This window comes from Ovis aries, chromosome 23 (assembly GCF_016772045.2).
Source record: "Ovis aries strain OAR_USU_Benz2616 breed Rambouillet chromosome 23, ARS-UI_Ramb_v3.0, whole genome shotgun sequence".
Taxonomy (NCBI): Eukaryota; Metazoa; Chordata; class Mammalia; order Artiodactyla; family Bovidae; genus Ovis; species Ovis aries.
This window is the reverse complement of record NC_056076.1, coordinates 7117437-7240966: the sequence shown is the minus strand read 5'-3', so window position 1 is coordinate 7240966 and position 123530 is coordinate 7117437. Positions and strand designations below refer to the sequence as shown.

The 123530-nt window shown below is 45.1% G+C and overlaps 3 long non-coding RNA genes and 1 other non-coding gene across 7 annotated transcripts; 3 read left to right on the top strand and 1 right to left on the bottom strand.

Annotated features, from left to right (window-relative positions):
• The first annotated feature begins 11741 nt into the window (after positions 1-11741).
• Positions 11742-21070, top strand: LOC132658520 (uncharacterized). The gene is made up of 3 exons (XR_009598282.1): positions 11742-11857; positions 16257-16371; positions 20876-21070. It is a non-coding gene; the product is annotated as an uncharacterized LOC132658520 (long non-coding RNA).
• Positions 21071-21110: 40 nt separating this feature from the next.
• On the bottom strand, positions 21111-48766 carry LOC132658519 (uncharacterized). 2 transcript variants are annotated; one of them, XR_009598278.1, is made up of 3 exons: positions 23794-24639; positions 22665-22741; positions 21111-22458 (listed from the first exon to the last, which is right to left on the bottom strand). It is a non-coding gene; the product is annotated as an uncharacterized LOC132658519 (long non-coding RNA). The 2 variants fall into 2 exon arrangements; XR_009598279.1 differs by lacking the exon at positions 23794-24639 and adding an exon at positions 48535-48766 and having other exon boundaries at positions 21549-22458.
• LOC121817728 (uncharacterized) lies at positions 42278-116045 on the top strand. 3 transcript variants are annotated; one of them, XR_009598280.1, is made up of 6 exons: positions 42278-42406; positions 64044-64330; positions 65390-65449; positions 65820-65989; positions 74931-75013; positions 108558-116045. It is a non-coding gene; the product is annotated as an uncharacterized LOC121817728 (long non-coding RNA). The 3 variants fall into 3 exon arrangements; XR_009598281.1 differs by having other exon boundaries at positions 42280-42406; positions 74574-75013; positions 108561-116045; XR_006057769.2 differs by lacking the exon at positions 42278-42406 and having other exon boundaries at positions 64017-64330; positions 108561-116045.
• On the top strand, positions 75847-75918 carry TRNAC-ACA (transfer RNA cysteine (anticodon ACA)). Its single transcript has one exon. It is a non-coding gene; the product is annotated as a tRNA-Cys (tRNA).
• Positions 116046-123530: the final 7485 nt, after the last annotated feature.

Genomic DNA, 123530 nt, shown 5'->3' with positions numbered 1-123530 from the left:
CAGCATTGATTCCAGTATCAGACTTTACTGATGGTGGTGCTAATGAAATGGGAAATTAAGGGAAAGAGATGGTCAGGTCTCAGGAGCTATGTAGAAGTTTAGACTTTACAGACTTAACACCCTAGCCAAATAGATTCTTACTCATCCAAACAGAGCTGAACTGTTGCTACAGTAGAGTCGCTCAGTCGTGTCCGACTCTGCGACCCCGTGGACTGTAACTGCCAGTCTCCTTTATCCATGGGATTCTCCAGGCAAAAATGCTGGAGTGGGTTGCCATTTCCTTCTCCAGGGGATCTTCCTGAGCCATGGATAGAAGAACATGGGTCTCTTGCATTGCAGGCAGATTCTTTACCATCTGAGCCACCAGGGGAGCTTACTATTAAGAGACTTTTCTAAGTATAAAGACAGGTCAGCTTAAAAAGTATCAGCAGATACGTGCTTGACTTTATCTTATAATCTATAGACAATACATTAGAATATGTAATGAATCTATACACCTTTTCCAAAGGAATACTCGAGACAGAAGTATCTATAAAGTGATAAATGACAGTCATCAATCAGATGAAATAGTATAGATGAAGCTCCTCTTGATGGTCATGCAGACAGTGCTCACTGCCACCTCATCTTTAAATTATTCTTTTTTTACCTCACAGGTTTTACTTACGCTTTCCAACTTTTCCGAATCAAAAATATTTTAACTTTTATTTCACTTGAATTTAGTCCTTATCCTGCTATTTTAATCTCCAATCTTTTTTTTTTTTAACTCTTTAGCTTCATTTAAACTTCATGTTTTAAAAATCCTTTAATTCTTTTAGTGTATTTGTATTCCAGTTTCCAGTTTTAAGGGCTTCCTAACCTGTAACATCTTTTAAAAAAAAACTTGACTTCTGTTTTTCCTGCTCTTTTTGCATGACTTGTCTTACTAATGGATGTTTTTGCCTCATCTTCCTTCCCCATCCCCTTTCCCCAGGCTGCTGCTGCTGCTGCTGCTGCTAAGTCACTTCAGTCATGTCTGACTCTTCGACCCTGTAGACGGCAGCCCACCAGGCTCCCCCATCCCTGGGATTCTCCAGGCAAGAACACTGGAGTGGGTTGCCATTTCCTTCTCCAATGCATGAAAGTGAAAAGTGAAAGTGAAGTCGCTCAGTCGTGTCCGACCCTTAGCGACCCCGTGGACTGCAGCCCACCAGGCTCCTCCATCCATGGGATTTTCCAGGCAAGAGTACTGGAGTGGGGTGCCATGGCCTTCTCCACTCCCCATGCTACCTCCCCTGAGTCCAGGGCCTCCTGATAGCACCAGAGCCTGACACTGACAAAGAGCCCAGCAGCAGCGGCATCTACATTAAATATCCATATCTGAGCATAGCTGAATTTTGTAGTCATTAGACTCCTGGAGTTTTGTTTTGAATTGCATTTTCCCTACATCATACCAGGTAGCCTCCCACCTCTTCTGGAAGAATTAGAGGAGTCTCCTCTTAGGAGAGGCTCCATCAGATTGTAAAAGCTCAGGAGAGGTTGACCAGAGCAGGGATTATCAATATTTTTACAGAGTTTATGAACAGGTCAGTTGCCTTTGCATAGAGGTCATTTGGGGCTGTCAAATTCTGTCCTTGGTAACTGGCTTGCAAATAAGGGTACATCTCAAGCTGGAAAGAGACTCTGATCACAAGCCATGGATTTCACACCAAGGAAATTTTTAGTAAGCACAGATTCTTCTAGGAAGCTAGCCTTTTCTGGTCTCTGTTCTGTAAGTCTAATGTATGTGTGTGTGTTAGGTCGCTTCAGTCGTGTCCAACTCTCTGCGACCCTATGAAAGTCTAGGGTCGCACTAGTTTTTGATAACAGCTTAGGTCATAAGTTATGTGTGTGTGTGCTCAGTCGTGTCCGACTCTGCAACCCCATGGACTGTAGCTTGCTAGGCTCCTCTGTCCATAGAATTTTCCAGGCAAGGATACTGGAGTCGGTGGCCATTTCCCACTCCAGTATCCCGGGTCCCACTTCCCGACCCAGAGATTGAACCCTTGCTTCTCCTGCCATTGGCTTGCGTCTCCTTGCTTTGGTCTCTTGCATCCCCTGCCCTGGTAGGCAGATTCTTTTTCTTTACCACTGGTGCCACCTGGGAAGCCCATAAACTGTTCTTTTAAGTATATGGGATTCCATCCTAGAGTGTCATTAAAGAGAACCTCTCCTCCTTTGTGTAAATAATCCTCCTTCTGTCCCCAGTGCATGTCTAACAGCTTCAGGACGTGGAGTCTGTCTCTGGTCCTCTCTGCTGAGAAGTGTCACTGAAGCCTCCTGCTCACCTAAATGGGCTTTCCTGCAGCCCAATTCTCACTGTAGTCTTCGACACCTTTTTTCTTGTGGCTGGCAAATTGTTAGCTCCATTTGACATTGAGAATTACAAGCCTAACTGTGACTATGGGTTATGACACTTGCCTAGAAAGTCAATAGATGCATTGATATATCTTTAAAGGCAGAAGAATCCATTACTTTGCAAAAAAAAAATGAGTTCTCCCAGAATGCAGTTAATGAAATCAGTGTATGAAACGAGGGCTGGATTTTACAGCATTTCTCAATTATAATACAAATGAATTGTGCTTCAGTGTTGGTCAGTCGCTAAGTTGTGTCCACTAAGTCATACTTCTAATACCTAATACTTTAATGCTCAATGTTTATTTCTCATTTCCTAAGCCCTATGCAAGGCAGACACCTGAAGGTTATGAAAAATGAAAGTGAAGCACAGAGGTGAACCTTCCCATAGCCACACACACATACCAAAAAAAAAAAAACCAAACCCAGTTTTAAAGTCACGGTCTGGCTCCAAAAATCTATGTTCGAAGCCAGTAGGATATACTTCCTTCCTTCCTTCAGGGCTTTCTATTATTTGGAGCGTTTCCATCTGTGATTGTCTGGGAAAGAACTGTAGCGTAAGTAAATGAATGACCTACTATCTTCTCTAGGGGATTACTCTGCCGCTTAAATAAAAAATACTCTTGTCTAAGCCATGGTAGAAAACCTCTGACACAGGCCTGGCTGGTGGTGTATCTGGGGGGCTTTATCTTCTGTTACTGGGGGAGGTGACCACTGCTGTCCCTTGTAGGGCCTCATCAAGTTTTCTTTTAACTACCTAATATACTAACATAGGAACAAGATTCAGTGAAGTTGAACTCTTGGGAGGACTTTTCCACATGTTTGGTGCAGAAGGAAAAGCGTTAATTCTGATTTTTTTTTTTGCTAATAAATAATGAGATTGCCCTATTGTACTAGTAGCCATGGTTGTTCACCTTTTTGCATTTCTTTTACCCATGCTCAGCCAATTCTCTTTCCACACCCTGAGCAAGAACTTCCTTACAGAAGTTCTAGCTATACTTAAAGGCTGTCTTTAGCTTCTCTGCCTGCACTTACATGGGTAGAAAAATGTACCACCTGTTCATATGATAAATGGTGTGATCAATCTAAGGGACATTCCCCTCCACACTTCTGGGAAATAACGATTTATACCTCCTTTATGGGCTCCCCCGTGGCTTAGGGGTAAAGAACCCGCCTAGAACGCAGGAGACGCAGGTTCAGTCCCTGGGTCGGAAAGATCCCCTGGAGAAGGGAATGGCTACCCATTCCACTATTCTTGCCTGGAGAATTCCGTGGACAGAGAAGCCTGGTGGGCTACAGTCTATGGGGTCGCAAAGAGTCAGACACAACTGAGCAACTAACACTTTCACGCTTTTCCTGTTCCATTGCTAATGAATTCCTTTAGTCATTGGTTCACTCATTGATGCTGAAAGTATTTCTTGAGCTTCTATTATGTGTCCAAACTGCAAAAGTAATTATAAGTGAGATGAGTTGTCATAGAAAGGTAAGGTTCAGTAAGACCTAATGTAATATTGAGAGAGGTGATTATCAAGGAACTGAAGATGGTTTATTCCATCTTTAAATAAGCAATGCCTTTACTCCCCCAAACCATAGATGATAATAACTTCATGGTATGGTGGGTGGCTCACTCCCAGAACTCGAACCAGGGATTCCATGCCATCCTGACCTTTTCCTTTCGCCTGTCGTCTCTGGATGTCAGCTCTGTTCTCAAGCTTTCCATGTGATGAGGGTCCTGATTGCTGGTAGCCCTCGAGACACATTGTTATAGTTTTGTAATCAGTGGAGAAAAGGTGTTTCTTTCCTCTCAGGTGCAGCAGAGAGATCCTAGCCAAGACTCCAAATTGCTTAAACTGGATCCTATATTCCTTCTTGAACCGATATCTGTGGCCAGAATAATAAAATTCTCAGATGCGTCCAGTGGGGTCACATGGCTACTCCACAGTGGGAAGACAGGAGTCTGTTCCAACAGGACCTGCCCCTTCTTGTTCCCAGAGGGGAAGGTGATACCTAATGTTTCACTATGTTAATGAACCAAAAAATGTGCTAATGAAATCAAAATAGTTCAATATGTATAAAAATGTGAGCACTTTCCCATGAGTAGCTTTGTGTTAAATATGATCACTTTTTATTAAGCACATTCAAATGTAGATCTTTCACATTCTATTTTATGAGGTAATCAAGTAGGATTACCTACTGTAGGCATGATTAGATTTATTTATTTATTTTGTACAATAGTGAGATTACCTGGCTAACTCGTCCCCATCAGATAATAAAGTATCTAGAAGGCAGAGATGTGGGACAGTATACCAGTGTTGACCATTTCTTGAAAAATTATGTGAAAACATTTGAATTCTTTTCAGTGCCTTGTATTATAATTAAAAATAAACAATCTCTAATAGATTTCACTGGAGAAGGAAATGGCAACCCACTCCAGTATTCTTGCCTGGAGAATTCCACGGACAGAGGAGCCTGGCAGGCTACAGTCCATGGGGTTGCAAAGAGTCAGGCATGACTGAGTAACTATCAATAGGTTTCACTAGTGAAGAACCTGCCTGCCAATAGAGGAGACGTAAGAGACGTGGGTTTGATCCCTGGGTCAGGAGGATCCCCTGGAGAAAGAAATGGCAATTCACTCCAGTATTCTTGCCTGGAGAATCCCACGGACAGTGGAGCCTGGAGGGCTATCGTCCACGGGGTCACAAATAGTTGGACATGACTGAAATGACTAAGTGCACACAATTATTGACCCATTAGTGGCAGATGAACTTCATTGACTGAAAAGTTTCTTCTCACTCTAAGAGATTCCCTCCGCTAGTCAGAAATTGTTTTGTTAGTTTTTTCCAGCTACGACTTATGAATCTTGTAAGTCTACTGATATCAGTCAGTTTATGTTGAGTTTTGATAGAGATAAAAGAAAAGTGAAAATCCTTTTAGAATAAAGCCATCTCATTAAAATGAGGAACAGAGAGGAGGTTATTTGAATTTCACTTCCGATTTTTCTATATTTTGACTTTAATAAATATTGCCTAAACTAAAACACTTAAAACAATTTGAAGTATCTTAATCAAAAATAATTAAAGATGCTTACTCCTTGGAAGAAAAGTTATGACCAACCTATACAGCATATTAAAAAGCAGAGACATTACTTTGCCAACAAAGTTCGGTCTGGTCAAAGCTAAGGTTTTTCCAGTAGTCAGGTGTGGATGTGACAGTTGGACTATGAAGAAAGCTGAGCACCAAAGAATTGATGCTTTTGAACTGTGGTGTTGGAGAAGACTCTTGAGAGTCCCTTGGACTGCAAGGAGATCCAACCAGTCCATCCTAAAGGAAATCAGTCCTGAATATTCATTGGAAGGACTGATGCTGAAGCTGAAACTCCAAAACTTTGGCCACCTGATATGAAGATCTGACTCATTTGAAAAGACCCTGATGCTGGGAAAAATTGAAGGCAGGAGGAGAAGTGGACGATAGAGGATAAGATGGTTGGGTGGCATCACTGACTCAATGGACAAGTTTGAGTAAACTCCAGGAGTTGGTTATGGACAGAGAAGCTTGGCATGCTGCATTCCATGGGGTCAAAAAAGAGTTAGACATGACTGAGTGACTGAACTGAACTGAACTGAATTCAAAATAATTCTGATTGACAATCATTTGATAACTAATAATTTTTAGGTATATTAGCTGCAGAATAGATACAAGATTCCCTTAGAATGAAATTTTCTATGTTATTTTTATTTTTTGTTTTCTTTTTTTCCCTAAAAGAATTGTTTGCAGGGTTATGAAGACTCTGCTGTGCTCAGAGTGTTTACTCTATATATAGAGCATTATCAGTTCCTGCATATACCTTTGACCCATTTATGGAAATAAAGAAAAGCCTTTGTTTTATTGAATTATTTAAAGGGACAACTTTTATTATAACAAGGTTAAGAACTTAGCATTGCCTAAAGGGCAGAACTTTTTTTTTCCATTTAGTTAAATGTTTAGTTGTAACAGTGTTTATCCTGGCGCATATGATTTGTAACAGTGTTTTTGGTTGTTTAAAAGTTCTGGGCCAACCCAATCTATAACCAAGAGAACTTTTTCCAACCCTTTCCTTGTCAGTAGATGAATTAGCTCTGGATGGAAAACATCCTGTTATTAATTTGCTTTTATTCTGTTCTTGTCACCACCACCCCCCCCCATCCAGAAGTCTTCTAACTGTAACTCAGCCTTTTTTTTTTCTTCTTATTTCCAGAAATAACATTTTAATTCATTCTATATTGATTTGTGCAAGATGAGCACAAATCTAACAAAATTCCCTGTTCAAAAACAAGAATTGATTTTTGGGGAGAGGTAAAAATTCATTTCCAGAATATTTATTCCACATGAATAGATTAAAGGTAAAAAAGGAAATCTAAATGATTCCATGAAAGGTTAAAATATACAGCCTCTTTGCCTTCTTTTGGTACAACACTGCCTTTCCCTATAGGTCTTCAAATGAAGCCGTTTCAGTGAAAATTATAAAGCATAAGGCAAAAATATACTTCAGTACTTTTCTCTGCTGTGACCTTGGAACTCTTAGTAGAGTGTGTTTGCATGCCCCTCAATAATTTACAAAATGACTTTATCACGACTTTGATTGCTTTCTGAGCTGGTGTCTTGATTTACCAGGTGATGACCTCACTTTTGCATGAGAATGCCACTTCAGGAAGCAACAAGGTTGCTTAAAGAATCCAAACTTTGATCTATATCCTTTGATTATGGAAAAAATACAAATTTATTTCACTTGTTGTTGAGCCGCTAACATATCTGATTCTTTTGTGACCCCGTGGACTGTAGTCCCCAGGCTCCTTTGTCCATGGGATTTTCCAGGCAAGAATACTGGAGTGGGTTGCAATTTCCTTCTCCAAGGGATATTCCCAACCCAGGGGCTGAACCCTCGTCTCCTGAGTTGCAGGCAGATTCTTTACCACTGAGCCACCAGGGAAGCCCAATTCACTTATTAGAAATCATGTAATTTTTGGAGACTTCGGTTGAGAAGTACAGCTAAGGTGTGGTATGCAGAATTTTATATTTAGGTCTCACTGGAACCCTGACTACTTATTTCCCCAGTAATGATGGTTGGTGGTTGGGTTTCATTGCTTTAAAGGTGATTTCATTTTCTTTCTTTTCTTGGTCTACTTCTGAAGAAGTAGTTTTTCACTGCTTACAACTTAAGAGACAATTGGTGGAATCCAGACGTGTGGCAAATGCTGACTGAAAAGGGAAGTCTGAACTTGAGTTTTTAGAAAAATGTGAACCAGATACTGATTTTTTTTTCTTTTCTACATACTGAAATAGCTACATACATATCTAATCATTTGTGGCCTTTCAAGCTATTGGCATTTGCCGTGTGATGAAAAGATAAGTTTGCCATGGAACAAGAAGATTAAATGTTAATTTTGATTTTAACTAAATTAATAATTTAATTAATATGCATTACTAGCTCAAGGGCATGAAAGAATTTATCTAAGTACATTAAATATGTAACATTTATCAACTACTAATTGCTAAACTTCATGATTAATTGATAGAATCTTGGATATTAACCTTTTTGTAAACTGTTTCAGTTGAAAGGATTTCTCTATAGGAACTGGGAGATAAAATTGTAATAGGGTGGGAATATTTGTCTATTGTTTTCAGAGGAAGTTAAAATGTAAGAAGTTTGAATGTTCAAATAGCTTTAAACTCTTCATAAAACTCTGAATAAAATAAATAAATATACCATATTGTGCTGTAGTTTTTCAATATTCATTTCTGTGTAGGCATTAGACTAAAATTCAATTTTAGTATCATGATGTTGGTTTCTATTCAGAACTTGTGGTAGAAATGAATATGCATAGACCCAGAGGTTGAATATATATTAAGGTAATCTCTTTGAATTTTAGTATGAACTTTTCAGTTGCATTTCTCAGCAATTCACAGCTTAGTAAAATTTATTTTTCATCTAAATAAATGACAAGACAAGGTTCTGGAGCAAATTTCCTAATAGTCTAAGTCTTTAATGATACTGAATCAGATATTTTCTTTTTTTTTTAGACATTATATTTTCATAGCTCTCATTTCAGCAATTAATCATACACTGTTTAACTGATTAACTGTCTGGTCTCCACAAAGAGATGATAAGAACCTGGAAAGTATGGTTACAATGTTTCCATAATATTCAGCATCTAGGGTTTGGTGACTTTCTTAAAATTTTACTAAAATTAATAATAATATTCTTTAGCAGGGACATATGCCAGAATTGTTCACAATAAAGATAAGGGTGATTAGAGAATTATTGAAATCTTTCTTTTCTTCTTTATCTTGAATTCTTAAAATCATCTTTATCTTAAAATCCTTAACTATCATGAATCTCTCTTTTTTTAAATCTATAATGTACATATACATCTTAAAATGTTCGCATCTTGCCAACAGGACCATAGATGTTTCCAGTAAAAATTTTAAACTGAGAAAAAAAGAATGGATATTTTAAGAGAATCATTTCCCAGATTGTCAAGCGCTGTGTCTGTTGTTGTTTCCTAAAAGTGATCTGCTTGAGAACATGCATGATGGAGGTGCCGTTCTGGGCAGCGCCTTCACAGCTGTTCTCTGTTAGTCCACGGCTGCAGGCTGTGGTAGAGACCATTCTCCACACTGTGGGCTCACTCAGTTGGGTCTGACTCTTTGCGACCCCATGGACTGTAGCCTGCCAGGCTCCTCTGTCCATGGGATTCTCCAGGCAAAGGATACAGGAGTGGGTTGCCATTTCCTTCAGGGAATTATCCTTATCCAGGGATAGAATCTGTGTCTCCTATGTCCTCTGCATTGCAGGTGGGTTCTTTACCAACATGAGCCATCAGGGAAATGTTTACATGCGTATAATAATGTAAACACCTGGATAATGATTTAACCAAGCATTGGATGTAATATTTGGTTAAATCACTGATAAATTGGTAGAATGGGGAAAGGACTGGGTAGGATGTGAGTGTGTGAGCACAGAGAAGAGTTAGATCTTTGTCTTAATGTTAAGGCTTACATGAGAAATTCAGAAATAATAGGATATACTCATAAAATACTCTAAAACAGACTTTGGCATTTGGATTTTTTGTTCAGTCACTCAGTCGTGTCTGACCCTTTAAGATCCCATGGACTGCAGCTCTCCAGGCTTCCCTGTCCTTCACCATCTCAAGTTTGCTCAAACTCCTGTCCATTGAGTCAGTGATGCCACCCAACAGTCTCATCCTCTGCGGTCCCCTTCTCTTCCTGCCTTCAATCTTTCCCAGCATCAAGGTCTTTTCAAAGGAGTCAGTTCTTCCCATCAACTCCCTGACAGGAGATTGAACGTGGGCACCTTGCTCTGGAAACGTGGAGTCTTAACTATTGGGCCACCAGGGAAGTCCCTGGCTATGTTTATGTGGGGCTGAATGTTGACTATGATGTATAAGTGACCACTTAATCTCATGTTCTTTGTATCTTTTTCCCTATAAAATGGCAGTAATTATTCTTTATCCCACTCCACCTGGGATATTGCAAAGACTATGCGCTTAGTCCCTCAGTTGTGTCTGACTCTTGCGACTACATGGACTGTAGCTTGCCAGGTTCCTCTGTCCATGGAATTTTTCAGGCAAGAAAACTGGAGTGGGTTGCCATTTCCTCCTCCAGGGAATCTTTGCAGCCCAGGGATTGAACCCGAGTGGCCTGTGTCTCCTGCATTGCAGGCAGACCATTTCCCTGATGAGCCGTCAGGGAAGTCCAATGAATTACTATTAAAAACAAAATTGCCAATCTTTCTGGAGGTGTTTCTTATATAAGAAACAATTCTCATTATTTCCTTGGTCTTTTAAAAAAAGAATATATCTTTATTTTAAATATGTACTTGGCTACGCCAAGTGTCAGTTGCAAGCATGCAAGATATTTTAGTTGTGGCACGTGGGATATAGTTCCCCGGCCAGGGATGGAACCTGGGCCCCCTGCACTGGGAGCTGGGGGCTTAGCCACTGCACCACCAGGGAAGTCCCTCCTTGGTCTTTATAGCTGTGTTTGTAGGGTAAGTCAGCACATTCTCAGTGAAGAGGATGTTGTGAAATTCCTTCCAGAGAAGTCTGGCATTCATTCTAAATTGACCTGGAGGCTAGGAACTCTGGAACTTATTCTTATAAGGTTCTTATTCAAGGTTCTTATTCTTGCCAGGTAAAATTTCCATGAACTACAAGCTGTTTAAACTGGTTGTTCATCGATTTGGCCATTACTGTTGCCAGGTCTTGAGTTATTTTTGTGTTATATTTTTAGAACCCCTATGATTTGGTAGATCCCAATGCTAAAACTGTGGAGAACGTGATGGCACCCCACTCCAGTACTCTTGCCTGGAAAATCTCATGGATGAAGAAGCCTGGTGGGCTGCAGTCCATGGGGTCGTGAAGAGTCGGACATACTGAGCGACTTCACTTTCACTTTTCACTTTCATGCATTGGAGAAGGAAATGGCAACCCGCTCCAGTGTTCTTGCCTGGAGAATCCCAGGGACGGGGGAGCCTGGTGGGCTGCCGTCTATGGGGTCGCACAGAGTCGGACACGACTGAAGCGACTTAGCAGCAGCAGCAGCAGCAGCAGCAATGCTAAAACTGAGTCACTGTTGTGCTTTTAGGTGTCCTGTTAAGAAAGCACATTTATTGCAAATTTGGTAAGATGTTTAGCAGGAGGTGCTTCTGGATTGGTTTGTGATTTAGCATCATGGGGGTCCCAGGCTCTTTTCTTTCCTTATGTTTCCCTTTTTTTTTTTTTTAAATTTACTTTCATTTCTTTATTTTGGCTTGGCTCAGTGTTAGTTGCAGCATACGGGATCTTTCGCTGTGTTATGCGAATGCTTTATCTAGTTCCCTGACTAGAGATCGAACCTGGGCCCCCTGCATTGGGGACATGGAATCTTAGCCACTGGACCACCAGGGAAGTCACATTTCCTTAATTTCAACATCTGTCGCAGGTTCAGGTTTTATCCTTAGGTGGCATGCTTCAAGGCCACCAGGTCGTTGCCACACCCACAGACAGCAGGTCTTCATGTGGCCAGGTGTGAATGCAGGAGAGGAGGGCTGTCAGGGTGGAAAAGGCCACCCTTCCCACAACACCTGTCTCCTGTATCCACGGAGAAATATCTTTCCCGGAGGTCGCTCTGCCTACATCTCTCTGGGCAGAGGGGGTCTCATGGCCTCCCTCCCTGAACCACAAAACTGTCTGGAAAAGGAAGGATCTCGTTTCTTCGGCAACTGCATTTGGAGGTGGGCGAGGAGAAGGGGTGGAGAACTGCTGACCAAAGCATTTGTTACAACTAACCAGCTCCCTTTATTTCTCTCCCTTCTACTCTGTTTACAGACGGTATCATCTGACAGCAGCCTCCCCTGCTCAGGAAGGGACTTGGAGAAAGTTACGACAGTGGCTGCTGACACTTCTATCAAGCATGGAAGAGTGGGGTTTCCAACCTGGCTACATGAAAGGTGATCAGGTCCATTTAAATCGCTTTGAAGTTTATCCAAAGCACCACAAAACTGTGCAAGCTGAAGAATCGAGGGGTAAAGCTCTACTGCTGGGGATCTTTTCCTCTTAACTGCCTTGTGAAGGGAGCAGGCAGCCATTAATGCTACTGATTTTACAAATAGTGATGAGCAATTAAAGGAGTGTGCTGTGTGTGTCTGTGTGCTCAGTTGCTCAGTCATGTCTGACTCTTTGCGACCCCATGGACTGTAGCCCCTCAGGCTCCTTCGTCCATGGAATTTTCCAGACAAGAACAGTGGAGTGGGTTGCCATGCCCTTCTCCAGGGGATCTTCCTGATTCATGGACCAAACCCGCATCTCTTGCATCTCCTGCATTGGCAGGTGGATTCTTAACCACTGCACCACCTGGGAAGCCCCAATTAAAGGGGCAACAGTTCAGATTCTAGGAACCAGGTGTGAACAATTTCATTTCTAGGCTCTGAATGACCGAAGGTGCCTGGACTATAAGTTTTCTGTCCAAAACATGTTTGGTATATGTTCATGGACAGCTGGAATTCATCTGAAATTCACGGGCCTGACATTTTAAATCACTGTTTCCGATTTCCATGCTTTTATAGTGAAGTTTGTATTTTGTTGGCTCCAAACAGTTGAAGAATGGCATAGGATGACCTTGTCATCAGGCGATATACAGCACAATCAATTCTATGTGTTCCTTCTAGATTAGTTCCCACGGATAGGAAAGTAGGAAGCATATCCTGGCATCCTTACCCTGGGTATTCTCTCTGTTTTTATTGTAGCCAATAAAATGTTGACTTCAGCAGCTCACCTTGCAAGAGGAGTGTGATGGACTTTAGAGGACTTCCCTGGTGCTCCTGAAGCAAGGGGCCTGGGCTTTGATCCCCGGTCAGAGAACTAGATTGCACAAGCCACAGTTCAGAGCTTGCATGCTACACTAAGGATCCCGCATGCCGCAGTGAAGACCAAAGGTCCTGTGTGCCACAAATAAAGCACAGTCAAATAAAAAATGTAAAGTGGAATGAATGAAGATGTGGTGTATATATATATATATATACACACACACACACACACACACACACACACACATACAGTGGAATATACCTCGGCCATTAAAAAGAACGAGATAATGCCCTTTGCAGCACTGTGGATGAACCTAGAGGATATCATACTGAGTGAAGCAGTGAAATCAGAGAAGGAGAAATGCAGTATGACATCCCTTATGTGTGGGATCAAAAAAAAAAAAAAGATACAGATGAACTTACTAACAAAACAGAAAGTGACTTACAGACTTAGAGAAGGAACTTGTGTTTGTTCAGGGCTGGGGGAGGGAAGGGGGAGGGATAATTAGGGAGTTTAGGATGGACATGTGCTCACTGCTATATGTCAAATGCAGAGCCAACAAGAACCCATGAATGAATAGCCAACAACGACCGATTTGTTTGTGAAGGGTTGTCACAACTGATTTTAACTCAGCGTGTAGACAGAGGTAGCTGAGGACTCTCTAAAGGCTGAAGATCACCTGTGGAGCTCATCAGAGTCTATTTTTTCAGAGTTCTGTCAAGAGGGAGTCAGCTACTATTGCACTCCTGCAAGAAACTCAAGGGTTCCCCAGTGGCTCAGTGCTAAAGAACCCGCCTTCCAACGCAGGAGACTGGGGCTCTATCCCTGAGTTGGGAAGATGCCCTGAAGGAGGAAATGGCAACCCACTCCAGTCTTCTTGCTGAGACAATCCCAAGGACAGAGGAGGCTGGCGGGCTACCGTCCATGAGGTCCCAAAGAGTCCGACATGACTCAGTGACTAAACAACAACGAAGAGACTCAGAGGTTTGAAAGGATGATTTTATAGAGTAAAAGGAGGACATTTCAAACAGTCTTTGATCGTTGTCCTTTTTGGGAGGGATTGTCCCCTAAGGTGGGGTTTTTGGAAGTGGTTTGGAGGTGGTAGGAGTGGGTAGTGGGTGAGGAGTTTTCAGACCAACTTGCAAACTTATTTGACAGTCTTGAATCGGTTCACTGTCCTTAGGCTCATGGGGGGAAGTCTTCTCATGGATAGGCCGTGGGAGTGTCCCTGTCTCAAATGAAAGGATATCTGGTCCTCTGCCTTGGGCTCTAAGTCCAGCCTAAGCCAACACTGCAGGATCATTGCATCAAACCCCAGTGTTCAGCATATACCAGCGCCTGGCATATAGTGAGCAGTCAATAAGTATTCATAGAGATGCATGCTAAGTCTCTTCAGTCGTGTCTGACTCTTTGTGACCCCATGGACTGTAACCCGCCAGGATTCTATGTCCATGGGCTTCTCCAGGCAAGAATACTGGAATGGGTTGCCATGCCCTCCTCCAGGGGATCTTCTCAACTCAGGCATGGAACCCTTGTCTCCGGTATCTATCTGCATTGGCAGGTGGGTTCTTTACCACTAGCTCCACCTGGGAAGCCCATTCATAGAATATGCAATACATATTTTATAAAAAAGGGGATCTTTCTCCCAACATTTTACTGTAAAAACTTCCAAATATAAAAGTGGAAAGAGCTGTACAGTCAACATCCAAATCTCCACCACCTAGATTCTATAATTAAAATGTTACTGTGTTTGCTTCGTCAAATATCTATCCGTGTATTCACTCCAGAGGAGGGATTTTCATATGATACATTTGATTAAGCTAATGAGAAAACAAAGTTTATAAACTTACTTACATGAGGAGAGTTCCTAGTTCAACAGAATAATCAGTGATAGCTCCAGAAATGTCTTAATTGCCCTTACAAACCACTGTTTGCCAAACATGGGAGGGGCTCAGTTCCCGTATAAGGCTTCCGGTGTACATGGACTTGAGGCAATGAAAGTGCTAAAGGTTCCTTTTTTGATAGTATTACGGAGCCAGAATTTACCTAGTCTTTAAGTGAAAGTGAAAGTTGCTCAGTTGTGTCCAACTCTTTGGACCCTACAGTCCTTGGAATTCTCTAGGCCAGAATACTGGAGTGGGTAGCCTTTCCCTTCTCCAGTCTTAAAAGTGACTTTTAGTAAACTTGTAGGGAGAAATGCCAATTAAAAAAAAAAAAAACTAGTGGGATTTTAAGCTTCGTGGAGCTACTATGATCAGTGTTTGTCATATGATTTTTTTTGAAGATTCCATGAAATCCTATGGACAGGGGAGCCTGCTGGGGTCGCAGAGTCGGACACGACTGAGCATGCATGCCCTTGCAGCTAAATTCACAAATGAAAGTCTATTTGTGGATTCAAAGAGACAAGTAAAAGTTGAGTATGCCTGCTGCCTCACAGCCTGTTAGGAGGCCAGCCATCAGGCTATGTCTGCTTGTTTTTCCCTCGGTTGTGTACTTTTTCTTGAGAGTTCATGTGTCTCTGCACTACTTCTCTCTAGTGCTAGAGGTCTGTGTGCTATGAAAAGTCTAGCAAGCGGCCTGTGGCCAGGGAGGGGAGGACCTGTGGGCGTGACCAGGGGTCAGTGCGGACTTTGAGCCCAGAGCCAAGTGCCTTGAGTTTGGATTCAGCCACCATCCTTCATACTGGGGGCAAGCTGGAACTCACCTGGTGGCCCAGTGGTTGAGAGCCCACTAGTCTGGGAAGATTCCACTTGCCGAGGAGCAACAAAGCCCATGCCACAACTGGTGGAGCCCAAACCTCTAGAGTCTGTGCTCTTAGACAAGAGAAACCACAGCAGCAAGAAGCCCACGCACCTCAAGGGGGAGGAGACCCATCTGGTGCAACTAGAGAAAGCTCGCACGAAGCAATGAAGACCCAGTGCAGCCAGAAATAAATAAATAAAAATTTTAAAAAATAGCTGGGGCAAGTAATTTAGCTGCCCTGAGTTTCAATTTCTGTATCACGGAATTAATTTCATCCAGCTGAAATCACCTGCCCAGGTTGTGATCAAGATGAGTGTTGAATGCCTGGCTCCTATTGACAATAGTCAATAGTAGTTATCATCAGTTAAAATGTGGTAAAAATTAGATACTTAGGAAATTAAAGTATATTGGTAGAATAGAATTCTTAGTTTTGAGCTAGAAAGGACTTCAAAAATCCTCTCCCTCTGACAGACTTCTTGTTTTTGTTCAGTTGCTCAGTCATGCCAGACTCTTTCTGACCACATGGACTGAGGCACGCCAGGCTTCCCTGTCCTCACCATCTCCCCTGAGTTTGCTCAATTCATGTCCATCGAGTCGGTGATGCCATTCAACCATCTCATCCTCTGTCGCTCCCTTCTCCTCCTGCCTTCAATCTTTCCCAGCATCAGGGTCAAAAAAGAAACTGAAATCCAGAGACATTAGGTAATTTCCCCACAATAATCACTGAACTTATCCTGGAATAGGGTGAAAAGTGAGGGTTTTTAAATTCCCTTAGTTAAAAAGCTCTTTCCACTATAACAGGTAATCCTGATTTGAGGATGCTGAAGACGGCCTCCTGCACCGTGAAGAACACAGTCCTCGGAGATATCCAGACCTGAGTCCACATCCGGACGTCAGCTCTTATCGTGTGGCCTGGGTAAGTTACACCTTGGTTTCCGCTCTGTAATAGGGTTTTGTAATCCCCCCAGAGGAGGCTGTTCTGAGGTTAAATGAGATAACAAAATAAGACACATCGCACAGTGCTTTGGCATATAGTGACAGGTTCCCCATTATGGCTGCCGCTGTCATTGAAAGCAGGAAGAGAAGGTGGAGAAGGAGGAGGACGAGGGGTTTAAAGAGAAGAACCCATTCCCGAATTCTCATAAGGGATTGTGGAAGACGTGGATCCTCAGAAGACTGTGGTGCTTTCAGGGTCCATTAGAAGGAAAGCGGAGACCAAGTAGGAGGATGGGAGATGAGATGGAAAGGAGAGCAGAGAGCAAAGATGTTGATGGAAAACAGCTGATGGTCGTCGAGCATTTCGGTTCCTTTCTGGGTTCTTGCCTTTGTTTAGAGAGAGATGATCCCAGACATGGTGCAATTTGACTCCACTGCTAGGTTTGCACTAACAGCCTTCCACCTCCCTCCTGTGCAGGCAATTACTCTTTCTTGATTTCTGTGCATGCGTGCATGCTAAGTTGCTTCAGTCATGTCTGACTCTTTGCAGCTTTATGTACTGTAACCCGCCAGGCCCCTTGGTCCATGGGATTCTCCAGGCAAGAATACTGGAGTGGGTTACCATGCCCTCCTCCAGGGGATCTTCCCCACCCAGGGATCGAACTCATGTCTCTTACGTCTCCTGCACTGACGGGCGGGTTCTTTACCATTAGCGCCACCTGGGAAGCTCTTCTTGACTCCTACCTGAGCTTAATTTTTTTTAGAACTTTTTATTTTGTATTGGGGTATAGCCTATTAACAATGTTGTGATAATTTCAGATGAATAGTGAAAGGACTCAGCCATACGCATGCATTTACCCATTCTCCCCCAAACTCCCCTCCCAATTTTTTAAATTTCGTGGCTCCAAACCATTGTCTCGCCAGGCTGCTTTGCAACCCTCAATGTGTTATACTGAGTAGTTGTATAAAATACAGGCTCAGAATAAGCTTTTTGCTCAGTAATAGAGTGGTGGTGACTATGGTGGCGGTAAGTCGCTTCAGTCGTGTCCGGTTCTGCAATGTATGTTTTGAATTCAGGTTGTAACCTTTATGATAGTTGGGCGAAGTGGACAGACTGTTGGAGTCCATGAGGCAGGGAGGTGTCCCGGTCAGGAGCATCGGGCTGTAGAAGCATCTGTGATGATGGAAATATTCTTCATCTGCTCTGCCCAGTGGAAGCCACGGGCCGTGCATGGCTATTGAGAACTTGAACTGTGGCTAGTGCCAGTGAAGAACTGAACCTGTAATATTGTTTGATTTTAATTAGGTTAATTAGTTTATTCTTAAAACTTTATTTTCTTGAAGTATAGTTGATTTCAGTTCAGTTCAGTCGCTTAGTCGTGTCCAACTCTTTGCGACCCCATGAATCGCAGCATGCCAGGCCTCCCTGTCCATCACTAACTCCCGGAGTCCACTCAGACTCATGTCATCAAATCGGTGATGCCATCCAGCCATCTCATCCTCTGTCGGCCCCTTCTCCTCCTGCCCCCAATCCTTCCCAGCATCAGAGTCTTTTCCAATGAGTCAACTCTTCCCATGAGGTGCCCAAAGTACTGGAGTTTCAGCTTTTGCATCATTCCTTCCAAAGAAATCCCAGGGCTGATCTCCTTCAGAATGGACAGGGTGGATCTCCTTGCAGTCCAAGGGACTCTCAAGAGTCTTCTCCAACAGCACACTTCAAAAGCATCATTCTTCGGCGCTCAGCCTTCTTCACAGTCCAACTCTCACATCCATACACGACTACTGGAAAAATCATAGCCTTGACTAGACGAACCTTTGTTTGCAAAGTAATGTCTCTGCTTTTGAATATACTATCTAGGTTGGTCATAACTTTTCTTCCAAGGAGTAAGCATCTTTTAATTTCATGGCTGCAATCACCATCTGCAGTGATTTTGGAGCCCCCCAAAATAAAGTCTGACACTATTTCCACTGTTTCCCCATCTATTCCCAAGAAGTGATGGGACCAGATGCCATGATCTTTGTTTTCTGAATGTTGAGGTTTAAGCCAACTTTTTCACTCTCCTCTTTCACTTTCATCAAGAGGCTTTTTAGTTCCTCTTCACTTTCTGCCATAAGGGTGGTGTCATCTGCATATCTGAGGTTCTTGATATTTCTCCCGGCAATCTTGATTCCAGCTTGTGTTTCTTCTAGTCCAGCGTTTCTCATGATGTACTCTGCATATAAGTTAAATAAGCAGGGTGACAATATACAGCCTTGGCATACTCCTTTTCCTATTTGGATCCAGTCTGTTGTTCCATGTCCAGTTCTAACTGTTGCTTCCTGATCTGCATACAGATTTCTCAAGAGGCAGGTCAGGTGGTCTGGTGTTCCCATCTCTTTCAGAATTTTCCACAGTTTATTGTGATCCACACAGTCAAAGGCTTTGGCATAGTCAATAAAGCAGAAATAGATGTTTTTCTGGAACTCTCTTGCTTGTTTGATGACCCAGTGCGTTAATTTATGCAGTACAGCACAGTGATTCAGTTGTACATGTATAGACATTCTTTTTCATATTCTTCTCCATTACGGTTTATCACAGGATATTGACTATAATTCCCTGTGCTGTTCAGTAGGACCTGTTGTGTATCCATTCGATATGTAATAGTTTGCATCTGCTAATCCCAAACTCCCTAACCATTCCTCCCCCATCCCCCTCCCCTTTGGCATAATTAGGTTAATTTAAAATTTAAATATGGCCACATGTGGTTAACAGCTACCACATGGGGCTGTGCAGGACACGGCGCAGACGCTTAAGACAAGGCCAGGGTTCACATCCCTGCCTTGACCTCGCTGGTCTCTGCACTGCTCAGTCCCGAGGTGTCTTCATCTGTCAGGCCTCTGTGAAGACCACGAGTCAGTAGATGAGGTCAATATATGGAAAGACATGCACTGAGCCAATGTATGAAATAAGTCACTATATGGAAATGAATCAGTATATGAAAAGTACTTAAAACAATACTTCCCTGGTGGCTCAGTGGTAAAGAATCCGGCAGGAGACATTCACCAAGAACCTAGTACAGGAGACCTGGGTTCAATCCCTGGGTCAGGAAGATCCCCTGGAGAAGGAAATGGCAACCCACTCCAGTTTTCATGCCTGGGAAATCCCACAGACAGAGGAGCCTGATAGGCTGCAGTCCATGGGGCCGAAAAGAGTTGGACACGACTTAGTGGCTAAACAACACTTAAAACAATACCTGAAAATATCATGTAAATATATATGATGCTGACCCAGGGATCAAACCCAAATGTCCTGCAAATGGAGAATCCAGGTGGATTCTTTACCACTGAGCCACCTGGAAAGCCTGTGTAACTAACATATAACACTGTATTAATTTTAAGTACACATAATGACTTTATATTTGTATATATTATGAAATGATCACACCAGTAAGTCTAGTGACATTCACCACCGTATATACAGAATTTTTCTTGTGAAGAAGTCTTTTAAGATTTTCTAACTTAGCAATTTTCACATGTGCAATATATTATTGTTAACTATAGTCACCAGGCTGTACATTTTATTTCCACGACTTTTTAATTTTATAACTGGAAGTTCCTACCTTCTGACTCCCTTCATCCATTTTGCATCCTACTTTTCCAGCCCCTTCCTCTGGCAGCCACCAATATGTTCTCCATGTCTGTGAGCTTGCTTTTTTTTGTAAACTTCTGGTTTTTTTTTAGATGCTACATATTAAGTGAGATCATATAATATTCGTGTTTCTCTCTTAGCATTATTTCGTTTAGCATAATGCCCTCAAGGTCCATCCATGTTGTTGCAAACAGTAAGATTCCATTGTTTTTTGGCTGAATAATATTCCAGTGTGTGTATGAGCCACGTTGTCTAGTCACCCACTGGTGGACACTTAGGTTGCTGTCGTGTCTTGGCTATTGTATGTAGTGCTTCTAGGGACAGGGGAGCGTAGGTGTTTTCAAGTTGGTGTTTTCATTTTCTCTGAATAAATACCTAGAAGTGGAATTGCTAGATCATATGGTAGTTCTGTTTTCAATTTTTTGAGGAACCTCCATCCTGTCTTCCATAGTGGCTGTATCAGTTTACATTGCCACTTGTAGTACACAAATGTTGTCCCCGCCACACATCCTTGCCAAAAGCTGTCATTTCTTGCTTTTTGATAATGGCCATCCCAAGAGGTGTGAGGTGGTATCTCATCACCTCGTTGTGGCTTGGATCTGCATTTCCCTGACGATTAGTGATGCTGAGCATCTTTGCATGTACCTATTGGCCACCTGTGTGTCTTCTTTGCAAAAATGTCTGTTCAGATCCTCTGCCTGTTTTAAACTGGATTGTTTATTTATTTATTTTTCTGTTAAGTTGTATGAGCTCTTCATATACGTTGGATACTAACCCCTGTCAGATATATAATTTGCAGATATTTTCTCCCACCTAGTAGGCTGCCTTTTCATCTTGTTAATGGTTTCTTTTGCAGCGCACAGTGCCATCAACAGGCTCCATGTTGGACACCAAACAAGGTAAAACACTGGACAAGAGACTATGACTCCTGCTGTCCTGAAATTTATAGGGAGGGGTGTGTGTGTGTGTGTGTGTGTGTGTGTGTGTGTTAGTCATTCATTTGTGTCCGACTCTGCAACCTGATGAATAATAGATTGTAAACATCAACTTTGGGGAAAAAAAACTAGACCAGAAAGAAATCTTACAGCAGCTTGTGTACAGCAGCATTTAATAAAACAAAAACTTCCTCTAAAATCTTTACTAGAAAATAGAGATTTGGTCCCCTAGCAGCCCTCAGGAAAATAGTGATGTGCAGTGTGTATTTCCCGTTATGACACTAAAAGCCCTGAAATTGGGTGTTTCTGTTCTATCACAGAACTAAGAACGTAGACATTGATCAAGCCCCTCACTGGGGATTTATTATTAAAGTGAAACACCGAGGAGTTATTAGATCAATAAAAATCTCTAAAATGATTTTGAAATGATCAGAGAATGGGAAACAAAAGGATATAGTAGCAACATTATTTGGATTATGGGAACCAGGAAGTGTAATTAGCTATAAGAAGTGAAATGCATGGGATGAATATTATTGCTCAAGGAAAATATAAAACAAAAAGGTACAAAAAAAGAGACAAAGCACACAGCCCATGTGCTTTGTAAAAATTATTTGATTGCAATTGCTAAGGTACATCAGTTTATCTGTGGTGCTTTATAAATATAATAATAGCAATGCACGTGTGTGTGCTCAGTGGGGTTCGACTGTTTGTGGTCCCATGGACTGTAGCCCAGCAGGCTCCTCTGTCCAGGGGATTCTCCAGGCAAGAACATTGGAGTGGGTTGCCATTTCCTTCTTCTGGGGATCTTCCTGACCCAGGGAGCAAACCCACATCTCCTGCATTGGCAGGTGGTTTCTTTACCCTGTGCCACCTGAAAAAAACAATAATAGAAAGTGAGGGATTACAAGAACAACGAAACCCAAGCTATCTTTGCTGCCTCATTTTATGATAGCTACACCTTTCCTAAAAGATATTCGAAAGCATCTTATGATAATTAAATTGTGACAGTGAGGAAAGGGTGTGAGGAAGGTGCTGGGGGGATTTTGCACGTGATGTAGACTCTTCCCTCCAGGCTTCGTCCCAGGTACAGTTCAGATCCCTAGGGCTATGAACACTGGCCTATCTAAGAGGAGTTTCCTTAGACAAACTGCGCATAATGCCATAACAAGTTAAGTCAAACAGTAGCAAGTGATACTTATTTAGGCCAAGCTGGGTTCCATTGCTGGGCGGCGATCATCCTGACAGCTTTGTGGAGAGTGGAGGGGGACTTGGGCCAGGATGATGGACCTGTTTTGGAACAGGCACACAGGATTGAAGAGCCAGCTGAAACAATGGAGTGTGTAAACAGGAGTAGGAGGGAGCCGGCCTCGTAAAGATCCTTGCGTTGATTTCCTTTCCTGGGATAGAGGATGGGGGTTGCAAGGCTTCCCTGGTGGCTCAGATGGCAAAGAATCTGCCTGCAATGCGGGAGACCTGGGTTCCATCCCTGGGTCAAGAAGATCCCCTGGAGAAGAAATGACAATCCATTCCAGTATTCTTTTTTTTTTTTTTAAATTTATTTATTTATTTTAATTGGAGGCTAAGTACTGTACAATATTGTGGTGGTTATTGCCATACACTCCCTCCCCATCCCATCCCTCAGGGTTGTCCCAGTGTACCAGTTTTGAGTGCCCTGTTTCATGCATCGAACTTGGACTCCGGTATTCTTACCAAGAGAGTTCCATGGACAGAGGAGCCTGGGGTGCTGCAGTCCATGGGGTTGCAAAGAGTTGGACTTGACTAAGAGACTTAGAGAGAAAGAGAGAGAGAAATAAACAGGAATAAATACATCAGATAGCAATGTATCATGGAGAAATTTGACACACCGGGAAAGAGCTTGGGTTTTATCTCGTATTTCAACCATTCTGCCCCCTTGTAGTGGATTAGGATCACCAGGGAGATTTATGGAAAGGCAGACTCCTGGGCCTCTAGCTGACTGCCCCAGAAACGTGGTGAGTCCTATAACCTTCAGTCTTTTCAAGTTCCTTAGATGGTCCAATCCATGGACCAAAGTGTACAAACCAGAGCTGCAGGTAATGGAGAAATACAGAGACTTTTCAAGACAGGAATTTGAAAGTGGAATTCCCAAGAAGCTTGATTTTTTTCAGAGGTGAATGTTCAGGGTGACTTGGGCTTCCCAGGTGGCTCAGTGGTAAAGAATCCGCCTGACAATGCAGGAGACACAGGTTTGATCCCTGGTTCAGGAAGATGCCCTGGAGGAGGAAATGGTAACCCACTCCAGTATCCTTGCCAGGAGAATCCCATGGACAGAGGAGCCTGGCGGGGTACAGTCCATGGCGTTGCAGAGTCGGACACGACTGAGCGACTGAACAACAACATAGCATTCTGTGAGCTTCTGTGGAATCTCACTCGCTGAACCTGCCACCCTGCCCTTCTTCGAGCTGTCTGAGCAAATCTAAAGCTCCACTTTCATCTGTCTGTCTGCCCAGTTAGAGCTGGCTATGGCAGGACACAAACCCACAGCTGGGTTGACTGGTTTATTTTCAATTCATGACCACAAAAGTCAAGTGGTTTTGCAATACTGCCCAGAAGTCATCCTTTCAAAACCCAAGGCTGATCCCTTCTCTGCTCAAACAGGCCCGGTTATCTCCACATAAAAGCAAAGTTCCTCCAAAGCCTGGGAGGCCACGCCTGTTCCTGGCTGCCCTCCCTTCCAAACTAGGGGCAGAGGGACAAAATCTGCCCTCAGGGTTCCTCCTGGTCTCAGCGGTGACACGACCATTCTCTTAGTCTAAGAGAGCTCAGCACCGCAGCCCTGGAGAAGGGCATGGCTACCCACCTCAGTATCCTCGCCTGGAGAAGCCCATGGACAGAGGGGCCTGGTGGGATATGGTCCACGGGCTCACAGAGTCAGACAGGACTGAGCGACTGAGCACACTCAGCACCTCAGAGCCTCTCTCAGCTCTTCCTGCTTCTTCCTCCTTTGCAGCCTCTCAGCGGAGCCCTTCTGTTATTTTGCAACAAGGTTCGTTATTTCCACTGCTCCCCCTACCAGAACGTCTCTTAAGTTTAAACCCGATGTGAGAGGTGACTGGCTGGACAGGAGGCCGCCCGGAGGCAGAATGCGGAAACGGTTGCAGAAGACTCCCCTCTGACTCCCCTTGCTGCCCTCACGGCCTTTGCTTCATTGTCGCTGTGTTTTCCCCGACCTTCATTTTCACTGACTTCACCAAGACAAGGGAAGGTAAAGGAAAGAAAACACCTCGGGAAATAAAGTTGACTATGACCTTATTATCCAGATTCGCTGTTGTTGTTTAGTGGTGCAGGCCTTCTGACTCTGTGACACCCCATGGACTGTAACCGCCACGGGGTTGCAAAGAGTTGGACATGACTGGGCGACTGAACTGAACTAGACTGTAGCCCCCCAGGCCCCTCTATCCATGGGATTCTCCAGGAAAGAATACTGGAGTGGGTTGCCATTTCCTTCTTTAGGGGATCTTCCTGACACAGGGATCGAACCTGTGTCTCTTAAGTCTCCTGCATTGGCAGGTGGGGTCTTTACCACTGGAGCCCCCTAGGAAGCCATCTGCTATACTGCCTACTTATTCACGTGTATCTTGTGTAACCTACTCCTGTCATCCTGCCCTGGAAGGTTTCTCCACTTACTTCTAGGTGTTTGCAGGAAAGGAGCCTCCTGTACTCAGAGCCCCCTGCCCACCCCTCCTTCAGGCCTGTCTCCTGACTGCGAGGAGGAGCACCTCCCCTTTCATCCCTTCCTTTCTGGGATGGAAGCTGGTGGCCTGCTGGGTAGCCCCTTAGTTCAGTCGCTCAGTCGTGTCTGACTCTGCGACCCCATGGACTGCAGCACACCAGGCCTCCCTGTCCATCGCCAACTCCCGGCGTTTACTCAAACTCATGTCCATAGAGTCGATGATGCCATCCAACCATATCATCCTTTGTCATCCCTTTCTCCCGCCTTCAATCTTTCGCAGCATCAGGGTAGCCCTTGGAGATACATTTGTGATCACAACAGATAAAAATTCCTGCCTTAATAACTTTCATTTAGCAGAGAGATCAGATAATAAGCATTGAAAAAAAAAAAAAGTGAATTGCATAGTAATCTAGGAGGAAGGGCTTTAAGGAACAGAAAAATCAGTGTCAAGTGGTAGAAATGCTGGGAGAGGTGGTGGGGATTGCCCTTTCAAGTCAGTGGCCAAAGTCACAGCATTTCACTCTGAGAGGATAATGACAAGTTTGCTTTTAGATATGTTAAGTATGAGATGCAGATGGGTGATACAAATGGCCTGGGGTCAGTGTGAGATTAAAAAAAAAAAAAACTAGACTTGACCAGAGAAGACAAAGCCAAAGATAATATTCTCTCTCTCTCTCCCTCTTTTTGGTATTTATTTATTTGGCTGAGCTGGGTTTTAGTTGCAGTATTCTTCATTAGGTATGGCATGCGGTTGAGGCATGCAAACCCTTTGTTGGGGGCATGTGGAATCTAGTTTCCTGACCAGGAATCGAACCTGGGTCCCCTGCATGGGGAGCTTGGAGTCTTAACCGCTGCACCACTAGGGAAGCTTCAATAATAGTCTCTTAAAAGTTCTCCATGCTTCACATCTCCTGGTCTCTACATTATTTTCTGTGTTATCCAGCCTGATCTTTGTAAAACACAAATTGGGTCCCGGCACACCCCTGTTTATCTAGAGAATTTATTATTCTTTCTGGCTTTATCCTTTTGATGACTACTTTAGTGCCCAGAAGGCAGCAGCATGGATGAACACCAGTTTTCTTTTTCCTTTCTCTTTCCTTCTCCGGATAGAATGCCAGTTTATCTGGGAAGATGAATTCGATAACTTCCATGACTGAGTTTGGGTGGATATCACATAAAACAGATTTTAAAACTCCTTAATGGGGTTAATCATGAGGATTAAATGAATCAGAGTAAGAGAATATCAGATATTCTGTAAATTATGTCTTATTTGTAGCTTTCCCAGAATAAGGGGATTCCCAGGTGCTTCCCTCATAGCTCAGTTGATAAAGAATCTGCCCACAATGCAGGAGACCTGGGTTCGATCCCTGGGTTGGGAAGATGCCCTGCAGAAGGAAATGACAACCCACTCCAGTATTCTTGGAGAATCCCATGGATAGAGGAGCCTGGCAGGCTATAGTCTGTGGGGTCGCAAAGAGTCAGACGCGACTGAGCACACACTCACGCAGGCACACAGAATAAGAAACTTGCTCATCAGATCAACAGCAGTGTAGGTATTTGCATCCTAGTGGAGTCGAGCCCAGGACTGTTACAGGAAGGGAGACTCCTTCCAGGGCCTGAGAGCAGGCTCTTGTCTACTCAGAAATGAATTGTGGGGGGAGACACATGTGCTGACAAAGCAAGGGGCACCAGTGGAGAGCAGAGGGTAAGGGAACCCAGGAGGACTGCTCCGCCACGTGGCTCACAGCCTCGGGTTTTATGGTGATGGGGTCAGTGTCCGGATTGTCTGAGGTCAATCGCTCTGATTCAGAGCCCTTCCAGAGATGGATTCCAGAGAGGAAGATTCTGGGAGGTTGGTGGGACATGTGGTCTGTGTCTTCTCTCTCCTTTTGACCTTTCCCCAGTTCTTCTGGTTGGTGTTAGTTAGTTCCCCGTTTCTTTACCATGACTTCCCGTGGAAGATAACATGTGAAAGGAGGTTCAAGAGGGAGGGGGCATATGTATACCTATGGCTGATTCATGTGGATGAAACCAGTACAGTACTGTAAAGCAATTATCCTTCAATTAAAAATAAATTAGAAAAAATAAAGATAACTCATGCAAGTGGTTTCTATGGTGCCTGGCCAGCGTGGGTGGTTTTGGTCAGTATTTCCCCTAAGAGTACTGATTGGGTCACACGGAGGCATCATGTTCCAAGGAAATTTTGCAAATGTGCTCACCTACTTCTGTGCCTTGGCCGAGGTCCCAACGGATCCTGAGTTCTCTCTACCTTCACTTCCTGATCCATGGGGGACAAATCACCAAGATGACCTTTTCAACAGTGTCTTGCTTTTCCCAGAGAAAGCATGAGTCAGCATTGGGCTGCACAGCTTAGACTGAATTTGGGCACCATGAAGAATGTTCTGTCTTAAATGCCTGGGGGAGGCATTTCACAATGATGGTTGTAACCGCCCATGCCCTCACTGACGTCAAGACTCCGAAATCCCTTGGGGCTCTGGCTGGACTGGACAAGCTTATTGCAAACATCCTTGGTTTGGACATTGGTTGTCTGATCAGTGAGACCACTTGGGGTTTTTTCTTATGCTGGAGGGAAGCAGAATTTAAGGATGGAAAGGGCATATAAAACCACTTATCCAAGGAGGTCAGTAGACCCAGAGGCACTCATGCCCATGAGGAGTTAGGAAGCAAACCAAAAAAGGTATGCCTGTAAATGCCTCAAGGTTATGAAATTGAAATCTAAGGACAACCGATCATCAACACCCAACTAAGCTGGTCAATAACGCCCTGACTTTCTTGCTCACTTTCTCTCTCTAAGTCTCTCCCAGTTCCTAGCCACTTCCAGTTTGGTGCTGCCCAACTGGAATCCATTTTTGCTCAATAAACTCTTAACTTTCTCTTTCTTTTTTTTTTTTTTAAGAGATGTGAACCATTTTAAAGGTCTTTGCTGAATTTGTTGCAGTATTGCTTCTGTTTCATGTTTTGGTGGTTTGGCCTGGAAGCTGGTGGATCTTAGCTCTCTGACCAGAGATCGAACCGTCACCCTCTGCATTGGAAGGCAGAGTTTTAACCACTGGACCACCAGGGAACCCCAACTGTTAGCATTTTAAGTATGCCTCTGTTTATCTTTGAACGGACATTAAAGTGTGTGCAGTGTAACTTCCCCTTCCCGCCACACAGGATAACTGATGCCAGCCCTGCCAAAGAGCCTCTGACTAAGTATTCCTGTGCTACAAACATGAAGCTATTAACTGCAGTCCCGTCTATAATAGTATCTAGTACAGAGAGAAGCCACTATTAGACAACACATAGAAATTATAGCCGTGGGCATTTGTGAAAATATTATGATTTTAAGTGAAAAAGGCAGAATATAAACTTGCATTTATCTTATGCGTAACACTAATTGTGGGAAAGAAGATGGAAACATATGAAGAATGAAAACAGTTGTTATGCTTGGGCTCTGAGGGTAATTTTTATTTTAACCATTTATAAATATTCTATAATTTTGCTTAGTCAGTGTTCTTACATCAAGCAAATACAAATATCTGTTAGAAAACAGAGAAAGTAAGAAAGGGGCTAGTATTTTGGTGTGGAGATGATATCCTCCAGGATTCAGGAAGTGAAGGTGTCACTCACTCAGTTGTGTCTGACTGACTCTTTGCAACTCCATGGACTGTAGCCCTCAAGGCTCCTCTGTCCCTGGGATTCTCCAGGCAAGAAAACTGGATGGGTAGCCATTCCCTTCTCCAGGGGATCTTCCTGCCCCAGGTTTAGAACCTGTGTCACCTACATTGCAAGCAGATTCTTTACCATCTGAGGCATCAGAGAGGCAATGATTAAAAAAAAAAAAAGTTTTAACTTTATCTGGTGAAACAAGCAAACCTTCCATACTTCCCTCCCACTTTGAACACCTTTGTAGCTGTTTGTTCAATTTAACTTTGCAATTTAATGCAATCCACGGGATCATATTAAAAAGGAACAGGTTTAAGGGAAAACACAGCACAAGAGGAAAAGATAAACCAATTCCTGGAACAAGTCTAATTATATTTGCACTTACAGCCTGGAAACCAGTATCTCCTGTATTATACTGCTCCAGACAACTGATTGGCAGAGTTTCCCCATCGGACTGAAGTCCCTGGGCTTGTTTTAATGTTTCTTTATTACTTAGATGTTACTTTGCTAGTGTGTGAGATGAGTGCAATTGTGTGGTAGTTTGAACATTGTTTGACATTTCCTTTCTTGGGGATTGGAATGAAAACTGACCTTTCTCAGTCCTGTGGCCACTGTTGAGTTTTCCAAATTTGCTGGCATACTGAGTACAGCACTTTCGCAGCATCGTCTTTAAGGATTTGAAATAGCTTAACTGGAATTCCATCACCTCCACTAGCTTTGTTTGTAGTGATGCTTTCTAAGGCCTACTTGACTTCACATTCTGCGATGTCTGAGTGATCACACCATCGTGGTTATCTGGGTCGTGAAGATCTTTTTTGTACCGTTCTTCTGTGTATTCTTGCCACCTCTTCTTAATATCTTCTGCTTCTGTTAGGTCCATACCATTTCTGTCCTTTATCGAGCCCATCTTTGCCTGAAATGTTCCCTTGGTATCTCTAATCTTGAAGAGATCTCTAGTCTTCCCCATTCTGTTGCTTTTCTCTATTTCTTTGCACTGATTGCTGAGGAAGGCTTTCTTATCTCTCCTTGCTATTGTTTGGAACTCTGTATTCAAATAGGTATATCTTTCCTTTTCAACTTTGCCTTTAGCTTCTCTTCTTTTCTCAGCTATTGGTAAGGCCTCCTCAGACAATCCTTTTGCCTTTTTGCATTTCATTTTCTTGGGGATGATCTTGATCACTGCCTCCTTACAATGTCATGAACCTCCGCCTATAGGTCTATAGTTGTCAGTCACTCTGTCTTTGAGATCTAATCCCTTGAATCTATTTGCCACTTCCACTGTATAATTGTAAGGGATTTAGTTTAGGTCATACCTGAATGGTCTAGTGGTTTTCCATACTTTCTTCAATTTATGTCTGAATTTGGCAATAAGGAGTTCATGATCTGAGCCACAGTCAGCTCCTGGTCTTGTTTTAGCTGCCTGTAAAGAGCTTCTCCATCTTTGGCTGCAAAGAATATAATCAGTCTGATTTTGGTATTGACCATCTGGTGATGTCCATGTGTAGAGTCCTCTCTTGTGTTGTTGAAAGAGGGTATTTGCTATGACCAGTGCATTCTCTTGGCAAAACTCTGTTAGCTTTTGCCCTGCTTCATTTTGTACTCCAAGTCCAAATTTGCCTTTTACTCTGGATATTACTTGACTTCCTACTTTTGCATTCCAGTCCCCTATAATGAAAAGGACATCTTTTGGGGGGTATTAGTTCTAGAAGGTCTTGTAGGTCTTCATAGAACCATTCAACTTCAGCTTCTTCAGCATTACTGGTCAGGGCATAGACTTGGATTACTGTGATATTGAATGGTTTGCCTTGGAAACAGAGATCATTCTGTCATTTTTGAGACTGCACCCAAGTACTGCGTTTCAGACTCTGTTGTTGAGTATGAGGGCTACTCCATTTCTTCTAAGGGATTCTTGCCCACAGTAGTCGGTATAATGGTCATCTGAATTAAATTCACCCATTCCAGTCCATTTTAGTTCACTTATTCTAAAATGTCAATGTTCCTGCTAGCCATCTCCTGTTTGACCACTTCCAATTTACCTTGATTCATGGACCTAACATTCCAGATTCCTATGCAATATTGCTTTTATAGCATAAGAATGCACAATTGCAATCATCTCACGTACTAGCAAAGTAATGCTCAAAATTCTCCAAGTCAGGCTTCAACAGTGTGTGAACTGTGAACTTCCAGATGTTCAAGCTGGATTTAGAAAAAACAGAGTAACTAGAGATCAAATTGCCAACATCCACAGGATCATCAAAAAAGCAAGAGAATTCCAGAGAAACATCTACTTCTGCTTTATTGATTATGCTCAAGCCTTTGACTGTGTAGATCACAACAAACTGTGGAAAATTCTTCAAGCAATGGTGATACCAGACCACCTGACCTGCCTCCTGAGAAATCTATATGCAGGTCAGGAAGCAACAGTTAGAACTGGACATGGAACAACAGACTGGTTCCAAATAGGAAAAGGAGTACGTCAAGGCTGTATATTGTCACCCTGCTTATTTAACTTCTATGCAGAGTACATAATGAGAAACGCTGGACTGGAAGAAGCACAAGCTGGAATTAAGATTGCTGGGAGAATTATCAAGAACCTCAGATATGCAGATGATACCACCCTTATGGCAGAAAGTGAAGAGGAACTTAAGAGCCTCTTCATGAAAGGGAAAGAGGAAAGTGAAAACGCTGGCTTACAACTCAACATTCAAAAAATTAAGATCATGGCATCTGGTCCCATCACTTCATGGCAAATAGATGGGAAAACAATGGAAACAGTGACAAACTTTATTTTTGGGAGCCCCAAAATCACTGCAGATGGTGATGCAGCCATGAAATTAAAAGATGCTTGCTCCTTGGAAGAAAAGCTATGACCAACCTAGACAGCATATTAGAAAGTAGAGACATTACTTTGCCGACAAAGGTCGGTCTATTCAAGGCTATGGTTTTTCCAGTAGTATTGTATGGATGTGAGAGTTGAAATATAAAGAAAGCTGAACGCAGAAGAACTGATGCTTTTGAACTGTGGTATTGGAGAAGACTCTTGAGAGTCCCTTGAACTGAAGGAGATCAAACTAGTCAATTCTGAAAGAAATCATTCCTGAATATTCTTTGGAAGGACTGATGCTAAAGCTGAAACTCCAATACTTTGGCCACCTGATGAGAAGAATTGACTCCTTAGAAAAGACCCTGATGCTGGGAAAGATTGAAGGCAGGAGAAGAAGGGGATGACAGAGGATGAGGTGGTTGGATCGCATCACTGACTCAATGGACATGAGTTTGGGTAAACACTGAGAGTTGGTGAAGGACAGGGAAGCCTGGGGTGCTACAGTCCATGGGGTAGCAAAGAGTTGGACACAACTGAGCTGAACTGATTATTTAGACGTAGCAATTTAATGTTAAGATGAAGAGACACATTCTTTCTCATTGTTGTATCTTCTGTTGTCTAGAGACTCCTAAAATCAGAGGGTGGACAGACTCTGTTTTGTTCTTCTTATTTGCCCTCACCATTTAACTGTTTGATCCACGCTGGAGCCCTACAGCAAGCAGTTCATAAAGGATAATGTCTTCTGTCTTAGGATATGTGCTTAGTCGATAAGTTGTGTCCAACTCTTTGCGACCTGATGTAGCTTGCCAGGCTCCTCTGTCCGTGGGATTTCCCAGGGAAGAATACTGGAGTGTATTGCCATTTCCTTCTCCAGGGGAATCTTCCTGACCCAGGGATCGAACCCTCATCTCCTACATTGGCAGGTGGATTCTTTACCAGTGTGCCACCTGAGAAGCTCCAAATAGATAAGAGTGTCAGATTTTTGGATTAAAAAGGACAACCACAGCAAATTCAATTTTAAATAAACAGTAAAAACAATATTGCTGTCCTTCATAATGAGAGTGTTGTGTGTCCTGTGTGCTTAGTTGCTCAGTTGTGTCTGGCTCTTTGTGACCCCAGAGACTGTAGCCCGCCAAGCTCCTCTGTCCATGGGGATTCTCCAGGCAAGAACACTGGAGTGGGTTGCCATGCCCTCCTCCAGAGGATCTTCCCAAGCCAGGGATCAAATCCAGGTCTCCCACATTGCAGACAGATCCTTTACCAACTGAGCTACCTGGGAAGCCTAAGAATACTGGAGTGGGTAGCCTATCCCTTCATCAGGGGACCTTCCTGACCCAGGGATCGAATGGGGTTCTCCAGCATTGCATGTGGATTCTTTGCCAGATGAGCTACCTGGGAAGCCCATGAGAATGTTAAATATATTTAATTTTCGCTTCTTTGACAATTTATGGCAATTAACCTTAGAGTTTTAAAAACTAGATGGAAATTAGCCATTAGTGTAGTGAGCAATAAATAAATATATTCTATTGGTTTTTAGAGAGCAAAAGATACATTCTAATTTGGAGGAGAAATATTGTTTTCCTTTTTTAACATAACCTTTGAAATTCATGTGCTCTGGTTATTTAAGTAGTAAATACACAGTCTATTTGGGTGCTGAAGCAAGCAAAGGGCAAGTCGAAATTTTTTAGTTTTATTCTAACTTGGTTATAAGTCTTAGAATCTAGGAAAAGTTATACCAGACAGATTGTAATTTCTTACTTTCCCCCCTTATAATACTTTAGCACAATTTTATGAAATCCCTCATGGCTCTCTGTTAGTTAGATAAATGGGAAAAAAAGTCCTAATCTTCATCTAAAGAAAGAAAAGAAAGTGAAGTCGCTCAGTCATGTCCAACTCATCTTCATCTAAGGTAATCTTCATCTCAGGTAAACTTGAAATATTTTTTTTTACATTTTATTTTTTAGAATTAATTTTTATTGGCGTATAGTTGCTTTACATGTTGTGTTAGTTTCTACTGTGAAGCAAAGTAAATCAGCTGTATATATGTACACACATATGTATATAAATGCTTCCCTGGTGGCTCAGATGGTAAAGAATCTGCCTGCAATGCAGGAGAGCCTGGTTCAGTTCCTGGATTGGGAAGATCCCCTGGAGAAGGAAATAGCAACCCACTCCAGTACAGGCCTGGAGAATCCCATGGACAGAGGAGTTTGGCAAGCTACAGTCTATGGGTTCGCAAAAAGTCGGATCCCACTAAGTGACTAATTTATTGTTTTTAAGCCCCTCTTTTTTAGATTTCCTTCCCACTTAGCCATCACAGAACACCGAGTGGAGTCCCCCATGCTCTGCAGTGGGGCCTCGTTGGCTCTCTGTTTTGCGCATGGTATCGGTAGTGTGTATTTGTCCATCCCAATCTCCCAACACATCCTCCCATCCTCTCCCGCTTGGTGTCCATAGGTTTGTTCTCTATGTCAGTATCTCTGTTTCTGGTTTGTAAATAAGATCATCAACACCATTGTTCTAGATTCCACATGTCTGCCTGCCTACAGGATGCTTGCTTTCCTCTTTCTGACCTACTAAGGCAGACTTCTGAGGATCAGTCCTCATGCTTCTCTGTGCTGTTGGGCTTTCCTCTCCTCTCACGCGAGCTGTTGCTCATTCTGCCAAGTTCCCCTGCTTTCCTGTTTCTTTGGTTACCTTTCCTCCCCTGGCCAGGGACCAGCTTATTAAAGTGGGGGCTCTTTAGTATTTGGCCCAGATCAACCGTACCTGACGGGCTTCCCAGGTGGCTCAATGGTAAAGAATCTGCCCATCTATGCATAAGACCTGGTTCCATCCCTGGGTTGGGAAGAACCCCTGGAGAAGGAAATGGCAACCCCCTCCAGTATTCCTGCCTGGAGACTCCCATGGACAGAGGAGTCTGGTGGGCTACCGTCCATGAGATCGCAAGAGTCAGACACGGCTTAGCAACTAAACAACAACAACAACACAACAGTGCCTGAAAGTGCTCTTCCGTCTGTGTTTGGCTGGTGGACACGTCTGCCTGAATTTGATTTGCTGTTGAAATTGGAACCGTAAAGTGTGATGGGATAGCGCTGGGAACTGAAAAGCAAAGAATGGAATGTTTGGAAATAACTTGAAACGTTGCCAGTGTGCTTTTAATGGAAATATTTTAATCAAGGCTTCTTAATTTAAAAAAATCAAGTAGACAATATGAATTCATTCTTAATGAGATGATTAGGGAAACAGAAATGAAGCCACCCATCCGGCTACGCAAAAAAGGTGGATGTGTGTAAGGTTATATGGGGTTGGCCAGAATATTCGTTTGGGTGTTCGTGTGACGTCCTATGAAAAATCCAGACGAACCTTTTGGCCAGCCGAAAACAAAATGACATTGCTTCGAAAGGTCCTGAATGATAATGAGACAGGTTCATGTATTTCTGACCCGAGCCGGACTCTTCAGAGGTCATGGGCGTTCGGGCTGAAGCGGTGGTGTTGCTGGATCAACAAGCAAAACACAGCAACTAGACAGAAAAAGGCGTCGACTCCTAGCATTTGGGGAATGGAAAGCCTATGCTGGCTGCTACGGTCTTGACACATTTAGGTTTTATTGCAAAAAGGAAGCTCATTTCTTCTCTTTTCAAATACTTAATATTTCCTCTGCATCTCCCCTCTCTCCTTCTGTCTCTTATATATACGCACACACACACACCCCTCCTTCTTTTGTTTAAGAAGGAAATGGCAACCCACTCCAGTATTTGTGTCGGGAAAATCCCACAGAGAGAGGAGCCTGGAGGGCTACAGTCCATGGGCTCGCAGAGTTGTACACGACTGAGCAACTAAACAGCCACAAACTTCTAGACTTGACAACCCGAGGCTCACGCCCACAGCTCATGCACTCACAGCTGCAGTCAGCATCTGCCCAAACCCCTTCCTGCCCCCGATGTCCCCCCTTGGCCTCCTCACTGCTGGTTTCTGAGCCCCGCCTTGCCTTGTCAGCCTGGAGCAAGGTCCGCGTGTCAGAAGGTTTCATCAGAACGTCCCGCTGTGGGTCCCGCCATCCCACACAGTCCGCAGCATCCACCTCCTGATTTGCGGGGAGGACTCAGGCGAAGTCCGTGGACCTCTGAGTCTGGAGGAGCCCCACCCCATGTGTTGGGCAGTGAGTGGACCCATCCCTCTCCTTCTGCTCGTCTGCTGCTGGAGTCTCCCCGATTCCCTAGCATTTCAAGTGTGTTTGGGGAGCAGATCTCACACACAGACCCAGATGAACGTGTCTGGCCGATGAAAGTGTGGGGTTTGGGTGACTCTAGTTTTTTTCACCTCTAGGCACTGATTTTGGTAGCTAAAATAGATCTGCATTCTCAGGTAAGTCACGGACTGGAAGAGGCATCATGACATGCATGTGAGTGAGAACAACCTTGACTGTAAACTGAGAAAATTAGGACCTCGGTCCATATTCACGGTCAGGAAGCAGCAAGCCTGCGCAGCTTCGAGCTGAGTCGATTTCACCCCATGGGTTAGTTTCTTGGGGCTGCTGTCATAAAGTGCCACACGTGGAGAGGCTTAGAATCAGTGAGGTTGATTTTCTCCCAGTTCTGGAGGCCAGAAGTCCAGAATGGAAGGGCCAGCAGGGTTGGTTCTCTTTGGAGGCCCCGAAGGAGAACACTTCATGGCCCTCTCCTGGGGTCTGCCCGTGGCTGGTGGTCCTGAGGGTCCCTTGGCTTGCACATCACCCCAGTTTCTGCTCTGTTGACACGTGGCTTTCTCTTCTCTGTAGGCCCCTGTCCACACTTCTTTTCTTATAGGGACACTAGGCACTGCATTGGGGCTCATCCTACTCCAGTGTGACTGCCTCTTAACTTGATCACATCTGCAATGACCCTGGGATTTGGGGTTGGGATTAGAACACAGCTCTTGACTTGGGCTGGGCCACTCAGCCCAGTTTGTGACATCCCCATGCTTCCTGGGCCCGCAGCTCCGCTCAGCCTGTCCCCCTTCTCGGGTGTGTCCTCCGGTGTCCTGTGCAGACCGCACATTCCACAGCTTCCCTGCCTGCCTCCCTTCTTTCCCCTCAGGTTCACCTCACCGAGTGTTTCCACCAGCATCCTTCCCTGGGGGTCCTGACCTCCACTGAAGGGATCATCCTGGTCTGTAGTTGGCTTTTGATGTATGCCCTTCATGGACCGAAGCTCCATAGACCCTTGGCATTCTTAAACTTGGTATTTGTGACTTCAGCTGTTAGCGAGTAAATTGGATGCATGTCCAGGAAGCGATGCGGATGATAACTTGGGGGCAATGTGTATGATAACTGCATTCGTTGGTTCCGCCATGTGTGTGCAGCTGCCCAGAGCTGTGAGCAAGCTCAGAAGCCCCCCGCGTGCACCACCCCCCAGCCTGGCTCACTGCTTCTCTACCCAACATCTCTCTCTCTTTTTTAAGAACACTGTCCACTGAGAAAGAAAATATATGTCCATGAAATGCTGCCAGGGACTTGGAACTTGGGAGGAAGAACAGCAGCCCAGATAAATATTTTTGGATGCATATAAATTTGGAGATTCTTGAAGATCTCGTGTATTCCTCATGAATACCAGGGATTGATCATATTTGCATGTTGGACCACAGTCATTTTCAAGTCATTTTTTTATTTTCAAGTTTTGATTTTTTTTTAGCATCAGCAATTATTTTTCTAAAAATATTATCAACTGGAACTTTAATGTAAAATGATAGCTAAAAATGAATCGGCAGGTTCCTCAAAGACTTAAGAGATTTTTATTGTTTTTTGGCTTGGTGAGATAGAGTCTTCGAACTTAACATTCAAAAGAGGAGGAGGCCTGTTTAATAGGAGTGCCTCAGGAATCTGCCTCCTCTCTCCTGCCCAGTCCTGCAGCCCCTCGACCCAGGTGGTGTGGGCATGGTGCTCTTTGGCAGGGCTCAGCCAAGTGTAAAGTTCAGTGGCACCTTCAGGGCGAGGGAACAGCCACTGGGGTCCTGTCTGTCTGGTGCTGAGGAGAACAAGTAACCTTCTAGCAGTTACCCCTGTATGTGACACTGTTACCCCTGGGTGTGACACCATTACCCCGTGTGTGACACTGTTAACCCTGTGTGTGACACCATTACCCCTGTGTGTGACACCGTCACCCCTGTGTGTGACACAGTTACCCCTGTAAGGGACACCGTTACCCTGTATGTGAGACAGTCACCCCTGTATGTGAGACAGTTATCCCTGTATGTGAGATAGTCACCCCTGTGTGTGACACAGTCACCCCTATATGTGAGACAGTTATCCCTGTATATGAGACAGTTACCCCTGTAAGTGACACTGTTACTCTGTATGTGAGACAGTTATCCCTGTATGTGAGACAGTTACCCCTGTGTGTGAGAGAGTTACCCCTGTGTGTGAGATAGTTACCCCTGTGTGTGACACAGTTACCCCTGTGTGTGACACAGTCACCGCTGTATGTGACACTGTTACCCCTGTAAGTGACACCATTACCCTGTATGTGAGACAGTCACCCCTGTATGTGAGACCGTTGCCATTGTATGTGAGACAGTTATCCCTGTATATGAGACAGTTACCCCTGTAAGTGACACTGTTACTCTGTATGTGAGACAGTTATCCCTGTATGTGACACCGTTACCCCTGTGTGTGACAGTTACCCCTGTGTGTGACACCGTTACCCCTGTGTGTGAGACAGTTATCCCTGTATGTAAGAGAGTCACCCATGTATGTGAACCATTACCCCTGTGTGTGACAGTTACCCCTGTGTGTGACACCGTTACCCCTGTGTGTGAGACAGTTATCCCTGTGTGATACCATTACCCCTGTATGTGAGACAATTATCCCTATATGTAAGACAGTTACCCCTGTGTGTGAGACACTTATCCCTGTATGTGACACTGTTACCCCTGTGTGTGAGACAGTTATCCCTGTATGAGAGAGTCACCCCTGTATATGACACAGTTACCACTGTGACACCATTACCCTGTATGTGAGACAGTTACCCCTGTATGTGACACCATTACCCCTTTGTGTGAGACAGTCATCTCTGTATGTGAGACAGTTACCCCTGTGTGTGACACAGTTACCCCTGTGTGTGAGACAGTCACCCCTGTGTGTGAGACAGTTACCCCTGTGTGTGACACTGTCACCCCTGTGTGTGAGACAGTCACCCCTGTGTGTGAGACAGTTACCCCTGTATGTGACACTGTCACCCCTGTGTGTGACACTGTCACCCCTGTGTGAGACAGTCACCCCTGTGTGTGACACAGTTACCCCTGTGTGTGAGACAGTCACCCCTGTGTGTGAGACAGTCACCCCATGTGTGAGACAGTTACCCCTGTATGTGACACTGTTACCCCTGTGTGTGAGACAGTCACCCCTGTGTGTGACACAGTTACCCCTGTGTGTGAGACCATTGCCCCTGTGTGTGAGACAGTCACCCCTGTGTGTGACACAGTTACCCCTGTGTGTGAGACAGTCACCCCTGTGTGTGAGACAGTCACCCCGTGTGTGAGACAGTTACCCCTGTATGTGACACAGTTACCCTGTGTGTGAGACAGTCACCCCTGTGTGAGACAGTCACCCCTGTGTGTGAGACAGTTACCCCTGTGTGTGAGACAGTCACCCCTGTGTGTGAGACAGTCACCCCTGTGTGTGAGACAGTTACCCCTGTGTGTGACACTGTCACCCCTGTGTGTGAGACAGTCACCCCTGTGTGTGACACAGTCACCCCTGTGTGTGAGACAGTCACCCCTGTGTGACACAGTTACCCCTGTATGTGACACTGTTACCCCTGTATGTGACACTGTCACCCCTGTGTCTGAGACAGTCACCCCTGTGTGTGAGACAGTCACCCCTGTGTGTGAGACAGTTACCCCTGTGTGTGAGACAGTCACCCCTGTGTGTGAGACAGTTACCCCTGTGTGTGACACTGTCACCCCTGTGTGTGAGACAGTCACCCCTGTGTGTGAGACAGTCACCCCTGTGTGACACAGTTACCCCTGTATGTGACACTGTCACCCCTGTGTGTGACACAGTTACCCCTGTGTGTGAGACCATTGCCCCTTTGTGTGAGACAGTCATCCCTGTATGTGAGACAGTTACCCCTGTATGTGACACTGTCACCCCTGTGTGTGACACAGTTACCCCTGTGTGTGAGACAGTCACCCCGTGTGTGCGACAGTTACCCCTGTGTGTGACACAGTTACCCTGTGTGTGACACAGTCACCCCTGCATGTGAGACCATTACCCCGTGTGTGAGACAGTCACCCCTGTGTGTGAGACAGTCACCCTTGTGTGTGACACAGTCACCCCTGCATGTGAGACCATTGCCCCTGTGTGTGACACTGTTACCCCTGTGTGTGAGACAGTCACCCCTGTGTGTGAGACAGTCACCCCTGTGTGTGACACAGTCACCCCTGCATGTGAGACCATTGCCCCGTGTGTGAGACAGTCACCCCTGTGTGTGAGACAGTCACCCCTGTGTGTGACACAGTTACCCTGTGTGTGAGACAGTCACCCCTGTGTGTGAGACAGTCACCCCTGTGTGTGACACAGTCACCCCTGCATGTGAGACCATTGCCCCGTGTGTGAGACAGTCACCCCTGTGTGTGAGACAGTCACCCTTGTGTGTGACACCGTTACCCCTGTGTAATGGTTGCCTCCTTCCTGGGGTCCCCCTCACTGGGACTCCTGCCTTTGGTACTTCCTCTGGCTTCTTTTTGTTATTTCTGACAGATCCCAGCTCCCCAGTTCTTTCACAGGCTTTTATATTTTAGTATTCTAAATGGGCATTTTTTTCTTTCTTAGGGAGATCAAATTTGGTAATATTCAAGAAATTTAAAACACTTTTTCAGCCAATCTGTGCCAACATTGGATTGGCAATAAATTTGATTGTAATCTTAAGGTGATTTCAAATCAATCAAGTTGATTTCAGTGAGTATTCAAATATTTATGTTTACTCTAAGAATTTTATAAAACATGAATTCAACCTCAAAATTAAACAAGGCATAAAATAATAGGGAAATGTGTGAGGTGATGGATGTATTAATGATCTTAATGGGGTTTATTCCTTTCATGACATCTGATGTAATATATCAAATGATCACATTGTACAGTTTAAATGTCTTACGATTTTGTCAAATAATACCTCAACTTAGAATTTTTAATAGTCTAATTTACATATCAAAATTAAATATTGGGGGAGAATGGATACACGTATATGTACGGCGGAGTCCCTTCTCTGTGCGCCTGAAACTGTCACAGCACTGTTAGTCGCCTATGTTGTTGTTTAGTTGCTAAGTTGTGTCTGACTCTGCAACTCCATGAACTGCAACACGCCAGACGTCGTGTGCTTTACTGTCTCCCAGAGCTTACTCAGACTCATGTCCACTGAGTCAGTGACGTCATCCAGCCATCTCATCCTCTGTCACCCGCTTCTCCTCCTGCCCTCAATCTTTTCATATATATATATATATAAAATCATATATATAATGAACTATACCCCAATAAAAATAAAAAGTTTAGAAAATGAATCAAAATGTGCTCTCTAGCTTAAACATCATCATAACAGTTTTATAGATGTGAGAGAGAAAAAATATATATATATATTCCTCCCTACCCCACTGGGCCTGTCCATTGGATGCATCCTACATATTATACAAGCTCAGCATGGCTGACATTTTGCACCACTAACTCTGCGCTGTGGGGTGTCCTGATCGCTGCAGGTACCTGCTAGATGCCCGTGGCTCTCTCCTACCCAGCTGCAATGACCACAGATGTCTCCAGACACTGCCCAGTATCCCATGGGAGACAAAACTGCCTTTGGTCAAGAACCACTGCTCATTTTTCAATTAGGTTGCTCTTTTTTTTTTTTTTTTTTTTTTGATATTGAGCTGCATGAGCTGTTTGTATATTTTGGAGATTAGTCTCTTATCAGTTGCTTCATTTGCAAATGTTTTCTCCCAGTCTGAGGGTTGTCTTTGTGTCTCATTTATGGTTTTTTTTTTTTTTTTTTTTTGCTGTGCAAAAGCTTTTAAGTTTAATTAGGCCCATATTTTTGTTTTTATTTTCAGGACTGTAGAAGGTGGGTCAAAAAAGATCTTGCTGTGATTTATGTCAAAGAGTGTTCTGCCTGTGTTTTCCTGTAAGCATTTTATATTGTCCGAACTGATGAATCTATTTACAGGGCAGGAATAGAGAACAAACGTGTGGATGTGGTGGGAGGAAGTGGGGGACGTACTGGGAGGCTGGGATTGACAGATATACACACCATGTGTGAGAGAGGGAGCCAGTGGGGAGCTGCTGTCTAGTGAAGGGAGCTCACCTTGGTGCTCCGTGATGACCCAGAGGGGTGGGATGAGGGTGAGGTGGGAGGAATGTCCAAGAGGGAGGCAATATATGTACACATAGAGCTGATTTACTTCGTTGTACCGCAGAAAGTGATACTGTAAAGCAGCGATACCCAATAATGTGCATGTGTGCTAAACTGCTTCAGTCCTGCCGACTCTTTTCGACACTGGACTGTAATCTGCCAGACCCTCAGTCCTTGGGATCTTCCAGGCAAGAATACTGCAGTGGGTTGCCATGCCCTCCTCCTGGGGATCTTCCCGACCCAGGGCTTGAACCTGCGTCTTTTAGGTCTTCTGCATCGGCAGGTGGGTTGTAAAGAACCACTAGCGCCACCTGGGAAGCCCATAGCCAGCAACAAAAACAATAAAAAGATCTGCTCCACAGTGATTGCAGTTTTACCAAATTATCCGTCTACATTCTAAGAGATTGTATCATATATATTTTTATATATTTTATAAATATACATATATATTTGCTACAGTGCTATTTAGTACCGAAAGATTCATCACCATAATATCTTCGTCGTGGCTTTTTACCATTACCAAATTGTCCTCTGACTATTTAAAACATTACATTGCCTGTTAATCTTTTATGAACCTCTTTTATTTCTACATCTTTTGTTTGTGTTTCCCTGATAGATTCCTGCCCAGCCCTTTATTTTCAACCTATTTGTATAGTTTCCATTTCACTATTTCCACGGCTCCCACCAGGCGTAACTTAAACCACACCAAACCGGTAAAGCTGACCCCACCTGGCTCGTATTTCTGTCAGCAAAGGAGGTGTCGGGCTGTCTGCCTCCTCTTCTCCACGGACTGATGCTGAGCTGCGTTAAGGGAAGAATAGAGGCCTGTGTCCTGCGATGTTCTGTGCTCCTGGGGTGCCCTTGTGAGATGGTAAGGACATGGGGAGGGTAGTGTTCTTTCCAGCTGAAGCCTGCACAAAGGCTGATGCTGCTCACGACAAGGAGGAGTCTTCCTTTCTAACCCCATGACCTGGACACTTGGATTCTGAGCCCAGGCTTCCCAGGTGGCTCTCGTGGTCAAGAACCCACCTGCCCATACAAGAGACACAGGCGATGTGGGCTGGATCCCTGGGTCAGAAAGAGCCCTTCCTGGAGGAGAAAACGGCAACCCACTGCAGTATTCTGGTCTGGAGAATCCCACGGACAGAAGAGCCTGGTGGGCTACAGTCCAGGGGGTTGCAAAGAGTCAGACACAACTGAGCACTCACACACACACACACACACACGCCCCAGGTGGGTCCAGCTGTGCCCACACCAGCCCCCCCTGCTCCTAATTCTGTGGCTATTGCACAAACACAGCCTCCAGAAACCAGCAGAGCTTCCTGGCACCGCAGATACTTCTGAAAGTATCTTTTGAAAGCTCCTTTTGTTTCTGGAACGCACCAGGTAGGGAGCGCTCTGTAAACATTCAGACTCCTTGAGAAGAGGGCTGTGAACTACCATCTAATATTCAGTGTCTCTAATAGGATAATGTAGATACAATGGCAAAACGTTTGGTTAATGCAATTTGGGGTCACGAGTTGGAGGTGCCTGTCTTGGTCCCAGCTGTCCGGGAGGGTCTACCTTGTCTGCCAGGACTAGCTGCCACCCACCCATTGGTCACTTTGCTCAACTCTATCTCACGTGAAGCCTTTCTTTCTTCTCCCCCAGGCAGCACTAATGGTTTCCTCCTCTGGGCCCCAGCCCTTTGTCTGCACTGTGTTTAGAACTCAGCTAATTGTGCTATAATGATTTGTTTATCTGTCTTGCCCAGGAGGTGATGAACATCTTGAACCCAGGGGACTGTGTCCTCATCATTTTTATACAGCATCTCCTTTTGTTGAGTCTCTTTTCACATCCTTCTGAACTCCTTTTTGGTGACTCCCACTGTCACCCACAGAAACTCCAAACTTCGCTTCTTTTTCTTCTCACGTGTATTTATTTGGCTGTGCAGGGTCTCAGCGGTGGCGTGTGGGATCCGGTTCCCTTGCCCAGGGATCGAGGCTGGGCCCCCAGCATCGGGAGCACAGGGTCTCAGCCCCTGGACTGCCAGGGAAGTCCCTAAACTTCACTTCTGTCAAATGCCCAGACCTGTCAAGATGAGCAAACCTTTACAGCTTTCCGTTGAGCTCTCTTTACTGTTTGGAACACACTGCCCCAAACATCAAACCACCCTCTTTGCCAGCTCTGTGTTAACCTGTCCTCATTCTCAAGATTGGTCAGAAGTACACCTTGGGTGTCCCCATCGTATTCTGTACTTTCTCAGCACGTGGTTTAGCACAGGATGTTACAGCCAGTTGTCAGCTTGTATGTCTGCTTTACCCACTCGACTGAAAGATCCTTGAGCAGGGAGTTCAGTTCAGTTCAGTTCAGTCGCTCAGTTGTGTCTGACTCTTTGCAGCTCCACGAACCACAGCACGCCAGGCCTCCCTGTCCATCACCACCTCCCAGAGTTTACCCAGACTCATGTCCGTCGAGTTGGTGATGCCATCCAACAATCTCATCCTCTGTCGTCCCCTTCTCCTCCTGCCCTCAATCTTTCCCAGCATCAGGATCTTTTCAAATGAGTCAGCTTTTCGCATCAGGTGGCCAAATTATTGGAGTTTCAGCTTCAGCATCAGTCCTTCCAATGAACACCCAGGACTGATTTCCTTTAGGATGGACTGGTTGGATCTCCTTGCAGTCCAAGGGACTCTCAAGAGTCTTCTCCAACACCACAGTTCAAAAGCATCAATTCTTCTGCACTCAGCTTTCTTTATACTTCAACTCTCACATCCATACATGACTACTGGAAAAACCATAGCCTTGACTAGACGGACCTTTGTCGGCAAAGTAATGTCTCTGCTTTTTAATATGCTGTCTAGGTTGGTCGTAACTTTCCTTCCAAGGAGTAAGTGTCTTTTAATTTCATGACTGTAATCACTGTTTACAGTGATTTTGGAGCCCAGAAAAAGAAAGTCAGCCACTGTTTCCACTGTTTCCCCATCTATTTGCCATGAGGTGATGAGACTGGATGCCATGATCTTAGTTTTCTGAATGTTGAGCTTTAAGTCAGCTTTTTCACTCTCCTCTTTAACTTTCAAGAGGCTCTTTAGTTCTTCTTCACTTTCTGCCATAAGGGTGGTATCATCTGCATATCTGAGGTTATTGGTATTTCTCTTGAGCAGGGAGCTTAGTACTCAATACATATTCACTGATTGTTTCTTACAAAATCCGTGTCATGTATCCAGAAACTTTGGAGTAAACTAGAAAGAATTTATAATCTGAAATCAGAAAACTTGCATTCTCCTCCAGGTCCTGCTGTTCATGCAGGGGGAGGAAAATAAAATATAGACGTTTGACTATAAGAATGTGTTAGCAAAAGTAGATCTAAGCAAAGAGAAACAGGCCCCTGCCAGGAAGCAAAAGCCACAGTTCAAGGACAGTGAATAAAACCAGACAAGTCAGCTTAGCAGCAACTGGGGAGGGTAACAAGACCCCGTGGAAAGGGGTCTCCATCTGCAGGTCCTCATGGCCCCGCGGTGACGCAGGCCAGAGGACACGTCTCTGTCCCGGCAGGCGGAGTGTCACCAACATTGCTCCCAGGGGGTCTTACCAGGTGACTCAGCGGAAAAGAATCCATCTACCAGGCAGTAGACGTGGGTTTGATCCCTGGGTCAAGGAGATCCCTTGAAGGAGGACACAGCAACCCACTCCAGCATTCTTGCCTGGAAAACCCCACAGACAGGAGCCTGGTGTGATACCAAACAAGCAGAGGAACAAACGAAAAATTATCGCAAGGTTGCCCCAGGGACAAAAGGCCAAGGGGTCTTTGGCTTTGGATAGAAACAAGATATCAAGCCTGAGGTTTATTTATTTGTGCAAACGTCTGCTCTTTGTCCCTGGTGAAGCCAGTGGAACAAATCGTGTTTGCCCATAACCTTGCTGCACGGGAGGGACAGGCCAGACTCAGGTGTTGGCAACATGTGTGACCTGAACGCAACGTGACAGCCTCCTGGACCGCTTGCTGAGGGCCTTCTCAGCACGGGCCTCCTGTGCGAGAGGTGACAGGTCACCCAAGACCTTTGCATCTCTGGTCTTTCTCTGTAAAAATGAGTGTGTGTGTATATATATATATATATATATATATATATATATATATAAAATATACATATTCCCTTTTATCTTTTGAACAAAAATGATTTTCAGCACTTTCTGTGTACATGTTTTCCCCCATAAAATGGAGATATATATTTACATTATGGATCCCTCAGATAATAATTAGCTTTGAGACCTGTGTATGTGTGTGGATCACTTACGCGTCTGTGCACAGCCCTTTGCGACCTTGCACGTGGCTCTCAGAGGGCAGGGGTGTGCGTCCTCTGTGCCACCACTGAGCTGTCCGACCCGGCTGTCACACACAGCGTTTTTGGTTTGTTTGTTTGTTTGTTTGTTTGTTTTTTTGGTGTCCTGTACAGCGTTTGGGCTCTTAGTTCCCTGACGAGGGATTGAACCTGAGCCCCCTGCAGTGGAAGCGCAGAGTCTTAACCACAGGGCTGCCAGGGAACTTCCCACAGTGGATGTTTTAAAGTGGACTGCGTTATTTGACAAACGCAGAGCCGTTTCTCATCAGATCTCTCCTTCTCTGACTCACGGGCGAGCCCTGAAAGCCCACGTTCTGCCCACCTCCCTTGTTAGTTTATTCCCTTAACAGACACTTGCTGCGTGTCTGTCATCCAGGTCAGGACTGAGGGTGTGAAGACAGAGTAGAATGGTCCCCAGACACAGGGGGTGTCTTCACTGCATTGCTCTTGGTGGCGGTGGTAATTCAGGGCGATGCCTCGTAGGTGAGACGAAACAGCGTATTTTGAAGGTCAGGATTTAAAAGGCAGAAGGGGGCTGCTCTGGAGTTAGGCTGTCCTCGCCCTGCCTCTCACCGTCCCTGTCACCATGAGTGTGCTCCTTGCTCCTCTAAATCTCAGTGTACTCTAGGCGACAAGGATAACAAGGGCCCACCTCATGAAGTTGGCTCTGGGAGTCAGTGGCGCCTGGTACCCTGCAGGCAGAGAACCCAGGTACCCCTTGCTCCTTACTGAATTCTGACGTCATCCCTGCAGTCCATGTGAAGAGGACGGATCTTAGCCCACTTAAATAAGTGAAGAGGACAGCTCTTGTTAAGTGGCTGATGGGGAGTTTGAATTTAGTTCTGTCTGACACCCAGAGAGGGCCTCTTTTCACAGTGCCATGCTGAATAAGAGGTGGTATTTACGCTTAGGAAACTTTCTTTTCATCTGCGTGGGGCCCACTGTCTTTCTTCTCTTGTCCCTTGCTTTGAAATCGGCATGCGCTCTGCCTGCCCCCTTCCCCCTGGGTGTTTCTTCCTCTCTGGGGAGGGGCGAGTTTAAGTCTCTATTTTCTGTGACCTCAGTATTCTCAAGTGGTTCATACTGGGGTTATGATCCTCAAGGTTCTTGCTGGCTAAAAGTCTCTATTTTCTGCATTACTGTCTATATGCTTCTAGAGTTACTACGGTTTCGTAATGTTCTTCTTTAACAGAAAATGTGTTCTTAGCAATACATGAGCTATACAATGAGCTATACAAACTCTTTAAAAAGTCAGCTACGACTTAGCGATCTCATCTCTCCATCTATCACATGCTCAGTCGTGTCTGACTCTTTTGTGACCCCATGGACCATAGCCCACCAGGCTACTCTGTCCATGGGATTCTCCAGGCAAGAAAACTGGAGTGGGTTGCCATTCCCTTCTCCGGGGGATCTTCCTGACCCTGGGATTGAGTTCAAGTCCCTCACATCTCCTGCACTGACAGGTGGGTTCTTTACCACCAGGGCCGCCTGGGAAGCCCGTGGTTTCAGGATGATTCGAGCACATTACATGTGTGTGCGCTTTGTTTCTCTCGTTATTACATCAGCTCCAGCTCAGATCATCAGACATCACATCCCGGGGGTTGGGGACCCTGCTCTCAAGTTTCTAGGGAGGAATCCTTCCTTGCTTCTTCCCAGCTTTGGGGACCTCCTGGTCATCCTTGGGGTGCCTTGGCTTACAGCTGCATCACCCCAGCCTCTGCCTCCATCTGCACGTAGCCTTCTTCTGTGCGCCTCCTCTGGGTCTGAGTATTCAAATCACTCTCTACTTTGTTTGGAAGTCGCTGGATGTAAGGACCTCTCTAATCAAGGATGAACAGTGAAAGTATCAGTTGTTCAGTCATGTCTGACTCTGTGACCCCCTGGAGTATAGGCCACTGGGCTCCTCTGTCCATGGGATTCTCCAGGCAAGAATACTGCAGTGGGTTGCCCTTCCTTTTTCCAGGGGATCTTCCTAACCCAGGGATCAAATCTGTTTCTCCTGCATTGCAGGCAGATTCCTTACCACTGAGCCACCTGGGAAGCATCCCAACCTGTGCCTCCATCCTGATGTGGCCATCTGTGTGCCTCCTCTGAGTCTGGGTATTCAGATTGCTCTCACCCTTTTTTTTTTTTTTTTTTGGTAATAAAGACACCAGCCATTAGATGTAAGGCCCCCTCTAATCAAGGATGACCTCATTTTAACTTGCTCACATCTGCAAAGACTCTATTTCCAAATAGAGGGGACACAGTGTTAGGACTTGAACATGGCTCTTGGGGGGAGCAACTGGATCCACTACACTAGCTTACTTGATGCAAAGATATTTCTACATCTGCTTTAAAAAATATTGATCTATTTTATTTCTGGCTGCATATGGTCTTCGTTGCACTGTGCAGGCTTCTCTCCAGTTGTGGTCACAGCTCAGTAGTTGTGGGTCATGGGCTTAGCTGCCCCATGGCATGTGGAATCTTAGTTCCCTGACCTGGGATCGAATCCATGTCCCCTGCGTTGGAAAGCAGATTACTAACCTCCAGACCACCAGGGAAGTCTCTTTACATAAAAGCATTTGAAAAGCTTAATGAATGAAGTGTAATGATGAGACTGTATTGAAAACAAAACTAAGACAAATTGCCCCGCAGTCTCTGTGACAATTGGGTCCTTGATCATGTGTTATCTTACCTGCATCCCAGCTGGTTTTCTCTGGGTCTTTTTGAGAGCAGAAGCCTCATCTTCCACTTCGTTTGTGTCCTTCCAAGCTTCCTAGCCCTCTGCTTAGCAAAAAGTGCTGAGAAGAAAAAACAGAGATGGCCATTCTCTTTTAACAGCCGAGCCAGGCAGGAACTTCAGCTGTAGTCTGAGAGATTTAGGTTGTACATAAGACGTATTTCCTGATGTTGAAAAAAACGACCATTGGCATGGGTTCCTGAGGAAGGGTGGAGAATTTCTGCCTCTGACCTCAGAGCCCAGTGTGTGGCTCAGGGAAGCATGTCCTACTCACTCATTCTAGGAACACTCCATTCTAAGACACACCGTTCTTTTTTTTTTTAAATTTTAGTTTTTTATTTTTTAAATTTTAAAATCTTTAATTTTTTTTTTAAATTTTAGTTTTTTATTTTTTAAATTTTAAAATCTTTAATGACACACCGTTCTTTTATACATCACTGGAAAAGGAACAAATGCTGGCAAGTATAACTGTAAAGCTTTGTGAATATAAAGGGTTAGTCGCTCAGTCGTGTCCGCCTCTTTGCCACCCCATGGTCTGTACCCCTGCAGGCTCCTCCGTCCATGGGATTCTCCAGGCGAGAATACTGGAGTGGGTAGCCATCCCCTTCTTCAGGGGATCTTCCAACCGAGGGATTGAATCCACATTGCAGGTGGATTCTTTACCTTCTGAGACACCAGGGGAGCCCTTGTGAATATAAGATGCATTTTAATTTCAGAGATGTTAAAAATGAAAGAAAAAATGGTGAATCTTAGAATTGATGAGATAGGATATTGAAACAGAAAATGGTCTCTGGCTGTGGAGAAAAGCCGGCCTTTGGCCTTCCGGGCCGGCTGGCAGAGTGGGGGAGCCTGCATTTGGTGTGTGAAAGTGCAGTGTGGTGACTGAGCGTGGGTTTGCAGCCTGGCACATGTGCGTTAGTGTTTTACCTTCAGTTCTCAGAGTCTTAGTTCCCTTCTCTACAAACGTACAATAGCATCACCCTTATCGGGCTTTCTATGAATCCAGTGGAGTAATGTAAGTGAACACACCCATCTCAGAGCTGACACCATGCTGGTGAATTTCTTCTTCCCTGTCCCATGCCTGTCCTCTGGCCTCCCCCAGAAGCTCTCTCTGAGAAAGTAAAAAGAAATAACTGAGCAGAGTATATGATGACCTTAGACCATAAAGAGCCTGAGGTGAAAGAGGTGAAAGAGAAGAGTGAAGAAGCTGGCTTAAAACTCAGCATTTAAAAAACTAAGATCATGGCACCTGGTTCCATCACTTCATGGCAAATAGGGAAAAAATTAAAACGGTAACAGGCTTTATTATCTTGGGCTTCAAAATCACTGTGGATAGTGACAGCGTTACAGTGTTAGTTGCTCAGTCGTGTCCGACTCTTTGCAAACTCATAGACTGTAGCTCCTGCAAATCTCCTCCATCCATGGGATTTACCAGGCAAGAATACTGGAGTGGGTTGCCATTTCCTTCTCCAGGGGATCTTCCCCACCCAGGGATCAAACCCGCATCTCCTGGATTGCAGGCAGATTCTTTGTCTGACCCACCAGGGAAGCCCATAGCATAGCTTCTAGATATAACCCATAGCATATAGATATATAGAGATAATTATATTGATTAATTATGACATAATTATAGTGATTTTTTTCTCAATGTGGTAAATTAAATTAAAATCCTAATAGTAAACTGTTTCCTGATTCTAGCTATCAGTTTTACTTAATCAAGATGCATTGTTCTTTCCATGTATTTCTGTTTGATAAGTATATCAGTTTCATGGTTGAGATATTGATCTATGTACGAATCTCAATTTCCGTTTGCTTCTGGTGATTTATCTGCATTTACAATTCCTCAATCCTGGATGACTTCACCCTTTAAATATTTGTGTCTACTGCAAATGCATACCCTTCCAAGTTAATGTTTACCTAGCTTAAACCTGTTTAATTCTTTAAGCTAAGTTAGCCTTTGATCCTAGGTATGCATTTTGATATTCCTCTTCATTTTTTTTCCTCTGGACTTTTCGTCATTGGAGAAAATTGCTGTTAAAAAATATGAAGAAAACCAGTTTTCTCTGATGTCAGTGCAGATTTGTCAATGATTTGTCAATGTCAGTGAAACGGTCGATTTAGCTACTGTGCTTACTAAGTCCCTGTGAGTAAGTCCCTGTGACTGATGGACCCCTTACATTGTGCGGAGTGTGGGAGAGGTCCCAGCCCATGCTCAGAAAGGGTCTTATTTATAAGGAAAGGGAAATTTTGGGTGAGAAAGTGACCCAAAGCACCTTACTCGATATCACTGAATTCAATAAAAATTAATAGGACAGATTAGGATTCACGATCATTTAAAACATACTATGACAAACTTAGTGTATTAAGAAGCAGAGACATCACTTTGCCGACAAAGGTCTGTCTAGTCAAAGCTACAGTTTTTCCAGTAGTCATGTATGGATGTGACGGTTGGACCACAAAGAAGGCTTGTTGCAGAAGGGGGAGCCCTTCCAGGGCCCAGAAAATCACCCTTGTCTGACACTGGGAAGTTAATTGTCTGAGGAGACACACCAGCTGACAAAGCAAGGAACTTCGCTAGAAGGGGCGCCCCTGCGGGAGGGTGAGGGGACCCAGCAGGACTGCTGTCACGTGGCTCGCCGTCTCGGGTTTTATGGTGATGGGGTTAGTTTCCGGGTTGTCCCTCACCAATCACTCTGACTCAGGGTTCTTCCTGGTGGTGCACGCCTTGTTCAGCCAAGATGGATGCCAGAGAGGAGGATTCTGGGGGGTGGTCAGACACGTGGTGTCTCCTTTTGACCTTTCTCGAACTCTTCCAGTTGGTGGTAGCTCATTAGTTCTGTGTTCCCCACCAGGACCTCCTGTCGTGAAACAACTCACATGAATGGTTACTATGGTGCCAGGCCAGGGTGGGCAGTTTCAGTCAGTGCACTTCTGCTAACAGGCTAAGCAGCGAAGAGTTGATGCTTTCCAACTGTGGTCCTGGAGAAGACTCTTGAGAGTCCCTTGGACAACAGAGAGATCCAACCAGTCCATCCTAAGAGAAATCAACCCTGAAGATTCACTGGAAGGACTGATGCTGAAGCTGAAGCTCCAATACTGTGGCCACCTAATGTGAAGAACTGACTCATTTGAAAAGACCCTGATGCTGGGAAAGATTGAAGGCGGGAGGAAAAGGGGACAACAGAGGTTGGATGGCATCACTGACTCGACGGATATGAATCTGAGCAAACTCTGGAAGATAATGAAGGACAGGGAAGCCTGGAGTGCTGCAGTCCACGGGGTCTCAAAGAGTCAGACAAGATTTGACTGAATAGAAACAATAACAAAGTCAAATTTTAAATGTCATGAATTGCGTTTCATGTTATTCATCGCTAGGGAGAAGTATGGGAAACATCCCCATTTCTTAACTATGCAGAAGATTGGTCCCCGTGTCATCGGAGGGATGAGGCTTGGATGGACAGGCATAGACCTGCAGGGGCTAAGAGCAGCGCAGACTTCTGGAGCTGCCCCGGTTCCCTGGAGCAGGGAAGAGGGTTCTAGGTAACATTTGAAAGCAGTGAAGACATGGACCCTCCTTCTGGAACAGCAAAGTATAAACACTGAGCAAATCACACCAGTGTAATCAAGCAACCTGAGAGGTTAACCACTGTCCACACAGTCATGTTCTGAACTGGCCCATCGTGACCGAGAGAGTGTCAGACTGAGTGAAGTAGGTCCACAGAGGAGGAGAAACACCGTATGGCATCCCTTATATGTGGGATCTGAAAAGAATGGCACAAATGAACTTCCTAACAAAACAGAAAGAGACTCACAGACTTAGAAAACAAACTTACGGCTGCCGGGGGGAAGGCACAGTTCGGGAGTTTGGGAAGGTCATGTACACACTGCTCTGTTTGCAATGGATAACCTGCAAGGACCTGCTATATAGCACGGGGAATTCTGCTCAGTGTTGTGTGCCAGCCTGGACAGGAGTGGGGGTTTGAGGAAGAACGAACATGAAAGGGAAGTTGCTCAGTCGTTTGCGACTCTTTCTGACCCCACGGACTGTAGCCCGCCAGGCTTCTCCATCATGGTATTCTCCAGGCCAGAATACTGGAGTGGGTTGCCATTCCCTTCTCCAGGGGATCTTCCCGACCCCGGGATCGAACCCAGGTCTCCCCCATTGCCGGCGGATTCTTTACTGTCTGAGCCACCAGGGAATCCCCTTGAGGAAGAATGTATATGAATGACCGAGTCCCCTTGCTGTTCACCAAACTACCACATTTGCCAATCAGCTATACCCCAATGCAAAAGAAAAGGTTTAAAGTTTGGGGGAAAAAGTAAATTGGCCCAGCACGAGTGGTGGTTAGGAGTACACGACTAATGGCTCCCATCAGGACAGCTGGAGTCTGAGAGGCAGGCAGGCGATGCTCAGGTGTGGTTAGGTGAGGCCTTTGAGCTGACCTTCAGCCGGGTCACAGTTGGTTTCTCACGTGTGCCAGGAGCTGACCTGTGCCCTGGGGACACCACCGATTAGAAACGAGCAGGTGCAGCGTAATGCAGTATCGATGGCCGGGCGTGTCTGCTGTCTGAGAATGTGAGTTGATTGATCTCACTAAATGATTAGACACAAAAGTGCATGGGGTCAGGGACATATAATTGACTCACTTAATCCTTATAAAACTGTCCATGCCTGGAGGTACAGAGAGGTTAGGAACTTTTCCAAGGTCACACAGCTAGGGTGAAGAGCTAAGATTTGAACGGACACTCCGAGCCACTTTATTGCTACACAGATGGAGAGTGTAGAAGCGCATTAGTTTCAACTACCGTCATTATAACCTGATCTCAAGAAGTGTTCCCTGGTGGAGACAGCTGGAGTTTCTCTTCCTGATTGTAAGAATAATCTTTGCAAAGGAGCCGAGTCTACCTGACAGGTATCTACCCTATGAGTTTGTCTGTTTCTAGGTCATCAGGGAGTTCAGGCTCTGTTGTGTCTGCCCAGGATTACTGAGGCAGCCTCTAACTACTTCTTCTTCCAATCTTACCTCCTCATGCTCTTTTTGAAATATAATATATATATTTGTGCTTCCCTTGTGGCTCAGCTGGTAAAGAATCTGCCTGTAATGCACGAGACCTGGGTTCGATCCCTGGTTGGGAAGATCCCCTGGAGAAGGGAAAGGCTACCCACTCCAGTATTCTGGCCTGGAGAATTCCATGGACTGTATAGTCCATGGGGTCACAAAGAGTTGGATATGACTGAGTGACTTTCATATATGTATATATATATATATATATATATATATACATATATGAAAATATATATATAAGTGTTAGCGCCACCAGGAAAAGCCTACTCTGGACCCCGCATTGGGAGTGCAGAGTCTCAGCCTCGAGACCACCAGGGAAGTCCCCCACCCTCTTTCTTCAGGGCAGCCAATCATCCTGCTGAAATGCCAACCTGCTCTCATCTGTCTAATTCACCAGACCCCCACACACAATCAATCAGTAACCTTGGAATGAACGGACAAGTGGATTAAATGTGACCTCTTGGGTCACCATTCCCTCTCCGTTATGTGGTGTTTAGATGAACCCCACCGCTTCAGACACTCTGTGTCATTTTTTTTTCTAGCTTCTTTGCTAACAGTGCTGTTGTCCAAGGAATTCATTCTTCTAGTATTTTGTTTAATCCATCAAGTGATCTCATGGAATTTAAAAAGTAAAATGAAGAGTACGCTAGTGTATGTTAATAGGATAAGGGCTCTTTACCCTTCATTTTCAAACTGCTCTCAAATTTTAAGTAACTGATTGTAATTAATACTGATCCTAATCTCATTTGGCTAGATTTAAGCTATACTTTGTTCTCTTAATTTTGTGGCTCATCTAATACAGATATTCATCGACTCCGATGGTGGTAGTGGTATTGTTCAGTCTCGAAGTTGTGTCTGACTCTTTGTGACCCCATGGACTGCAGCACACCAGGCTTCCCTGTCCTTCACTGTCTCCTGAAGAGTGCTCATATTCAGATCCATTGAGTCAGTGATGCCATCCAACCATCTCACCATCTGTTGCCCTATTCTTCTCCTGCCCTCAATCTTTCCCAGCATCAGGGTCTTTTCTAATGAGTCAGCTCTTCATATCAGCTGGCAAAAGTATTGGAGCTTCAGCTTCAGCATCAATCCTTCCAATGAATATTCAGGGTTGATTTCCTTTAGGTTTGACTAATTTGATCCTCCTTGCTGTCCAAGGGACTCCCAAGAGTCTTCTCCAACACCATATTTTGAAAGCGTCAATTCTTTGGTGCTCAGCCTTCTTTATGGTCCAACTCACACATCTGTACATGACTACTGGAAAAACCGTAGCTTTGATTAGACTGACCTTTGTCAGCAAAGTGATGTCTCTGCTTCTTAACTTGCTGTCTAGATTTGTCATAGCTTTTCTTTCAAAGAGCAAGCATCTTTTAATTTTGTGGCTACAGTCACCAACTGCAGTGATTTTGGAGCCCAAGAAAATAAAATCTGTCCTTAAGTAAAAAATACTTATACTACACTTCACCTGCCAAACCTCCCAGACCTGTACCCGAGGGACTTGACACACGAGACCCTCAGGCTCTGGGGACCATCCACAAACCAAGGGCGCTGTCTGGATGGACGCGGCAACTCTGGTTTCGATCCTGTGTTTCAGGATCGCCATCCTCACACCCACCCTCAATTCCCTTTAACCACCAGCTTAATTTTAGGCCATCTCTTGGCTCAATTTTAAAACTGTAATCCACCACCTACAAAGTTACAAACGACTAGGTCCTGGATATATGTTTTTAAACAGCTTTTTATTTTATATTGGAGTATAGCGGATTAGCAGGGCTGTGATAGTTTCAGGTGGACAGCAGAGCGACTCAGCCGTACATACACATGTATCCATTCTCCCCCGAGCTCCCCTCCCATCCAGGCTGCCACGTAACATTGAGCAGAGTTCCCTGCGTTCTACAGCAGGTCCTTGTTGGTGATCCGTTTTCAGTATAGCAGTGTGAACACGTCCATCCCAACTCCCTGACTCTCCCTTCCCCCACGTTCTTCTGCCCTGGCAACCAGAAGCCTAGGTCTATGGTTTGGTGTGCTATGAGGCAGTGGAGGCTTGTTGGGAAAGGTGGTTAGGGAGGCTCTGTGGACACTATTAAATTCTATTGGTAAAGAATTATTTATGTCTCTCTCTCAAGAGTTCTACCCACTTAGTTTTTTTCCTGGCTTTCCAAACCCCAGCACCAGGACATCATGGTTGGTGACCTGGGAGTCGAGGAGGGTCGCAGAGTCGCTGATACTGACATGTTGTTACTGTAGTTTAGTGGCTCATTCGTGTCGGACTCTTTGTGAACAGCCAAGAGTACCAGGTAGCCCGCCAGGCTCCTCTGTCCGTGGGATTCTCCAGGCAAGAATACTGGAGTGGGTTGCCATGCCGTCCTCCAGGGGATCTTCCCGACCCAGGGATGGAGCCTGCGTGTCCTGCATTGGCAGGCGGATTCTTTACCGCTGAGCCACCGGGAAGCCCTGATGCTGATATGAGTTGGCTTCGTGCTCTGCTTTGGGTGCTCTTCAGTTTGACCGCTTTGGGCTCTGACACCGGATGCGGCAAGGACGCACCCCTGTCTACGTAAGGGGCACATGGGCTGCATCCCGTGGCTGGATTTCTCCCCCAGGAACACGAACAAGGCTCTGCTGATTGACGCACTCAAGTGGTGCCCTCGGAACAACAGCAGGACTGCGAGAGTGTTTCGCTTTAGACTTTCCAGAAAGCACATTCAGCATCTCTTTTCCTCTCGGCCATAATTTTATCTTTGAGCCCAAGTTTTGAATAAAAATAGCTCACTTGTTGGTGCTCAGCCAACTCTTTAATAAAGCAGCCAGGCTTAGGAGGTGAGGTTTCCGAGGGCTGGTGACTCAGGCCTGCTGAGCACATGCCCAGGTAAATATCTCGCCTGGGGGCAGGGCCGGGCACTGCGTGCCCAGAGGGGATGTGGTGCTGTGCTTCATGCCGCTCCAGGCGAGGCACGCTGCATGGTGGGTGCACACAGCAACCACAGGTAGGGGATTCACAGTCAGGGTTTCCAAGGACGCCAAGCACTGCTGCAGAGATGGTAAGGGGTTGGATGGGGCCTCTGAAGAGTCTGGCAGCACAGACAGGAAGGCATGGGTTTACACCAAGACTGGTTAAAACATAACCAAGAGGCAATTGTGGGCACAGCTTTCCAGAATTCCTTAGCGTGAGGAGAATGTATGAAGGGTCCAGCCCCTCACACATCTCTGAGGTTCCCCTTTTGTGGCTCCTCCTTCCCTCATTTTCCATTCATTTTAGGATGAACTTAATGGATAGATGTTCAGAATTCAGTCTGTAACAATGGTTAAGACAGTGATGGGCTGACTTTTTGACAATGTTCTCGATGCTAGGAGACAGGTGTTGTATCCTTCTTGATAATTTTATTCAACTAATACTTATTGAGCATTAATAAGGGCATGACATTACACTATAGGCAAAAATATACATGTAATATGGGTGTATGCTAAGTGGCTTCAGTCATGTCCAACTCTTTGCAACACCATAGACTATAGCCCACCAGGCTCCTCTGTCCATGGGATTCTCCAGGCAAGAATACTGGAGAGGGTTGCCATTTCCTTTCCAGGGGACCCTCCTGACCCAGGGATCTAACCTGAGTCTCTTACATCTCCAGTGTTGGCCACTGGGTTCTTTTCCACTAGCGCCACCCGGGAAGCACCACGTGTAATATACATTCACTGATAAGATATTTGAAGGGCTTGCTTTACATGGAACAATGATCCAGGAAGTTCTCAACCTGTGAAGATTACTTTTTTGGATTGCAAAGTATATATCTGTAAACTTTGAAACATATATTTGCCCTGTAAGAAGTTCAAACAATTCAAAACGTAGAAAATAAAAAAAGTGAAACTTCCCCACAATCTCTCCATCCAGAGACAGCCACACTTCACAAAGTATATCTTTAAAACTTCTTTAAAAGACAAACAACCATCTGGGAAGTTTCTCTAAACGCTGAAAATATTAAAGATTCAGAGGATATAAAGATATTGACATTCCAGTCAAAGAAAATAATTGCAGGAAATTCTCCCCAATTTTATTTTAATATTTTACTAGAAATGATCGTAGTTTCCTAGGAAGATGTTGTTGGTTAATCTGTGTCTGAGAATTGTATCCAGAGAAGCTCCTGAGAGGTCAGTCACGTGGCTTGAAGCACTTCTGGGCTGGAGTCTGCTGGCCCGGGTGAGGCCGCGCAGTCTATCTTCTCAAACACAGCACTACCCAGGGGAACTAATTTCCCTTGACCAATACAATGACCACTCACTGTGATGGCATCTGCTTTCCTGAAGGTCGGAGAGGTGGGTTGAGATGCTGGAAGCTAGGAAGGATGTGCTGGAACTGAAGCTCCAATCCTTTGGCCACCTGATGTGAAGAGCTGACTCATTTGAAAAGACCCTGGTGCTGGGAAAGATTGAAGGCAGGAGGAGAAGGGGGCGGCAGAGGATGAGATGGTTGGATAGCATGATGGACTCAATAGACATGAATCTGAGCAAACTCTGGGAGATAGTGAAGGACAGGAAAGCCAGGGAGTGCTGCAATCCACAGGGTCGCAAAGAGTTGGACACGACTTAGTGAACAATAGCAACAGCAAGATGCAGTGCATACTCAGCGATGTGCCTCCATGAAAGACACCATCTAATCACTATGAGCTGGAGAAGGAAACGACAACCCACTCCAGTGTTTCTGCTGGGAAATCCCACGGACGGTGGAGCCTGGCGGGCTACAGTCCATGGGGTCACAAGGGTTGGATATGACTGAGGTGCAAAACAACAACAGCAATAGCAACAACACCATACTTCTTAGGTAGTTTCGTGACAACTGGGGATCTGTTTTCCTTATGGACAACAAAGGCACGGTCAAGGGATTCAGCCTTGAGCTCCGTATTTAATGACTAAATAATATGTTACTTTGAAGTTTCACCTGCTTCAAATCTGACTTTTGACTAATGGCCCTGACGTTCCACCTAAGATGAAAGCAGTCCAGCAAAGCACCTTCCATCAAGTTGCAACATTCTCCCTTCCAAAGATCTGAGGCTCGTGTATTTCCGTCTTCTGCGCTTTGCTCCAATTTTCTTATCAGGCAGCCATCAGTTTTATCCTTGCTCCTTCACGTGGAGACAGAACTAGTAAGTCGATCAAGCCCTATGATTCATTTCCTTACCTTTAAGCAAAGGTCACTGCAGTTCCCATTCAGGGTCCTGCCAAGGGCTCCCTCGCAGGGAGGGGCTGGCAGCCAGTGTCCACCTGACCTCAAAGGGCTCTGGTGGGGCCATGACTCATTCATTCCCTAATGTCTTTTCCACGTGCAGATAAAGCTCACTGTTGACTCAGTGATGGGGCAAGGTATGGAATGAAGGTTGGCATCATGCTAGGAAAAAAAAAAATACATTTCCTTTGCCAGAGTCAAATATTTATTTTATTTGGCTCACGATAAATAGTAAGGGCCCTCGTAATTAACAAAAGTGTGCTCTGGAGAACCGGCATAGTGTAGAAAAGAAAAAATAAACATATAGAGGTAGAAAATTTTTGTTATCAATCTCATTTGTGATTTAAAGCTGTTATAAAGGATTATAAAATTATCTGGAATTAGTAGCTCTGGGGAGTAATTGAGAACCACAGAATTTCAGAGCCAGGAGTTACTTTATAAGGTAATTGATTCAACTCCTTTAATATCACAGATGAAAAAAGATGAGGTCAAAGTGTTTAGAAACAGGACCAGTTTCCTAATTCTAGTGTGCCTCCAATTAAAAAGTTTAAGTGAATCCCAGATCTCTATTGCCAAGTTGTGTGTGTATTTGTCCCTCAGTCATGTCTGACTCTTTGTGACCTTATGGACTGTAGCCCACCAGGCTTCTCTGTCTATGGGATTTCCCAGGCAAGAATTCTGGAGTGGGTTGTCATTCCCTTCTTCATGGGATCTTCCTGATCCAGAGATAGAACCTGGGTCTCCTGCATTGTAGGCAGATTCTTTTCCGTCTGAGCCACCAGGGAAGCCAATTGCCAAAGACATCTAGAATTCTCTGAATACTGTGAAGAAGCTGTAGCTGACGGACTTGTCATCACCTTTCCTGTAACTGTGATGTGGTCCATATTCCTAGGTATCCAGGTTGGGGTGAAAGGATGGACTTCCTTGAGATGCTCTGAGCTCCCAAAGACTCAGCAAGTATATTAGGACTTTGAGATAGATGGGGCTTCAGGCCTCTTGAACCCCTCTGTGTCTCTCAGTGAGGCGTTCAGGTTAGTTTTGGGCTTCCTGAGGCTGTAAGGATGCTCCAGGAATTTGGAATGTGGTATAGAGGTGATGGTTAAGATGGTTAAGCTGGGCTTCCCTGGTGGCTCAGACGGTGAAGAACCCACCTGAAATTCGGGAGACCTAAGTTCAAGCCCTGGGTTGGGAAGATCCCCTGGAGAAAGGCATGCAACCCACTCCAGTATTCTTGCCTGGAGAATCCCCATGGACAGAGGAGGCTGGTGGGCTTCAGTCCATGGAGTTCCAAAGAGTCAGACACGACTGAGTGACTAAGCACAGCACATGGAGGTGATGGTTAAGGTGAATACTCTAAAACACGTGCATGTCTTAATTGCTCAGTTGTGTGCGACTCTTTGCAACGCAATTCACTTATTTGTTGTTGTTTAGCCTCTAAGTAGCGTCTGACTCTTTTGTGAGACCGTGAACTATAGCCCACCAGGCTCCTCTGTCCATGAATTTCTCCAGGCAAGGATGCTGGAGTGGGTGTGTGCTCAGTTGTGTCCGACTCTTTGTGACCCCATGAGATTGTAGCCCACCAGGCTCCTCTGTCCCTGGGATTTCCCGGGTGGGAATGCTGGAGTGGGTTGCCATTTCCTTCTCCAGGAGATCTTCCCAACTCAGGGGTCGAACCCGAATCTCTTACATCTCCTGCCCTGGCAAGTGGGTTCTTTACCACTAGAGCCACCTGGGAAGATTAGAGTGGGTAGCCATTTCCTTCTCCAAGGAATCTTCCCATCCCGCGGATCGAACCAGGGTCTCCTGCCTCACAGGCAGATTCTTTACCATCTGAGCCATCAGGGAAGCCCTTCTAAAACATAAATATGCTTAGAAGTCTTTAAAAGCCCTTCACTGGCAACCTGGATGTTCTAAAATGTGGGTTTTATTGTAATTCAGGCCTGGGGAAACCCACAGGTCGGCAGTAGCTACAGAAGGCATAGTTTGTTCTTTACAGGTTTGGAGAGGAGGGGCCAGCCAGGCTCTGCAGGGCCACCTAGAGGAGCCCAGGGTGGGTCCGGGAGCAGAAGGAGCCAGAACGTGGTGGCAGCCTGGACTGTGGCTTCCCCGGGAAGGGAAGGCAGGGAAAGCAGACGCAGGACTGGCTGTTGGGATGGTTTTTGTGGCTGTGGAGCACAGAGGCTGACCTGGGGCTGACTAGGGCAGGGAGCCACCCAGAGTCGGTCGGGGGCCTGTGGAGAAGCTGAGTCCAGGCACTGTCTTTGAGAACTGCCTGGGCCTGCGAGGGGCACTGTCTCTCTCCGGTCAGCGAGGCCCCAGATGCCAGAATTCAGAAAACACAGGTAATACAACTGGCATTTGCAGAGGTGTGCATCTCAGAACGGTTTTCCTGGGAGATGCTCTGGAGGGAGGGGGTTCTGTCACCCCATGCTGGGAGCTATTGCATGCGGCGCCCTGTTGACTGCACGGGCCTGTGTCTTGTACGTGTGTGTGTGTGTGTGTGTGTGTGTGTGCGTGCGGCTTGTGTATGTGTGCTCACTCAGTCATATCTGACTCTTTTTCAAACTCATGATCAGTAGCCGATCAGGCTCCTCTGTCCGTGGGATTTTCCAGGCCAGAATACTGGAGTGAGTTGCCATTTCCTCCTCCGAGGGATCTTCCCAACCCAAGGAATCAAACCTGTGTTTCCGGCATCTCCTGCATTGCAGGCAGATTCTTTACCACTGAGCCACCTGGGAAGCTGTTGGCTGTATACTAGTAGGTTATAGTTGTCGGGGAATCCTGCTTTAAAGAAAGCTGTTTTGTTGTTCGTTTGCTAAGTTGTGTCTGAATTTTTGCCACCCCAGGGACTGTAGCACGTCAGACTTCCCTGTCCTTCCTGGTCTCCTGGGGTCAGCTCAAACTCATGACCATTGAGTCAGTGATGGCTAACGTATTAGTCTTGAGTTAATACTGCTTTCCAAGCTTGTTTAACATGAGCTCTTTTTGAAATACATAACATGTAGTTTTTAAGGTGTCTTGAAATGGTGTTTTAGACATAGAGTCTAGATTTGTTTTGCCCGTAACCTGGCATCCATGCTCTCCCCTGGGGTTTCTAGGAGGAGGAGTTTCAGGGCAGGCTGTCCTCATTCCTTCCTCTAAGCTGAGCTCAAACCTGCTTCCTCCATTATTTGAAATTGTACCTGGGGCTCTGCACTTCATTAAAAGTCCCCTCTTTCTAGTGCCAGCTCTTCTGTGAAGTTTTTGCCACCTTCCCAAAGCCGCAAATACATGATGCGTGCCATATGTCGGAGCTTCTCATTTCAAATCATCACCTAACTTTATTACTATGGTCCTGCGAGACAGGCGGTATTTTATCCCTATTTTATAGATAAGCAACTTGAGAGACAGAGTTGTTGAGTGATTTATCCAAGGTCACAAAGTTAAAAGGTGTTCAGGATGTCACTGGCATTCCATTCATGCTATTGGAATAGATGAAAGTGTCTGTGGAGTAAGGGAGGTACTTTCTCTCTTTTTTATTTAAACTTTTTATTTTCTGTTGGAATATAGCTGATTAACAGTGTTGCGATAGTTTCTGGGACGCAGCCAACATGTATCCATTCTCCTCCAAACTTCCTAGGGGAAGTACTTTCTGATAGATGCGTGTGTGTGTGTGTGTGTGTGTGTGTGTGTGAGAGAGAGAGAGAGAGAGAGAGAGAGAGAGAGAGAGAGAGAGAGAGAGAGAGAGAGAATATGTTCTTTAAATCAGAGGGAAGAAGTCTCTTTTTTAACACTCTGGAACTTTGTTAAGACTCTACCCATTCAGAATTTGTTCAGAATAATTCAGATGGAATTTTAGCTTAACATTTACTTTGGCTTCGTGAGAGATTTTCCGAGTCCGTCCTCTGAGAACGAGTTCATCAGTAACCAGAATGCAGGGGAGACTGTAACCCCCTTCAACATACACTCTGCAGTACTAGCTTTTATGCAAATACAATAGGTGACTGAGGAGAAGGGGACGACAGAGGATGAGATGGCTGGCTGGCATCACTGACTCAATGGACATGAATCTGAGTGAACTCTGGGAGTTGGTGATGGACAGGGAGGCCTGGCGTGCTGCAATTCATGGGGTTGCAAAGAGCTGGACACGACTGAGTGACTGAACTGACTGAACTGAACTGAAGGTCCTTCTAGTCAAGGCTATGGTTTTTCCTGTGGTCATGTATGGATGTGAGAGTTGGACTGTGAAGAAAGCTGAGCGCCGAAGAATTGATGCTTTTGAACTGTGGTGTTGGAGAGGACTCTTGAGAGTCCCTTGGACTGCAAGGAGATCCAACCAGTCCATTCTGAAGGAGGTCAGCCCTGGGATTTCCTTGGAAGGAATGATGCTAAAGCTGAAACTCCAGTACTTTGGCCACCTCATGCAAAGAGTTGACTCATTGGAAAAGACTCTGATGCTGGGAGGGATTGGGGGCAGGAAGAGAAGGGAACAACAGAGGATGAGATGGCTGGATGGCATCACTGACTTGATGGACACGAGCCTGAGTGAACTCCGGGAGTTGGTGATAGACAGGGAGGCCTGGCATGCTGTGATTCATGGGGTCGCAAAGAGCTGGACACGACTGAGCGACTGAACTGAACTGAACTGAACTGAATTCCTTCTTTTAAAAAATAATTGTTTTTCCTTGTGTATTTTTGCTGTGCCGGGTGTTTGGCTGCCCAGGCGTTTTCTCCCGTTGTGGTGCAGGGCTTGCTCCCTAGAGGCTGTGTGTGGGCTTCTCCCTGTGGTGCCCTCTCTGGCGGGTCCCGGGCTCTAGAGCACCAGGCTCAGCACTTGTGGTGCTCAGGCTCAGTTGCTCCTAAGTACATGGGATCTTCCGGATCAGGGATCAAACCCGTGTCTCCTGCATTAGCAGGTGGATTCTTTACCACTGAGCCACCAGGGAAGCCCTCAGTTCAGTTCAGTTCAGTTGCTCAGTCGTGTCCGACTCTTTGCGACCCCATGGACTGCAGCACACCAGGCCTCCCTGTCCATCACCAACTCCCAGGAAGCCCTAATTCATTCTTACACATTTATGACAAGGAACACTTTCAGAACTGTGTCAGCCAGGGTTCAAGCCATAAGTCTTAAGAGCTTTACTGCAAGGGGTGTTGGGTTACGTGACCGTGGGCTGACTAGCCAAGTCTGAAATCCACAGGGTAAGCTGGGAATTCTAGAAGAGGCTGAAGCTCCTACCCCCACACAGGATTTCTTCTTCAGGGAAGCCTCAGTTCTGCTTTCAAGGTCTTCCCACTGAATGAATCCGGCTCCCCTGGATGAATGAGGATCATCTCCCTTAACTGATGTCAACTAATTGTGGACTTGATTCCCATCTACAAGATTCCTTCATAGCAACTCCTAGGAGAGAGTCTGGTTGAATAACTGGAGGCTGTATCCTCGCCAAGTTCGTGCGTCAAAAGATGGTCACCAGAACCTTTCCTAATGGTAATGACGTTCGTCTCTTTTATGTCCCTATTCATACATAAGAAGAAAAAACTAATTTATTTAGAAATATTCTATTCGATAAGCAAGATGTTTTAATCATTTAAGTGGGCTTTGTTTCCACTGGTGTGAAGCCATGTGACCCCAGATATTGGTATTTACTTGCTTTGTGGTCATCTTTTGATCCCTTTCTGGTTATGCCTGCCTTTCTCTCTCTTCATGGTCCTGGTTCAAGTATCACTGGTTTATATTAACCCTGAGCTCAGCTGCCTTATCTGAAAACGGGGATAATTATCCTACTGACCTCTGATCCTGACTGAAGGATTAACTGACCGAGTTCACTCACTTAACACAATGGCGTGTCTGGAATGCAAGGAGCAATATCCTTTTGTATTAATAGAAGTACTTGTCCTTGTTTCCCAGTGTTAAGTTTGTTTTCTTTTTCCTGGCCGTGAACATGCCATTGAGGGATAGGTCCTCTGCAGCAGACACCCAGAGGTTTTCTGATGTTATATTTGGGAGAATTAAAAAACTGGCATTTGACCACCCCCTTCTAATGCAAAATGTATCATTTTTTAAAGACCTGTCTCCCATCCTCTTTCCGAAGCGCTGCAGATTCACAGTTTCCAGGGTGGTCAGCTTTGCTGGAAGAGGTCTAGAAAGTTCACAGTGGCTTTGCCGCTAGGTCAGGTGGTTTTGACTTTCCACTGCTCATGAAATGGTCACCCTGCTCATAAACACTTAGGTAGGTTCGAAGAGATTTCTAGGCCTTGAGCCAGTTTTCTAGGCAGCTTCCTTCTGACATAAGTAAAAGTTTTATTATCATCTTGTTATGGAGGAAGATACTGAGATGTAGAGAAAGCGCATTTTCCCCTTCTCAGCTTTGGAATCAATTCCAGGCCCTCACCTGATGGTGAACCCTGCCTTCTTTCTCGCTGGGAACCAACACCCGATCCTAGATGAGGGGGTCAGGGACAATCTCCCACCTTCTTTCCCAGTTCTTTCCTGGCAGGAAAATGAATCTCCTTTGCCAGCAGAGATCTTTTCCTCCTTTGCTTTCAGAAGAGGCTGGCAAGATTTCTTTTGGGGAGGAAGTAGGAGTCGCTGCCATGCAGACAGGAGGTAAGCACCCTCCCCTTCCCCAGAATGACCTCTTTGCAGAAACGCCCAGAGCAGTTCACAGGTGCGAGGTGGGAGGGGCTGTGGTGAGGGGGAGGAGGATGTTTTCTTTGCTGGTCCACCTCCATTAGCTGACCATCTGGTTCGGATGGTTTAGGCGGTGTACCCTGCACGGGAAGATAGAATCCTGTCTTATGCTATGAAGCCTCCATGATGAGCTGTTATTTCAGAGATGTGTGTGCGGAGCCAGCCTGGCAGGGCCCTTCCCCGAACCCGAGTCCTTCCCGCCAGCCCCCACTCCCGCCTCACCTGCAACCCTGTAAAGTCCTTGGGGCATAAGAATTAGGCCGAGTCCATCTGCATCTTCCTGCAGGGCTCCGGGCCAAGCATCGGCTCACCCAAGACTGCCTGAAGGAATGAATGAACTGGTGAACCCACGAAAGTGTTCCTCGGTTCGCCTAACGGAAGAGATGGTCCAGACAGTTCTCAGGACCCACAGTTAGCAAAGACAAGAAGTCTCCATGAAGTGCCCAATAATAAAAGGTCATTTCTTTCTTCTTTTTTCTTTTTAAGGTGGTTTTTTTTTTATAATGTGGATGATTTTATAATCTTTATTGAATTTGGTGGCTCAGACAGTAAAGAATCTGCCTGCAATGCGGGAGACCTGGGTTCCATCCCTGAGTCAGGAAGATGTCCTGGAGAAGGAAATGGCAACCCACTCCAGTATTCTTGCCTGGAAAATCCCATGGACAGAGGAGCCTGGCGTGGGCTACAGTTGATAGGGTCTCAAAGAGCCAACACCCAGTGACTACACACATTCAATTTGTTACAGTGTTGCTTCTGTTCTCTGTTTCTTTTTGGGGGTCAGACATGTGGGATCTTAGCTCCTCAACAAGGGAACAAGCCCACGCCCCTTTCACTGGAAGGCAGGAAAGTCCCAGGAGAGTGTTTCTGACTTCAGTGGTGGTGGTGTAGTCACTCAGTCATATCTGACTCTTGCTACTCTTGCCTAACTCCCACCAGGCTCCTCTGTCCATGGGGCTTTCCAGGCAAGAACACTGGAGTGGGTTGCTATCCCCTCCTCCAGGGGATCTTCCTGACCCAGGGATGGAACCCAGGTCTCCTGCATGGCAGGTGGGCTCTTTACCGTCTGAGCCACCAGGGAGCTCTGAACTTACAGAAAAGATGTAGATGGGGACCAAATACCTCAAAATGGCATCCATGCTGTAAAAGGATGCCTCTTCTCCTCTGATGAGTAGGTGCTTTTTGGGTTTTGGTACGATTACCATGGAATGATTCTGTATTATGAAGATATGATAATGATCATGAAAATATTGAGATGATGAAAATGAAATATGATCATGAAAATATCCTTGTTGTTCAGTCACTAAGTCACGTCTGACTCTTCGACCCATTAACTGCAGCACCCCCGTCTTCCCTACCATTGACTGTCTCCTAGAGTTTGCTCAAACTCACGTCCATTAAGTTGGTGATGCCATCCACCCATCTCATCCTCTGTCACCCACTTCTTCTGCCCTCAGTCTTTCCCAGCATCAGGGTCTTTTCACATCAGTGAATTGGCTCTTCACATCAAGTGGCCAAAGTGATGAAGCTTCAACATCAGTCCTCCCAATGAATATGCAGGGTTGGTTTCCTTTAGGATTGACTAGTTTGATCCCCTTGCTGTCCAAGGGACTTAATGGATGTTCCTTAGGTTAACAGTCATCTCAGTCTATGAGGTAGGACTAAGGATGTGGATTCAGTATTGAGTAAATGTTGAGAAGAAGTTGATGGGAGGTGCCATGAAGAATGAGACTGAATCGAAAAAGCCACTCAGTTTAATTCTAATCTGCGCAGTCGAGGTGTGAACTCATCTCAATAATTTATTCAAATCAACCATCATACAAATTAGGTTGAATTTACAGATTTGGGCTTTCCTGGTGGCTCAGTTGGTAAAGAATCCACCCACAGTGCAGGAGACCTGGGTTTGATTCCTGGGTTGGGAAGATCCCCTTGAGAAAGGAATAGCTTAGCCACTCCAGTATTCTGGCCTAGAGAATTCCATGGACTGTATAGTCCACGGGGTCGCAAAGAGTCGGACACGACTGAGTGACTTTGGGCTTCCCTCATGGCTCAGTTGATAAAGGGTCTGCCTGCAACGCAGGAGACCCCTGTTTGATTCCTGGGTTGGGAAGATCCCCTGGAAAAGGGAACGACTACCCACTCCAGTATTCTGGCCTGGAGAATTTTACGGACAGGGGAACCTGGCTGGCTACAGTCCATGGGGTCACAAAGAGTCGGACCTGACCGAGAGACTTTCACTTCACAGATTTAGACCATTTCCTGAATTCTGACTCAGAAGGTTTGACCTGTGTGCTTATGGCCAGAGGGAAGTAGATAGATGAAATATTTCACCCCCTTCAGAACCTTTATCTTGAAGGTACTGAGTGATGTGAGTTATGTGAGTGATCCGAAAAGTCAAGTGAAACTCTCTTTTCTGTGGTCATTTAGCTCCTCGATGTTGATTCTCATCGTGGCTTTTTTTAAGAAAAAAAAAAAAAAACTGAGAAATCAAATACCCAATAGGAGTTATCATGCATTCCCATGATTAGCTAAACTAATATTTACTGCTCACGCTTCTGAGTGCTGCATGTGTACTGACTTATTTAACTCTGGAAACACTGATAGGAGTCCGTCTCGGTCTCTCCTTGTGAGGTGAGGATGCAGAAGTGTGTGGGGAGTGATGACATGTCTCTGAGCTCTGTGCCTGCGATGCACAGAGGGGGCTGTCGGTGTTCACATCTGAACCATACATTCTTTCGGGCTTCCCAGGTGGCACTAGTGGTTGAGAACCCGCCTGCCACTGCAGAAGACGTAAGAGACGCGAGTTCAATCCCTGGGTCTGGAAGATCCCCTGGAGTAGGGCATGGCTACCTGCTCCAGTATTGCCTGGAGAATCCCTGGACAGAGGAGTCCATAGGGTCCCAAAAAGTCGGACACCACTGAGCAACTAACAAGGCCTGGATAACTTTTCTAACTTCAAAATGAGCATCTTTCAGAACATGCTGATCTGGGTCAGAAATAGAATTTGCATGTATGTGCACATGCTAAGTTGCTTCAGTCCTGGCTGACTCTTTTCAACCCCGTGGACTGTAGCCCGATATTTACAATATAAAAGTACTTAGTTGGTCTATTTTAGACGTGTAAATATAAACAAAGTTTCCTTCTAACTCCAGTGTTTCGGCCGTCATCAGTGTCATCAGTAAGATGTTTGTCCAGGATCCAGTGTCCTGCTGAAGCATCCGTTCCTTAGAAGATGCAAATGTAAACAAACACCATCTCTTTATGTCAGAAATAGAGAGGTTTCCCCACCCAGACCGCTTCCCAAGTAACTGCGATGTGTGGTTTGACCAACAGGCAGGGGGCAATAAGTCCTGACTCTGTGCTTCTGTCTACCCTTAGCAGACTGGGCCCCCTGGGTCAGAGATGTATCGAAGAAGGGCTCCCAGCACTGCCTCATCCTCTTTAGCTTTCAATGGGCGAATCTTCCTCCTGCAGAAAGAAATCCGAAGGAGCTTCACAGTGAGAAGAAAGCTCACCAACTGCTGATCCCAAGGGAGAACCCCCTGCCTCATGGAGTGAGCTATCTCTTCCCGGCTTCAGCTGTCCTTGGGGTGCCCCGAGGGCAGCCTCGGACTCTTAAGAAACCACGTTTACTTTGTTCTGTCAGGATAACCTGGTCTGGCCATTTTGCTGAGTCACAGTGCGGGACCCTGCCCACAGCTATTTCAAGCCTCAGCCTGGATTGCTGTTTCATCTTTATCCTCAAAATCTCTGCTCAGCAGTCTGTCCTTGAGGCCCAGGGAGGCTTCCTCCCCTCTGCTGCTTTCATTCTCTCCTTCTTTCTCTCTCCCTTCTCCTCCCTCTGCTCCACACCATCTGTTTCTACCTCATTTTCAAGGAGCAGACAAAGGCTTCAGAAATCAGTCCTGAATATTCACTGGAAGGACTGATGCTGAAGCTGAAGTTCCAATACTTTGGCTACCTGATGTGGAGAACTGACTCATTGGAAAAGACCCTGATGCTGGGAAAGACTGAAGGCAGGAGGAGAAGGGGGAGACAGAGAATGAGTCGGTTGGATGGCATCACCGAGTCGATGGACACAACTCTGAGCAAGCTCTGGGAGTTGGTGATGGACAGAGAGGCCTGGTGTGCTGCAGTCCATGGGGTTTCAAAGAGTCGGATATGACTGAGCGACTGAACTGAACTGAACAGAAGGGTTTCGGAGACAGATCTCTAAGTCTCACTGCATGGACCTGCCGGGCAGAGTTCTTGATTTTATGAGCCTCGATTTCCTCATCCATGAAACAAGGAAAATCATGCCAATGTCACCATATTTGTGAAAACAGTTATATGCATATGATCACTTGATAAAGCATCTACCAAACAGGAGGGACCCAATAATCTATTCTATCCCTCCCCCCCTTTTTAAAAATAGAAGTATAGTTGAGTTACAATGTTGTGTTGATCTCTGCTGCACAGCAAAGTGATTCAGTTATACACACACACACACAAACATATATACATATACATTCGTTTTCATTTTCTTTTCCATTATGAATTTTCACAGGATATAGATTATAGTACCCTGTGCTGTACAATAGAACCCTGTGGTTAATCCATTCTTCTTTTTTTTTTTTTTTTGTATTTTTAAACTTTTAATTGAAGTATAGTTGATTGACAGTGTGGTGTTAATTTCTGCTTATGGCAAAATGATTTAGTTATATACACACATATATATATATTGATATTCTTATAGTAGAATACTGAATATAGTTCTCTGCTATACAGTTTTTTTTACTACTTTTTTTTTTCTTTTACTACCTTTTTACTACTGTTTTTTATTTCCACTAAGCTACTGTTTGTTTGATAACATTTTGATTCATGGGGTGTTGAGACTGCATCTTAGAAAACTTTGTATCCCCCCTGAACCAAAGATAGTGTCTTGGGTATATCAGGCAGTCAGTAAGGAATTGTTGAATTAAATTAAGTTGCTCAGATGAGAAACAGAGAAGAAATAAAGAAGATAAGAAGAAATAAAAGGAAATAAACTCAAAATGGACTGAAGACCTAAATGTAAGATCTGAAACCATAAAACTCCTAGAAGAGAACATAGGCAGAGCTGTCTTTGACATAAATCGTAGCGATATTTTTTTGGATCTATCTCCTTAAGGCAACAGAAATGAAAGCAAAAGTAAACCAGTGGGGCCTAATTAAACTTAAAAGCTTTTGCACAGCAAAGGAAACCATCAATAAGACAAGAGAACGACTGACTGAATGGGAGAAGATACTTGCAAATGATATGACCAATGGAGGTTAATAGCCAACATACTGAACAGCTCTTGCGACTTAACATCATTAAAACAAACAATCCAGTTACAAGATGAGCAGAAGAGCTGATAGTTTTCCAGAGGAAACGAAGACGGCCAGCAGGTACCTGGCGGGATGCTCAGCATCACAATGTCAGGGAAATGCAAATCAAAAGCGCAAGGAGCTGCGGCTGCATACCTGTCAGAATGGCTGTCCTCAGGAAGAACTCAATGACAAGTGTTGGTGAGGATGTGGGAAAAAGGGAACCCTGTACACCGTTGGGGAGAAGGTAAATCGGTGTAGTCACTGTGGAGAAGGGTAGGAAGGTTTCTAAAGCTAGGGTAGAAGTAGCATGAAAAGTGGAAGTGGCTCAGTCGTGCCCGACTCTTTGTGACCCCGTGGGCTGTACGGTCCATAGAATTCTCCAGGCCAGAGTGCTGGCCTGCGTGGCCATTCCCTTCTCCAGGGCATCTTTCCAACCCAGGTCTCCTGCATCGCAGGCAGATTCTTCACCAGCTTAGCCACTAGAGAAGCCTAAGAATACTGGAGTGGGTAGCCATTCCCTTCTCCAGTGGATCTTCCCGATCCAGGAAGCGAACCGGGGCCTCCTGCACTGCAGGTGGATTTTTTACCAGCTGAGCTCCTAGGGAAGCCCTACAATGTTGACAGTTGCTAACATGTGGAATCAACCTAAGTGTCCATCAACAGATGGATGATAAAGAAGATGTGAGGTATATGCATGTGTGAATGCTCAGCTGCTAAGCCATGTCCGACTGTTTTCAATCCCATAGACCGTAGCGTGCCAGGCTCCTCTGTCCATGGGATTCTCCAGGCAAAGATACTGGAGTGGGTTGCCATTTCCTTCTCCAAGGGATCTTCCTGACCCAGGGATCGAACCTGTGTCCCCTGCGTTGGCAGGCGGATTCTTTACCACTGAACCACATGGGATGCCGCATGACATGTATGTACACACACACATACAGACGCACAATGGAACACTCTTCAGACATAAACTAGAGTAAAATCTTGCCATTCACAGCAACGTGGATGGACTTGGAGGACATTACGATGGGTGAAGTGGGTCAGACAGAGAAGGACAGACGCTGTGATGTCACTTGTATGTAGAGTCTAAAGAAGACAAACTCGTGACCAGGACAAAGGAGAACAGACTCACAATATAGGGAAAGGGCTGGTGGTTGCCAGTGGGGACAGAGAAGGGGAGGAAGGAAGAGGGTGAGGAGATTCAAACTATGATGTATTAAATAAGCTACAAGGATGTACAGTACAACAGGGAATATAGGCACTAGTTTATAATAACGCTAAACGGAGTATATCCTTTAAAATTGCGTATTGTTCACCTGTAACTTACATGATATTGTACAGCAACGACGCTTCAGTTTTGAAAAAGGCACATGATCAACATTCTGGATCGTCACTTCCTACACCCTTCAATTGAGAAGACAGTAGCAGGTTTCCAGGTCTAAATATCAGGGAGTATTTTAGGACCAGGACTATGGTGTACTGAACCCCTTAAGAATTATTATGCTACCAGTTACCTGAATCTCAGAGCAACTGTGACTTTATAAGCCTTAACATTCTGTTTCTTTCTTTTCTTTTTTCCACTGCCATAGGGCGTAGTGATACAGTTGGCAAGCATGTTGTAAGATCTATAGGACAGATACTGGCAGTGTATCAGTGCCGATTTCCTGCTTTTGATAATTGCAGTGTGGTTAATAAGGCAGGTTTTGGGAGGAGGGGGTCTTATGTCCACCACTCATTCTCCAGCTTTTCAGAGAATAAATACTGTGCTTGAGATGGGGAGAATGGTGGAGCAAACGTGACTAACATGTCAATAGTTGGGAATCTCCTTGAGGGCTATGTGGGTATTCTTTGTGTAAGCTTTTGTGTAAGGCTGAAATTATCTCAAAAGGAAGAGAGAGAAAAAAAATAGCTATTTGAAATCATATGTTTGCATCTTAGCCAGATGAATGAGTTACCAGACCAAAATGAAGTTCTCTCTCCTCTCCCTCAAGGAAGTGCTAATTATGTTATCGGCTAAGCCTGATTCCAAACTCTCGAGAGTTTCTGATCCTCAAGGTCAGGGGTGTTTCTGCTGCTCATCTGCAGCTGGAGCACACCCCCGCCCCCGAACCCCTCCCCGACCGCGATCCCTCATCCTGCATGAGTGGAGCGTCATCCTGAAGTTTGTTCTGTATCAACCAGGGACAAGGACGGAGATTTTGCTTGACCAGCAAGGTCTGAAGTGGGTGCATTCGCAGACCCGGGGCGCAGTCACCTTGGGAAAGGTCAGCTTTGACAAACAAGGTTTTAATGACACATTTGCTTGATGGACCAGCGCCGGGGCTGGATCATGTTCCAAGGACTGGTCAGAACTTTTTGACTCTGTAACAAACCATTATTGATTATTATATTTTTATGAAGAGTGAAAGATACACATTGCAACAGCTCTCTGCAAACGTGGACTATATGTTCAGTTGTAAACAAAACTGGCTTTGCTATCATTTGCCTTACACTACTACTGGTCTGCAAGATGTTCCTCCTATTGCAAATGAAGGACTCTGGGATTGGCTTTAGGAGGTCACAGCCTGCCCCTAAGTTGTGGTCCAGCTAGAATTCAAGCATTTCTGCCAGACCCAGGGGAGCATCCTTTCTGAAAGGCAGCGTCAGAAAATAAGGGAGAGGAGATTAGAGGTAAATTTGGTGTGACAGAAACACCCGAGATTCATACATAGAGGAGAACTGCTCTTGGAGCTGCTGGGGTCATTCAGCCCTGGTTCTCATCCCATTAGCCTTGGGTCCTCTCCTGTCTCTTTGACACACACCCTCCATCAGGTGCAGTCCTCAAGTCTGGGGACTAAAGACAGAAACGGCTAATTTTACAAATCTAGGGATGGCATCCAGAGCACAAGGAAGCTCTTCGGGGAGCCAACAGAGAAGCGTGACCTGGAGGGGCGTGTGCGTGTTCCGTGCACGCGCTTCCTGTGTCATGGGATAGCACCGCCCAGCACAGCCTGTGTGTCCTGGGGGCCCAGTCCTGGGACCTCAGTGATGCTACCGAGACCCCAGGCAGGCAGTGACTTAGGCTCGGGAAGGACCCCACACAACGGGCGCTGGCACCAGTGGACGAGGGTCCATGGGGTCCCAAAGAGTCGGACATGACTGAGCAATTTCACTTCACTTTATCTAATATTTATTAAAGCAGTGCAGAGATTCGGAAGCTGGGGTGCCCATCAGAACCACCTAGAGAATTGTGAAAATACATATGCCTTGATCCCTTCCTAAGTCAGATTTCAGGACTTGGGATGAGAGCAAAATAAGTATGGGGCTTACTTGGTAGCTCAGATGGTATAGAATATGCCTGCAATGCAGGATACCTGGGTTCAATCCTTGGGTTAGGAAGATTCCCTTGGAGAAGGGAATGGCTACCTACTCCACTATTCTTGTTTGGAGACTCCCAGGGATAGAGGAGTCCACCAGGTTACAAACAGTCAGACATGACTAAGCAAAAATAATAATAATAATAATTTTAGGGAGATTTTAGCATTCATTTTGTTATTGAGTACTCACAATAAGCATGTAATCCTATTAGCCAATATAAAATGTATAATTATAATTGTATGATACTTCTATCTACTTGAAGCCTATAGTTATGGTAAAATTTAACACATGAATCATAAAAGGAAATTATAACTGATTATAACACCATCTTGCATTGTGTTGCATTTTTTTTTTGCAGAGCTCTTTTGGCTTCCCTTGTGGCTCAGCTGGTAAAGAATCCGCCTGCAATGCAAGAGACCACAGTTCGATTCCTGGGTGGGAAAGATTCGCTGGAGAAGGGATAGGCTACCCACTCCAGTATTCCTGGGCTTCCCTTGTGGCTTAGCTGGTAAAGAATCTGCCTGCAATGCAGGAGACCTGGATTTGCCCCCTGGGTTGGAAAGATCCCCTGGAGAAGGGAAAGGCTACTCACTCCAGTATTCAGGCCTAGAGAATTCCATGGACTGTATAGCCCGTGGGGTGGAAAAGAGTTGGACACAATGAGCGACTTTCATTTTCACTTTGCAACCATCATCCTGATTTGTTCCTACAACAGTAAGCGGCTTGAAGAGTCCTTGGGGTGCTCCTTGGAAAAGAGATGACGGAGGGAGAAGGTACTGACGCAGAGTAATGATGCAGGTAATTTGTGCCACACTTGAACATGGGCATCCAGACATACCTCTGGCATTTGGCCCAGTAACTACTTGTCTGTTTGTGCTAAACTCTTTTTCTCTTTTACGGGAAAATTGCAGCTGTTACAGTCAACTGCCTTTTTTTGGCATTATGTTCTGTAATTTAAAAATATTTCCCAACCCCCCATACCTGTAGTCCGAGGCAGTCTCTGCCTGGCACCTAACGTCTTTTGAAATCTGTTCCCTTAGAATTCTACCCACAGGCTTGGCTCATCCAGTTCTGCCAGAAGGAAAACAGCTTGCCCCTGTAACCTGCATCTTCATGAGAACATCCAGAACTCATCTGGGGTAAAGCTTTGCCTGTTTAGTTGACGTTAGCCCTTGTTCTCTTAATAAGATTTAGATGCATCCGCAGGCCCATCTCTTCTCCTGTTAGCTGCCTGGCTGGCACAGATACTCTTACCACAGTGCTTGCATATTGTTGAAAATGTTCCCATAGAGTAGAAATGAAATTTGACTATAATTTATAGATTTGGGGACGAATATTTTTAGATTCAATATATCCATTTCCCATGACTATTTCTAGGAGAAGAAAAAGCAATAGAGACTTTGAACAATGGATATAAAACCAGAATGGCAAGGGGATAATCACCTTCATTTTTTCTTTATTAAATTTAAAATGCAATTTTGCTTCCATTCCCATTAAAAAGGTGTGGCACTTAGTTGGTATTATTTTACATACATACAGCAAAACAATCAAGGATACATGATTATTTGATTCTTCTTTGTATAAGTGGTGAAAATTTAATAATTCTGCTTTTAAGAGGAAATGTAAAGTCTTCCCTGGTGGCTAAGGTGGTAAAGCATCTGCTTACAATGCGGGAGACCCAGGTTCAATCCCTGGTTTGGGAAGATCTCCTGGAGAAGGAAATGGCAACCCATTCCAGTATTCTTGCTTGGAAAATCCCATGGACGGAGGAACCTGGTAGGCTATAGTCCATGGGGTCGCAAAGAGTTGGACACGACTGAGCAACTTCACTTTCTTTCTTTCTTTAAGAGGAAAGGTTGGTATTTCTCCGTAAAAACAATTAAGTTTCAGCAGTAGAGACTTAAGCACACAGGTGCACACAGAGTAAACAGAAATACTGCCCCCTGGACCCCTCTGATCCCCTGATGAGACTGGCTGATTCTCCCTCCAATGGCCTACAACCCGTTTCCTTTTCTCCATCTCAGACGCGGTCTCCCTGGACACCATGCACACGCCTGACCACGCCTGGGTCTCCCTTCTTCCACTCTCGTTGAATCCTCAGACCATCCATTGTTTATATAGCAGCTAAAATGATTCTTTAGCCTTTAAGTGCAAACTGGTTTCCCATTGCCCTTGGGATACATCTGAACTTCTTTCCTTTTCACTCACTGTGGACTGTCTACACTGGCTTTGGCATCTTTGACCTGAAATACTGACTCAGAACTCATGACCCAAATGGTCCTCGGGTCTCTGCTCAAATGTCACTTCCCTCTGAGAGGTCTTGTCTGGTAATTCCCTTCTCCAGGGAATCTTCCCAACCCAGGGATTGAACCCGGGTCTCCCTCATTGCAGGCAGATTCTTTGCCAGCTGCGCCACCAGGGAAGCCCCTAGTCTGGCCACACTGCTCTTTTCTTTCTGAGCCCTTCCCACCATGTATAACCATATATTCAAACATTTGCTTGCTCATTTAACTCAGCTCCATGAGGGCCTGGAATCTCTCTGTTTTTGTCTATTTCTTTGTCCAGAGCAGTGGATGAATGAATATCCAAATGTCTTGGGTAAGTGTGGAACTTCGGCAACAGGGATGAATCAAAATCACACGACATGTCCCCAAAACGAGCTCCGGTTATCCCAATGTGATTTCCCCACAGGCTCATTGTCAGTTTTCACCCTGTTTTCAAGGTCGTCTCTCCTCTCCTTCCCTCCCGCATGACTTTGTTCCTTAACTCCCCCAATCTTAGAGCAAAGACATTGCAAATGATGCCACCAGTAGTAATCTCTGCCTTATTGTTTGTAGTAGAGCATTTATTTTTTTATTTTAAAAAATATTTATAATTTTTTAAAAAAAATTCAGATATGCTATGTGTTACTGACCTCTTCAGTTACAGAGTAAGAGTTATAAGATATGGTTTTTGCTTTTCCCTGGCACTGAGCTCTGGGTAAGACTGCAAATATATCTATGTACCTATAGATATAATATGGGCTTCCCAGGTGGCTCACTGGTAAAGAATCTGCCTGCAACGCAAAAGCCGAGGATTTGATCCCTGAGTTGGGATGATCCCCTGGAGCAGGAAATGGCAACCCACTCCAGTATTCTTGCTTGGAGAATGCCATGGACAGAGGAGCCTGGTGGGCTACGTTCCATGGGGTCTAAAACATTTGGACACGACTAAGTGGCTGAGGACCACAGATCTAATATATATTTGAGTAGGTGCATATTTTTTTTATGCATATCTTTCTCCCCTCTCTTAATTTCTCTTATTACTTTTGAATAAGGAGGATCCAAGCTCATTTTTGCACAAAATATATATCTTTAACAAGTTGATTTCTTTTTACAAGTTGATTTTTTTTTAACAGACTGTAACCATCTGTCACTCAGTAAGTCTAAAAATCAGATATATTGAAGCTAACATTTTTTAGAAGAAAATGTAGTCATTTCTTGTAAGACCTTTACACCCCCAGAGGGATTTACAGGGATTTTGCTTCGAAGCAACACTGACCTCCGGTGGCCACGGAGTCTTATTAAACAGCTTTTTTTTTTCTTTCTTTTTTTTTCAGTTTACCTTTTTTTAAAACCAAACTTTCCTTCTAATAATTTCTCTATCATGGTCATTTTAATTTTCAATCCACAAAATTTAACATAACTGTGTTGATGTGGTCAATCTATCTCCTATAATCTTCACACCAGCTGTCAGGGTGATTGCTATTTTCATCCCCATTGTATGGATGACCCTTGGACAGCAAGGAGATCCAACCAGTCCATCCTAAAGAAGGTCAGTCCTGGGTGTTCATTGGAAGGACTGATGCTGATGCTAAAGCTGCAATACTTTGGCCACCTGATGCAAAGAACTGACTCATTGCCAAAGACCCTGATGCTGGGAAAGATTGAAGGCAGGAGGAGAAGACAGTGACAGAAGATGAGATGGTTGGATGGCATCATGGACTCGGCAAGCTCCGGGAGTCAGTGAAAGGCAGGGAAGCCTGGTGTGCTGCAGTCCACAAGGTCCCAAAGAGTCGGACATGATTGAGCACACACACCCACACAGGTACCCAGAGTTGGGATGTGAACGTATCTTCTTGGAGGACTTGATTCAACCCACTCCAGGGTCTGTCTAACTACACAACCCCCGTTTCCCCTAAGCCATGCTGCCTCGTGTCCATCGCTTTAGTATTTGGTGACACACTCTCCAGACTTGCAGCCGGATGTTCCTCAAGGCTTGTTGTTGTTCAATCGCTCAGTCGTGTCTATCTGTTTGTGACCCCGTGGACCGCGGCACACCAGGCTCCCCTGTCCTTCACTGTCTCCAGGAACTTGCTCAAACTCGTGTCCATTGAGTTTGGTGATGCCATCCAACCATCTCATCCTCTGTCATCCCCTTCTCCTCCTGCCCTCAATCTTTCCCAGCATCAGGGTCTTTTCCAGCGAGTCGGCTCTTCTCATCAGGTGGCCAAAGCATTGGAGCTTCAGCTTCAGCATCAGTCCTTCCAATGAATATTCAAGAATCAATCAATCGATATTCAGTTGAGTTCCTTTAGAACTGACTGGTTTGATCTCCCTGCTTTCCTGTCCATCATAGTTCACAGCAGTAGTGGAAAAAAGCCCCCAAACTGAAGCAGCTAAAATAGCTAAATTGCAGTTGATTTGGGGATAGTAGGTTAAGGCTAACAAGATTCAAGAAAACAACTTTTGTGGCCCATTTTGAAAGTAATTCTTGAAAAATAATCAAATCAAGGCATCACAGGTCTTATCAATCAAGTGAATGCTTTTATTAAAAAGATAAAACCTTAGCCCTGTGAGAGGAGCTTCGTGTTTGTACTGTCACTTCTGGGAAAGCTTTTAAGCTAAATCATCATGAGGTTTATAGCTTCTAGTCCTCAAGTTTCAGCAAATTCTTTGGCAACTTCACTTCAGGGCAAGTTAGAAACAGTGGAATTAATTCTGAGCACAACAAAGCCTGACTCAGACTTTTAGGATTCAATTTGCATTTTAAACCTTTGGTTTCTGTTTGTTTGCTTTTTTTTTAACTTGAGAATGTGACGGAGGACAGCTCTTTGAACTGAAATGATGTACAGGGTAACTGGAGACTGGCTGGGCAGGGGTGGGGGGGCGGTCCCCATGGAAGGCTCCCCCCAGGACACTGAGCTTTGGAGCTGTGTTTAAAGTGGATGGTTCCCCAAAGAGAATGAAGAGTAAATATATCTCAAGCTTAATGCTCCGTTGAAGAGAAGCAGGGAGTGCTTTTTTCTTCAAATGACTAATCTGTGATGAGAAAATAAGGGAAGACCTGACATCCCCTTCTGTTTGCCTTTCGATGCCTGTCTTTACGGCCTGGTGCTCTGTTTCTGGAAAAATGTTCTTGACTGTACTCCTCTTTTAAGATCTCTCCTCTCTGTTGTAAACTGTCCGAGTTCATCTCGAAATCCCAGGAGGGTGGACATAGAGAGATTATTTCCTTGTTGCTGAGTGGTCAAGAAAGGGGTCTTGTCGGTTTACCAGCAGCACCCCCTTGTGGCCTTTCTGTGCATGTCATCATTCTAAATTGTTGAAAAATTGCAAAGACAAGGAGAGGCTAAATTTCATTTCTAAACAATATTTTGTTTTTCAAGTTGTTAATTTAATTATTATTGCCATCTCTTGCTGTCTTTGTTATCCTGCCTGTGAAAGGCAGGGGAACTGGTCTTCATTATTTAGGGCTGAAGTCTGTGGCTTGGAATGACCAGACCTCAGGTTCCTGTATGGTTCAAAGACATTTTATTAACAGTGGCCACTAAGTCAGTAGCAACAGTCTGAGCCAAATCCTTGCACCCGGTGTGTTTTTAGACATTTGAAAATTTTAATTCTAAAAATACAGTTTTGTCAAGACTAACACTATACCTTGAAATATAATACAATTGAAAATACTTTAATTTTCAATTGTATTATATTTCAAGGTATGTGTTCCTTTCATCTTTATATGAACTCAGACTTTTTATTAACTACTAAAATGTGTATCTTGTGCAATATCTTATAAGCTCATACTCCACTTAAATTCTGTGTGACATTATTTGGAAATTAAGTTTTCTGAAAGCAAATTTCATATGTGAAAGCTGTAGACTCAGCAAATTAGGGCTACCCTAATTTTAACATTTCTCTAAAAAAAACCTCCATGTTTTAAGTCAGAAAAAACAATCAGAATTAATGTGTTTTCTGTGATAGGAATATCTGGCTTTGAGCTTTGTTCTAACTCTAGGTATTTCAGTATTCTTAAGACTCTCACACAAAAATTGCTGCCTGGCCATTGAGATTCCTGGCTTCCACTGCAGGGACCATGAGTTTGATCCCTGGTCAGGGAACTAAGACACCACATGTCTCATGGTGGTGCCAAAAAAAAAAAAAAAAGTGCTGCCTGACAGCTTTTATTTTGGGCATCATCTTACTTTCCTGTCACTATGACCACTTTTCCATCTGCCCCTCCAGTTTTGCCTTATTTGAATACTTTCAACGATCATTCAGAGATCATGTAAAAACACAGTTTTGCTCAGACTGTAGCAAAGCTACAGTAGCTAAGCTATTGCTTAGCTGTAGACATAATCAGATCTAGGGCAATTGATTTAGAGGCCCAAAACTTACTCCCGTGTGTGTGTGTGTGGTGAGAATAAGCATGCTTGTGTGCTCAGCTGCTTTAGTTGTGTCTGACCCTTTGCGACCCTGAATGCTGGAGTGGGTTGCCGTTTCCTACTCCATAAGCATGCTTATATGTGTTTAAAAATCATGTTGTGCTTACATGTGTTTTGAACGAATATTCTGGAGAAGTGGCGATTTCCTGAAGCAGTAAGTGTCATGTTGCTTTTCGTAAACTTTTGTCCTCAGTTTCTTTGTCTCTCACCTGGGCCATAGCTTTCTTCATTTTTTGGTAGTACCACTTGGCAAGCAGAACTTCCCTGACTAGGGATCGAACCCATGCCCCCTGCAGTGGAAGCACAGAGCTTCAACCACTGGACCATAGTTTTTAAATGATAATTCAACTTGTTATCATCTAACTCTAGTTACTCTAAGGAGTGCTTTCGGCTTGCCCCATGAACACTGTTTTGGTATAATTAACTGTAACTGCTACAGTAACCTGTATCTTCAATAGAACATTTAGTGTGCTGTCTGTGACCTTCTGGATTTTGAACTATAGCATTATGCATCCCTGATTTATAGTCCATGATGACTATATTCATTTATGAGGAAACATCTTTCAAAGAAATTTCTAGACCTTTTTGAAAACTTTTTTTCTTCTAATTAATATACACTTCCCTTTGCTAGCTTGTTTGTTTAAATTGTGGTAAAATTCACATAATATAAAATTACCATATAAACCATTTTTAAGTGTATTCACATCTTTGTTCAACAGCTGGTTCGGACTTTGTCCTGTTATAACACTGGAACCTGTACCCACAGCTGCCTCTCTCCGCACACATATGGGGGTTCTGTTCTTCATGGACCTCAAATGCTGTGAGAGCCAGGGATAGAGGGGAAGGGCCGTGACTCAGTAAGGGAGCTGCTGGGACAAAGGAGGGCATCAGGTGACTCTAAAAAACAAGCCAGTTTACATGATCGTGTCCCTTACACCAGCTACTCTCCTTGGAAAGCAAATCAATCTTACCCTCATGGGTGCTAAGTCACTCAATTGTATCCAGCTCTTTCCGACCCTACGTACTGTAGCCTGCCAGGCTCCTCTGTCATGGGGTTTCCCAGGCAAGAGTACTGGAGTGGGTTGCCATTTCCTCCTCCAGGAGATCTTCCCGACCCAGGGATCGAACTCACGTCTGTTGCATCTCCTGCATTGGCAGGTAGATTCTTTATTGTTGTGCTACCTGGGAAGCCTTATAGCTCTTAGTATCTTCTCATATTTTACACATTTTCCTTATTCCTAAAGTTTACTAATTTTCACTCTTCCCCCTCTCTCTGCCCTCTAGACTATAAGCTCCGTGAGGGCAGGAATATTTTTTTTTCCTGTTTTGAGTGATACTGAATCAATATGTAAGTACTTGAATATGGCTGAACGTATAGCTGCTGCTGCTGCTGCTAAGTCGCTTCTGTCATATAGCAGCAGCCACTAAATATCTGTTAAATGATGAAATGAATAAATGGAGAGGATGAGGGAATTCCTTGGTGACCTAGTGATTAGCAATTTCTGCTCCCACTGCCAGGAGCCTGGGTTTGATCCCTGGATGGGGAACTAAGATTTTCTAAGATGCACGGTGCAACCAAAAAAATAAAAAAAAAAATAAAAAAGAAAGGGTGAGCTGAGCTAAGCTAAGAGAGGGTGACATGAGCTAAGTTCTACAGGGAAAGAGAGAAGGAAATAGGAATCTGTTCTTGCTTTGGGTACATAACTGGGCCCCTCTCTCACGCCACTTAGAAACAATCACCCTAAACAATCTATGCCCAAATGCCACTGAAGATATGCTGGAAGACGGCATCTGGAGAGAAGCATCTCGGGGCCGTGTGGAAATAGCAGCAAATGTAAGTCACACCAGTAACTTCCAGAAACACTGGGCGTTGGAGGAGCCAAGGAGGGAAGCCAGTCTTGGAGGGAGAGGTGATAGGAAAGCGAGAAACAGATTAGTTTTTATTGATCAAAGAGCTGGAATAATTGAATAAATGCACAGGACAACACAAAAAACAGGCTGCTGGGTATTGCTCATTTAAAAAGACGAGTAAATTACTTCATTCAAAAGAAGAGCTTTAACTATAGACAAAATTCCAGCAAGTTGAATGGCGCCTTTTTCCCTTGCTCATTTTGAAAGGTCACAGTGGTTCTAATTCCAATGTCCAATTACCAGGTGCCCTCAGCACAGCAAAGCAGAATCAACTCAATTTCAGTCTCAGACATTTGCCTCACCTTTAACTAGCTTTGGTATGACTCATTGCAATTTTCTCATCAAAAAGCTAATTTTAGGAGCAAAATGTCAAGAAAAGATGAAAAAGAAGAGCCTGGATTTGCGGAGGCTGGTTTTTTTTTTTTTTTTTTTTTTTTGCATTTGGGCTGCACTTCTTAGCTACCTTCAAAGGAAGCCTGGCTGCTGTTTTCACTGTGCTCCACGGGAAGAGAAAACAAGGCAGTCACCTGTATTTGATCATTCCCTAATCTCAAATGTAGGGTGGCTTTCTGTGCCAGTCTCTAAATTTTCACCCGATGGTCTTTCAAAGAAAATGTTCATTTGCAGACTTGCCAGAATGAGCATGAAGTCTAGTGGCTCCTGAATCAGTTGTCCTGTAAGAAAAGAAATACTCTTGGTCTGTGAAATCTAGGGAAGGAGGGTAAAAACAGTTTCATTCTCTGGCCAGGTATTTCTGCTTTTTGCTACGAAAGAGGGACGATATGTTTAGTCCTCTGCATGATTATAACAAAAACGTCAGCAAATCCTGTGATCAGTCCACATAAACTGGTGTCAGGTGTAGGGTGATTTCCTGAAGGGTCTTTGAGTGAGTGTCCTGGTGTTTCAGGAAAGTTCAGATCCTAGAACACACCCTGTAGGCCCAACTAGATCCCTCCTGTCTAAGTCCTGGAAAACCTTCTTGAATCAACATGAAAATGACAGAATTGTTAATCAATTACCTTTTCATTCTTGAAAAGCCAGACTTCTCATCTAGAAGTCACAGGCCTTTAACCACATTTAGGAAATGGCAACCCACTCCAGTATCCTTGCCCAGAGAATCCCATGGACAGAGGAGCCTGGCAGGTTGCAGTCCATGGGGTCGCAAGAGTCGGACATGGCTTAGCGACTAAACCACACCACCACACCACACTCTTCTGTTTGATCCTGTTTGATCCTGTTTGATCCCAAAGGCAAAGGCCACCCTGGTTTGTGAGTCAAGATAGGAGCCGGGATAAGAGTCCTCTCTTTGCCCTGACACTTCAAGAAATTATTCTGTATTTACTAAGCTATTCTACCGATGAACCAGAGGATAGCAATTTAAATAAATTACAAATGCTTGATTTTTTTTTTCCCCTCAATGTAGACTGTCATTATCAGCAGGCATCGAGAGTGCAAAATAGTAATAAATCCAGAGAGATGTGAACTGGAGGCAGGCCAGGTCTCCCTGCAGCCAGGCCCAGAAGGTTGGGGGGCGGGGCAGCACTTGACTGTGGTCACTTTGGGCCCAGCACCACTGACAGCAAGCTTCCAGGCAGGAGGGCTGCACAAAGCCTGGGGTTCTGGGGTGGGTGGGTGTGGAGGGGACCGACACCTGGGAAGGGGTGAGGGCTGTTTCCACACCAGCCCACTGGGCCCCACATGGGCCTGTGTAGGGGTGTCTGATGGCTGCGTTAAACCTACCCCCTCTCCAAACCCAGGTATCTGCCTCCTGCCTTAGTTCCTCTTCTCCCGATGACTCTCGGGATTGGACCATCTGGCCCTGTTAGTGACCCCGTTTGACCCTAAGTGAGTGGCTCCCATAAGGTCCATACTTTAGCCATTATTTTGGGCTGCAGGCCCCAGAGCGGCTGGATCACTGTGGGCTGGTTCTTGCCTTAAAAAAAGAGAAGAAACCTGTCTGTCCCCCAATAAAACCTTTTTAAGCCACAGAAATCAATCCAAGATGACGCACTGATGCTACTGCCCCAAACACTTTGTCGCCTGAAGGCCGCTGACCCCTAAGACAGCCCCCGCGCCCCACAATCATTCCAGGCCACCTGCTGAGACCCCTACATTGCTTGGCCTGGAACCAGGGCACCTCAGCGCGGGAGGTGTGGTCTGGAAGGCCTGCCCCCGAGGCCGTGCTGGGCCCCTGGTCAGGTCTGGCACGCAGTTCAGGAGGCGGGGGCCAGTCAGTTACGAGGCTGCAGGTCTGCCTGGGAGGAGCGGGCCGCGGGCGGTAATGGGAAGCGCGGGCTGAACGCCGCGGGGACCAGGGCGGGAGGCGGTGCTGGCGGGCCACCGAGGCCTCCAGGCCCGAGCAGGGGCTCCAGGCTGGCTCCACGGATGCCCTGCGCCCCAGGCCCAGGAAGGCGGCCAAAAAGCGGCGCCAGAAGCTCGCACCGCGACGGACTGGACGTGATGGGGCCCCGGGGCTGCACGTGGAGACAGCGCGGGGTGGCCTGTCTCCACTGGTGGATACCCGGCCCGGCGTGGGTCTGGAGCCAGCCCCGCTCCCGGACCTCGGACTGGCCCTGGAGTCCGCAGACTGAGGCCAGGCCTGACGCCCAGGGTGGGCTCACTGTCACCGGGCATCGCGGGGTCACCTCCTTGAGAATCAGGGCGCGATCCTGGCGCAGCGCGTCCTGGGCAGGTCCACGCGCGCTCCGCGTTCAAAGCATCTGAGACACTTTGCAAGTCAGGTGACTTCCTTGGCAAAGGGACACCCCTGTCCCCCAAGCCCAGGAAGCAGGCCAGCGGCGCTAGTGGTGAGCTCTCCCATTCCTGTCTCAGGTAGGTGTGTGCGGGCATCGGGCATCGGCAGGTGTGTTTGGGGGGTGCAGGTGGGGCTGTGCGCGAGGGAGCAGCCGGAGCATCTTGGCTTCCTGAGTGCCTTCAGGTGCGTAAGGCAGAGGTGGGCGGGGTGAGAGATACAGTCGTAGTTCTAGAATCGCTCTATTTTTCATTGTAAGAATACAGATTGGAAGCCCATGTATTGCAGTAGCAGGGCCTCCTTCCGGGCCGCAAAGGGGACCCAGGTGTAACTCTGCCATGAATTGTGGGAGGAGACACCCGTGCTGAAAATTCTGTTGGGAAGGGGCCTTGGGGCAGAGAACAGAAGGGAAAGGAACCCAGGAGGACTGCTCTGCCACGTGGCTCAAATTTGGGTTTGAAGGTTTCATGGTGGTGGTGGTAATTTCCAGGTTGTCTCTGGTGAATCACTGACTCAAGGTTCCTCCTGAGGTGGATTCCAGCCAGGGGGGCTCTGGGAGGTTGGTAGGACCTGGAGTCTCCTCTCTCCTTTTGATCCTTTCCTGAATTCTTCTGGTTGGTGGTAGCTTGTAACTTCCTTGTTCATTACCAGGACCTCCCGTTGTGAAGATAACTTATGCAAATAGCTACTATCTTGCCTTGCCTGGTCGCTGGAGGTTTCAGTCTTTCTCCTAACACGTGGACTATTTTATGCCTTTGGGGAAAAGAGATATGTCTATTATTTTGGGAGAATATTTTAGGTCCTGCAACGTGACCAAGAGCTAAAGAATCTAGCCTTTTGCGAAGAGGTTAAACTTACCTTAAAAAATAACTTTGCCAGCTTCCTAGTCTACTTGTTTGGACATTTTATTACAGGATTAGGGCTGTTTCCTTTTGGAATGGAAAATTACATACCGCTCCCCCCATTATTTCCCTGAACATTCATCATAATATACTATTTATGACCTGGGTGGGAAATGGATGCCATCCATCTTGTTTCAAAAAGTTCAAACTGCTTTAGGATAGAGTGTCAAGGATGGAGCTATCCTTTGTGGAAGAAATTCTGGAAGGATATTAAGCTGTTCGGCGGGGGGGGGGGGGGGGGGGCTTCGCAGGTGGCACTCCTGGTAAAGAACGCACCTGCCAATGCAGGAGACATAAGAGACGGGGGTTCGATCCCTAGGTGGGGAAGAGCCCCTGGAGAAGGAATTGGCAACCCAATGCAGTATTTTTACCTGGGAAATCCAGTTGACAGAAGAGCCTGGCAGGCTGCAGTCCATGGGGTTGCAGTCAGACATGACTGAGCACGCATGGGCACACGCATATTAAGCAATTCAGCCAGTTCTTTCCCCTGAATCTATTTGAGCTGGGATGTCCATCTTCTCCTGCCCTTGGACGTCAGCGCACCTGGACTCAGGCCCTTGGAGTCAGAATGAGTTCCACCTGGTCTCCAGCTTACAGAAAAGTAGGTGGTGGGACTTCTCAGTCTCCGTAGCCGCATGAGCCGGTGGTGCTTGTGGTCAAGGGCCCACCTGGCAATGCAGGAGACGGAAGAGACACAGGTTCGATCCCTGGGTGGGGAAGATCGCCTGGAGGAGGGCATGGCAACCCACTCCAGTGGTCTTGCCTGTAGGATCCCATGGACAGAGGAGCCTGGCGGGCTACAGTCCACACGGTCACAAAGCGTCGGACACGACGGAAGGGACTTAGCACCACGTGTGCCTGTAGGTGTGTCTGTTTCGCTTCTCTGGAGAGCCCTGACAGATACACTGACATTCCTCCCCGGCTCACGACACAAAGGCCCTCAGTCGTGTCCGACTCTTAGTGACCGCATAACTGTAGCCCACCAGGCTCCTCTGTCCATGGGATTCTTCACAAGACCACTGGAGTGGATTGCCATTTCATTCTCCAGGGGATCTTCCTGACCCATGGATTGAACCCCCATCTCCTGCATTGCAGGCAGTTCCTTTACCGATTGAACCACCAGGGAAGCCCAGATATGAGAAGGGGGGAGAAAAAAATTTAAAAAACTGAGAACACGAAAAAGAAACGCGGTTCATAATTTTGACCACATGCAGGCCTGGCATTATTGACTAAGTGACAAGTCATGCGGAGTGTCACAATTTCTCAGGAAGGAGAAAGCTAGAGATAATCATTTTTGTTCTCTGAAAAGTTAAAAATGTGACTGACTGAGGTGGATTAATGACTTTTTTTTCAACCCACTCTTAATTTAAAATGACGTCTCTTGCCATGGTTGAGTGAGTTATCCATTTAATAAATTGGAGGGTTCAGGCAGCTTGCTCTCAGTGTGTTATTCCTAGTTAAAAAATTAGGTGATTCTGAACATATTAACACTTGAACTTTATCCTAATGAATCTTCAGATAGTTGCCAAATGTGACTAAGAACTTACAAATGAATAAAGAATTCTCAGCTTGTTGTCTTGGAAAATTTTATTTTAATGAATAGACACAGCTCAGAATGTCTATTATCAACATACAAACACTGCCAAGTTCTTTTTTAAAATGTCATCATTACAAAAGTTTAATGTTTTAATATGAAAATTTCACATTAAATCTTCCTCCACATTAATAAGTCAGCATATCTGTTAGCACTAGGCAAGGCACGGAAGAAATGCAGTGAATAAGAGTTGCAGGATTTTTCTTCTTTTTGGTTTTTGGGAAAACTTTATGAAAAATACATTCAAAAGAAAGTGTAATACATCTGTGTGGCACTTTTTAGTAACCTCATGTTGTATTATATTGCATCACTTAATCCTTATGACAGCACTATATGTTTTGGAGGGTGAGAATTTATACCATTTTAGGGGTGAGGAAATGTGGATTCAAAAGCTTAAATGACCTGAATCAGGGCACACAGGCAGTAAATGAAAATTGAGGGTCTCACATCAAGGTTTTTATAGATCTTGCTTCAGCATCCTCTTCATAACACTGGTGATGCTTTTTCACGTTTAACCATAAACCCACTTTATTTATTTATTTTACAGAATATTCCTAGTGTTGGAATGCCCATGGCTGCCACGGATATATGTTGCTGCTTATGTTTAGACCGCAGACCTTGTGAAACGAAAAGCAATAAAGCAGGAGCACTGTTCTCTTACCTTGCTCTCTGTGCTCCAGGCAGCAGTGAATCACTGTGGATTCGTAGTAATGCTGATCTTACCTGGGATGTTTTTACAGTTCTGTGAGTCTGTGAAGAAAGTGAAATGGTAAAAAGAAAAAAAAAATGTTACAGGCTGGTAAAGTTTTATTTCAGCTACAGGGCTGCTGTAAAAATTGCTTTTTGTTTTCTGGTGTTTCCCTTGCCTGGGAATGAGCAATTTATGTGTATTCAGTTTTTGTGGAGGTGACTGTTTGCCTTTGAAGACAGCCTAGTCTGTTCACGTGTCAGCTCTCAACTGGGGGACTGGTGTTAATTCTTCTACTTTTTTTAAAAAAATTTATTTATTGGAGGTTAATTACCTTTAATAAGCACAGCAGTATTGTGATGGTTTTTGCCATCCATCAGTACGAATCGGCCATAGGTATTCACGTATCCCCTCCATCCTGAATCCCCCTAATCCTCCGGGTTGTCACAGAGCACTTGCTTTTTTGAGTGCGCTGCATCATACATCAAACTGGCAGTGGTTAAGGGTGTTAATTCTTTCGCTAGCAGCAAGCCAAGACAGAAGGAAAACAGAGGCTGCTGGGATAGGCATGTAGGGGAGTCGGCCTCATCTGGATCCAGCCAAGCCTCAAGCTAGGCAAGCCCAATTCTACCTTCCAGCCACACCACAAACTAAGAGCAGCTAAAGGAGTAGGGGTCTCCCAAGGTGTTGCAGTTCCGCGTTGGCCTGACATACGGTCTGAGTCTTTGACATCCTGCTTTGTTGGTCATCTGTTCTAGCTGATGAAGTTCAGAGTTGCTAGCAGCACCCATGCGCTTCCTGGCTTGGCCGGAGGCAGGGGGTCATCTCTTTATTATTTTCTGATGTGACTGGTTAGGTAGGGGAGGAAACTCTTTGCCTCTGGCTCCTAGGTTTGATGCTGGGTCTTTGGAATAAACAGAGGGCAGATTAACTTGAGAAAAGAAATCCAAATTTATTCATTTTTAATATTAAATACATTGGGAAGTCACAGGGGAAAAAAGTGAATATCCAAAAAAGCATTAAAATTTGAGAGCATGTTCCCCATCTATTAGGGGAAGAGATTTTTAGTAACTTGTTTAGTCACTAAATCATGTCAGACTCTTTGCGAACCCTTGGACTGTAGCCCGCCAGGCTCCTCTGTCCATGGAATTCTCCAGGAAAGAATCCTGGAGTGGGTTGCCATTTCCTCCCATGGGATCTTTCTCACCCAGGGATGGAACACTCCTTTCCTGCTTGGCAGATGGATGGGCCGAGCCACCAGGGAACCCCTTTAGTAACTTAGGAGAGAGTAAGTGACTTTTTGGCTCTTTTCCCCTCTAACCTCTCCAGGAGGGGATGTTTTCACAGCTGATCTCCTTTAGGGAATCTGTTTTTAGGCAGAAGAGGGGAGTTCAGAGACAGCCTCGCCCAGCACTGGGCGGTTTTTCAAGAGCCTTCAGCTCAAAATGATCAATATAGTTGAGCGGCGTGTTTTGGCGCGGCGTGTCTTCAACTCTTGCGTTCGCAGCAGAGATTAGTGCACGCTGCACTCAGTTCTGCCTCCTGCAGGCGCGCAGCGGGGACGGGAGGAGTAGGTGGGGAGGTCGTCTTATCTCAGGGTCTGGCGGCTCAGGCAGGGCTAAGCGGCTGGAGGCGGGACTGCAGACGGTGGCGGGGCCGCAGGTGGGAGGCGGCGCTGGGGCTGGGCCGCAAGTGGGAGGCGGGGCCGAGAGGGGGCGCCGGGCAGCAGATGGGGGCGGGGCAGCAGCTGGGAGGCGGGGCTGCGGGCGGGCGGGAGGCGGGGCTTCTGGCCAGAGGCCAGCAACGGTGTGCGGGACGCAGAGATCCGCAGAGGCGAGCTAGCGGACCCGGTCCTCTCCCCGCTGTCCTTCCCCAGCCAGTTAGCTGTCTCCGGATTCCTTCCCTCAGTAGCCGGGTGTACTATTGATAATTCGGTTGGTTCCGTCGCTCAGTCGTGTCCGACTCTTTACGACCCCTTGAATCGCAGCACGCCAGGTCTCCCTGTCCATCACCAACTCCTGGAGTTCACTCAGACTCGCGTCCATCGAGTCCGTGATGCCATCCAGCCATCTCATCTTCTGTCGTCCCTTTCTTCTCCTGCCCCCAATCCCTCCCAGCATCAAAGTCTTTCCCAATGAGTCAACTCTTCGCATGAGGTGGCCAAAGTACTGGAGTTTCAGCTTTAGCATCATTCCTTCCAAAGAAATCCCAGGGTTGATCTCCTTTAGGATGGACTGGTTGGATCTCCTTGCAGTTCAAGGGACTCTCAAGAGTCTTCTCCAACACCACATTGATAATTACGGCCTGCCAACCGCGCCAGGGTCTCTGTCCAGCCCCAGCTCTCTCTGAAAGGGCAGCGAGGGGCGGGTGGGGGACGATGCACAGAGCTTTTCTTTGAGTCTGCCCTAAAATCCAGCAGGGTCTGTGTGGAAATGACCGAGGGGACGAAGCAGAGCAGGGCGGTGGAACTGGATCCGGTGGAAGACTGCAATCTTGGGATGGAAGGGAGACTGGGACGGTGGCTGGCAGATATCACACGCAGAGATTTTACTTTGTGGTGGGGATAAGAGGCATTACTGGCAAGCTGGTCCTTAAAATAGTAATTGATATTCTACCAACATGTAGCTAGAACTTGTTACTTATGTCAAGTGCTAGGAGATGCTAGAATGTATTTTAGAGGAAATTTTTTCCTGACACTAATATTGTTTCCTGATACTACTTTTAGTGGAGTTCCTATCTTCCTTAAGAACTTCTCTATTTTTTCTGATTATAAAATGAGTATACTCTTTTTATAGAGTACTTGAAAAATGCACATAAGTATAACAAAGAAAACAAAATCACCTATAATCCACACAAAATTTTTTTCATTGTTAATATTTTAGAGTATTGTCTTACTATTTTGAAACGCATATGTATATGTAATATAATATTTGAGACATCCCTGGTGGCTCAGAGGTTAAAGCGTGTGCCTCCAATGCGGGAGATCTGGGTTCGATCCCTGGGTCGGGAAGATCCCCTGGAGAAGGAAATGGCAATCCACTCCAGTATTCTTGCCTGGAGAATCCCATGGACGGAGAAGCCTAGTAGGTTACAGTCCATGGGGTCGCAAAGAGTTGGACAGGACTGAGCGACTTCACCTTACCTTTTACCTTACATACAGAGAGATCTCTAGTCTTTCCCATCCTATTGTTTTCATTTATTTTTTGCATTGATCACTGAGGAAGGCTTTCTTCTCTCTCCTTGCTATTCTTTGGAGCTCTGCATTTAAAGGGGTATATCTTTCCTGTTTTCCTTTGCCTTTAGCTTCTCTTCTTTTCTCAGCTATTTGTAAGGCCTCATCAAGCAACCATTTTGCCTTTTTTTGTTTCTTTTTCTTGGGATGGTCTTTATTGCTGCCTCCTGTACAATGTCATGAACCTCTGTCCATAGTTCTTCGGCACTCTGTTTATCAGATCTAATTCCTTGAATCTATTTCTCACTTCCACTGCATAGTTGTAAGGGATTTGATTTAGGTCATACCTGAATGGTCTAGTGATTTTCCCTACTTTCTTCAATTTAAGTCTGAATTTGGCAATAAGGAGTTCATGATCTGAGATACAGTCAGCTCCTGGTCTTGTTTTTCCTGACTGTATAGAGCTTCTCTATCTTTGGCTGCAAAGAATATAATCAGTCTGATTTCACTATTGACCATCTGGTGATGTCCATGTGTAGAGTCTTCTCTTGTGTTGTTGGAAGAGGGTGTTTGTTATGACCGGTGCATTCTCTTGGCAGAATTCTGTTAGCCTTTGCCCTGCTTTGTTTGGTACTCCAAGGCCAAATTTGCCTGTTATTCCAAGTATCTCTTGACTTCCTACTTTTGCATTCCAGTCCCCTATGATGACAAGGACATATTTTTTTTTGGTGTTAGTTCTAGAAGGCCTTGTAGGTCTTCATAGAACCATTCAGCTTCAGTTTCTTCAGCAATACTGGTTGGGGCATAGACTTGGATTACTGTGATACTGAATGGTTTCTCTTCAGGAAACTTGGAGATACCAAGGGAACATTTCATGCAAAGATAGGCTCAATAAAGGACAGAAAGGGTATGGACCTAACAGAAGCAGAAGATATTAAGGAGAGATGGCAAGAATACACAGAACTATACAAAAAAGATCCTCATGACCCAGATAACCACAATAGTGTGATCATTCACCTAGAACCAGACATCCTGGAATGCAAAGTCAAGTGGGCCTTAGGAAGCATCACTATGAACAAAGCCAGTGGAGGTGATGGAATTCTAGTTGAGCTATTTCAAATCCTAAAATATGATGCTGTGAAAGTGCTGCACTCAACATACCAGCAAATTTGGAAAACTCAGCAGTGGCCACAGGACTGGAAAAGGTCAGTTTTCATTCCAATCCCCAAGAAAGGCAATGCCAAAGAATGTTCAAACTACCACACACTTGCACTCATCTCACCCCCTAGCAAGATAATGCTCAAAATTCCCCAAGTCAGGCTTCAACAGGACGTAAATGGTGAAATTCTGGATGTTCAAGCTGGATTTAGAAAAGGCAGAGGAACCAGAGATCAAATTTCCAACATCTGTTGGATGGTCAGAAAAGCAGAAGAGTTCCAGAAAAACATCTATTTCTGCTTTATTGACTATGCCAAAGCCTTTGATTGTGTGGATCACAACAAACAGTGGAAAATTCTTCAAGAAATGGGAATACCAGACCACCTGACCTGCCTCCAGAGAAATATGTATGCAGGTCAAGAAAAAACAGTTAGAACTGGACATGGAACAACAGACTGGTTCCAAATTGGGAAAGGAGTATGTTAAGGCTGTATAGTGTCACCCTGTTTATTTAACATCTATACAGAGTACATTATGTGAAATGCCAGGCTGGATGAAGCACAAGGCGAATTAAGATTGCCAGGAAAAATATCAATAACCTCAGATATGCAGATGACACCACCCTTATGACAGAAAGTGAAGAAGAACTAAAGAGCCTCTTGATAAAAGTGAAAGAAGACAGTGAAACAGTTGGCTTAAAACTCAACATTAAGAAAATGAAGATCATGGCATCCGGTCCCATCACTTCATGGCAAATAGATGGGGAAACAATGGAAACAGTGACATACTTTATTTTTTGGGCTCCCAAATCACAGCAGATGGTGATACAGCCATGAAATTAAAAGAGGCTTGCTCCTTGGAGGGGACGCTATGACCAATCTAGACAGCATACTAAAAAAACAGAGACATTACTTTGCCAACAAAGGTCCATCTAGTCAAGGCTATGGTTTTTCCAGTAGTCATGTATGGATGTGAGAATTGAACTATAAAGAAAGCTGAGTGCTGAAGAATTGATGCTTTTGAATTGTGGTATTGGAGAAGACTCTTAAGAGTCCCTTGGACAGCAAGGAGATCAAACCAGTCCATTTTAAAGAAGATCAGTCCTGAATATTCATTGGAAGGACTGATGCTGAAGCTGAAACTCTGTTACTTTTTCCACCTGATGAGAAGAACTGACTCATTGGAAAAGACCCTGATTCTGGGGAAGATTGAAGGCAGGGGGAGAAGGGGATGATAGAGGATGAGATGGTTGGATGGCATCACCGACTCGATGGACATGAGTTTGAGTAAACTCCAGGAGTTGGTGATGGACAGGGAAGCCTGGCGTGCTGCAGTCCATGGGGTTGCAAAGAGTTGGACATGACTGAGCAATTGAACTGACTGACATACATAGAGGTTAGATTTTGTTTTTTATCAAACAACTTTATTGAGGTATAATGTATATACTATAATGCCCACCCTTTGTAAATGTAGAATCAGATTATTTTTAATAAATGTATAGACTTGTACAACAATCACCACAATCCAGTTTGAAAACATTTCCATCCCTCCAAGTGTAACCTCTTGCTCATTTGCAGTTAATTCTTGTCTCCACCACCACTTAACCCCAGGCCACCATTGATGTGCTTTCAGTCATTATAAATTAGCCTCTTCTGGACATTTCAGATAGGTGGAATCATACAGTGTGCAGCCTTTTGTGTCTGGCTTCGTGCATGTAGCATATGTTTTTGTTGTAGCGTGTTGTAGCAATAGCTCATTCATTTAAATTATCAGGATAACCATCCGTGGTATGAATATGCCACATACTGTTTAACCATTCATCTGTTTTCGGTTATTATGAATGCTGTTGCCGCAAACGCTCATGCACATGTTTTCATTTGGGTTAAATCCCAGAAGTTGAATTGCTAGGTTGTGCAATACATTTATGTTTTAAGTTTTTTAGATACCACCAGACTGTTTTCCATGGTGGCTGCAACGTTTCTCATCCTTACCAGCATCGTGTGAGGGTTCAGGTTTGTGCATATGCTCGCTGACACTTGTCATCGTCTATTTTATCGACAGTAGTCATGCTGGTGTGGACTGGTTCTCACTGGGGTTTTAAAAATAAAGAGAATTTCCTCAGGAGCACCTTTTCCCGTACTCTTTAACCGTTTGTGTATCTTCCATGCTGAGATGTCTGTTCACATCTTTTGCCCATTGAGTTATAGGTTCTTTATTCTGAATGTAATTCATGTTATCAGGTATATGATTTACAAAAGTTTTATTAATTTTTTTCCTTTATGGATTATGCTTTTGGTGTTGTACTTGAGAGCGTTTTGCCCTACCCAGGCTCACTACAATTTTCTCTTTTGTTTTCTTGTAGAAGTTTGATAGTTTTATCGCTTGCAGTTAAATGTATAATCCAGTTTGAATTAATTTTTGTTTATGGTGTATGATAAGGTTTTCAGTTTTTTCTGTGTGTATGTATGTGGCTATTCAGTTGTCTCAGAACCATTTGTTGAATTGCCTGGGCACATTTGTCAGAATTCAATTGACCATGAATATAACAGTTTATTTTGGGAATTTCAGTTTGGATGCATGGATCTGTGTGCCTGTCTGTATGCCAGGACCACGCTGTCATGTTACGATGACTTTATAATCACCGTGGAACTGGGTAGCATCAGTCCTCCAACTGTGATCTTCTTTTTCGGAATTGTTTGAGGTCCTTTGCATTATAAGAACATATACTTAGGATCAGCTTACGAATTCCTACCACAAAGCTGGCTTTTTTTTTTTATAGGGATTTCATTGAATTTACATATTTGTATTATCAGAGTATTTTCCCATGTTTTTATGATGCTGATACTTTTAGCTGGGATAGTTTTGGAGTCCTTTCTTGGAGCAAGAAGGGAGCTGGGCTAGATTACCCTTCAGTTTCCCTCTTTATCTTGGTATTCACTCAGTTTTTGCCCTACACTATATGTATTTGCAAGAGAGATATGGGTCTTCACGACTGAGAAACTGGGGACTGAATTTGTCAGTTGCTAGACAGAGTTCTCTCTGGCAGGCCCTAGGCTCACTGGAGGAGGCTGGGTGGCGAAAGCAGTCCTGGAGGCTGGCCATCACATGGCTAGTCAGTCAGTTACCAGGGGCGATCACTCCTTATGCCCCGAGAGTGTAGGTGGCCACGATGACACCGAGACGTGCCGCGTTACTCAGCGGGCCAGGTGGGCCGCGGTAGATGCCAGGAAGGCATCTGGCAGACTTGAGGAGGGAGGCGAGGTCCCTGCCATCTCCTGATGTCAAGGTCTGTGGGCGGCAGTGCCCGGTGCTGATGGAATTCCGCACATGCAGCACCACAGCGGACTCTCTGGCTTCTCCCGGATCAGATGGTTCATGGTGGGGTTTACAGCCCTCATTGCTGATGTTATAAGGTTAGAGGCAGTGACCTTGGGAGAGTTTATACACTCCATTTAAATTTTTATTGTTTCATGAAATGGGAATTGTTTTCTGCCAGTCAGTAAAGCAGCGGGTATCCTGGTGTATAATGTGGATAGACTATTACTGTTTGTTATGGCCATTTAACTGCAGGGCAGTCTTATTAGTGGGGATTTCAGAACCACAGGACTTTTGCCAGCCTCAGGGCTAATTCTTTATCCAAGTCAGCACCAACGCTCTTACATAGAACAGGTTATGGCTGCTTCAGAAGGAGACGCAAGTTCAAAGCCTCTGAAGTTTAAAACATGGTAGAAAGGAACTGAGAGAACCAAGATCTGAGCAATCAGGAAGTTCAGGGGAAACGTGTCTGAGACGTGAGCCAAGCAATCAGATGTTTCAGGACACAGTGGCACAGCCATCCTGGCAGGTGAAAGAAACATTATTGAAGAAATCAGCTAAAATCACAGAGGAGAAGCACAGTGCTTAAGGCAAAAATCCTCACTAGTTTAGGGGAGGAAAAATGATCGATGGTTTCCCTTGAATGTTATGAAGAAAGTCCAAACCATCCTGAATACTCCCAAGTCCCTATCCAGACTGAGCAGAAGTGCTATTGAAGCTTATGTGAAAGAGCAGGTTATAAAAGGATCATAACCTGACTTTGGAAGGCCAGGGAAACGTCCTCATTATACTGGTGTGGCACCATCTGAAAGTGGTGTTACGTTCTGGATCATGGATCCAATTAATGCGGAGTTGTCATCCTCAGCTGGGAGGGGGGAAAGTGGAGTCCTAAACTGGTGAATGTAGGAAACAAGATACCTTTCTGAAAGGTGACGTGTGGCATCGAATCATATTGTGGGTAAAGAAGTTTTGTAATGGGAATGGACCGGAGGGGTATGTGTGTGTGTGGGGCGGGGGGAGAGATCTCCAATTATTCTTTGTGCTTTTTAAAAAATTGGCTGTGGCCATGATTCAATATCTTAGTTCCCCGACAAGGGATTGAACCTGGGCCCCATGCATTCAGAGCACAGAGTCTTAACACCTGGATGGCCAGGGAAGTCCCTCTTCTTACTTCTACTTCAGTTAGGTAGTGCTGGTTCCCCCTGCTGTACTTCTTGCTTCTTCCGGAGCACTTACGACCTTCAAGTGTGCTGTTATTTACATGTTTATGGTGTCTATTGTCTGTATCTTCCCCATTCGAATGTAGAGGGCAGGAGTCCTGCTTTGCGTTATTCACTGACAGATTCCAAGCACCCAGATCAGTGCAGGCGCACAGCACCCAGTACATGATTGACTGAATGAGTAAAGACGCAGAAGGGAGGAAAAGGAGGATTCCTAGCCAGATAGGGAAGTAAAAGTTGTGACTTCTTACTGCTGAAGGGAGATGGTAGCACAGAAGGGGAGTGGGGTTTTACCATCCCTGCTCAAGCTGGGTCTTGTCGGCTTCTGTCTGCAGAGAAGCATCTCCCTCCACAGCGGGTCTCAGTGGTTCAGATGGAACAGCATAGATGGGAACAGTCCTGGACAACCCAATCTGAGGAGCAGCCCTGTGTTGTTTCAGAAGTAATCTACCCACCCTTTAAAAATCCTTTAGACTATTGTTGCCAAAACTCAATCACAATGCTGATTTGAAACATAGTATTAGTCCTTATTTTCAGTCCACTGCATTTTTAAAGAACTTCATTTTGCCACGTCAATATTTAAAATCCATAGGCTTTAACTAATGTAAACAAAGCTCCAAAAAGTGGCAAGTGCGAAGTTTACCTACCAAAGTGATTTGTTCCCTGCAAGCTCTTAAGGAGTGGGGTTTGTGAATAACTGATTTGTTTTACTGAAAAGTTAAGCATCAGAGAGGGCTGGTAATTTCCTTAGAGTCACACAGTTACTAACTGGTTATAACTGGTGGCGTTTCCAAAGAAGTTTGAATCACAGGAGAGTCCATGTTCAAATCCCATTGAATGTGCAAATGAACGGGGCCTTGAGGACACTTGATGGGATTTCCTCATTTTAGAAATTAAGACACATACGCAAAGTGTATTAGTCTGAGTTCTACAGAGAACTAGAACGTAAGGGGGTATGTATGTATATCTATATACACATATATTTTAAAAAGCTTCCCTGTAGCTCGGATGGTAAAGAATCTGCCTGCAGTGTGGGAGACCTGGGTCGATCCCTGGGCTGGGAAGATCCCCTGGAGAAGGGAATGCAATCCACTCCAGTATTCTTGCCTAGAGAATTCCATGGACAGAGGAGTGGGCTACAGTCCATGGAGGTGCAAAGAGACGGACATATCTGAGCAAATAACACTTAGTTATACATATACATATGGACATAACTGTATACACACATACATATATATTCTTATAATTTCTTACATATATTATTTAATAACCTAATTTGTTATTTATTTTCATAGACTATAACCTATTTATTATAATATAAACTTAATATTGTGACCCCTTAGACTGTAGCCTGCCATGCTCCTCTATCCGTGGAATTCTCTAGGCAAGAATACTGGGGTGGCTTGCCATTTACTTCTCCAGGGGATCTTCCCGACCCCAGGATTGAACCCATGTCTTCTGCATTGCAGGCAGATTCTTTACTGTCTGAAGAACCAGGGAAGTATGTAATTTCTTATATGTTTACTATATTAATAATATAATTTATTATTTATTTTCATAGGCTATAACAAAATTGTTATACATATATGGATATTTATTATGAATTATTATATTTATATACTTGTATACAAGGTAAGCTGGAGACAGAGGAATAGTCCAATCCAACTCCAAAGGCCTGAGAACCAGAAGAGCTGGCAGTGTCTGTTCTGGGTCTAGTCTGAGTCCTGAGGCAGGAGATAACTCATGTCTCAACTTAAAATCAGTCCACCGGAGAGCCTGGATTCTCCGTTTGTCAGCTGTTTTGTTTGGTCCCGACCCTCAGTGGATTGGATCAGGTCCACTCATGTTGGGAGGGGCCAGCTATTTTACTGAGACCAGTTCAAAGTTAGAAAACTTTTCTAACTTCGTCTAGAAAAACACCCTCACAGCCACATCCAGAATAATGTTTAGCCAAATACCTGGGCATCCTGTGGCCCAGTCAAGTCAACGACACAGAGGATTAATGGTCACACTCAGGAAGGGGGGTTGCATACCGTGCCCCCCACCCCGCCACAGCATGAGTCAGGCCGGAGCTGCCAAGACCCTCCCCCAAACCCCCAGTTTCCTGTGTCCCCCTTCACATCCTTGCCTTTTTACATCAGCACATGTTTCCTCCATCTCTGTTATCAACTAATAATTCTCATACATCTCATTAGTTCTAGTTTATGCATATTTAAATCACTGATGTCTAGCAAATTTCTTCAAGGCCTTGTATATAATTTCTCTCAACTGCTTAGCGAGAAGCTATTTCATCTACATATTTAGAAAAACACTTTTAACTACAAATTAGATTTTTTTTTTCCCCCACAGAAGTAAATGGTTCATTACTGAAATTAAGATTTCTTATCACGGCACTAGCTGCTGTGGATATGATGGGGAAAATGGTGCAGGTGTGATGGAGGGTATTTGGCCCGAGACAGTTTAGAAGGGAGCTATGAGATATCTTCTTGATTGAGACGAGGCAAGAAGTAGAACGTTTTCTCTTGCTTTCATCTTGTTTTCTCCTTATGAGAAAAAAAACTTGTCTTTACATTACTATGACTTACGTAAATCATCTCCATAAAGATATTAAAAATACCTGCTGAGTGTTTTAGAAATCAGAAGAATCAGAGATGTACATCAAAGCAGGTAAAAAAAAACAAAACCCCAAAATGGTCCAATTTGTGCTGCTAGGCAGCTCAGGGGTGGGAAGAAGGGGGACAGGCCACTTTCAGTGTTGCCCACGGCGACCAAACAATGCGTACTGATCACTGAGGACTGCTCTGTGCTGGGGACCCTGCAGGAGGCATTTGGCCCGAGATGGGGACAGAGCCTTTTCCTACTGTTTCTACTGTTCATGGGGTTCTCAAGGCAAGAATACTGAAGTGGCTTGCCATTCCCTTCTCCAGTGGACCACATTTCAATATCACAGTTATCCAAGTCTATGCCCCAACCAGTAACGCTGAAGAAACTGAAGTTGAACGGTTTTATGAAGACCTACAAGATCTTTTAGAACTAACACCCAAAAAAGATGTCCTTTTCATTATAAGGGACTGGAATGCAAAAGTAGGAAGTCAAGAAACACCTGGCGTAACAGGCAAATTTGGCCTTGGAATGCGGAATGAAGCAGGGCAAAGACTAATAGAGTTTTGCCAAGAAAATGCACTGGTCATAGCAAACACCCTCTTCCAACAGCACAAGAGAAGACTCTACACATGGACATCACCAGATGGTCAACACCAAAATCAGACTGATTATATTCTATGCAGCCAAAGATGGAGAAGCTCTATACAGTCAACAAAAACAAGAACGGGAGCTGACTGTGGCTCAGATCATGAACTCCTTATTCCCAAATTCAGACTTAAATTGAAGAAAGTAGGGAAAACCGCTAGACCATTCAGGTACGACTTAAATCAAATCCCTTATGATTATACAGTGGAAGTGAGAAATAGATTTAATGGTCTAGATCTGATAGATAGGATGCCTGATGAACTACGGAATGAGGTTCGTGGCATTGTACAGGAGACAGGGATCAAGACCATCCCATGGAAAAGAAATGCAAAAAGCAAAATGGCTGTCTGGGGAGGCCTTACAAATGGCTGTGAAAAGAAGAGAGGCGAAAAGCAAAGGAGAAAAGGAAAGATATAAGCATCTGAATGCAGAGTTCCAAAGAATAGCAAGAAGAGATAAGAAAGCCTTCTTCAGCGATCAATGCAAAGAAATAGAGGAAAACAACAGATTGGAAAGACTAGAGATCTCTTCAAGAAAATTAGAGATACCAAGGGAACATTTCATGCAAAGATGGGCTCGATAAAGGACAGAAATGGTATGGACCTAACAGAAGCAGAAGATATTAAGAAGAAGTGGCAAGAATACATGGAAGAACTGTAAAAAAAAGATCTTCATGACCCAGATAATCATGATGATGTGATCACTAACCTAGAGCCAGACATCCTGGAATGTGAAGTCAAGTGGGCCTTAGAAAGCATCACTACGAACAAAACTATTGGAGGTGATGGAATTCCAGTGGAGCTATTTCAAATCCCGAAAGATGATGCTGTGAAAGTGCTGCACTCAATATGCCAGCAAGCTTGGAAAACTCAGCAGTGGCCACAGGACTGGAAAATGTCAGTTTTCATTCCAATCCTAAAGAAAGGCAATGCCAAAGAATGCCCAAACTACCGCACAATTGCACTCATCTCACATGCTAGTAAAGTAATGCTCAAAATTCTCCAAGCCAGGCTTCAGCAATACGTGAACTGTGAACTCCCTGATGTTTAAGCTGGATTTAGAAAAGGCAGAGGAACCAGAGATCAAATTGCCAACATCTGCTGGATCATGAAAAAAGCAAGAGAGTTCCAGAAAAACATCTATTTCTGCTTTATTGACTATGCCAAAGCCTTTGACTGTGTGGATCACAGTAAACTGTGGAAAATTCTGAAAAGATGGGAATACCAGACCACCTAACCTGCCTCTTGAGGAATCTGTATGCAGGTCAGGAAGCAACAGTTAGAACTGGACATGGAACAACAGACTGGTTCCAAATAGGAAAAGGAGTACGTCAAGGCTGTATGTTGTCATCCTGCTTATTTAACTTCTATGCAGAGTACATCATGAGAAATGCTGGACTGGAAGAAACCCAAGCTGGAATCAAGATTGCTGGGAGAAATATCAATAACCTTAGATATGCAGATGACGCCACCCTTATGGCAGAAAGTGAAGAGGAACTAAAAAGCCTCTTGATGCAAGTGAAAGAGGAGAGTGAAAAAGTTGGCTTAAAGCTCAACATTCAGAAAACGAAGATCATGGAATCTGGTCCCATCCCTTCATGGGAAATAGATGATGAAGCAGTGGAAACAGTGTCAGACTATTTTTCTGGGCTCCAAAATCACTGCAGATGGTGACTGCAGCCATGAAATTAAAAGGTGCTTACTCCATGGAAGGAAAGTTATGACCAACCTAGATAGCATATTCAAAAGCAGAGACATTACTTTGCCAACAAAGGTCCATCTAGTCAAGGCTATGGTTTTTCCAGTGGTCATGTATGGATGTGAGAGTTGGACTGTGAAGAAAGCTGAGCACTGAAGAATTGATGCTTTTGAACTGTGGTGTTGGAGAAGACTCTTAAGGGTCCCTTGGACTGCAAGGAGATCCAACCAGTTGATTCTGAAGGAGATCAGTCCTGGGTGTTCATTGGAAGGACTAATGCTGAAGCTGAAACTCCAGTACTTTGGACACCTCATGCGAAGAGTTAACTCACTGGAAAAGACTTTGATGCTGGGAGGGACTCGGGGCAGGAGGAGAAGGGGACGACAGAGGATGAGATGGCTGGATGGCATCACTGACTTGATGGATGTGAGTCTGAGTGAACTCTGCGAGTTCGTGATGGACAGGGAGGCCTGGCGTGCTGCCATTCATGGGGTTGCAAAAAGTCGGACATGGCTGAGCGACTGAACTGAACTGAACTGGGGACATGTGAAGTGGCTTGCCTGAGTCCCAGGAGTCCTGGGAGGCTGACGGCATCTCGCAGGTTATCTGTTCCAGCTCATTTTGCCTTTCAGCTGAGCAAAGGTGACACGCATCACCTGGATGGTGGGTACACGTTCAGGTCCCTGGCCCTGCTCCCTTGACATTCTGGTCCATGGGTTTGTCAAGAACTACAGGAGCTGGTGTTTTTAAAATCTTCTCGGGCATTGCTAAGGTGTGTCCACAGTGACCATCCTCGGTGAAACACGTCCGCGCCCCGCCCTCCTCTCGGGTCTCAGGTGCCCCGGGCTCCGGGAGCCTCATCCACTGCTGCCTTCACCTCCTTTCCAGGGCCAGAGCCCCACGAAGCAAGAAGTCCACCAGGGACTCCGCCCTGGCTTTTGAAGAAGTCAGGAAATAGCAGGACACAGGCGGACTCGGGATTCAGAGAGAGCCCCCAGCCACCCGGGCTATTCCCTCACTTCGCTGTTTATCTCCCTTCTGCGGGTCAGGCCCCGGCCTCTTGTGGGGTCCTGGGGGTCCTGGGGACCCTCTGGTCCTTGTGATTCATGGCTCACCCTTCCTGCTTCTCTGCAGGCGGCACTGTGAGCTGCCCACTCCTGCAAGCTCTCCTCCAGATGGTGTCAGAAGTGGGGTGCTTGCTCGTCCTGCAGGGCTGCGGCTTTGCCCCCGCCCGCCCCATCACTGCCATTGGTCTGTGTCTGCGAACTCGGCTCTTGGATGCTCTGCAGGGAGGCGGGACCGTGCAGGGTTTGGCGTTCTGGGTCTGCTTATTTCCTTCTGCCCAGCTCCTCCAGGCTCATCCTCGCGGTTGCAAGTGTGCAGGATGGTGACCACAGTTAGTGATACTATATGTATGGCACACTGGGAACTTGCTGCCAGAGTGGATCTCAATTGCTTTCACCACACACACACACAAACACATATACACACACACACAATCATACACACACACATACTCATATACACACACATATACACACAGACACATACACACAAATGCAACATACGCAAACACATAAAGACCACACACATACATGTACACACAAACATACACACACACATACACACATACGTACTCATATATCCACACATACGAACATACATACACACTGCTTTTAAGTCACTTCAGTCGTGTCCGACTCTGTGCAACCCCATAGATGGCAGCTCACCAGGCTCCTCCGTCCCTGGGATTCTCCAGGCAAGAGCACTGAAGTGGGTTGCCATTTCCTTCTCCAATGCATGAAAGTGAAAAGTGAAAATGAAGTCGTTCAGTTGTGTCCAACTCCTAGCGACCCCGTGGACTGCAGCCCACCAGGCTCCTCCATCCATGGGGTTTTCCAGGCAAGAGTACTGGAGTGGGCTGCCATTGCCTTCTCCTACATACACACACACATACACATATACACACATATACATATACAAACACACATAAACAACCAGTAAACATACACAGACACACATACACACAAACACACAGACATACACAAACATAGACGTGCGCATATACACAAAGACACACATACACACAAGCATGCATATACACATATGCCCCCCAAACACACTCATATGTATGGATATACACAAACACACACATAAAGACATAAACCACACACACACACACACACATACACACAAACACACACATATATCCATATACACACGTACACACAAACACGCACATACACACACATACACACAAACGCACACATATATCCATATACACACATACACACAAACACGCACATACACACACTGGTAACTACATAAGTGAGGAGGTGGTGAGTATATTAGCTTGACTGTAGCAGTCATTTCCCTGTGCCTATCAAGACATGATGTACACTATAAACACACATAATTTTTGTTAAAAACTTTAAAAAAGTGAAAGGAAAGAAGTGCCGCTTTGTTCTCTTCGTGTCTCTGACAGCCAGGCTTGTCCCCCAGCAGGACCCTGCCCCGAGGCCACGTGCCCCACAGGCGCTTGTGTGGAGGACGCCCTCCCCGACCCCCCGCGTGGACTGTAGTGTGGAGGCTCTGTGGAGGTTTTCCAGCTCCGCATCTGTGGTCGGGTGATCGTGGCTGAGAATCTTTGTTTCCTCCTCTTCCTCGCCGGTTCTGGGGTTGGGCGAAGTCCGTCTTGGTCCTTGGGTGCTCAGCCAGCTTCCCGCTGACTTTAATTCTCGCCTCTCTGTGCTACGCAGTCTCTTTCCAATCCCAGCTGTTTTCTTTCCTCCTTGGTCATCTTTCTGCCTGAGTCAAAACCTACTACACATTTAATTTTCTGGCCCTTAGCTTCAGATGGTTCTTCTGTATAACCATAAAGAATGACTCTTGCCTATGCTCAATGAGTAGACTTGGTTACCTTTAAAAAGTGAATTTTCTGTAGCTCATGCATATTAATCTGCCAGAATTTTGCTCTTTCAAGTGTTTGAGTGATTACTGTTTCTTTTATTATTCTATCCTACCCATGTTTTGTCACTGGGTAAAGCCTTAGTTTGCAATCCAAAGTCCTAACTTCTAGCTCAAAAATCCAAAATTGCAAAGAAATTCTCCTCATTGAGTTTTCATTTTCAAATTTCAAAACACATCTTCCTTATAATAATTTAAAAAATGAATATTAAAAAATAAAAGGCCGTTCCTTCTTATCTCATTCCACACCCCAGATGGGATCACATTTAGAAGTTTGATGTTTATCCTTCCAGACATCTTCTTTGCATACTGAAATCTGTCAGTTTATAGATATTTGCAAACGTCAAGTCCCATTGGTTTTTCTAGTGCATATGTTTTACCTCCTTTTGATCGAATTCATCATCCTTATCTCTTATACATCTCATCCTTCTGGCACAGTGAGCTCTTAGTAGGGGTACTGGTTATTATTTTTGCTATAATTTTTGTGTGAAGAAATGTATTGCAGCGTATGTGTTGTTGTTCAGTCGCTAGGTCATGTCCGACTCTTGTGACCCTCTGGCCTATGGCCCGCCAGGCTCCTCTGTCCCTGGGATTTCCCAGGCAAGAATATTGGAGTGAGTTGCCATTTCCTCTTCCACGGGGTCTTACCAAGCCAGGGAATTGAACCCATGTCTCCTGCATTGGCAGGTGGATTCTTTACTGCTGAGCCACCAGGGAGCTCCTTTAGCAAATGTAATCTTGCTGAAATGAGAAGGATTAAAAACTAGTTAAAGAAGGTTCTTCCAGACTAGTGGTTCTTAGCCTGGGTCACACATTAGGATCCCCTGGGCGCCTTGGAAATGATCAATGCCTGGGCCTCGCCTTCAGCAATTCTGACTTAATTGTCTGACGTGTGGTGGGGGTTTCAGGAATTTTCCACACTCCCCAGGTCAGTCTGCAGAGCCCAGACTGAGAACCACAGTTCTAGACAAAGACTAAGGATCACCAAGGTTAAAATCCAAATATAATTAGCAGCCGCCCTGGGGGCACTGGCTCCCTTGCTTAATTAAAGACTTTCAGTTTTCAGTTGACTCCTCTTAGCATGTGGTTTTCTTAGAACACAAACACCCAACTGGAGGCAAGTGCCCTGCTACCCAGAGAGTCCTTCCAGCGGTGCCACCTTGGTTGGTGACAGCTGCAGGCCTGGCATCACTCTGCACCTTTTCCTGCATCTTGGGGATGAGTCGGGCCCAGGTGTGGTGCTACCCCCTTTCCGGAAGCCTTAAACTGAAGGTGTGGGAGGGGCTGAGCCTGGGTGGAGGGGAGCCAGGACAAGGCAGGGGCAGACCCACTGGTTAAGGTCAAAGGTCCACAGGGTAGAGATTAGGGAGACTTCCTGGGCGGCTCAGTGGTAAAGAACCCGCTGCCAATGCAGGAGATGTGGGTTCAGTCCCTGAGTCAGGAAGGTCCCCTGGAGAAAGCAATGACACCCCATCTCAGGACTCTTGCCTGGAAAATCCCAAGGAGTGAGGAGCCTGGCGGGTTATAGTCCATGGTGTCTCAAAGAGTCGGACATGACGTAGTGACTGAGCATGCACACACGGGTTAGGAAAAGGGGGAATTTGGACGGGTTGCGGAGAAGGTTGCTGGGGTGGCACTTAGGCATCTCCAGGGGTCTCAGCCTCACTTGGAGCCACTTCTAGATGCCAAGTCAAGACCTAGCGGAGGTCTCCATTCGAGCGGACATACTAGGGTCCAGTCCGCTTCCACCAGGGGGTAGGTAGGCAAAGAGGAACTCTCAGTTCCCTTCTATAAGACAGTGGTCCCCAATCTTTTTCCACCAGGGACTGATTTTATGGAAGACAGTTTTTCCACAGACAAGGGATTGGGGAGATGGTTTTGGGAAAATTCAAGCATGTTAATTTATTGTGCATTTATTTCTATTATTACCACATCAACTCCACCTCAGATCATCAGGCCTTAGATCCCAGCGGCTAGTGAAAGTGAAAATCACTCGGTATTGTCCGACTCTTTGCAACCCCAGGGACTATACAGTCCATGGAGTTCTCCAGGCCAGAATACTGGAATGGGTAGCCTTTCCCTTCTCCAGAGGATCTTTCCAACCCAAGGATTGAACCCAGGTCTCCCGCATCGCAGGCAGAGTCTTTACCAGCCGAGCCACCAAGGAAGCCCAAGAATACTGGAGTGGGTAGCCTTTCCCTTCTCCAGTGGATCTTCCTGACCCAGGAATCGAACCAAGGTCTCTTGCGTTGCAGGCGGATTCTTTCCAGCTGAGCTGCAGGAGCCCTGCTTTAGGGCAGCCTCTAGGGGTGGTGCACCTGGTGGTGCAGAGGTTAAAGCATCTGCCTGCAATGTGGGAGACCTGGGTTCGATCCCTGGGTCGGGAAGATCCCCTGGAGAAGGAAATGGCAACCCACTCCAGTATTCTTGCCTGGAGAATCCCGTGGACAGAGGAGCTTGGTGGACTACAGTCCACAGGTCGCAAAGAGTCGGACACGACTGAGCGACTTCACTTTCACTTTCCTTTCACTTGGGGGCTGAGGGTCACCATCCTCTTTTATCCAGGAGCAGCACAAATGTAGCTAACCATATGTTCAGCCAGAATGTTGACAGAGGTTGTGTCGTACCCTCGGCAGGTTAGAGGCAGAGCTTTTTGTAAATGATGAAGCATCTAGTTGTACATTTATTTACAGCTGTTCATGTGGGGTTTGGGCAGACGGTCAATATGCCCCTTCTCACCTCCCCCGGACCTGACACTAGACAGAGGTATGTCATCACCAGTCACTTCCAGTTGGTCTGAAAATGCATGACTCTGTTCTTTAAGAGAGTCAGAATATAGTAAAATAATAGCAATTCACAGCTAGGATTTTGTGTGCAAACACTGGAGTGAATACTATGTGCATAGATATATTTATTTGAAATCTGTTTTACAAATTAAGGTGATTTTCTTGAAGAATTTTTAACTGAAATTTGGCTTAAATGTTATTGAATGAGACAGCTCTTTTCCTATTCTCTCCAGCAGATTCTCAGGGAGGTCCATGTGTGAGCCTGACCGAGAATTCCCTGGAGATGCACAGAAAGTTTCCTAAACTTTGGTCGTTGGGAAATGATAGCATACCACCCTCCACTGCAGAGGTTCTCTGAAATAGTTTGCTAGTGATTATAGTATCATAAACGTTGGTGGCAGTGAGGGATGGGTCATTTTGGCGGAGATCCTGCGGATGAAAAGGCATCTTCTTCCCCCAATTTAAGTCCCAGCCGGAAGACACAGATGGGGTTGGCGTGACTCCAGCTGTAATTACTCGACCTGGTCCAGTTACAGGCCTGATTGAAGGGAGGGGGTCAATCCTGCCTGCCATCCAGAGTCAAAGCACTGAGTTCCCAGACACGCAGATTCAATTATTTCGGGGAGGCCTCTGCCAGCGCCGATTGTATTATTGCACTTTTGAGACTCCCTACCTACAGCGAATGCCTGCTGGCAGTCACAGCTGATAAACCGACGAGGAGTTTCCTGCTCTGAGGGGGGGAAGCAAAGGCTTTTGCAGAGACCCACTGTTGGCAGCAGTCACTAGCGGTGGGAACTCCCAAGCTACTGCATTAAAGCTGGAGGTTATCTGGCAGTGACTTCGCAGGGCTGGGAGCTGCTCTGAAATCCAGTTTGCTCTCTTTTTTGGACTGATTCAGAAGCCTCCAGGGTAAGTGTGATCATAAGATGATAGAGTCCTTAGGAAAAAAAAAAATCTTGGTGTGTAAAACACTGGCGAAAAGATGACTGTTTAAATGCTGCTCACGCTGTACTGATATAGATTTGAAAATAGAAAGAGGATTAGAGCTCTCAGGATTAATATAGGATTAATCTAGTTCTTTCTTTAATACCAAAGACACAAATGTCCTGAAGGAGACATTGATACTCTCTTTAAAAAAAAAAAGCGCTAATAATTCTATGGGATCAGAATTTTTATAAGGAGATCATCTTTTGCAGGCAAGATGATTTAGAAGAAATTCATTCCCTGATCAGTTTTGTTCATGATGAATGTAAATATTTTGAAATTGCCGTCGATGGCAATAAGGCAGCAGGAATCTGAGGAGCACTGCACTCTGGTTGATGAACAGGGTCAGGGTTTGGAAAGTAAGTTTCATGTTTACAACTTTGAGGTACCAGCGAAATACCATTTTGGAAGTGTTCCTGGTTATTAACCTTTGTATTAAAGGAGCTCATCAACATTTTATTAAAACTATTTTCTTTAATGTGGTCTTTTTGTTGACGAGTCGTCACCCAGCTTATGCCGAATGAGTTTCAGAGCTTTCCGCGGGCAGGAGTTTCAGCGTTTTGTGTCTATTTCTCCCTCCATCTTCACCTGCAACCATCGTTGATATTTAATATCTACAGAGAGAGCAAAGAGGATGCTGTTCAACGTGCCTACTATTTTTGGAGTAAGCCTCTGGATGCAAAAAGATGATGGTATCAATTTAGGGACCATTCTTGACAGGGATTCTGACTACAAATGTTCAGGACCCTGAATCTTGAAACATGTTGCCGCTGATTTTGGAGGCAGTAAAGGAGAGGAGATGCCTAGGTGAGGGGAAAACCCGAGAAAGCCCTTCTGAGTTAGACAAGAGCACTGGCAATGTCTTTGGAGCCAGGCAGTCTGGGGTTCATATTCTGATGCTGCTGTGTACTGGCTGTAAGACCCTGGGGGAATTAACGTCGCTGAAGCCCCGAATGGAGACTGTGAGAGTGCCAACGTTACAGGAGTACTGTGGGCTTAAATGGTAAATGCTGATGGTACGTGGTATGTCCTTGATAAAATGGATGCAACCCTTTTGGCTACAGTTGGGGGTCAAAATGATGGATCAAAGGAAGTAAGCACCAGGTAAAAGAAGAGCATCTATTTTTGACCAGGACTGATTCTTACAGCCCTTGGTCCCTCTGTGACATTTTTAAGAAGAGCTCAGAGGAAATATGCTCCAGAGACATACGATGCAGGGCTCAGGGGAAAAGGAGTTCTACTGGCCTAGGAATAGCATATGTCATTTATAGACTGAGTCAAATTTGATTGCTGATTCATGCAGCAATATATCATAAAATAAAGTCATACATCTGCACAAGTATTCTTGACAGTTTTTGTCCTCTCTCATGTGTTTGGCACTGACTCTCCCTTGACTTTTGGACGTTTTGATCTGCGTTTTTGCTAGGTAGATTAGAGGATTGTGCTGAGAGTTGGTGGTGCGGGTCAGTGAGCGTGCCTGGCCGAGAGAACGGTGTGCGCTAGAGCACAGAGAACCCACACTGAAGGTCGCAACCTGTAAGTGGTAGACGAGCGTGGAAGACGGATGAGCAAACAGGTGATTGTTACACAGCGTGAAGGAAGTCAGGAAGAGAAGAACAAATAACGCACATTAAGGCCTGCATATGGAATCTAGAGAATGGTCCTGATGAACCTGTTTGCAGGGGAGGACTGGAGACACAGCTGCAGAGGAGAGACTTGTGGGCCCAGGGGAGGAGGGAGAGAGTGGGACGAGTGCAGGAACAGCAACGGCATACGTACACCATCATGTGTGAAACAGACAGTGGCGGGAAGTCGCGGCATAACGCAGCGAGCCAGCCTGGCTCTTTTGATGACCTAGAGGCTGGGATGCAGGGAGGGGAGGGGGGCTCAAGAGGAGGGCGATCTATGCATAGTTATGGCTGATTCCCCTTATATGGCAGAAACCAACCCAATACTGTAAAGCAATTTTCCTCCAACTGAAAAATAATAAAAAAGAATTAAAAAAAGGGAGAGGGTGGGATGATTTGGGAGAATGGCATTGAAACACGTATACTATCCTGTAAGAATCGAATCGCCAGTCTATGTCCGATGCAGGATACAGCATGCTTGGGGCTGGTGCACGGGGATGACCCAGAGAGATGTTATGGGGAGGGAGGTGGGAGGGGGGTTCATGTTTGGGAACGCATGTACCCCCGTGGTGGATTCATGTCAATGTATGGCAAAACCAATACAGTATTGTAAAGTAAAATAAAGTAAAAATTAAAAAAAGGAAAGAGAATAGATGAATCGTAACTCTGTGCACAAGGCCTTCTTTCACTCCGTGGTGTCTCATAACAGCTCAGTGTCGAGAATGACTTTGTGCAGTGCCTAATTAATTTGCAGTCATCACTAATCCATCATTGCATTGGTTCGGTTAGTATTTATAGAGATCTTCCTGGGTTCACTGTGTTAGACAATGTTAGATAACGTCATCTAATAAATAGAGAAGACACATGCATGACTAACATTGCTGGCATCCACTATGCCAAGCTTTGAGTCATTTTAAAGCAAGGCATCGTCACCTTGTAAATATAAACCACTTAAAGATCCTCAGAAACCTACCAGTTAAATTTTCTCTTTTGAAAATAGATTTTCCTTTTCTTTCTCCCTTTCTTCCTTTCCTTATGGTGGGGAAATGACCAAAGCTACAAAGGGATCATGGAAAGGGGAATTCCTTAAGAAAAAAAGGATATAATTTATACATTTGATTGCCAGGATGCTTGTAGCCAGCTATAAAAATGGGCGCATTTTGTTCAGGGAACTAGACACTCAAAACCGTCAACAGGATTCTAGCACTGAATGTTCAAACGAGTGTTGGCGGTTGCTGAATACCAGGGGTCAACGCTGTGGAAAACAGGCCCGTGCAGTATGGGCTTGTGGAAACCATGTGACGGTCTGAGTAAGACCTTTGACGCTGAGAGCTCTCAGCATGTGTGTTTCATCGACATGGTGGTGAAGGGCAGGGGCCACATAATTCTTGTTCTTCTATTTTTTCCTGAAACCATGTAGTACCAGAGTTTTTGTTTGGTCTGCAAGTATGAGCTCTACAGGAATTACATGGTCTTCATTTCTCGTGTGTGTGTGTGTGTGTGTGTGTGTGTGTGTGCACACACGCATGTGTTAGTTGCTCAGTCGTATCCGACTCTGCAACCCCATAGACTCTAGCCCACCAGGTTCTTCTGTCCGTGGGATTCTCCAGGCAAGAATACTGGAGTGGATTGCCATTCCCTTCTCCACGTTTCTGCAGTAGAACCTGGGTTTGTTGAGCGAGGAGGTATAGCCCTGGAGCAGGTTTCGGTACTGCATTCAAAGACCCCTCAAGGCCCCTGAACCCCCTGAGTCCTCTGCCAGCTCTTATGCTAGGAATGCCTCCCTCCTGGGCAGCGGAGCTGTGGGGGCGGAGCAGCTGCCTAGGTCCCTGCCTTCCTGGCTTGTTCCTGCATCTCTGGGGCCCCCTAGAGCCACCAACTCCTCTCTGTCTTGCCAGCCTCTCGCCCTGTGTGCCATGTTTGACAAACTAGAAGCTATGATGGCTTCGTTGTTCCTGGACTTAACACAATCCACACCGTAGACAGAATTTCTGGAGAGAGTTCTTACTTGCTTTCTAAAGTAGTTTTTAAAACTTATTTTTTGAAACAGTAATGTAAGAATACAGTTAAAAATAATGAAGATTCTACAGTGGAAACTAAGTCCTCCCCTCCCTCGACTCCTTCCTCCCCAGCCCCACTGCCCAGCGGTCATCCTATAGTCTTCCAGAGCAATGCTGTTGATGAAAAAGCATGTACATCTGTTTTTAAACCCAAAATGGGGGTGTACGATATTCTTTATTTTGTACCTTTTTTCTCCAGTAAACAGTGTCTCAGAAATGTTTCCATATTGATATATCTGTTTCTACTTTGGTTCCAAATGTCGGTATAGAATTCCCTTGGATGAAGATACCAAGATTTCTTTAGTCAGCCTTCTCCATGGACATTTCTGTTACTTCCAGTTTTTTTTTGTTTGTTTGTTATTCCAACATATGATGGGACGAATATCTTTGTACCAGTGTGAATTGATGTGTAAGGTAAATACCTACATCCTTGTGGGCATATACGTAAGACTGATGATGATAAACACTGTCCACTTTGGCAACGTTTATCGTGCAGTCCTACAGTTCCTAAAAGTTGTGAATTTCTGTTCTTGCCGAAAGTATATTAGAAAGATTGTTTGCCCATACTTGTTTTAATACACAAAGATTGTAAAATACTTTTTTTAAAAAACCAATTTGAGAGTTGTTAGATTAAAGATTAGATTGTAAAGAGAGTTGTTAGATTAAGTTCACTTCAGTCTCTCGGTCATGTCTGACTCTTTGCAACCCCATGGACTGCAGCACACCAGGCTTCCCTGTCCATCACCAACCCCTGGAGCTTGCTCAAACTCATGTCCATTGAATCGGTGATGCCATCCAACCATCTCATCCTCTGTCCCCTTCTCCTCTTTCCCTCAATCTTTCCCAGCATCTGGGTCTTTTCCAATGAGTCAGTTCTTTGCATCAGGTGGCCAAAGTATTGGAGTTTCAGCTTCAGCATCCGTATTTCTGGTGAACATTCAGGACTGATCTCCTTTAGGATTTACAGGTTGGATCTCCTTGCAGTCCAAGGGACTCTCAAGAGTCTTCTCCAACACCATAGTTAAAAAGCACCAATTCTCTGGCATTCAGCTTTCTTTATAGTCCAACTCTCACATCTATACATGACTAGATTAAATCCATACATGACAAGATTAGATCCATATGTGTTAGATTAAAGAGGTGTCTTATTTGCGTTTCATTACTCATTAGTGGGTTTGAGCATATTTACAAATACTTAAAGATGATCTGTGTTTCCTTTCTCTCTGAAAATTGCCCTTGTGTGTCTTAGTAGATGGCTGGTATTTTTCTTTCCATTTTGCACAAACATTTTTTAAACAGTGGAGACTTTAGCCTTTTCATATATGTTGCAAAAACTTTCACGGTTTGTCAGTTGTATTTTGACATTTAGGTAATATTGTCTGGCACAGTAAAAACTTGCTGCATAAAAGCAGTCAAATCACACGATTTTATCTTTATTATTTCTAGCTTTTGTTTCTTACTTGAAAAGCTTCCTGGTTTATGGTTTAAGTTGTTGTTGTTCAGTTGCTAAATCCTGTCGGACTCTTTGTGACCCCATGGACTGCAGCATGCCAGGCCTCCCTGTCCCTCACCATCTCCTGGAGTTTGCCCAAGTTCATGTCCATTGAATCAGTGATGCCATCCAACCAACACTCAGGACTGATCTCCTTTAGGATGGACTGGTTTGATCTCCTTGAAGTCCAAGAATCTTCTCCAACACTACTGTTCAGAAGAATCAGTTCTTTGGTGCTCAGCTTTCTTTATAGTCCAGCTCTCACATCCATACATCTCCCGCCCTCTTCTCCTTTTGCCTTCAGTCTTTCCCAGCATCAGGGTCTTTTCCAGTGAGTCGGCTGTTTAATCGACCCTGGTGCGAGTAGTGATCACCAAGGATGTGAGCTATCCTTCCATCTTCTCCGTGCTCCTGTGGCGCCTTGGGCACTGGGTGTGAATCTCAAGGTGACTTTGGTTTTACTCCAAATAAAAGAGAGTCAATGTGAGCCCTGAAGTGCGCCCAGAATCTTCTCTGCCTTGTCCTCCCGCCTTGTCTCTGTCACTGAGGTCTGCGTCGACCTCCCGTTGTCCCAGGAAGGCCTGCCCACCCCCGCCTCGCTTACAGGGAATCTGGTCTGAAGCGCAAATAGAAGTTGTAGACAGGAAGTCCTCTAAGTTTTAGCCCAGTGTTGTACCTGTTTTCTTTTCTAAAGTGACTGAACACACAACCGGAGGTTTATTATGCTACACGTGTTCTGTCCTTCATCACCTCTTACTATTAAAAATCCTCTTGTATTTCTAGAGCCAGATCATCTTTCTAAATCCATCACCGGGAGCCTTATGGCAGTATCGCCTAGTTTGGTCCTATAGTTCGTTCTGCAGCATTCCAGAAAATCAGAATGGAGTGTTTATAATGTTCAGGGCTTCAGTGATGAGCAACACACACTCCTGCCATAGATGAGCTCACAGTTCCAAGGGAGAAGACCCAGATGAAAGATAACAATGCCAGTGGTTGGTTAGTGCAGCCGCGAGGAGCTGTGCAACATTGAGGAAGCACAAATACATCGAGAAAAGGGGTACAGGCTGGGTAGCTTCTCACCTGGGGCTTATAGCAGGACCAAACGCCGAATTCTCTAAATAGGCTCTATTTTTTGCAATGGATATTTCTTTGTACAAGATAGCGTTCCATTTGGCTTGTTCAGTAAAGATAAAAACCTGATCAATAAAGGAACTATAGCAGTGAATGATGACTATCTGGAATTATACCTCTAATACGAAAAATATCTTTTTCTTTTTCTCATTGTATAATATCATTTTGGTACTTGGTTTAATCCTGATGTTAAACAAATTGGCCAGCAGAGGGCACTGCATACTGACAGTGCCTCCACACTGGCTGCTCAACTCTTCAAATGCTCCAGAAGTGTGACCCTGTTAACTCAGGTGTGTTGGCAAGCGCTTTGCAACTGTTTCAAACAAAAATGTATGTCAAAAATTAAAAGAGGAATGTGGTAAGTCAATTATAGTGTAAAATAAAAAATTAAATTAAAATGCAAGGAAACTTAAAAGGAGAAATTAGATAGATGTGACCCCATGGACTGTAGCCCACCAGGCTCCTCCTCTGTCCATGGGATTTTCCAGGCAAGAATACTGGAGTGAGTTGCCATTTCCTTCTCTGGGGCATCTTCCCGACCCAGGGATTGCACCCACGTCTCTTGTATTGCAGGTGGATTCTTTACTTACCGAGCCACCTGGGAAGCCCCCCCAAAAAAGGAGAAATTAGATAGATGTATAGAATTTCTTTTTATTTGTTAATAAAGAGGCAATGTCTACATGCTTACAAATATAGCTTACATGAGTTAAGAGAAGGTAATATGATAACATTAATTTCCTTCATGAATCAGCATGACTTCTAAATTCTCTTTGAAACTGTTCTTCATTTCATTGTGTGATTAATTTTCCATATTAAACTAAATATGAAGAACCAGTGTCTTAACATATTGTGTGTGTGTGCACGTGTGCATGTGCTCAGTTGTGACTGACTCTGTGTGACCCATGGACTGTAGCTCACCAGGTTCCTCTGTCCGTGAAATTCTCCAGGAAAGAATACTGGGGTGAGTTGCCATTTCCTTCTCCAGGGCATCTTCCCAACCCAGGGATCGAATCCATGTCTCTGCATTGGCAGGCAGATTCTTTACCACTGCACCTCCTGGGAAGCCTGTCTAATGTATTACATTCTTTTTAACATTGAAGTAGATGCAATTTTCTGAATGGTTTCAAAATGTTGTAGTTGTGCACAGATTCTTTTCATGTCTCTTTAGAAAGTTTTTTTTTTTTTTTTTTGCCAGGCCATGTGGCTTGTGGGATTTTAATCTGTGGTCAGGCAGCAAACCTCTGCCCCTTGTGGTTGAAGCACAGGGTCTTAACTGCTGGACCACCAGGGAAGTCCTACAAAGATATTTTAACTGATGTATTTCCTCTATGAATTTGAGGATTCCAAAACATTTTTAGAGTAGGATTTTCTCCCTTCTATATTTTCATAAACTTTTTAAATATATGTTTTTAAACCCATTTCCGTGCGTGCTAAGTTACTTTAGTCATGTCTGACTCTTTGCAATGGAGAAGGCAATAGCACCCCACTCCAGTACTCTTGCTTGGAGAATCCCAGGGATGGGGGAGCTTGGTGGGCTTCTGTCTATGGGGTCGCACAGAGTCGGACACGACTGAAGCAACTTAGCTGCAGCAGCAGCAGACTCTTTGCAACCCTGTGAGCTATAGCCTGCCAGGCTCCTCTGTCCATGGGATTCTCCAGGCAGGAATACTGGAGTGGGTTTCCATTTTCTTCTCCATTAAGCCCATTTGCAGGTGGCCAAACTTGGCAATGTAGAGACCTCTTGTTAATGGAACATTACTGGCCCTTTTAAGCTAACACAGAACATTTGTGAGCAAACTGAATTGGCCCCATGAAATGGGCCCGAATCATATACACACTGTCAAGAACCTGCCCCAGATTTCTCAGAGGGAGGAAAATGTTCAAATAGATTTTTTTTCCTTGTTTTTGTTTTCTTCTCCCTAACTGGTGTGCAAAGGCACTCACTGCGGTGATTTCTTTTGTTGCAGCACACAGGATCAGCAGCTGTGGGGCTTAGTTGCATGTGGGATCTTCCTGGACCAGGGGATGAACCCATGTCCCCGATTGGCAGGTGGATTCTTAACCACTGGACCACCAGGGAGGTCCTCCAGTAGATTTTTGTTTGCAGGAATCCGGTGTCCCCAGGCTGTCATCTCTTGTGTTCTGATTGACTTCTTACTAATTTATCAGATATGTTTACTGACAGTTTGTAGCAAATTCCTGCCCTGATAGGTGTTGTGTAAAGTCACAAAGTGATAACACCTTCCCTCATGCCTTGATCCATGCTCAATTCAACTAGTAATGTTACTTAGGTTTATTTGCTTGGCCCAATAAAAATTTAGTTGTGTAAATAAGATATGACCTAACTCAGACTGTCAAATGTTACTTGGGAAACTTTCAAAAGAAATAATTATCATTTTGAAAAACAGCAAGTAGTAGCAGCAGCTATGCAGCATGCTCAGATTTAGATAGAGGTTAAGCTGCTCTTTAGATTAAATCATGATTTGTCTTTCAAGGTTGGGAAGAAAATAACATTATCCCTTTGGCTCTGTTTGCAGTGAGGGACTGCCTGGGTGCCTGGGGTGGATCCTACAGTCGTACCTCTTTCTGCAGATAGAATCCTCTGTCCCTAGTGGTGTTTGGCATCTTACATTTCATTTAGATTGTCGAGGCTACTGGAATAGGAGTCGCTTGGAACTGGTTCCTGATATGTTAATAGGACATTGGTGCCCACCGCATTGGGAAGATTGATAGCAGCCTTGGGGGTGTCGTGGCTTGCTGGTCTGAAGATTAGCTTCAAGTCATTAGCTTTGTACCGCCATTTATTTAAAGTGATTAATGCTTGTAAATTATTGTTATTTTAAGAGAACCTTTTCTCTCTTTGCTTGGATCACCAGCGACTTGTAACAGGTTCTGTATCGCCGAGTCATTGCTTCCTAAATACCTGTGTCTTTTCAGTGCTGTCTGGATCTGTTTTATCCTGGAATGTGATGGGTGTGGACTCCAGTGGTCTGCCCATCTCCAGTCCTTTGTTGTCTGAATAGCATGACCCTAACACAGGAGGAGCTCGAGGGTGCCACTGCCCATCCTACCCACGGTGGGGTCAGGTTTTCCCTCCTTTTCTCAAGCACTTGTGTGGCCTCCTTGAGGGAAGAGGCGATAAGTAGATTGTGGGTAAGGACCCAGGTTCTGGAGCCAGCCACACCCAGGCCAGCTGGGAGCAGACTTTGTAAGTTTAGGCAAACAGTCCAGCTTCCCTGCCTCAGTTTTGTCATCTGCAAATTGGGCATAGGAACAGGTTACTGTGAAGTGTTTACAACACTGAGCTGTCATTATTTGTTGTTGTTAACTGACAGAATTGGTATAAAACTGGGCACTAAAACTCACCTTTCCTATACAGTGTTTTATTGTTAATTAATGTTATTTTTTAGAACAGCTTCCGGTTCACAGATAAACTGAGCAAAGAGGATGTAGATTTCCCACGTTCTCTTCTCTCCTGCCTGTAGTGTCTCTTATTCGTAACATTGTCCACTGTTGATTATAATTGATGAGTGGGTATCAGTTCATTTTTATAAAGTCTCTAGTTGACCGTAGGGTTCACTTTTTGTGCTAGCATGGTATGGGAGAGTTTCACTGCCCTAAAAGCCCTCTGTTCCCGCCATCCATCCCTCTGCTCCCCCAATTATTGGTCTTCATTGACCTTTTTAAGAAAATTGTCTTATTGAAGTATAGTTGATTTACAGTGTTGTGTTGATTTCTGCAACAAAGGGATTCAGTTATACATACATAAATATTCTTTTTCATATTTTTTCCATTATGGTTTATCCCAGGATATTGAATATTCTACCCCGTGCTGTACAGCAACTTTGTCATTCATCTTTATGTGATAGTTTACGCCTACTAATCTCGAACTCCACGTCGCCCCTCCGCCGCCGCCTTCCTCTTTGACAGTCACAAATCTGTTGCCTAGAATTGCCGATCCTTTGCTGTCTGCATGGTTTTGTCTTTTGCAGAATCTCATGCGATTGGCATCATGCGGTATGTAGCCTTGTCAGCTTGGCTTCTCCCACTCATTCATTTGCCCTGGTGTTTCCTCCATGTCACGTCCTGGCTTGGTAGCGCCCGTGTTTTCATCTCTGAGTGAGACTCCGTTGTCTGGCTGTGTCCCATTTGGTGGACCTGCTCACCTCTTGCTTTCAGTGGTATTTGCATTTCTTCTTCTCGTCTGTCTCCCACTCCTGGGAGCTGATGGGAGAGGAGACTGGAGCCTACAACCCACTGTGGCCTTAGCATCGGAGATAAGACTGGCTAAGTAGTAGGTCTCCAGTCAGTGTTGGTTTAAATAGGAAAAGTGGGGGGACTCCACTTGTGGTCCAGTGGCCAGGACTCCGTGAGCCCAGCGCTTAGGGGTTCAGTACCTGCTCAGGGAACTAGATCCCACAGGCCACTATTAAAGATCTTGCGTGTCACAGCTAAGACCCAGTGCAGCCAAACAAATCACAATAGGAACATGGAAAGAGAAATCGTACATAGGAGGCAACAGCATTTGTTCTGGTGGGTGCCACTCTGAGGCGAGTTTTCAAAGGGCTGTTGGAGATCACGTCCATCCTCAGCTTGGCTTCTTTTCGGGAACCTGGAGGGTCTGGGGCCAAGTCCCCAGGGCAGCGACCTGCGTCGAGGAGGGGCGGGCCAGCGGCTGCTGGACGCGTGTCTGGGGGTGCGTTTCCCACGGGTCCAGTGACGGCTGCTGTCAGGGGCCCCTGTGCTCCCTGGAAGGTGGCCCGGTGGCGACTGTCACGTCTCTGCTTAGAGGAGAGTGAGCGTGGTTGGGAGCATGGAGGCTAACTGGCCCCCGATGTGACAAACTGCCGTCCCTGCCGATCCCTATAAATATACCCTTGAGCCACGGAGTGACTGTGACCAAAAGCATCGCTGCAATGTGTTCACTATTTAATGGCTGCCGCGGAGGAAGCTGGAGAATTTTCCTAGGCCAGGAAAGGAGGACATAATTCATGTCATAGGTGGGATGTTATTCTTAAAATCAACATTACAAGCCTGAAAGTAGAGCAAAGAAGAATAAATTACTGTTCAGTGGAGCACTAACAGGAATGAGACCCTGGCCTGGAACTTTTTTTTTTTTTTTTAACAGAGGAAACATTTTTTTTTCCCCCATGAATTTGTGTCTATAGAGACACTTGCTTAAGAAGAGGAAATTGATCTCTAATCATGCTTCTTACTGTTTCTTGTTAAAAGGCAGAGGGTCAGAGACCTGTCTGTGGCCTGAGGGCAGGGAGCTGCCCTTGAATCACCCTTGACCCTCTGGGAGGTTCACAGTAGCTGGGATTTCATGTGGTGAAAGTTTGAGGGGACCTCGGGGAGTTGCCCAGTTGTGGACTGTGTTGTTTTAATCACCCCCAGTTCACCCTGTTGCTGAGGGAAGGACTCCCCTCGAGGAAGAGGGTCAGTGAACACACAGCCTAGAAGAGGAGCCCGCAGGCCAGGCTGGACCACATGGCAGCCTGAGCTCAGAACAGTGTGACCCAGGAGGCTTTGTCCTCAAAGAGGGTGAGGTGCCCCCAGGTCCCTTGGGAGGATGCAACTGGCTGGTGTGAATCGTTCCCTGGGCTGGCTGGGGACCGACCCCCCCCTCATCCCTGGGCAAGGCGCAGCAGCCCGTGTTGCGGGTCATGCACGTGGGAATCTTTTCTGTAGGGGCGGGGTGGGGAGGGGAATTGACCTTAGCCTATCCAAGGCCAGCTCTATCTAAGTATCAAGACAGCACATAATATTGAGTCTCTGTTTTAAGTCTTATACTGCACGTGTGTAGGTCAGGGATGTCAGAGAGGGTGTGAGGCTGACGCTAATTAATGGAAAGTGAAAGTGTTAGCTGCTGAATCATGTCTGACTCTTTGCAACCCCTTGAACTCTGTCCATGGGATTCTCCAGGCAAGAATACTGGAGTGGGTTGCTATTCCCTTCTCCAGTGGATCTTGACCCAGGGATTAAACCTGTGTCTCCTGCATTTCAGGCAGATTCTTTACTATCTGAGCCACCAGGGAAGCCCGCTAACTAATTTTTGTTGTTCAGTCGCTCAGTCGTGTTCAACTATTTGTGACCCCATGGAGTGCAGCACCCCAGGCTTCCCTGTCCCTCACCATCTCCCGGAGCTTGCTCAAACTCATGTCCATTGAGTCGGTGATGCTATCTAACCACCTCATCCTCTGTTGTCCCCTTCTCCCCCTGCCTTCAATCTTTCCCAGCATAAGCTAATGAAGCAAACATAATTAAATTATCAGCCAAAGTATCCAGTTTCCCTCCCTCCCTATCTTCACAGAGGCCCAGGTTTCAGGCACGGCTCAATCCTGTTCTCTGAGTCACACCCTCTGAGTTTGGTCACAGAGAATTCATAAAAGGCGCACACTGCACTTACTGGAACAAGTGGAAAGACCAGAGAGACACTTCATGCCCGCAGCAGGTGACTCACAGGCAGGCAGTGCTTACTGCGCCAGACGTAGAATTGGAAGCTCCGTTTTATTCATGGGCGCTGAACACTGCATCTAAAAGCGAGTCTGTGTTCTTGGGCCACAGAGAATAGGCTGATTTCTTTCTGCACGGTGGATATGGAATTTTCGTGTTTTTTTTTTTTTTTATAATAACGTATTTTACCCTCTGGGATTTTTTTTTTTTCTTTCCATATACCAGTAGGCATTCTCCAAAGGCACAAAGAATGACACTGATTGTCACCAAGCATAGGGGTCATCTGATGTCAAGAGCAGACTCACTGGAAAAGACGGGGAAAGACTGAAGGCAAAAGGAGAGGGTTGAGATGAGATGGTTAGAAAGCATCACTGACTCACCGGACATGAATTTGAGCAAACACTGGGAGACAGTGAAGGATAGAGGAGCTCGGCATGCTGCAGTCCGTGCGGTTGCAAAGAGTCGCACATGGCTTAGCAAAGGCAGAGTGGGGCATTGATAGTTTCCTTCACTGAATGGGTGTGAATAATCTGTTCTGTCATATCCAAAGCATTGATGATAAGAAGTGTCATTTATTGTGACTGAGGATGTTTTAGATTAGTACGAAATTGCCAACATATATATCTCAATGGCCAACTTCGGTTTTTATTCTTAGGCATTGCTGTGTATTATTCCACTTATAGGTGATCTTGCTGAGTCTGAATTCTCAGATTTTGCTGAAGAACAAAATGTGCTTTCTAGATTTTTCTTTACAGAGGCACTGGTGAGGCCAAAACTCTGGATCCTAAGTAGGGTCCTTGTTCTTCCTGATTGGCAGCCCATCGACTCCCTGATGGGCTTCTCTGTTCCCAGAAAATAAGAAAGCCCCCATCTCTCTCCTTCTTGCTTGGAGGTTTAGGGAGTGGGTGCCACATGGAAAGGAGAGCCGCCTTCACTGAGTTACGTTACCTGTGCTTTTCCCCATTTCCAGCCAGCAGTGAGGAGCTCTGCAGCTCCCTGCCCTGGCAGCGCTGGCATCACTGCGTGTGTACCGAGGGTATTCATCCATCATGGGCAGAGGCAAGATTTAGGCCAGTTGTTAAAATCCTGATGAAAGTTAACATGGATTTACATTCTAGCTTGAGAGTCATTAAAAATGAATGCTCTGCTGAGCTATTTTATCTTGGCTTTGGATTTGAGAAAAGCCTCTAAGTAAAAGCAACTAAGAAAGTCTATGAATAGCTTGAGAGTCCCTACATATTCATAATAGGCTTTTTGTGTGTGTGTGGCAAAGAATTTCCAATGTCCAGTTATAACCAGCGACCCGTGCAGTCAGCCCTCTGGGGTGGGCGTTACTACTCTCTGTGACCTCTCAGGCATATGCCTGACCCAGACAGGCAGGAAATGAGAATGTTTTATGTCAGTAAATGAAATCTTTCCCAGGCAGATCAGCCGATTACAGCTGATGACAAGCCT